We start from the raw sequence: 144,179 nt of genomic DNA on the forward strand, positions 1-144,179 counted from the left end.
CACTGTTGCCAGAGGGACTTCATATATTTCGAAATAAAGTTCGTGCCCCTGTCGCTGACGACTTCTCGGGGGAAGCCCACACGGGAGAAGATCCCCATCAGAGCCCGGCCGACTACCGGGGCTGTCACAGTTCGCAGGGGGACAGCCTCGGGGTAGCGGGTGGCGTGGTCCACTAGCACCAGGATGAACCGATGGCCTTGTTTTGTACGTGGGTCCAGGGGCCCCACAATGTCTATCCCGACCCTCTCGAACGGGGTAGTGACCACGGGAAAAGGTTGCAGGGGGGCTTTCAGTTTGCGGCCGCTCTTTCCACTGGCTTGGCACGTGGGGCAAGATCGGCAATGCTGGTGTACATCGTTCCTCATTTTTGGCCAGAAGAAGTGGGTTACCAGACGACTGTAGGTTTTATCTTGACCCAGGTGTCCCGCCAGGGGGACATCGTGTGCCAGGTTTAGCAGAAAGTCTCTAAAACGGAGGGGTACCACTAGCACTCGGCTGGCCCCCAGTTCCGCGATTCTTTGCTCACTGTACAGCAGATCATTGTCCCAGTAAATCCAGTGGGTTCCGGAAGTATCCCCTGTGCTTTGGGCGAGCGCTTGCTGGCGGAGCCCCTCGAGGGAGGGACAGGTTTTTTGTTCTTGGCGAAATTGTTCTTGCGTGGGCCCCCCCTCTTGAGGCCACTGGTCGAGGTTAGCGAGGTCTGGAGGTTGAGCTGATTCTGGGGGGACGTCACGGTCGGTGGTTTCGGCTGGAGCGACCGGGGGCGGCGGCGCCGGCCATTCGGGTTCCTCTGGTCGGGGGTTGGCACGGGCGGCCATGGACCGGGTGGTGACACACGCCCAGTCCGGGACGCCTAACATCCCCAGGTGTTCCCTTCGTTCTACGGCTGCCCACGGAGAGCTTTCAAGGTCATTCCCCAGGAGGCAGTCTACGGGGGCATCGTCTCGGACCGTGACTTTCAACATGCCGGAGACCCCTCCCCATTCGAAAGGGACGCAGGCCATCCGACACAGACTCTCCGAGTTATCGGCTGAACGGACAGGGCAGAGAATGTTTGGTAGGAACTGTTCTGGGGTCACCAGGTGACAGCGGACGGCTGTTACACTGGCCCCGGTGTCACGGAGGGCTTCGGCCTGGCGTCCATTGATGCTCACCCATTGGCTGTACTTCCGGGTGTTAGCGGGTAGGGGGACCCGCGGGACCATGTCTTTCCCCCCTAAGCAGGCTAGAGCCATGGCGGCTGGTTCCCATTCTTGATGCTTTTGCTCATATTCTTCCTGCTCCTCTGAGACCTGTTCTTCCCCCAGGGCAGCAGCAGCCACCTGGCGGGGTCTTGGGCTCTGGTACTGTGGGCAACTTGGGTCGTTTGCATAGTGGCCGACTCGTTGGCATCGATGGCACGTAACATTTGCTCGGTATCCCGGTCGTGCCGGGGTGCTGCCCCGGTTGGCCGGGGGGGTGGTGCTGGTAGCGGGGGCGACCGGAGCGTTGTCTCTTCCGCGTCCTTGGCCTCCTCCTCCCCCTCGGGGACGGTGCTGACCATTGTTGTTCCGGTTCCGTTCGTAGGACCCATTCCGGCCCACTCTGGTGATTTCCCATCGGTCAGCTTCGGCTGCGAGCTGCCGGGGGTCGGTTAACTTGCTGTCGAGGAGATGCTGGCGGAGTTCAATAAAGCAATTGTTCGATAGGTGCTCCCATACCATGAGATTGAACAGTTGTTCGTAGGTTGTAACCTTGCTTCCTTTGATCCAGCCCTCGAAGGCTCGGCTAAAGTAGGTTACATAGTCCACCCAAGTTGTACCCGGGATGCGGGTGCAGTCTCGGAACCTCTGACGGTACATTTCGGGTGTGAGTCCATAGCGGGTGAGGAGGGCAGCTTTCATATGGTCATAGGAGGTCATCTGGTGGTCCGGGAGCTGTAGCAGGGTGTCGCGGCCCTCATTGAGGAATCTCCCCCATAGGCCGGCTCCCCAGTCGTTTCTATCGATCCGGTGTGCAGTCATAGCGATTTCGTAGGCCTTAAACCATTGCTGGATGTCGTCCTCTCGGAAGTATTCTCGAACGACATCCTTGGGGATGTGTACCTTTTTCTCCGTTGTCCCTGGGGTGTGGGGTTGCTCGGACACCCCTACTTCTTTATTCTGCTTGCGTAAATCAATCTCAGCTAGTCGTCGCTCGTGTTCATACGCCAGTTTCTTTTCCTCGAGCTCCCTTTGTCTCTGTTTCTCCTCTCTTTCTTCTCGGAGACGCAGGTGCTCTAAGTTTATTTTCTGTTCGGCCAACTTAAGTTCAATGTCCATTTTGAGCCGAGCCATTTCTAGCTCGTGTAGTCGGGTTTTTTCTCGTTCTTGGATCTCGTCTTGTGAGAGACCCGTTCTTTGCTCTTCAGGGGCCATGGTCGTTTTTGCTGCGATGCTTCGATCGGGGGTTCCGGCAACCCCGGTTTCTGCCCAAGATTCTAGGGCTTGCTTGAAATCGTCTTTGGTACTTAGTCCGGTGGTAGCGATACCTAGTTCGATGCAAAATTGTTTTAGTTCACGATGGTTGTACTCGTCCAATTTCTCCATCTGGAATTTCTCGGTGGATCCGCTTTCTTTGGTTGTCATCGTGATTTCGTCGTGGGGTGAGCTACTGTCTGTACGATTATGCGGTGATTCGGATCGCGCCGCTGGCCACCAATGTTAGACGGACCGGGAGGGTCGGCCGAGGATAAGGGGAGCGGTCTCCAGGGAGAGCCGGCTCCAGCGATCGCACAGACAAGTAACTTCCCCCCCACAGACGGACACCACACAAGGGTAAAGTTCAACGAGATTTTATAGGCAATTCTTTAAGTACGATAAGATGGTACAAGGAGGTCTGGACTCAGGGGTCCCCTCGATTCTGGTCTCTAGGTTGGGGAAAAGGGTAGCGGGACAGTCTTGGTTACCAAAAGATGGAAATAGCTCTCAATCCTCGAGCTCGGCGTTCTAGATGATCGGGCCGCGGCGGAGCCAGCAGGTCCCGAGATGGGTGAAGGAAACGACGGTCCGCGGCGAGCCAGCAGGTCCCGATGAAGATGATGGTTACAAACGGTCCGCGGCCACGCCAGCAGGTCCCGACGACGATGAAGGATACGAAGGTTGCGAAGGTTGCGGCAGCGCCAGCAGGTACGACGATGGTGCACAAGGCAGAGCTACGGCAGCGCCAGTAGTCCGTCAAGGATGAGTTCTTCTTTGCGTCTCTCGACTCCAAGATACAACTGCCTCCCTGCTCTGGAGCTGCCCCAGTTATAGGGCTGGTGATCTTTGATGTTCGGACCCTCGCACTTGGGGATCGGGAAGTCCGGGATGAGGGAGTTCAGACACCCAGCAGGGGGGTGGAGCCAGCGCCCGGGGAGGCGATGGATGAGCGGCACTCGGCGAGGGAGAACCATCGACACCTCTTTCTCCCATTGACTTGCCAAGTAGCCCGCTCACCTCCTGGGTGGATGGTGGTGCCGGGATGTCTGAGGCCTGGCTGGGTCCGAGGTTGAGGTCGATCGGGGGCCAGGCGGCCTCGTGGTGGGGTGTCCAAGATGGCGCCCAGGTGGGGCGCGTGGGCCAGCCGTGGATCGGGCCCACGAGGTCGATATGTTCGAGGGCAGGGGTCCCTGAAGGGACGGAGAACGTGCAGTGGTGGTGTGGGGCATATGTGTGACCGGGCTCGGGCCGGGTCGGACCGGGGGGAGAGCGGCCCTTCAGGTGGCTTGTCCAACACCTCCCTAATGGGGAAAACACCTCCCAAAACACAGAAACATATTGTATAGGGGAAAACACCTCCCTATTGGGGAAAACACCTCCCAAAACACAGAAAACCTAGTATAGGGCAAATCACCACCCTATTGGGTAAAAACACCACCCAAAAACCTTGAAAGAAACAATAAAGGCAACATAGCCTATGTGGCAGGACTAGGAATACAACATACTCCCCCTACTACACACCAACCAAAAACTTATGTGGCAGGACTAGGGATACAACATACCCCCCTACTACACACCAACCAAAAACTTATGTGGCAGGACTAGGGATACAACATACCCCCCTACTACACACCAACCAAAACCAATAACGATAAAGGCAGACATTGCCTATAGGGTGTCAGACCTATGTCGCCCACAACCAAAAGAAGCGGCAGGACTAGGGATTCACATATTCCCCCTACTGCACACCAACCAAAACCAAAAGTGCAACATGTACAGCACATAATGCAGGACACACTTCCCCTTTTCCATATATAAACAACACTGTCCAAAAAGCGTACAAGCACAACAACTCCCAATACACTTCCAATATGACCCCAAATACACACAATAATGCCCAAACATGCGCACTCTCAAACAGGACAGGACAGGAACATACAGTGAATGCCAAGCACAAACACACACTTAAAACATGCACTGATATGTTAAGTACATTAAAACACATGCAAATCACAGTATAAATCAATTAAAGGTGAGAGAAGGTGTGCGTGTCGCCGTAGACAAGCAGAAAAAATGGCCCACTCTGTTAGATTCACTAACAGCACGGCAAGGAAATGCATCTTTGAAAAACAAACAGTCACTCAACAGTACCTCTATGAAAGTCCCAAGTCCCTGCGCCAAGCTGAAATGTTAATGTGCCACAAAACCACAAGATGGCACTGTTGATCGGTTTTGAAAATATCCAAAGTTGCTCCAAATAAACTCCGAATGGGTTCAGAGTTCTGCCAAGGAAAGGTTTGCATGAAGAAATGTTGTCGTTATCGTTCCGGTTGTAATGGTCATCTCTATGGTAACAAAGATGGTGGCAAGTTCAAGAACGTATATGCCGGGTGGTTACCGGCTTCAGCGTGCTCTCAAACATGAACAAAAAACAGGACGTCACAAAAGCTTTGCCAGCTGTGCTGCAAGGAGTGGTGAGTAACGTGTGATAGCGCAAGCTGATTACATTTGAATATTTGAACGTTACGCAAAGAGCACAGCCACATGACAGTTGCTTAACGAAAAAACCTCACCAGTGCTTAAATGTAAAAGAAAACCACACATCTCTTCCTCAAAGTGCGATGAAACGTGGGATACTTCAGAGCATTTAATTACGTGTTATTCCTTTGCTTCTCACTCCTCTCCGCTTCCCTCTGCCACATCGCACTTCATTAGCACAGTTCCAGTTTAAACACGAGCAGGCAACTTTGCCGTTTATTTTTTTAAGACAGCCAAGACCTCCAACACTGCTGCTATATTTCCCCGATCCTGAAACTCCAAATCCCTCGGGCTTCACAGTAGATAGTCATTCATCAAGACTAAATTAACATTGTGTGAGCAGGGTGTTAATTTCCGCTCCGTTTGCAGAAACAGAGCACAGCTCTCAGACAATAAATCTGCTTTCAGTTTTCACACGCCGGGCAGTATACTGTTACAAAAATAAACTGCGGTCAAAAATTCACGAGCATTACATTAGTAAGCATTTTGAAATGGCTTTGTTGATTTATAGGCTGTTAACCAAACATGTAAAGTGAAGAGAAGAGTCGTGGTCCAGGAGCAGGTATAAGGTGAGTTTATTCAGGAAGCACAGCAGTATAAGTATCAACCATCCTGCCTCAGCAACCGCCAGGATCAGAATGCAGAACATGGAATCATACAGGTAAGGGAATACAGAATACATGCTGGCATAACACTCTAAGCTTAGAAGACAATGTGATAACATTAAGATGAGAGGCACAACATATCTCCTCCCCTTAAAGAGAAAAAAAAACACTAAAAAAAAACAAGAAAGAAAGAAAAGAGAAAGGACAACAAAAGAAGAGAAGAAAGAGAAGAGAGAAGAAAAGAACAGAGAATAAGAAAAATCAATATCTAACAAATTCATCAAATTTCTTAGGAACACGATGAGTTCTTCCATAAGAAGTGCGACCCAAACTAGAGGCCGCTCCTTGTGAAGACCCTGGAACAGAAGAAAACTTCTTAGAACAAGTGGGTGTCACAGGGGAAGAGTCTGGCAACTGAAAGGTGCCCTGAGAAGGATCTGAAGCAACTTGGGAACCCCCGAGAAGAGAGTCACCCCTCAAGGACACATCCCTGGATGATTGCTCAACCACTCCCCCATCAGAAACCTCCTTCTTGGCGTACAAGGCAATCCTGCGGAAATTCCAATTTTGTCCGTTCTCTAGCACAACATGCCATTTATGTACTTCCTTAACCCTCATGGGATCGGAAAACTTATTCATGCCAAACTCTCTACGGCCCAACTTGATTTTGACCAAGTCGCCCACTTCAACTCTACCCACCTTTCCAGGAACTACCTTAGAAGCAACATTTCCTTCCCATAGCCACTGCGGGACTAGCTTGGTTCTGGGAGTTCTGCCACGCATGCATTCAAACGGGACCAAATCAGTAACTCCATGGGCTGTGGTATTGTAAGACCACACCATATCCTCCACCGCCCTGCGTACATCCTTTTGACCTTGCACCGACAACTGTATAGTACCCTTAATCAATCGATTCATCCGTTCCACCAAACCATTACCCTGGGGGTTGTAAAGGGAAGTGCAAATGTGTTTAATTCCATGATTGGCTAAGAAGGAATGCATAGAGGACGACGTGAGTTGGGTGCCATTATCTGTAACAAGGATTTTCGGAAAACTTTCCTTAAAAAATAGAGACCTTAATTGCTTTATAACAGCATCAGTGGTGATATTCCTCATAAATTCTACACACAACCACCGAGAGGATACATCAACGAGAACTAAAGCAAACCTACAATCAGCAGGTAAGGAATCCATGGGACCAATGAAATCTAAACATAACTTATCCCAAGGCATGACGCAAGAGCTGACAATGGAGCCCTGTGAAGGAGAGGAGATCTTCAACCTCTTTTCACTCTCTTTACACAGAAGACAAGACTCAACCCACCTACGCACATCATCGTCAACTCCAGGCCACCAAAAGTTTTTTTTAATCCTCTTAAGAGTCATGTTTTGCCCGAGATGTCCCTCATGAGCTAAACAAAAAACTTTCCTCCTAAGAGAGGACGGTGGAACAAACCTCTCACCACGCAACACCAAATCATCGGAAACACCCAAACTCAACTCTTCTTGTAATTTGACAAAGGAACGCAGAGAAGGCTTAACATTCCCTTCCCTTCTCCATCCCAAACGGATAGCATCAACCAACTCACCAAAATCAGCATCCTCTAAGACGGCTTGATGCCATTCTTCTCTAGAGATAGAGTGAAACTCAGAAGAACAAACATCCTCAAAGGCAGCAATTAAACAGACACTCTCATCCTCCAAATCCTCACCAACATACTCCGAAAAAACAGGAAGGCGTGATAAGCAGTCCGCTTGTGTGTTCCTCCAACCAGATATGTGCTCTAATCTATAAGTATAGTCCTGTAACTTGGCAGCAAACTTCATCAGGCGGGGAGAACCATTATTAGCCCCACCTGGTGACAGGATTTTGAGGAGGGGCTTATGGTCAGTTCTTAGACAAAACACCATACCCCACAGATAGGTGCGAAAGTGCGAAACACCCCATACAGCGGCTAGAGCCTCTCGCTCGATGACAGCGTAGTTACGCTCAGAGGAATTGAGGCAGCGAGAAGCAAACGCCACAGTCTTCTCACTTCCCCCGCACCTCTGAGACAATACAGCACCAATACCATATGCACTTGCATCAACTGTAACATAAGTATCTCTACCTGGTTCAAAAGTTGTCAAAATGCCCGCATTGATAATATCACTTTTAACCAGTTCAAAAGCTTGAGACTGTTGAGTTCCCCACTCGAAATGCACACCTTTCCTAAGTAATGTTCGTAAAGGTTCAGTTTTATGTGAGAAATTAGGAACAAATTTGGAGTAGTACTCCACTAAACCAAGAAACGACTTGAGTTGGTCTTTGTCAGTAGGAATAGGGGCACACTTGATTGCTTTTAGAAGATCTTCCTTTGGCTTAACACCATTCTGTGAAATAGTGTACCCCAAGTAGTCAATTTCGGTTAACAAGAACTGACATTTGTCTTTTCTCAAAGTAAGACCAGCAGTTGATAAAATTTGTAAAACTTTTGACAAATTACAATTGTGTTCGAGCTCATCTATGCCTGTAATCAAGATGTCATCTTGGAAGAAGTGGACATGCTTTAAGTCTTTGAAAAGGGAATGCATCATGCGTTGAAAAACGCTTGCCGCAGAGGCTAGGCCAAAAGGCAACCTTTTAAATTGAAACACCCCTTCAATGGTAACAAAAGCAGTAAACTTTTTGGAGTCAGGGTGTAACACAACTTGATGATAGGCGGACCTTAGGTCTAATTTACTAAAGAATTTAACCTTGTCCATTAACAGAACCATTTCTGAAATGTTGGGCAAAGGAAATTTGTCAACTATAATGTTCTGGTTAAGAGAACGAAGGTCAACACAAAAACGGAGCTTACCGTCCTTTTTCTGTGTGACTACAACTGGCGAAAGCCACTCAGAAGCTTCCACCGGTTCGATTATGTCTTGCTTTTGCATGTCATCAAGCATTTCCTTTACTTCCTTCCTAACAGCAATGGGAATTCTTCTTAAAGCATGTCTAACTGGGGAAGCATTTTCCTTAACCTTAATTTCATGTAAGTAACCTTTCAATTTACCCAAAGTAGGACGGAAAACGTCAGTAAATTTAGAAAGGACATTTTCAACATTGTAGAAATCATCGACTGCAAGTACCACGTCATCAGATCTTTGGTCAAGAATAATATGTAAATCATACTGTTGTAACCACCCAAGAATTGCTGGGCCTTCTTCAGAAATGAAAACCTTGCCCAAAGCAGATCTCCCTTTAAATTGAAAAGAAGTATCCATGACTCCCTTCAATTTAATTACTTTTCGTGTATAACCTTTCGGCATAAAATCACTGTGTAAGAGTGGTACAGATGGCCAATGCTCCTTATACATACTGTAAGGTATAATAGAAAACATTGAGCCTGGATCAACCATGAGAGTAACAGGAACATCGTTGAGGATAAAAGAAGCTCTTGGCCTCTGTAAGACAAACTGAGTATTGTCATCATCAGCGTCACCGTCCACACATAAGAACATTTCTTGAGAAGAAGCATCATCTTCAACAAAATTAACTCTATTAAATGCAGGTGATTTGCACACTTTTGCTAATATTCGCCAAAATGAAGAGAAGAGTCGTGGTCCAGGAGCAGGTATAAGGTGAGTTTATTCAGGAAGCACAGCAGTATAAGTATCAACCATCCTGCCTCAGCAACCGCCAGGATCAGAATGCAGAACATGGAATCATAAAACTTTGTCCCAGTCCTGAGGCGGAAGCCGGGAGCTGGAGGTACTCTGCTGCTTTTAAAAATTTGTATTTTGTGTGGTGTCACTTTAAAATTGCTTTTTACTCAAAGCACAACGTAGCGCTCGCGCACAGCTGATCTCCCTGGCTGCATTGCGCCCTTCATCGCTCTTTACCTGCAGCCGCCATAGCCACCGGCGTGCGCGCAGACTCCGCCCCTTTCTCAGGCCACGCCCCTGACCACTACTTAAACCGCTGACCACAGCGGCAACGTGTAAAACTTTGTCCCAGTCCTGAGGCGGAAGCCGGGAGCTGGAGGTACTCTGCTGCTTTTAAAAATTGTATTTTGTGTGGTGTCACTTTAAAATTGCTTTTTACTCAAAGCACAACGTAGCGCTCGCGCACAGCTGATCTCCCTGGCTGCATCGCGCCCTTCATCGCTCTTTACCTGCAGCCGCCATAGCCACCGGCGTGCGCGCAGACTCCGCCCCTTTCTCAGGCCACGCCCCTGACCACTACTTAAACCGCTGACCACAGCGGCAACGTGTAAAACTTTGTCCCAGTCCTGAGGCGGAAGCCGGGAGCTGGAGGTACTCTGCTGCTTTTAAAAATTGTATTTTGTGTGGTGTCACTTTAAAATTGCTTTTTACTCAAAGCACAACGTAGCGCTCGCGCACAGCTGATCTCCCTGGCTGCATCGCGCCCTTCATCGCTCTTTACCTGCAGCCGCCATAGCCACCGGCGTGCGCGCAGACTCCGCCCCTTTCTCAGGCCACGCCCCCGCCTTCTAACATAAATGTGTATGCATAGGACGCGCAGCGGACGAGCGCAGCGGGAGCGCCGTTTGCGCGCCGAAGGCGCGCCTAAGGCAAGCCCGTCTGCGCCCCTCCGCGCCAAGACCGCGCCAGGCGCAGGAACCCCTGCCCAACATCCTCCAACCATCAGGTATGCTCCCAACAACCTCCTTAAACTTCGAGGCAGATCTGACTGCCCCTGCAAGCTTGATCTTTCTAAAGTTTTCGGCTCCACCAGTTGCAACAAATGTCGTTGGACACTCAACTTCGTCACCAAGCAGACAACATCCCCCAAACGACCTCACTTTTCAGGAGGTCTGATAAACGCCAGGTCGATGTGCAAACATAGTCAGGATATCCACGATCTCATCATCGACCATGACCTGGACTGTCTCATGATCACCGAAACATGGCTCACTGAAGACAGTAACCCTGACATAGCCATCGCCCTCCCCCCAGGCTACTCCTTTCACAGACAGGACAGACAGAAAGGTAGAGGAGGAGGCGTTGCTTTCATCCTGAGGAACTCCTTTAGCTGTCACACCTTCTGCCTCGACCCCCTCACTGATGTAGAGGGATTAGGTTTCTCCATTAAACTTAGTCACACCCTCTCTTTCTCAGGTGGTCTGATCTACCGCCCACCCGGCAATGCCACGAAATTCCTTGGCGCCCTTAATGACGCACTCAGACACTTCCTACTCCGCTACCCACATTTCACCCTCCTGGGCGACTTTAACCTGCATCTCGAAACACCCGTTGACCCCTTCACCAGAAATTTTCAGCAGACACTGGATATCTTCAATCTGCAACAAAGCGTCAAGCTGCCTACTCACTCCATTGGCCACACCCTCGATGGTGTCTGTTCCAATTTCCCGTCCATCTCCACTTTGTCTCCCATTCCCCAAATCTGGACTGATCACAGTCTGATCCCTTTCCATATCCTCAACGATCCCCCTCTGAAATGCAAAAAACCAACTCACCAACACATTCACCCCATCAACTGGAAAACAGTCCAGAAAAATCTTACTTCTCATCCCTTGTCCTCTACCAATGCCCCCTCTCCCTCTGGTAGCATCGATCAAGATGCAGTCTCTCTCAACAACTGGCTCTCTCAAGAAATCTCCAAACGATGCCCACCTAACAAAAAAGCCAACACCCTAAAAAAAACGAAAATTAAAGCCCCTTGGTATACGCCTGACCTAACAGCCGCACACCTACTCTGCAGGAAAGCAGAACGTAAATGGCGTAGATCCTACGACAATGACGATCGTAACAACTACATCCTACAGAGGAAAAATTATCTCTCAACCATTAAATCAGCAAAAAGAACTTACTATGTGAACGCCATCAAAGAGGCCAATCAAAAACAACAAACCCTCTTTTCCATAGTAAAATCCTTCACTAAACCAAAAGCACTTCAACCAGAAATCCCCCCTTCCCAAGAACTGTGTGGCAAGATCTCTGACTACTTTGAGGAAAAAATCAGTTCTATCCACAAAAACTTCCCCCCCCCCCTCCGGTGTACTCAATCTTGGAGCTAGACCAATCTCGCCCGACCGCTAATAGTCTCAAACACTTTACCCAGGTGACCCTGACCCAGACCAGAGAAGCGATCCTTTCATGCAAATCTGGCTCACCTTCTGACCCTTGTCCCCCCAAGATCCTCCACACCATCATTGATGAAATCAACCCCATCATTAATGAAATAGTCAACCTCTCCCTCAAAACTGGCTCTGTTCCTCTCACTTGGAAAAAGGGTGTGGTTAAACCTCTTATGAAAAAGGCAAACAAACCCCCCTCTGATTTAACCAACCTTCGTCCCATCACCCTGCTACCTGCGCTAGGCAAAATAACAGAACAATTAGTCCACAAGGAGCTCAAGTCCTTTCTTGATGCTCACAACCTACTCCACCCCCAGCAATCCGGTTTCCGGTCCAAACATTCTACCGAGACCGCCCTGATCGAGCTGACCGATACCATCAAAGGTCTCCAAGATCAAAGGAAGAAGGCCATTCTGATCCTTCTTGACCTCACGGCGGCTTTCGATACTATTTCCCACTCCATTCTGCTAAACAGGCTTATGGACATCGGCATAACTAACTCGGCCCTTGCCTGGATCAGTTCCTTCCTCAGTGACAGGTTTCAAACTGTTTCACTGGGCCCTTTCCAATCGAAAGAGAAAAAGATCTTCTGTGGAGTTCCTCAGGGCTCCATTCTTAGTCCCCTCCTTTTTAATATATATCTCATCCCCCTGCTTACTCTTATAGAATCGTTCGGCATAACTGTCACGTCTTATGCTGATGATACTCAGCTTGTCATCCCTCTCGACGACGATTCTAACACGGCCGAACTTAATCTCAAGCACTGCCTTACAGCGGTCTTTCAATGGATGGACGCCAACCACCTCCGCTGCAACTCCAATAAAACCGAGATCTTGCCCATCGGAAAGAATGCTTCTTTCAGTCCAGCCCTGTGGTGGCCTGACAACTCTGCTGCCCCACCTCAGACAGTATCATCGGCCAGAAACCTCGGAGTTATTTTCGATTCCGATCTCTCTTTCGATACCCACGTCGCAACTGTAGCAGGTAAATGCTTCGGAATTATTAAGTCCATGCGAAAATTCTTTGATTTCCTCCCGCTCGACTCCAGAAAGACCATTGCGGTAGCCCTCATACTCTCTCGAGTGGACTATTGTAATGGCCTCCTGGCAGGGACCAAAAAATCCACCCGACTGAAACTACAAAGTGTCCTGCACACTGCTGCACGGCTTGTCCTCAAACTCCCGCGCAAATCTTCTATTTCCACTGCCCTCAAATCCTTACATTGGCTCCCCTTACACAAGAGAATACTCTTCAAAATTCTCATTGTAGCCTTCCGAGCCTTCAACAAATCCGGCCCTGCCTACCTGTCGAGACGCTTCCCTCACTACACCCCGGGTCGCTCTCTCAGATCCTCACAAGAAAACCTCATGACCCCCCCCAAATTCAACCTGAAGACTAAGGGTGGAAAAACACTCAGTTCCCTTGCTATTAGAGCCTGGAACAGCATGCCAAGGCATCTTAGACTTCAGACGCAGGAGAAGCCATTTAGGAAGCTCCTCAAAACGTGGATTTTTAATCTCTCCGATGACTGGACTAAAGCAGCCATCTAGCCCCCCAACACCTTCCCGGTGATCTGGTCCCAGGTTTTACAGCGCCAAGATGCTCCCTTGGGAGCGAACGTCAGCGCTCTATAAATACCTATCCAATATCCAATATCCAATATCCAATAAGGGAATACAGAATACATGCTGGCATAACACTCTAAGCTTAGAAGACAATGTGATGACATTAAGATGAGAGGCACAACATAAAGCACAGCAAACCAAACGCTTGACTCATTTGACATATTTCTTCCGATTCGAAGAGAGACAAAGAGTTGATTGTGCCATCCCACAACACCAAGACTTGTTGATGTTTTCTCCTCACCAGATTTGTACAGAGTCAAATACCGGACATGAAAAGCTTGCAGATCCTAAATAGTGAGGCAGGCCAGAAATGAAAACCACACTTTTTTTCCTAATGAGTACGGGGCTCAAATTTCCATGTCATTCTCTTTTTTTTTTAGCACCAGGGAGCACATTCTAAGCATTAAACACAGTACCCTCTATCCAAACAGCTTGTAGTAAATTACAGCAGACCAATGTTGTTAAGTAAAGTCAGTGAAACAGAAACTGGCACTTACATGAAAGGGCGACCGATGATAGGTCACTGGTGGGGTCTTTGCAGTGCCAGGTTTCTTCAAATCCAAATTTGCTTGAGGTTCCCTTAGTCCAAAGTCCATAAAAATACACGCAGGTTCATAAATCTCGTCGCCAGTGTTAAAATAAGTATGATCTGTAGTCCATAGATGTATCCAGGATCATAGCTTTATTGTTCACTTAAGATCCTTAGTACAAGATGTTATGTAGATACAAGAAACAGACCCCACCAGGAGCAGTTCCACTGCTCAGCCCCTCATACCAACTCACATCTCCTTACTGTTCAACCCTCCCAACATTCCGATGACATCATCAAGGGCCAAGCAGTAGAGCAGGGGCAAGCATAGGGAGGATGCACAAGCTACATTACAACAGACTCCTCCTTCTAGGACCTCCTTTCTGCCAACCCTCTGAATTTTCCAAGCGGAAGCTAGCCCATCCTCATCTAATTTTTTGACTTTTGATATAATTGGAATTCTATCCCCTTGCATCATGACTTATGCACATCGTCACTTTAGTACAGTGCAGAATCCCGTTCCTAGACCAACTTAGCTCTGCAACCCAGACGGCCTAAACTATAATGTGGTGCTGTCAGCATCAAGCATGGTATCCTCCGTTAAGTGGGAGAAGTAGAGAAATGAGCAGGAAGGAGGAATGGGCAGAATGCAGATTCAAAGCATATCAGTTTGTATGTCAATGTTGGGAGAAAATATGTACCAGATAGGGACTCATACATGCATTTGTGAAATAAACATTCGTCCAATGGTTTTTTGGTGCTGTATTACAAATGCACAGTACCCAACTCAGTGGTACACATACTCTGGTGCTTTATTTTCCTTAGGGGTCTTATTTTTAATAACAACTTAGATTTACTTCTGCTCCCATTCAGCAATCCTGGTATTGCTAACTGTCTTTTGAGTATTCGGTTTATGTGATTGGTGTTTACGAAGTGCTGGTAGTAACTACTGCTGCCTGCCTGATAGGAACTGTAAATATTAAGAGCAATTTGGAGAAATCACATGTGTGTGTGAAAGAACAGGAGAGCAGCTTTCAAAGGTGCACACAAAGAAGAATGCAATATCTTAAATTTTTTGACAAAGTTGGTTCATTCGATTTACTTTAACAATGTAAGAAGGGAAATGTCCCTCCTAAAGGTAAAGAACAGCATGTCCGAGATGAAGATTATTTTATGGCAGTCATTTTGAACCGCGTTTATTTTTTTCCAGCTTGGTATTTCTCTACCTCCCTGATTAAATGAAGTTGAACATCTCACTATTATAAGCCGGGGCTTTTGCAGTAGCAACATCTTTTAAATACAAGCATGTCAACAAAACCGCTTGTGCTTTTAATATAAAAGTTGTGGTACCCCCACAAACATGTTACTTATTTTCACACTGGCATGATGTGTAAATCTTGATTCTGCTAACGAAGTTTCAAAAACAGTTTATTACTATTTTTTCTTCTGTGAATGGTGATAGTGGGGCGAGAGAGTCACACCTTTTCAAGGCTTGTTCAAATCAAGAGTCAGGAAGAAAAATATCGCCCTTAGTCTACATTCATTAGCAAGCCATCAAGAGTGCTTCTCCTGTCAGCAGGAAATAAAGACAACTTCACTTGGTATGTCAGTAACTTCAACAGTTTTACAAATTTGGAGAAACTGTTTCTAATAACGCTCTTTAATGAAACAACAGAAATCCTTGAAGGATAAATTGTTGGAAGAGGTTACCCCAGAAGGACTAAAGCAGGCGAAGAAGAGGCCAAGAATCATAGAGACAACCTCCTGCACCCTTATGCATGAGTAAGAGAAGAAAGCATGGCCGTGGTTCTCATGTATAATCCATTAGCAAATTGTATTAAAAGGATTATAAAAATAAATTGGAGAATTTTGGAGGTTGGTGAGACGAAGCTATCACTGTACCCCTCTGTTTGAACAGAGGTCAGAACCTCAGGAACCCTCACAACATTGACCGACATACATGGGGCTGTTGGTGTAAGTACATCAGACCGTCTGCCCTACTTATGGTAGGCATTCTGACCTACTTGTTTCTCTTCAGGAACATAACAAAAGACTGGTTGTATCAAACAGAAAGAATCTATGAAAAATGACCTAGACTCCCTTGTAGAAACCTCTCAGGATATCAAGTACCTGATTTATTGGTTTTACAAAGAGCAAACTCTCACTTAAGGAGTAAAACCAAAATGTCTGTTGTGCAACCGTGTGAAAAATGGCAACGACTCAGCAAACTTTAGATGCTTTTAGAGGAGCTCCTGTTGCTCCTTGAAGACACAGAGATAGCCAGGTTGGTGGAGATCGCTAAATATGGTGGAAGGTAGTCTAACGGGGTAGTGGAAGTTGTTACTCCTGTTCCTCTGGCAGACCGTGGACCCCTGTCAAACTATAAATGAGCAGGACATTCTTCAAATGTAACTCAAAATAGAAAAATCACTAAAGATAGGCGGGTTGGATTTAGGGCAACAATGCAACAAAGCTTTACACCAGCCAAACCAAAGGCCCACCCACCATCCTTGTTTAGAGTTGGACAGATTGTCAGCCTTTCATCGGAAATCCCATCGAGTGTGTCAATGGAAAACTTCTCGAAGGGCTCGAAGAAAACCCATCAGACATTATTAGATGAAGCAGTGCTATATAAGAACCTTAAAAAACAGTTTTGTATTTGCCAAATTCATGTTTAAATCCCTGTGGTATTTTTATGGATTATTAACAAGAGGACTGCCAAGATACAGACATATTTTAGCTTTCCTAAATAAATCAGGTATTGATTGGGTAAAAAAGACTGAATTAAGTTCCCAACACAGCTGTGAATCCCAGAGCTCAGTATTACTGGTAGCACTTTTCTCTTCATTAACACAGAAGGAGAGGTAGTACCACCTGAACCGCTTCTCACTCTGAGAGAAGGCACACTGGTGAGAATAGTCCCCTCTGATACCACCTGCACCAGACTCCCAGCTGAAAGCAGTCATGCTTTCGAGATTTGACCCCTCTATTACCAAATAAACTAGGCTTCTTGCTGACATCACAAATTATCTTTAAAGTTTAGGGAATAAATCGCATCTAAGATCGCCTTATATACACTCAGCAGTCAAATACCATGAATTCAAATACATTTGTTGTTTTATTACATCTAAAAACATAAATTTTTTATTAACATGTAACATCTAGTCCTCATTGTGTACATTTCATAGCATTATGATTGTTCTTGCTGTATCATAATTTAGTTCATGTTAATGTTAAAGCAAATCCTGGTACACACCTCTGTAATGTGGTTTTTAAAGGCTCTTGGATGTCCATACATGGGTGGTGTTTGGTTATGTATCATTAATACGGATCTATAAAGTATTGGGTTTCAAATGTATTATGCCACTAATGGCCGTGCAAACCACTTGTCCTAAATATAAATTCTCCAGTTTAGAACTTGTTGCTGTTAACGTGAAAGTAAAGTGAGTTTGACACTGGAGCAAACCCCTGGAGTGTGTTATATATAAGGATGGGTGTGCTGAAGAGCAGTCTTGTTGCTGTTCCTCACTGGCTGGGTGGTGTGGTTTTTTCCCCCGTGTGTGTTCGCTGGTGCCTCCGGAGGGCTGATAACTGACTGAATTTCTTCATACATTCACTGCACTGGAATGGTTTTTCCCCTGTGTGTGTTCGCTGATGACTCCTGAGAGTTAAGGAATGACTAAAACTATTTCCACATTCATTGCAATGGTAGGGTTTTTCCCCAGTATGTGTTCGCTGATGACTCCTGAGATTTGAGGAATCACTAAAACGACTTCCACATTCATTGCAATGGAATGGTTTTTCCCCTGTGTGTGTTCGCTGATGACTTCTGAGACTTGAGGAATCACTAAAACTACTTCCACATTCAGAGCACTGGAATGGTTTTTCCCCTGTGTGTGTTCGCTGATGTGATTGGAGAGTTGTTAACTGACTAAAGCTCTTCATACATTCAATGCACTGGAATGGTTTTTCCCCAGTGTGTGTTCGATTATGTTTTTGTAGGTCTGATGACCTACTACAGCTCTTTCCACATTCATTGCACTGGAATGGCTTTTCCCGTTTGTGTGTTTGCTGATGACTCCTGAGAGTTGAGGAATCACTAAAACTACTTCCACATTCATAGCAATGGTATGGTTTTTCCCCAGTATGTGTTCGCTGATGTGTTTGGAGTTGTGATAACTGACTGAAGCTCTTCAAACATTCACTGCAATGGAATGGCTTTTCCCCAGTGTGTGTTCGCTGATGACTCCTGAGATTTGAGGAAGTACTAAAACTACTTCCACATTCACTGCACTGGAATGGTTTTTCCCCTGTGTGTGTTCGCTGATGACTCCGGAGATTTGAGGAATCACTAAAACGACTTCCACATTCATTGCAATGGAATGGTTTTTCCCCTGTGTGTGTTCGCTGATGACTCCTGAGATTTGAGGAATCACTAAAACTACTTCCACATTCATAGCACTGGAATGGTTTTTCCCCAGTGTGTGTTCGATTATGTTTTTGTAGGTCTGATGACCTACTAAAGCTCTTTCCACATTCATTGCACTGGAATGGCTTTTCCCGTTTGTGTGTTTGCTGATGACTCCTGAGAGTTGAGGAATGACTAAAACTACTTCCACATTCACTGCACTGGAATGGTTTTTCCCCTGTGTGTGTTCGCTGATGACTCCTGAGATTTGAGGAATAACTAAAACGACTTCCACATTCATTGCAATGGAATGGTTTTTCCCCTGTGTGTGTTCGCTGATGACTCCTGAGATTTGAGGAATCACTAAAACTACTTCCACATTCAGAGCACTGGAATGGTTTTTCCCCTGTGTGTGTTCGCTGATGTGATTGGAGAGTTGATAACTGACTAAAGCTCTTCATACATTCAATGCACTGGAATGGTTTTTCCCCAGTGTGTGTTCGATTATGTTTTTGTAGGTCTGACGACCTAGTAAAGCTCTTTCCACATTCATTGCACTGGAATGGCTTTGCCCGTTTGTGTGTTTGCTGATGACTCCTGAGAGTTGAGGAATGACTAAAACTACTTCCACATTCACTGCACTGGAATGGTTTTTCCCCTGTGTGTGTTCGCTGATGACTTCTGAGATTTGAGGAATAACTAAAACGACTTCCGCATTCATTGCAATGGAATGGTTTTTCCCCTGTGTGTGTTCGCTGATGACTCCTGAGATTTGAGGAATCACTAAAACTACTTCCACATTCATAGCACTGGAATGGTTTTTCCCCTGTGTGTGTTCGCTGATGTGATTGGAGAGTTGATAACTGACTAAAGCTCTTTCCACATTCATTGCACTGGAATGGCTTTTCCAGTTTGTGTGTTTGCTGATGACTCCTGAGAGTTGAGGAATGACTAAAACTACTTCCACATTCATTGCAATGGTATGGTTTTTCCCCAGTATGTGTTCGCTGATGTGATTGGAGATGTGATAACAGACTGAAGCTCTTTATACATTCACTGCACTGAAATGGCTTTTTCCCTGTGTGTGTTCGCTGATAACTCCTGAGTGTTGAGGAATCACTAAAACTACTTCCACATTCACTGCACTTGAATGGTTTTTCCCCTGTGTGTGTTCGTTTATGTACTTGGAGGTCTAATAACTGACTGAATTTCTTCAAACATTCAGTGCAATGGTACGATTTTTCTCCAGTGTGTGTTCGCTGAGGTGTTTGGAGTTGTGATAACAGACTGAAGTTCTTCATACATTCATTGCAATTGTACATTGCTTCTCCTGTGTGTGTTTGCTGATGGTTCTTTAGTAGCGATGACAAACTAAAGCTCTTGCTGCTAGTGTATGATTTTTCTTTCTTGGTTAGGGTCTGTGGGTCAGGTTTATAATTGTCTGCATCCCATGAGTGCGTTTCCTGAGGAGCTAACATGGTTGATAAAGCACTATTCTAACATTCCCGGTGTGTGTGTGGTATTTTGGGATGGTTGATTTCAGATTTCACAATAAAATACAAGACTCACCAACTACATATATTATTATTTTGGCAAGTAAAGCTTCTTTGTAGGTGGTTATGTCTTTAGATTGCATAATAGTTTTGTGTGTTACGGGTAAAGATTAGTCTTCCTCCTGGTCGATGCAAATTAGCACAGTCTGTTGTAGATCAAAGACCCTCTCTTTCCTTTACCCTTCAGTTGTCTGGCTCCACTACCTTGTGTTTTTCTCGTGCTCATGTGCCAGAAAGAGTTTATAATACACCTAGCACGCTGAATGGTGGTCTGCCATCATTACAGGAAGCAGAGCAATGCTGTATCTACCTCATACCGGACACATAATCAAAGCTGGTGGTGGAGGCCTGTTTATACAGGAGGTGGTTTGTCAGTGTTGTTGCCTTAATTTTCTATAGGTCAGTTCTTAGTCCTGTTGCGTGCATCCACTGATATGCTCTTGACTGCTTCTTCCAGGATCTATCGGTGTATATTCAGGGTCCTCAGTCTCTGACTGTGCAGATCTTTTCCTGAATATTGGAGCTCATTTTTTTTACCACTTTTTTCAGAATTGCACGATTACTGTCATTATTCACGATCCTTTGTGCATTCAAGGCAGGTTTCCTATTGGATGTAAAGAGATTTAAAATCACTAAATGGAAATGTAAGAGAATGTGAATACCCAATATTTAACTAGTTGTAAAAGATATCTCTTCTTTACCATTTATGAAAGTTACCAAGAGATATTTCACCATACACAGATATTTAAGTAAATCTTTCATTGAACATGTCACTCTTACCTACTTCAGAAAAGGAGGTGATTTTCCAGTGTTCACAGAGTAACTTAGTACAGAAAGAGCACACACGGAAGGGCCTGAAAACTTGGTTGTTCGCTTCCTAGATTTCCTTATTTTGCTGACCCTGCTTTTCTTTTAATCTGCGTGTTGTGTTTGTCTTTTTTCAGGTTGTCAATAAAGCGCCGGGACACTCTTGAGTAGCCGAGCGCTATAAAAGACACAAAATAACATAACATAACATAACACGGAGCGCACTCTTGCTAGAGGTACAGCTTTAGGAAGATGCACATGGCCAAGATTTCATTTAAACACGAAGAGATTGTGGTAAAAGAGATGGATCAGGATGTGCTGCTGTCACTTCAGTTTCAGGAAGTGTATAACAACAGTAACCCTTTCAAGAATCATATCACAAACAAAACTCTTCAGGAAGTATATAATAAAGGTAACGCTCCAGGAAGTATTTAAGAAATGAAGCTCCATTCACACTCTTCTTGACAGTACTTTCCTGTTTACACTGGAGCAGCTGAAGTTCCAACTCCTGTCTTTTCTTTTCTGTTTGTTAAGTTATCTTTGCCACTTTCCTGGGGTTGGTTCAAGCATTTGTGGGAAGATTACAGCATTGATTATAGAGATTCCATCACAACCAGTAATATACCTGTGATATCTCTGCTGTCAATACAGGTCTGCTTTTTGTCTTTTTCTACCTTACCATGGCATCTGACGTAATGTTTTCCGTTTGGTGCCAGCATGCTACTCTGTAGGTGGATGGAGCGTTGGCAGAGTGGGATAAGATGTCAGTTGCAGGTGTGTGCAGTATTTACAACTTTGGGTATTCCTTGAAATCAGCTTCACCTTACTCCCTGTTCATCGCCTTCCGTACTCCCTTATGTCAGTGTACTCGCTCAGCAGGGTTCACTCACAGCTAAAGCAGAGGAGTGACTCGATGCACACAACAGACATCAGGTAATGATCTGATAGACAAACGGCCATGCTTGGCAGTACCAGGATCACAAGCGTCATTAAAGAGGCTCACCCGGGACATACAAACGGAGGAAGTGCACAGGTAGCTACTAATGAGGTACAAACAGAGGAGGTGAACAAGTAGGTACATGCTCCTTTTTCGGTCTGTTTCAGGCCTTTACTGGGCTGGGTATTGGTGTGCACTGTATCTTATTCCTGCGGCTGATAGAGGCACTTGCTGCAGGGGTGTTACCACTTTGACCCTTTACAAGAAGAGAGCAGAGCCTTAGATAGCACAACACCTGGAGACTGCCTGCCTCGAGGGGAAGGTGAGGGTCCGGGTGTGAGACAATATCAGCAAGGGACATAAATGGATCCTATGAAACACAGCCGCAGAGAGGCGAAATCGTCAGCCTAGATGGAGAAGAACTGGGTCTTCCACTGTTTCCGGATCAGTAAGTAATATTGACTCTATCTAAGGTTAGGAGGCATAGAATTCCATAGGGTCAGAGCGAAGACATGGAAGGAGCAACCTCCTGTTCTGGCTCTGCTGTGGCGAGGGATGAGGGCCTTGTTTAGATTGGCAGAGCGTAGTGTTCTGGAGGGCTTGTAAAATTGCATCCAAGCAGCTAGGCTGGGTTCTCCTTGCTTGCATGGATTTTGTGGGAGATGGATAGGGCTTTGAACTTTGAAAGCTTTCCAATAGGTAGCCAATGGAACTTGCTCAAAAGTTGGGAAGAAGAGCTGAATCGGTTCAGAAAAGATTTCTTTGAGCCCAAAAGAGATATTTGCAAAAGTCCAGGAGCAAAATGACAAGGGATTGTACAATCAGTTGGCAGGATTGCCAGGAAAAGTATCCTATAATTGGATTGAGGTTCCTTAGGGTGCCAAAACAGTTCCCCTGCTAGAATCTTGACTTCGGTTTCAGAGGATGAAGAGCTATCCATCCATACCCCAAGGTTTTCTACCACCAATTTAAGTTTGACGGGTACATAGTATTTCTGGACATCATTGATCAGTCCAAAGATGGGTATGCCTGCCCAGCAGGAGTTATGTTTTAAACAGTTGTTGTGCATCAATGCCACCACCGCTGTTAGACAGTTTCTATATTTGAAACAACCGCTGGGCAACTCTGCTGACAGGGAAATAATTAGCGGAGTGTTGTCTGCATACAACACTGGTGAGATTCAAAGGATTTAACTACCTTTACCAGAGGTCTGATGTGAATATTGAAAAGGGTAGGACTGAGCTCCAAACCCTGGGAGATGGCAGGAGCCAGTCCACTTTGTGATGAGACGAAAGGGGGATATAACTTGAAAAGGACCACTCCTTTAAAAAGGAGGTAAACCAGGTCAGACCTTTGCCCTGTACCCCCAGGTCAGTGAGGCGAGTTAATATTATTGCATGTGAGACAGTGTCGAAGGCCACACTTAAATCTAGGAGTATCAGAGCCTGGGATTTGCCGGCATCTGTAGTACTGCAAAGGGATTTGGTAACTGTTAAAAAAGCAGTTTTGGTGCTGTATGATCCAAATCCATTTTGGGAACAATCTAATATTTGTATTGTTCTAATATTTTGGTTAGGAGATTGTTTACATGTTTCTCCACACCCTTGGACGGAAATGACAGAAGAGAAATGGGTCAATAGTTTTCTGGCTCAGTGGCATTTAGTGAAGGATCACTGTGCGTGTTTCCATATTGATACTTCTGTGCTCAGCGTGAGTTTGGCTAATTCTAGAAATATGGGTGTGACGCTCTCCTGAAATTTCAAAATATTATCAGGTTTAAATGGGTCATCTGGAGATCGAGATTTCACTTGACGCATTAAGGTGGAAATAGAATCTGCGTCATGTAGAGCCAATTGGTCCAAGGGAGCCCATTGCGAGTGGTAGGCCCCTGTGTCAAGAGAGAAAGGTTTGACTGTTTCCTCACCCCTGTTAAAGTAAAGATAAAGATCATTGACCAAGCTTGCTGCAGTGGCTGTTAGAAGCTTCTGCTAATCCGGGAGTGGAGGTAGGTTTAATCAGGTTGTTCAGAACAGAGCAGATTTCCATGCTTTGGTGGAAGTCTCCGCTCGTTTTACATTGAAGTCTAATAGAGGCACACTCCTTTCGATAAACCTTGAAAAGGCAGATGGGTCTAGTTTATGCCACTACTTTCTCATTGTGGGGTTACCGGTAATGTTTTTTCAATGCTAGGTTTATCAATAGTCATAGGCACCAAATATTGGTTTGACCAGGTCACTGGAATAGGGGGAGCAGTTTGAAGGGTGGCCAGGTTGGATAAACAGGGTCCCGCTGATGGCCGGCCTCGTAGTTGAATGTTTTACTAACTGAGCTAAATAGAAAGTGGCCAGGTCATTAGTAAAGTCCTGGATTTCTTTATTGTTGAAAGATTTAAGTCTCCAAATATGCTCAAGTTGGACAATTGAAGTGAGTGCACTCTATTAGAGATTCCCTGGGGACGCATTGGAGCAGAGCCGTGGCACTGAATACAGTCCCCAGGCTCCACCGCATGCCGCATCACTCTTCCTGCGCCCAGAGGCGCTTAAAGGCAGCAGTGAGGTCCCACTGTGGGGGACACATCAGAGCAGAGCCATGGCACTGACTAGAGCCCTAAGGCACCACCACACGATGCATCACTCTTCCCGCGCCCAGAGGCGCTTAAAGGCCGCATCGGAGCAGAGCCGGGGCACGGACTACAGCTGCTTAAAGGCAGCAGCGTGGTACCTCTGCATGGGCCAAGGGCAGACCCATCCATGCCCGTCGGAGCCCAGAGGAGGCTGGGCCCCCCCTCTAACTTCTACACTCCCCCGCTTCAGGCCCACCATGGGCAAGAAAAAGCTGAGAGCAACAGAGGAGGTAACTGTTACCTCTTTAAATACCTTTCTTGCCAAGGCAACATCAGCATTAGAAGAATAAATCGCACTCACAGAAATGAGAATTTCGTTAGGGTTAGGGACAGGGCAGTCATCTAATCTAGTTGTTTCTCCAACTAAGGCGGGTGTAACAAAACTATATGGGGTTTTTCTTCCAGAATTACCGGCAGTCCCTGTACCAACCCCCGAACATTCCTAGCCTGCCTCTACATTTAGTGGAAAACCAACTGTCGCTACCTCCGTAAATGGTAAATGAAAAAGAGGTTATGAGTCACTGCCCTCCAAGTGTCCTGCCAAAAAAGATCAGAAAGGTTTCCATGCCAGCAAGTTCCACATGTATGAATAGCCAGCAACTTTCAGAGACTACGGGCCCGATTCACAGAATGAACTTAAGACTGAATCCTACTACTTTGGTATTCACTGAATGCACTTACTACTTTTGGTATTCACAGAAGTTAGGATTTTGTCTTAAGTCTGTCTTAAGTCAGTCTTAAGTCTGTTTTAAGACAAACTTAAGACAAAATCCTAACTTCTGTGAATACCAAAAGTAGTAAGTGCATTCTGTGAATAACAAAACAGTAGTAAGTTTAGGATTGAGTCTTAAGTTAATTCTGTGAATCGGGCCCTGTATTTTCCTCATATTGGTGTGATCTTCTTGATAACTTTAAACAACTTTTGCAACCAATCTTTGCCCGTTTAGATTCTACAGATAGCACCTACGGTCATCCCTCTGAGGTCTGTAAAACTCTTAAAAAATTATAATTGTGAAACTCATAATTTGTGTTTTAATTGTGAAAACATGATCCTTGGTCGTGAGTTAGCTAAATCGCCCTCTACTTCTATTGGTCATCCTTGTGTTTAAAATCAGTTGGCCCCCAGCGGGGATCCTACAGGTCCAGACCATGTAGATTTGCTCCCTAGGTGTTGCTCACCACAGGTGACCATACTAGAGTCTATGGGTAAGGGGAAATCACATGATTTATCACGACCACAGGTTAAGGTTAATCCCCCCGTCTACTCAGGCCCATAGCAGACCAAATCAACAACACATGGACTTCCGTCCTGCAGCTTGTCAGTATGTTCAAATTTTAGTCAATGTGCCTTTTACTATGTCCCGATCTTAAAAATTCTTCACTTCAGCTGATGGCCAAGACTCAACACTGGATGACTCAAAACTCTAATGAAGGTCATCTCATCCAAAATCATTGATAATGGCCAAAAGAACGCAGTGAATTAGGTCTGATGTAAAACTAACCAATAATGGCTGGTTATTTTAAACTTTATTTATTTATTCGTTATTTGTAGAGCGCAACACTCATCCCTAGGGATATCAAGGCGCTTATACCAGTGCTGGTAATTCTGCGGGGCTGACGTTAAAGCGTGTACATTAGAGTTTGGGAAAAAGGTATGTTTTAAATTTTTTCCGGAACTGGAGGTAGTTGGCGGTGTGTCTTAGGTCCTGAGGAAGCTCAATCCATTTCTTGGCTGCTAGATAGGAGAATGAGCGACCTCATGTCCTTACTTAACATATGCGTCTTGTTCTGGCGAGGGCTGATTGGAGAGATCGAAGATTTCTTGTGGGGACATAAAATTCGATTTTCTCCTGGAGTATTGAGGGGCCAGTTTTATAAAGAGCTCTGTGAGCATGGCTAAGCAGTTTAAAAACTGCTCTCTGACGCATTGGTAGGCAGTGCAATTTTTTCACACAGCCTGAAGCAGACTCAAGCTTTCCTTTGTTGCAGACAAGTTTTGCCACTGCGTTCTGCAGTACTTAAAGGCGTGTGAATAAATGCTCATTCATGCCTACAAATAAGGCGTTGCCATAATCCAAGAGACTGACCAGCAGAGCTTGTGTGACCGAACGTCTGCAGTCCAGTGGAATCCAAGGGAATAGTCTAGCTAAAAGCTTCAAGATGGCGGAGCCTTTGCCACAAAGAGATCGCACGTGATCCTTCATGGTCAGGGCGTCGTCCATGAGGACGCCCAGGTTTTTAGCGTGTTGTTTTGGGATGGGGGCCATACCTAGAGTGGGTGGCCACCACGTAGCGTCCCACACTCGTTTGGCGCCGCCGAACAGAAGAATTTCGGATTTGCCGGCGTTCAGCTTCAGGCAGTGCGTATGCATCCACTGTGCCATTTCAGAGAGACAGTTATGCAGTTTAGATTTGGTGATGTCTGATTTTTCATCCAATGCCACCATCAGTTGCGTATCATCCGCATAGTAGCAGATGCCAATGCCCCACTTCCTGCCAATTTTAGCTAAAGATGACAAATAGACATTAAAAAGGGTGGGGCTTAATGAGGCCCCTTGGGGGACACCGCCACTGATGGGGCTGGGTTTAGAATGGAATTGGCCCATGTGTACTGCTTGGGTGAGGTTGCTCAAAAATGAGTATAGCCAGCTTAGGACAGTAGAGTGGACGTTCAGCAGGCAGTTATGGGAGACGGCGTCGAACGCTGCCGACAGGTCAAGCAGTATCAGGGCTACCGCCCCCCCTTGGTCGGTGCATAATCTGATACTGTCCGACACTGCCAGCAGCGTTGCCTCCGTACTGTTATTGGCTCTAAAACCTGTCTGAGAGGGGTCCAGGAGATGATTCGTTTCCAGGTAGCTGGTCAACTGGCCATTCACCAATTTCTCCAGAACCTTAGAAAGGTATGGGAGCTGGGAAATGGGACGATAGTTTTCTGGGTTGTGGATGTCTGTCCCAGCTTTTTTCAGAAAGGGAATCACTGAAGCATGCTTCCATAAGTCCGGGAAGATGGCGGTTCTTAAAGATTTGTTAAAGAGTTGAGTAATCAAGGGGCAGAGCGTGGGGGCAATTTTTGAGAAAACAAAATGGGGACAGGGGTCAAATGGGGAGCCAGATTTTACTGTACTCATAGCTTTCAGAACCTCATCTGCTGTGAAGGGCTTGAAGCTGCCCAGGGTTGGTGTGGCTTTCGAGTCGGAGACGGTCCCAATGATCTTTACTACGTTAGTTGTGATAGGGGTGTTTACTACGTCAGTTATACTAGGGGGGCTCTGGGGACTAAAAGAAGAGTAGATTTTTCTGATCTTTTCAGTAAAGAAGGCACTGATTCGTTCACAGGCCTCTACCGAAGTGGTGAGGGTTTGAGTAGTGCTAGACGGTTTGTTAAGTTCCTTAACGATTCTAAACAGTTCTTTGGCCGAGTTACAATTTTCATGGACAATGAATGGCTAGTGAGAGACCTATCAGGGAATTTACCTGTTGCCCCTTCACTCCATTCTCATATTTATGCAGTCTCGTTGGGCTTTTTTTATAGGTCCGCACCAGTACGTAGTTCCACCGTACTCACTCAGGGCCTTTCTTTAGTGAGAACTGGTCATAAATGTAAATGTAAATGTAAATGTACAGGAATTTATATAGCGCAAATCACCAAGCGGTTTTTAAGCGCTTGCTTAGGGAACCCGTCCTGGTATTCCCCTGTGAGATAACCCCTGCAGGGTATCCGCAAGGTGAAAGCCAGGCATCCCGCCGCGAGGGGCCGTTGTGGAGATTAAGCAAGCTATTGCCCAGAGTCGCAGAGTGTGAACCTGTGAATCAAGTAGGCACCGGAGCGAGAATTGTCGAGTCCATGGACATTTTAGGACTCAAGACCCCGCCGAGCCGGGAAATGAACCCTGGTCCCAGGCTGACCTCTGCTTCCAGGTCTGCCTCCTCTAACCAGTGAGCCACACTTCTCCACCATAAACCTGCCCAGATGGCTTTTGATGCCCTTGCCCTATCAAATAGGTACTCATTGTTGGAAGATATGGAGGCATGTGATTGACTGATCTTTCCACTAACTTATCCAAAAAGGGGGGAGAAGGAGGGTACATCTAGGTTCAACCTCCCAAGTATAGTACAGAAAATCACATATGGTGGATCGTGGGAACCTAGTCAGTGAGAAAAATTACAGGTTATCCCCAAACTTTGGGTTCGCCTCACCAGAAAAGAAAACGTATTTTCTTGAGTCCCCTCACTCACCCAGGGTATTGTTGTTGAGGATACGGTGGAGGTCCATAGAAGAAGGGTGGGTTATGAAAAGGGGGTTGGTAGGCGGGCCAGCCATATCCTCAATGGCCTCTATTCCGCATTCTACCTCTGAAGTTTGGGCGACCCCTTGGGTTCTTCTGTCCCCCTGTGCTGTTATCCGAATCGTTGGAGCTGGTTTCTAAACCATCTATGTCCGTGTTATATCCTGGGTTCCTACCTGTGAGCTGGTAGTCATCTCTGGTGTATGGGTAGGCCTTCTTGTGACTTAAGTTTTTCCCATCTTTTTTAAATTCTTAAATATTTTTATCTTTGAGTGATAGTTCAAACTCTGTCATCGTTTCCAACAGAGTCTACTGGCCCCTCCACCCTGGCAGACCATGGGGCATATAATTGCTAACAAAAAAGTATGTCTCTTTCCCAAAATAACCAGGAATAAAAATAAATGTTATATGTTGCATGTTATGTCAGTCAATGTAAGTGTACAGTCAAAACAAGTGCACGGAAGATATGCTTTTAACAGAATCCTTTGAACAGGAACACCAGGAACAGACACAGACGAAATGCAATCCACTGTTTTTGATTATATTTTCTTTATTTTAGGAGCACAAGAAGGAACACACACTATTGCTTTGTTTATATTATATAGGCACTAACCTCACTATTGTCGAAAATAACGTGGCCTGCCCTGTAGTGCAGGCAATATGTATTAACCTACAAACTATTTTTCTCTCCCTTTCACAGATACTGCGGGTACAACGTTAACCATATGTATAATTAAGAGACACACACACTAGGTGTGTTCTGTACTTATTTAAAGTCATTTTTGGTTCATTTACAGGAGTGGCATACATGGGGCTGGCCCCCGTGCTGTCCTGAAGAAGAGGTGTGGGGGACACCTTGAAACATGGCGACAGGACATTAGAGACTATGACCACATAAGTTATACTTCCTTTGTCTAACCCCCTTTTTTAACATACCAACTAGAAACAGGAATAAATAATTGAGCTCACTAGCTAGGTATTTTTAAATAGCACTAATCACCACTCCACCATACACTGCATCACACATAGTTTCACAAAACCAGTGCTCCTACGTTTCCTTCTCAAGTCGCAGCACGCCCCAAGCAGTAGATGCTCGGGATGGCCCCACTGGGTGAGTCAGGGGACTCAAGAAAATACATTTTCTTTTCTGGTAAGGCGAACCCAAAGTTTGGGGATAACCTGTAATTTTTCTCACTGGCTAGGTTCCCACGACCCACCATATGTGGATTTCTGTACTGATCTTTCCACTAAATCATTTGCCTCCTCAGTCTGTTCTTTATAACTATTATCAAATGTTTTCTGGTTTGGTACCCGTGGAGAGGGTTCAGTTGGACATTTTAGATTCACAAAACAGTATTACATCTTTACCAATTGACCCTACATCATCCATCTCACCAGTACCGACAGCGATTTGGTCGCAGGAGTCCCTAAGTGATATAAAGATTCTCTCTAGGAATATAGCAGGCTATAAAAACAAAAAGGATAATCAAAATTGGTATAAAGTGTTCATTGATATTATCTGCCTTCAGGAAAATTGGGCAGAGCAGTCGGTCTATGTAAATGGCTACAGCTCCTTTGCTACGCCAGCAGTTCCATCAGCAGCAGGTAGATCTAAGGGGGGCTTACTCAGAATTATAGCAGACACGATCACCCTAGGTAAGGTGACCTTTATAAGTGACTCGACCCATTTTCATGTTATCGTCGCAGAAGGTTCTGGGAAAATTAATTTGTTACGCATTCATTTTTATAATAATAATTTTAAGAATTATACACAGGTGACAGATTAGTTTTATTTGAGCTGGAGATTTTCATGTGTACTGTAGCCCCAATTAGGACCAATGTATTTGTGGGGTAACTGACACTAATAATTCGTTGCTAGTCCATTTTATGCATCATAACTACGGAAGCATTTCAAACATTTTTTCATTAACTTGTGACCTAGTTATAATAAACCTATATCACCGCATGACTGGTCAACCCCTCCTCACCTTTCCTCGTACAGAAGTTACCTCGACATTTGATTTTACAATTATTCAGACTAATTTTAAGAGATGTATTAAGTCCTCCATAGACGAGTTGACAGAGTTCAGTGATCATGCTTTCCTTCTTTTTTTGTTCTGTTTGGCCTCTTTCTGCTACGTCAAGCTCTATATTTACCCCAAAAAACGATCCTGAGTAGGAAAAATTGATCTACTCTTAAGTGAGAGAAAGTTAACCCTATTTCCTTCCTCCCAAAGGTTGCAAAGGAGGTGTTACCTGACATTGTATCATCCTGCTTAGACACCAACACTGATAGTCATCAAGTAGCAATAGCATTTAGTAAAATTTTAATATCTATAAATTCTAATCTTTTACATCCAGCTACAAGAAACATTCCATCGACGATAAGGGGGTTTGAGACAAATTTCTCAAAGGCCTCCAAAGATCTTTACACTGCTCTTAAAACAAGTCCCAGAAACAAAGATATGATAAGGAAGCTATGAGCTGACTATGAGACAGCTAGGGCAGTGAGAGAAAAAAGGAGTTACAGGATGAAGCATGGGTAAATTTGTGTGAGGCTAAGAGGAGCAAAGATAGCATGGCATTTTGGAGGGTGGTAAATGCCCCTTTTCAGCAGGATCAGGGCGGCCCCTCTCTTGATATTCATATAGATCAATCGACCTGGGTGTCTCTGTTCCAGGGCATAGAGATGGATAGCGCTACAAAAAAACCTTAGGACTTGACGATTGACCATCTGGGGATGGAATTCTCATTAGAGGAAATTGAGCTTGCACTCTCTCAATCGCCTGCCCTAAACGCAGCAGGGTCAGATGGGGTTCCTCTGGATATTTTCTTTGTACATAAAAATGTATGGGCTCCACCCTTGACCTAAGTTTTTAATACTGTTTCCAAAGTGCGACCCCCGGTATCTTAGAACAAATCTGTGATTATCCCCAAATATAAAAAGGGGAATCCCTCGAATCCTGCAAATTACGGCCCAATCTCCCTTCTGGATAGCGCTGCCAAACTAATGGGGAGATTGCTCTTAAATAGACTGGAGGAGTGGACATATGTTATATAATGTTTTACCTGAGACACAATACGGGTTTAGAAAGGGGAGGGGTACAATCGACCACAGACAAAATTCACCCTTAGTTGCAGCAAAATATGTTTGTGCAAAAAAGGGCCAGTTTTAAATGGCTTTTGTGACTTGTCCTCGGCCTTCGACTGCGTAAACCACTCAAAATTGAGTAAAGAACTCCATGATTCTTTTTACTAGGGAGACTTATAGAGAGGAAGGGGCAGTAGTCAGGTTTGGTAAACAGGAGGAATGTTCGGAAATATTTAAAAGTAAAAAGGGGGTGCGACGGGGGTGTGTCCTTGCCCTCTTTCTTTTTTTCCTTGAACACCAATAAATGTAATGAAGTTTTGACAGCGCAGGGCAGAGATGTTCCCTCAGCAGGAGGCTTATGGCTGTCTGCTCTCTTCTAAGCAGCTGATGCGGTTTTGATGGACAGGACACCTCTGGCTCTACAGCGCTTGATTGGCTCTTATTCAACTTTCAAGGCGGAACTGGGCCTGCTTGTTAACAAATCAAAAACCTTTATTATGATAGCGGGACTGGGAAGGAAAAAGTATTTTTCATTCTATCTAGATGGGTGTTCTCTGGAATGGGTAGAGTCCTTTATAAGGTTGAGCCTGAGCCAGCGTGCAGGCGCTGCTCTGCGGAGATCTGTGATAGTTCCGTATGGTTCGAAGAGAAGCTCCGATCTTGTTGCCATTTATATCCTCCCATGGATACAACTAATGTCCCGCATTTACATTCCGGTGTTGAAGAAAATTGGGCTTCTCTGAGGAACAAGGCTCTCCAGCTAATTAATTCTAAAACTATATTGGGTGGACCACTATTTGGGAGTTTTAAAATGGCACGTAGAATTAACTGGATAGGCAACTCGAGGAAAACAAGCAGAGGTGATTGTGTGGTGGGTAACTTCGGTTCCCCCCACCTGGTCAAAACAATCCTTGATAGGGCTGGCTCAAGGTACATGAGCGAAGAAGGTATAAATTTTGGCCCGTTGGGGTTTTTCTACCAAGAAACCCAGCCGCCAAAAATGCCTACGGGCTATTGTAACTTGGCAACCCAGACACAGGGGATGTATGAGTTTTCTGTCCCGACCTGTAACAGATTTGAATCATTTACTAACCTGGAGGACATTGATTGACTGGGCCCGGTGATTGCACTAAGTAAAGCCTATCAAAGACGGGTCCCTGAAGGTATTAGCAGTCAAGTGTCTCACATAAGTAATGGGGGCAACCTAGAGCCAACTGTAAGTGGCCCCTGGTTTCATAGCAATACCAGGGGTTTGTGTTAATGTTGAGGCTTCTTCAAGTATGATTAACAACCATATCCCACCTACTCCATTACCTAACTCGGAGATAGGCCAACCCAATAATGTACCAAGGGAACCCTGTCCTACTAATGTACCAATGGAGTCCCGTGTAGCTCTTAAAATAGTTTCATGGAATATAACGGGGCTTGTAAGCAAACTTGCTTCCACTGAATGGATCTCATTCATTGATGAGCTAGATATTATATTCCTACAAGAAACATGGGCAGTGGACCAGGTATTCTGTGAGGGTTCCATTAACTTCTCCAACCAGCGGTACAGGGTGAGAGGGGTAGGCCAAAGGGGGGTTTACTGATCTGGGTTAAACAGCTGCATTCTTACCGACTAAAGGAGATTGCTATTGACTGTCGGGACATTCTCATTGTCAAATTATCGCATGACAACTCCCCGGATATTGTACTGATTAATGTTTAATCTAGGGGTCTGCAAGGCGGCAAGCCATCTGAAACGATAGATCATTTAGATCTTTTTTTAACGCATCACAGAGGCAAAAGTAATATTATATTTGCAGATTTTAATTGCACTTATGAACCGTTGAGAGGACTTGAATTTTAGTTTTGAGGAGAACGAACAGTGGTCAATTCCACCACTGGAACTACATCCTATAAAAAAATGGACCAGGGCAGCACTCCAATTAAAAGCCTTCTGCTTGGAACACGGGCTACAAGCAGCAAATGGCCCTAATTGTAGAGAAGGCATGCCCATTTCTGCCGACTTTGAAGACGGCCTCTTAACTAATGATACCAGACGCTTTAAATGGTGCAAGGTTGTACTTGATCCTGAGAAACTCCTAGTCATGAGTAATCTAGTAGCAAATACCACTGCTACTCTCCAGACAGAGGCTGAATTTGGGTTAGCTAAGGACAGGATTACCCAGACCCACAAGCTTCCTTTTAAACAATTGAAAAGATTTTTTATTGTTAAATCCAAAAAAGGACCAGCTTCATCCACTACCAAGGCGGCACCTTGGTATAATTCTATTTCTCGCTCTGCCTATAAGTCCTTGGCAGCTGCAATTAGGAGTAAGGATCAGGCCTCTATAAAAGGAAAAAGGCAGGCATATAAGGCAGCCAAAACCAAAGCAAAACGAGATTGGGATGAGGCGCATTGGGCCAAACTCCTCGAGGCCTGCTCGGGGAGGGACATGACGCATTTTTGGCACCTGGTCAAATGGGGGAGTGGGAATACTTGCAAAGCTCCCTTTAATCATGTGGAACCGGATCAATGGATTAGCCACTATAGAGGCCAATTTGCAAATGACCCGGGGGTCCAGGACTCCTTTGAAGTGTCAGTGTCTGTGCATTCTCCTCCCCTTATTATTACCAATAAGGAAGTAGAAGCAGCCCTTCTACAAGTTCCAAAAGGGAGGGCTCCAGGTATTGACCGAATCCCTGCAGGCCTTTTTGTACAAGACCAGGCACTATGGGCAACGTATATCCAACTTTTAATGAATGCCATTGATAAAGGAGCAGAGATTCCCACTTCCTGGGCAGGGGCAGGTATCCTTCCTATTTATAGTTACTATGTCACACACAGGCTGAGCCCACCAGCGCTGGCAATAGAGCTGATGCCAGTCCGAGTCAGCAGTCTGCCCCCCGCCAGAGTGAGTACTGTCCCCGCAACACACACAAAGGAGTAGGAAAGTGGATAATAAAAGTTGGCACATGTTCAGTGAGAAAAAACTGCCCTCACTCACAAAATTGTGACATGCTTCATCATTGGGCTTGCTTACTAACAACCTTGTGTTCCATGATGCCCCTTTGCCCCATGAGCATCTATCTGTGAAAAAAACTAAATAACATATGAGAAATACAAAGAACTATGTAGCTACAGAAAAAACTTGATGAAGGAAAACGTAGGAGAGACACAAGTTAATGTGAACCTTAGGAGTAAGAACACAGAAGTACCATTAGATGGCAGAAATATAATACAAGGTTTACTGCACACTACCTAGAGGAACACCACACAGTAAATGACCTATCCTGGATGGGGCTGTACTAACCAGGAATCAGACCATCTATAGGAGAAAAAAAGAGATTACTCCTGATGAGGGAACAGAAGTGGGTGTACATAATAAAAAGCCATGTGTTGGGATTGACTGATGATATTCCTTGGAACACCCTGAATATATAAAGTTGACCACTATATAGACTCCAGTTTTGATTAGTGGCTCCGTTTGTAACTTGAGAAATAGACAAGCATCCAATAAAGTTATCTTTCCAATAACCTGTAAAAAAAATCACAGTATAGATCTGAAGATCGGACACCTGACGCCGTAAACGTCGAGATCATGTGACTCCTAAGTCCCCCGCGTTACCTGAACTTCTCCTGTCTTAGGGTAGGAGGAGGACTGCAACTCGCACCTATATGGTGAGAGTTGGAGAATGTCCAGAAAATGTACCCACCTTGAAGAAGTAAGGAGCTAGGGGTGGGGTCTGGGATGGAACATCTACAAGATGTGGACATAGATTACAGTGCTGGGTGTGCAGTTACACCGACAAAGTAATTACGTGATCGCTTACTTTAATTTTGACCATGTGTGGTGGTATACGCAAGTATATCGTGAACTGGAGCATTTCCTCTGTAATCCAGCCATTCTTTCAGCGGTCATTACCCTTACGACTGTGTGAAATGGCACTATGAGTTGCTTCCAGATTTATTGATTTTCCCCATTTATACATATCAAATAATCAAGCCTATTTATAACACCATTAGGTATATGCTTTATCTCCTTATAGAGTTTGACTACACAGGGTCCCTCCCAACCCCTCGCTAATTCAAGCGATTCGATTGGTGAAACTCGGTGAGTGATATTTTCATGCGCAGCATTAGTGTTGGTAAAAGCGTTTTCCTGAGTGTTATGTGGTGTGGACGCTGTTCCACGATGAGTGCTTAGTACGATGTGAATGCAATGCTCGAAATATTACTCCTAGAGGGTACTGTGAGCTTTGAGGTGGGCCGTGGATGTGGTGCAAAGAGGGAATAAGCACCCAGGGGTGTATATTTTCCACTCCTTGATACTTTGTGGAGGGTCAAATGGCAATCTAGTAATATTTCTCTCCCCTCCGTGTGCTTTTCCCACAGATTATGAAGTGTACGTGAACTAGGGAACCCCAAGTTGGAAGGTAGGCATTCCATAGATACCTATGCCAGGATCTGAGGGTACTACGTTTTGGGATCGGGAGGGTCCTGATGAATGCCGGAGTGACCCAACACTGTGGGCATGATTTAAACAGCAGAAACATGTCAACACCATCGCAGTAAGGAGGGGTGAAGGCATCTTAATCTTCTCCTGTCACCACGACCCTTCACATTTTAAAAACTAGCCCGATGACCCATGAATAAAGTTTTGAGTGGGTACACATCGGAGCTAGTTTTAAATTTCACTAGCTGCACTTTTCTTCGGTGATCCCAAATTGTCATTGTTTGTATTGTTATCCCCTCACCTTTGCTCCACACCAGGCGTTGTGTTAGTAAGCAAGCCCAATGATGAAGCACTTCACAATTTTATGAGTGAGGGCAGTTTTATCTCACTGAGCACGTGCCACCTTTTATTATCCACTTTCCCACTCCTTTGTGTGTGTTGCATTCATAAATTGGGGAGGTCGGAGTAGAGATGTCACCTCTCCCCCCCCTTCAGGTTGTGTTAAAGTGAGTGCTGTCACCACCAGTGTGTGTACAGTAGCTCAGGACCATGAATCATGCAGGGGTGGTGTTGGTTGCACCACAGGCCCGGGAGTCCACGACGAGTTGTTGCAGGCTGGCCATGCAGGGGGTCCGCCCATTGCAGCAGCGCCAGTGTTCCGATGTAGAAGTAAGTACCTGAGAGCGAGCCAGCATTCTTCCGTCTTCATTTAAACCTGTGCCATATCTGTGACTTGCTTTTAAAAGACTATCCATACATCGCTACCAAGGTTTCAGGTTGCGATGCGTGACATTATCATATTCTTATTGTAGCTCTTAAAATAGTTTCATGGATTATAGCTGGGCTTGTAAGCAAACTTGCTTCCACTGAATGGATCTCATTCATTGATGAGCTAGAATCTAGCTCATCAATGAATGAGATCCATTGCTAGATATTATATTCCTACAAGAAACATGGGCAGTGGACCAGGTATTCTGTGAGGGTTTCATTAACTTCTCCAAACCAGCGGTACAGGGTGAGAGGGGTAGACCAAAGGGGGTTTACTGATCTGGGTTAAACAGCTGCATTCTTACCGACTAAAGGAGATAACTATTGACTGTCGGGACATTCTCATTGTCAAATTATCGCATGACAACTCCCCGGATATTGTACTGATTAAAGTTTTTCTAGGGGTCTGCAAGGCGGCAAGCCATCTGAAACGATAGATCATTTAGATCTTTTTTTGACGCATGCAGGAGATTTTAATTGTACTTATGAACCGTTAGATTGAATTTTAGTTTTGAGGAGAACGAACAGTGGTCAATTCCACCACTGGAACTACATCCTATAAAAAAATGGACCAGCGCAGCACCCCAATTAAAAGCCTTCTGCTTGGATCACGGGCTACGAGCAGCAAATGGCTTTATAAAGTCTGACAAAGAAGGGATTCCGACATTTAACGATGGTCATCGCTCTAGTCGTATAGACTATTTTATTATAAACAAGGAAATGTGGCCAGATCTGTTAGACATGATGGTGATAGCCCAGCCCGAGAGTGATCGCAACCCACTCTGTTACCATGCAGGCTATTGGCCCTAATTGTAGAGAAGGCATGCCCATTTCTGCAGACTTTGTAGACGGCCTCTTAACTAATGAAACCAGACGCCTTAAATGGTGCGAGGTTGTACTTGATCCTGAGAAACTCCTAGTCATGAGTAATCTAGTAGCAAATACCACTGCTACTCTCCAGACAGAGGCTGAATTTGGGTTAGCTAAGGACAGGATTACCCAGACCCACGAGCTTCTTTTTAAACAATTGAAAAGTCTTTTTATTGTTAAAACCAAAAAAGGACCCGCTTCATCCACTACCAAGGCGGCACCTTGGTATAATTATATTTCTCGCTCTGCCTATAAGTCCTTGGCAGCTGCAATTAGGAGTAAGGATCAGGCCTCTATAAAAGGAAAAAGGCAGGCAAAACCAAAGCAAAACAAGATTGGGATGAGGCACATTGGCCTGAACTCCTCGAGGCCTGCTCGGGGAGGGACAGGACGCGTTTTTGGCACCTGGTCAAATGGGGGAGTGGGAATACTTGCAAAGCTCCCTTTAATCATGTGGAACCGGATCAATGGATTAGCCACTATAGAGGCCAATTTGCAAATGACCCGGGGGTCCAGGACTCCTTTGAAGTGTCAGTGTCTGTGCATTCTCCTCCCCTTAATATTACCAATAAGGAAGTAGAAGCAGCCCTTCTACAAGTTCCAAAAGGGAGGGCTCCAGGTATTGACTGCATCCCTGCAGACCTTTTTGTACAAGACCAGGCACTATGGGCAACGTATATCCAACTTTTAATGAATGCCATTGATAAAGGAGCAGCGATTCCCACTTCCTGGGCAGGGGCAGTTATCCTTCCTATTTATAGTTACTATGTCACACACAGGCTGAGCCCACCAGCGCTGGCAATAGAGCTGATGCCAGTCCGAGTCAGCAGTCTGCCCCCCGCCAGAGTGAGTACTGTCCCCGCAACACACACAAAGGAGTAGGAAAGTGAATAATAAAAGTTGGCACATGTTCAGTGAGAAAAAACTGCCCTCACTCACAGAATTGTGACATGCTTCATCATTGGGCTTGATTACTAACAACCTTGTGTTCCATGATGCCCCCTTGCCCCATGAGCATCTATCTGTGAATAAAACTAAATAATATACAAGAAATACAAACAACTGAACATGCTGTGTGGCTATAGAAAAAACTTGATGAAGGAAAACGTAGGAGAGACACAAGTTAATGTGAACCTTAGGAGTAAGAACACAGAAGTACCATCAGATGGCAGAAATATAATACAAGGTTTACTGCACACTACCTAGAGGAACACCACACAGTAAATGACCTATCCTGGACGGGCCTGGACTAACCAGGAATCAGACCATCTATAGGAGATAAAAAAGAGATTACTCCTGATGAGGGAACAGACGTGGGTGTACATAATAAAAAGCCATGTGTTGGGATTGACTGATGACATTCCTTGGACCACCCTGAATATATAAAGTTGACCACTATATAGACTCCAGTTTTGATTAGTGGCTCCCTTGGTAACTTGAAAAATAGATAAGCATCCAATAAAGTTATCTTTCCAATAACCTGTAAAAAAATCACAGTATAGATCTGAAGATCGGACACCTGATGCCGTAGACGTTGAGATCATGTGACTCCTATGTCCCCTGCGTTACCTGAACTTCTCCTGTCTTAGGGTAGGAGGAGGACTGCAACTCGCACCTATATGGCGAGAGTCGGAGAATGTCCAGAAAATGTACCCACCTTGAAGAAGTAAGGCGCTAGGGGTGGTGTCTGGGACGGAACATCTACAAGATGTTGACATAGATTACAGTACTGGGTGTGCAGTTACACCGACAAAGTAAATACGTGATCGCTTACTTTAATTTTGACCATGTGTGGTGGTATACGCAAGTATATCGTGAACTGGAGCATTTCCACTGTAATCCAGGCATTCTTTCAGCGGTTATGACCCTCACTACTGTGTGAAGTGGCCCTTTGAGTTGCTTCTAGATTTATTGATTTTCCCCATTTATACATATCAAATAATCATGCCTATTTATAACACCTTTATGTATATGCTTTATCTCGTTATAGAGTTTGACTACACAGGGTCCCTCCCAACACCTCGCTAATTCAAGCAATTCGATTGGTGAAACTCGGTGAGTGAGATTTTCTTGCGCAGCATTAGTGATGGTAAAAGTGTTTTCCTGAGTCTTATGAGGTGTGGACACTGTTCCACGATGAGTGTTTAGTCCGATGTGGATGCAATGCTCCAAATATTATTCCTAGAGGGTACTGTGAGCTTTGTGGTGGTCCATGGATGTGGTGCAAAGAGGGAATAAGTACCCATGGGTGTATATTTTCCACTCCTTGATACTTTGTGGAGGGTCAAATGGTAATCTAGTAATATTTCTCTACCCTCTGTGTGCTTTTCCCACAGATTATGAAGTGTGCGTGAAATAGGGAACCCCAAGTTGGAAGGAATGCATTCCTTAGATACCTATGCCTGGATCAGAGGGTACTACGTTTTGGGATCGGGAGGGTCCTGATGAATGCCGGAGTGACCCGACACTGTGGGCACGATTTAAACGGCAGAAACATGTCAACACCATGGCAGTAAGGAGGGGTGAAGGCATCTTAATCTTCTCCTGTCACCACGACCCTTCACATTTTAAAAACTAGCCAAATGACCCATGAATAAAGTTTTGAGTGGGTACACATCGGAGCTAGTTTTAAATTTCACTAGCTGCACTTTTCTTCGGTGATCCCAAATTGTCATTGTTTGTATTGTTATCCCCTCACCTTTGCTCCACACCAGGCGTTGTGTTAGTAAGCAAGCCCAATGATGAAGCACTTCACAATTTTATGAGTGAGGGCAGTTTTATCTCACTGAGCACGTGCCACCTTTTATTATCCACTTTCCCACTCCTTTGTGTGTGTTGCATTCATAAATTGGGGAGGTCGGAGTAGAGATGTCACCTCTCCCCCCCCTTCAGGTTGTGTTAAAGTGAGTGCTGTCACCACCAGTGTGTGTACAGTAGCTCAGGACCATGAATCATGCAGGGGTGGTGTTGGTTGCACCACAGGCCCGGGAGTCCACGACGAGTTGTTGCAGGCTGGCCATGCAGGGGGTCCGCCCATTGCAGCAGCGCCAGTGTTCCGATGTAGAAGTAAGTACCTGAGAGCGAGCCAGCATTCTTCCGTCTTCATTTAAACCTGTGCCATATCTGTGACTTGCTTTTAAAAGACTATCCATACATCGCTACCAAGGTTTCAGGTTGCGATGCGTGACATTATCATATTCTTATTGTAGCTCTTAAAATAGTTTCATGGATTATAGCTGGGCTTGTAAGCAAACTTGCTTCCACTGAATGGATCTCATTCATTGATGAGCTAGAATCTAGCTCATCAATGAATGAGATCCATTGCTAGATATTATATTCCTACAAGAAACATGGGCAGTGGACCAGGTATTCTGTGAGGGTTTCATTAACTTCTCCAAACCAGCGGTACAGGGTGAGAGGAGTAGACCAAAGGGGGGTTTACTGATCTGGGTTAAACAGCTGCATTCTTACCGACTAAAGGAGATAACTATTGACTGTCGGGACATTCTCATTGTCAAATTATCGCATGACAACTCCCCGGATATTGTACTGATTAAAGTTTTTCTAGGGGTCTGCAAGGCGGCAAGCCATCTGAAACGATAGATCATTTAGATCTTTTTTTGACGCATGCAGGAGATTTTAATTGTACTTATGAACCGTTAGATTGAATTTTAGTTTTGAGGAGAACGAACAGTGGTCAATTCCACCACTGGAACTACATCCTATAAAAAAATGGACCAGCGCAGCACCCCAATTAAAAGCCTTCTGCTTGGAACACGGGCTACGAGCAGCAAATGGCTTTATAAAGTCTGACAAAGAAGGGATTCCGACATTTAACGATGGTCATCGCTCTAGTCGTATAGACTATTTTATTATAAACAAGGAAATGTGGCCAGATCTGTTAGACATGATGGTGATAGCCCAGCCCGAGAGTGATCGCAACCCACTCTGTTACCATGCAGGCTATTGGCCCTAATTGTAGAGAAGGCATGCCCATTTCTGCAGACTTTGTAGACGGCCTCTTAACTAATGAAACCAGACGCCTTAAATGGTGCGAGGTTGTACTTGATCCTGAGAAACTCCTAGTCATGAGTAATCTAGTAGCAAATACCACTGCTACTCTCCAGACAGAGGCTGAATTTGGGTTAGCTAAGGACAGGATTACCCAGACCCACGAGCTTCTTTTTAAACAATTGAAAAGTCTTTTTATTGTTAAAACCAAAAAAGGACCCGCTTCATCCACTACCAAGGCGGCACCTTGGTATAATTATATTTCTCGCTCTGCCTATAAGTCCTTGGCAGCTGCAATTAGGAGTAAGGATCAGGCCTCTATAAAAGGAAAAAGGCAGGCAAAACCAAAGCAAAACAAGATTGGGATGAGGCACATTGGCCTGAACTCCTCGAGGCCTGCTCGGGGAGGGACAGGACGCGTTTTTGGCACCTGGTCAAATGGGGGAGTGGGAATACTTGCAAAGCTCCCTTTAATCATGTGGAACCGGATCAATGGATTAGCCACTATAGAGGCCAATTTGCAAATGACCCGGGGGTCCAGGACTCCTTTGAAGTGTCAGTGTCTGTGCATTCTCCTCCCCTTAATATTACCAATAAGGAAGTAGAAGCAGCCCTTCTACAAGTTCCAAAAGGGAGGGCTCCAGGTATTGACTGCATCCCTGCAGACCTTTTTGTACAAGACCAGGCACTATGGGCAACGTATATCCAACTTTTAATGAATGCCATTGATAAAGGAGCAGCGATTCCCACTTCCTGGGCAGGGGCAGTTATCCTTCCTATTTATAGTTACTATGTCACACACAGGCTGAGCCCACCAGCGCTGGCAATAGAGCTGATGCCAGTCCGAGTCAGCAGTCTGCCCCCCGCCAGAGTGAGTACTGTCCCCGCAACACACACAAAGGAGTAGGAAAGTGAATAATAAAAGTTGGCACATGTTCAGTGAGAAAAAACTGCCCTCACTCACAGAATTGTGACATGCTTCATCATTGGGCTTGATTACTAACAACCTTGTGTTCCATGATGCCCCCTTGCCCCATGAGCATCTATCTGTGAATAAAACTAAATAATATACAAGAAATACAAACAACTGAACATGCTGTGTGGCTATAGAAAAAACTTGATGAAGGAAAACGTAGGAGAGACACAAGTTAATGTGAACCTTAGGAGTAAGAACACAGAAGTACCATCAGATGGCAGAAATATAATACAAGGTTTACTGCACACTACCTAGAGGAACACCACACAGTAAATGACCTATCCTGGACGGGCCTGGACTAACCAGGAATCAGACCATCTATAGGAGATAAAAAAGAGATTACTCCTGATGAGGGAACAGACGTGGGTGTACATAATAAAAAGCCATGTGTTGGGATTGACTGATGACATTCCTTGGACCACCCTGAATATATAAAGTTGACCACTATATAGACTCCAGTTTTGATTAGTGGCTCCCTTGGTAACTTGAAAAATAGATAAGCATCCAATAAAGTTATCTTTCCAATAACCTGTAAAAAAATCACAGTATAGATCTGAAGATCGGACACCTGATGCCGTAGACGTTGAGATCATGTGACTCCTATGTCCCCTGCGTTACCTGAACTTCTCCTGTCTTAGGGTAGGAGGAGGACTGCAACTCGCACCTATATGGCGAGAGTCGGAGAATGTCCAGAAAATGTACCCACCTTGAAGAAGTAAGGCGCTAGGGGTGGTGTCTGGGACGGAACATCTACAAGATGTTGACATAGATTACAGTACTGGGTGTGCAGTTACACCGACAAAGTAAATACGTGATCGCTTACTTTAATTTTGACCATGTGTGGTGGTATACGCAAGTATATCGTGAACTGGAGCATTTCCACTGTAATCCAGGCATTCTTTCAGCGGTTATGACCCTCACTACTGTGTGAAGTGGCCCTTTGAGTTGCTTCTAGATTTATTGATTTTCCCCATTTATACATATCAAATAATCATGCCTATTTATAACACCTTTATGTATATGCTTTATCTCGTTATAGAGTTTGACTACACAGGGTCCCTCCCAACACCTCGCTAATTCAAGCAATTCGATTGGTGAAACTCGGTGAGTGAGATTTTCTTGCGCAGCATTAGTGATGGTAAAAGTGTTTTCCTGAGTCTTATGAGGTGTGGACACTGTTCCACGATGAGTGTTTAGTCCGATGTGGATGCAATGCTCCAAATATTATTCCTAGAGGGTACTGTGAGCTTTGTGGTGGTCCATGGATGTGGTGCAAAGAGGGAATAAGTACCCATGGGTGTATATTTTCCACTCCTTGATACTTTGTGGAGGGTCAAATGGTAATCTAGTAATATTTCTCTACCCTCTGTGTGCTTTTCCCACAGATTATGAAGTGTGCGTGAAATAGGGAACCCCAAGTTGGAAGGAATGCATTCCTTAGATACCTATGCCTGGATCAGAGGGTACTACGTTTTGGGATCGGGAGGGTCCTGATGAATGCCGGAGTGACCCGACACTGTGGGCACGATTTAAACGGCAGAAACATGTCAACACCATGGCAGTAAGGAGGGGTGAAGGCATCTTAATCTTCTCCTGTCACCACGACCCTTCACATTTTAAAAACTAGCCAGATGACACAGCAATAAAGTTTTGAGTGGGTACACATTGGAGCTAGTTTTAACTTTCACTAGCTGCACTTTTCTTCGGTGATCCCAAATTGTCATTGTTTGTATTGTTATCCCCTCCCCTTTGCTCCACACCAGGCGTTGTGTTAGTAAGCAAGCCCAATGATGAAGCACTTCACAATTTTATGAGTGAGGGCAGTTTTTTCTCACTGAGCATGTGCCACATTTTATTATCCACTTCCCCACTCCTTTGTGCGTGTTGCAGTCATAAATTGGGGAGGTCGGAGTAGGGATTTCACCTCTCCCCCCTTCAGGTTGTGTTAAAGTGAGTGATGTCACCACCAGTGTGTGTAAAGTGGCTCATGACAATGAATCATGCAGGGGTGGTGTTGGGATCACCACAGGCCCGGGAGTTCATGACGCGTTGTTGCAGGCTGGCCATGCAGGGGGTCCGCCTGTTGCAGCAGCGCCAGTGTTCCGATGTAGAAGTAGGTACTCGAGAGTGAGCCAGCATTCAGCCGTCTTCATTTAAACCTGTGCCATAACTGTGATTTGCTTTTAAAAGACTATCCATACATCGCTACCAAGGTTTCAGGTTGCGCTGCGTGACATTTGCATATTTTTATTGTAATTATGAGTGACATTTCAATGACTATGAGGGACACTATCTCCGTCACCACTGACCAGAGTCACCTGACGTCACCGGCATGATACAGATAGATATAAAATGAGCATTTGGACGTTGCGTTTCTTGATATCAGTTGTGAGTAGTCCCGTAGCTTGTCCCATTTCTCCTCAGTGAATTGTTTGCTCTATGTTTCCTTCCATGTTCTACATTTGAATCACCTGGTATAATTCGGTCACAGAAATACATCCAGTGACCAACCTACAGGTGGGCTTACTGGTGGGCTTTTAGTAGGGTATTTGTGAAACATAAAATAAAGGCATTTTTTGCTTCAAAATTCTTGAGTATCCCACCAGAATCAGGTCTGTCGATATTTATGTTTCTGTTCATTGGTCAGCGCATTCTACCATATCGTCTTCCGTTAATTTTGACCTTCTCTGAAGAATGCCATGGTATTTGAGTGTCCTTCCACTGTTTGGGTTGTGGGATCTACTTTTCCCTGCTCCCTTGATGTCTGCTTACAAATCAATCAATCAATCAAGGAATTGCAAGCCTGCTACTCACCCGTGAGGGTCTCAAGGCGCTGAGGTGGGGGGGAGCCCGCAGATCTGTTTAGCCAAAGAGCCAGGTCTTGAGGGTCTCCCTGAAGGTGTTCAGGGAGGGGGCATGTCTGATGTCTGCCGGTAGCTCATTTCAGGTCTTGGCTGCAATGTGAGAGAAGGATCTTCCCCCTGCTCTGGCTCTCTGGATGTGCAGGGTTTCGGCCAGTGCGAGTTTAGAAGATCGGACGTTTCTTTTGGGTACATGGAAGTTGATTCTGTCACTGAGGTATTTGGGTCTGTTGTTGTGTAGGCATTTGTAGGCATGAGTAAGGATTTTGAAAGTGACTCTTTTCTGCACAGGTAGCCAGTGGAGACTTCGTAGGTGTTGGCTGATGTGTTCATGTCGGGGGATGCCGAGGACGAGTCTGGCGGCGGTGTTCTGTATTGTCTGGAGTTTGTGGATTAGGGACTTGTTGATGCCGGCATAGTGTGCATTTCCATAGTCCAGTCTGCTGGTGATGAGTGCATGGGTGACTGTCTTCCTTGACTCAGGGGGGATCCACTTGAATGAGTGATTAGTCAAGTACGATCCCAACGTTCTTGGCGTGGTCTGAGGGGGTAGGTGGGCTTCCGAGGGCGGTTGGCCACCAGGTGCTGTCCCATGCAGAAGGGGTGGCACTGAGGACGAGGACGTATGTCTTCTCGGCGTTGAGCTTCAGGCAGCTGTTGGACATCCAGAATGCAACGTCTTGCATTCCTTTCTGGAAGTTGATTTTGGCAATAGTGGGGTCTTTGGTGAGAGAGAGGATGAGCTGGGTGTCACGGCTTTAGAGGTTGAGGCTGTGTTGTCGGACGATGGCTGCGAGGGGGGCCAAGTAGATGTTGAAGAGGGTGGGGATCGGTGACGAACCCTGTGGGACTCTGCAGGTGATTTTCGTGGGGTCGGAGAGGAAGGGTAGGAGTCTGATCCTTTGGCTTCTTCTGGTGTGGAATGACGGATCCAGTCCAGGGCTTTTCCTTGTATGCTGGCGTTGTGTAGTCTGGCGACTAGTGTGCTGTCGGAAACGGTGTTGAAGGCCGCTGTTAGGTCAAGGAGGATGAGGGCTGCTGAGTGGTTTTGGTCCATGAGGGTACGGATGTCATCTGTGGAGGTGAGTAGGGCAGTCTCTGTGGTGTGTATGCTTCGGAATACGGATTGGGACAGGTTGAGGCGGAACAGTTTTAGCCTCACAGGCATACTCTGTGTGAATGTATTTCGTTACCAGAGGCTTTTTTTTCTCTTTTTAATACTTCATTCAATAGTTTTGTTTTAATGATATTCACATATATATTTTAAACTTGCCTTGTAACTATGCCCTTTGCAGATGCACATCCAGACCGCATACTTTAAATACTTTCCTCAACATTCTTTGTTTATTTCTTAATTTCAATGGCACGTACACTTTAAACTCTCCCTGTGACTGTATGTATTTTCAGTATTCGTGAATGTTTACAAATAGGCCAAGAGGTGACGGGTTGTTGGCCATCTTATCGGGTTTCCAAAGTGCAGAGATTCTCAATCATGTGTTGTCCGTACTAGTACTAGTACTGACCAAATATTTCTATTATAAAAGCTACAAAGTCTGTCTTGTGATAACAAATATCCATCTTTATGTCTTTAATAATATAGTACAGAATGCAAGGAATGCACTGCTGAAGTTCAGTGGCTGCAACTTCAAAATGGATTGAGCATTTCTAGTTAATTTGCCAAAATACTACGCTCAGATGATGCGCTTTCTTGTGTCAATTTACAAATAGAAAACAAATGTGTCCTCAAACGTACTTCTGTCCGAAAACATCCGAATTTTGAGTCATTGCTATTTTTAATACAGGAAACAACGTCATTCAATTTAGAGCGATTCCAGTCTGGAGCCTTCAGTCCTCAATAAAGGCAGCTTGAAAACCAGGGGTCAAAGTTTATATGTGGGAGACGGGGACTTACAAAGGATTGTTTAAGATTATGATTACAGCCAGCAAAATCACACACTGCAAACACATTGTTTGCATTCGTTTTGCAATAAAATTACCTAAACCCTATGGTGAGAGTCCTTCATAGACTGTCAAGGGGAGCCGTCCCTATCGATTAGAGGAAATCCCAGCCTATATTCAATGTATAGAATTATTTGAACCCCACTCCTGCAGGTACAGTTTTTGCAAGCTGAGTGTCAAAGGTGGATAAATGCCTCACCTAGGAACATTCTCTGTTCAAATAAAAGGTAAATGATGATTATTTCCGCTCTGAGCCTAACAAGCAAACAGCGATAACGCCAAGAAGTCTAACTTTTACCATGCACATGGAGAACTTTATTTCAATGCTTAAGGAAGAAGGGAGCAACATATATGAGCTTATGCATGTTGACATTGTTATAACTGAAGCACTGGGTTCATCGTTAAGTATGTTTTTATTGTCACCTGTAATGCGATACCTGTGAAAATGTACAAACATACATATAAACTGAGTAAAAATAAAACATAAATAGGGAGAGGGGTAGAAGGATAGAGGGGTAGTAGAGGGGCAGTGGGGTAGAAGGGTAGTATACGGGTAGAAGAGGGTTAGAGGGATAGAAGTAGGGTAGAGGAGTTGTAGAGGGGTAGTAGAGGGGTAGAAGGATAGAGGGGTGGTAGAGGGGTAGAGGGGTAGTAGAGGGGCAGTGGGGTCGAAGGGTAGTATACGGGTAGAAGAGGGTTAGAGGGATAGAAGTAGGGTAGAGGAGTTTTAGAGGGGTAGTAGAGGGGTAGAAGGATAGAGGGGTAGTAGAGGGGTAGTGGGGTAGAAGGGTAGTATACGGTTAGAAGAGGGTTAGAGGGATAGAAGTGGGGTAGAGGAGTAGTAGAGGGGTAGTGGGGTAGAATGTTAGAGGGTTAGTCGTGGTGTAGAAGGGGGTTAGTAGGATAGTAGAAGGTTAGAGGGGTAGTAGTGGTGTAGAGGGGTAGTAGAAGGGATGAGAGGTAGCAGAGAGTTAGAGGGGTGGCAGATAGCTTTAGGGGTAGAAGAAAAGTAGTAGAAGTGTAGTAGAGGTATAGAATAGATGGACAAAGGTAAAGTGTTCAAGAGGTAATAGAGGGGTATAGGACTGTAAGTGAAGTAGAAGAATTTTAGTGGAGGGGTAGTAGTGTTAGTAGAGGGATAGTAAATGTGTAGAAGGGTATTTGAGGTGTAGTACAGGGGTAGGATATGTGTAGCAGGATAGAGGTGTAGTACAGGAGTATAAGAGGGGATGAAGGATAGAGGAATAGTAGAGGTGTAGTTGAGGAGTGTTGTGGTAGAAGTGTAGAATGGTAATAGACAGGTAGAAGAGGGCTATTAGGCCATAAGAGGTGTAGAGGGATAGAATAGGGGGCTAGAGGTGGAAGAGTGGTAGAGAGGTAGAATAATGAAAAAGAGGGATAGATGGCTAGTAGAGGGGTAGTAGAGGGGTATAATTGGATTATAATGTTGCAGGGATAGAGGGGTAGTAGGTGGTTAGAGGAGTATTAGATGGATTGAAGGATATAAGATTAGATGAGGTGTAGAGGGGTAGTAGAGGGTTAGAAGAGAGGCACTAGAGGGGTACTAGGGTAGAGGGGTATAGTAGTAGCAGAAGGGCAGAGGAGTAGGAGAGGGCTATAAAAGCGTTAGTACAGGAGCAGTAGAGGGTTAATAGAGGGATAGAAAAGATGCAGAAGGGTAGTTGAGGGGTAGTGGGGTAGTAAAGGGGTAGAAGAGGGCTAGTAGGCTATAAAATATGTAGAAGAGGGTTATCGAGGTAGAAGAGTGTTAGAGGGGTAGAATAGTGAAAGAAAAGGGGCATAGGGTTTTTCGAGGGGTATAATAGGTCTACTAGGGTACAGCGGTAGAGGGGTAGTACATGAGGAGGGGTAGTAGATGGATAGAAGGCTAGAAGGCTAGATGAGGTGTAGAGGAGTAGTGAAGTGGTAGAAGAGGGGCAGTAGAGGGGTACTAGGGTGGAGGTGTAGAGTGAGAGCAGAGGGGTAAAGGAGTAGGAGAGTATAAATATGTTAGTAGAGGGGTGATAGAGGGTTAATATATGTATAGAAAAGGTGTACAATGGTAGTTGGGATATAAGAGGGGTATAGAGGTAGAAGAGTGGTAGAGGGGTGGAATAGTAGAAAAAGGGGTATAGGTATTTAGAGGTGTATAATAGGTGTACAATGGTACAGGGGTAGAAGGGTAATACATGGGTAGAGGGGTAGTACATTGATAGAAGGCTAGAAGGCTAGATGAATTGTAGAGGGGTAGTAAAGAAGTAGAAGAGGGGTACTAGGGTTGAGGTGTAGAGTGAGAGCAGAGGGGTAACGGAGTAGGAGAGTATACAAATGTTAGTACAGGGGAAGTAGAGGTTTAATATAGGGATAGAAAAGATGTAAAATGCTAGTTGAGGGTATAGTAGAGTGGTAGGAGATGGATATAAGGATAGAGGTGTAGTAGAGGGTTAGAAGGATCAAGGGGTAGTAGATGTGTAGAGTGGTACATGTGTAGAGGGGTATTAGAGGGGTAGAAGGGTAGTAGATGGATAGAAGGGTATATGTGGTGTAGTCGAGGGGTAGAAGAGGACCATTATAGGGCTATTGTGGTACAGGTAAAGAGTGGTAGCAGAGGGGTATAGTATTAGAAAAGACGTAGAAGAAAGGTAGCACAGGGTTATTAGAGGGCTATTAAAGGTGTTGAAGGTTATTTGAGTGCTAGTAGAGTGTTAGGAGGTGTGTTTGAAGAAAATAGGTATAGAAGAGGGTTTGAAGAGTTTTTTAAAGAATAGAGGGGTAGTAAAGATGTAGAGGGGTATTGGGATAGAAGTATATAAGGATAGTAGAGGGGTTGAAGAGAGTTCGTGGTTTAGAAGAGGTGTAGAGGGATAAAAGAGAGGTAGAAGAGTGTTAGAGGGGTAGAAGTGGTAAAGAAGAGGGATAGTAGAGGGGTGCTACAGGTGTTGATGTGTAGATATGTAAAAAGGTAGAGGGTTATAGGGGTAGAAGAGTATTAGAGGGATAGTAGAGGGGTATTACAGTGGTATAGTGTTATAATGTTAGTTGGGTATAAGGATAAAGGCATATAGGGCTAGAAGAGGGTTAGAGGGGTATTTGAAGGGTAGTAAAGGGTTAGAGAGGTTATAGAGGGGTAAATGTGTATACGAGTAGAAGAGGTTTAGAGGGGTTGAGGGAAAGAAGAGTGTTAGATGTTTAGAGGTGTAGTATAAGGGAATATGGGTCTTACAGTGGTAGGCTACAAGAAGAGGCATAGTAAAGGGGTAGGGTTGGAAAAGGTTTTATGGGTAGTAGAGGGAGGTTCGAGGTGTAGATGTGTAGCTAGGTAGATGGATTGAAGGGTAGAGGGTTATAGTGTTAGTAGAGGGATAGTAGAGTGTTAGTATAGAGCTAAAGGGGTACAAGAGGGCTAGATGGATGTAGGTTTAGAAAAGGGTTAGTAGAGGAGTATTAGAGGGGTAGAGTGGTGAGTAGAAGAGTTTTAGAGAGGTTGAGGGGAAGAAAAGGGTTAGTAGAGGTGTATAGTTGTAGTACAACGGAAGATGGGTATTACAGAGGTAGGCTACAAGAAGAGGGGTAGTAAAGGGGTAGTGTTGGAAAAGGTTAGAGGGGTAGTAGAGGGCTGAATGCGGTGTAGATGTGTAGCTAGGTAGATGGATAGAAGGGTAGAGGGTTATATGGATAGAAGAGGGTTATAGTGTTAGTAGAGGGATAGTAGAGTGTTAGTATAGGGTTAAAGGGGTAAAAGAGGGATAGATGGATTTGGGTTTAGAAAAGGGTTAGTAGAGGAGTATTAGAGGGGCAGAGTGGTAGTAGTGGTGTATTAGAGAGGTGGAGGGGTATAAGTGTAGAAGGGTAGTAGATGGGTAGAACAGGGGTAGTAATCTATAAGAGGTGTAGAGGGATAGAAGATGGGTAGAGAGGTATAAGAGTGTTACATGTATAGAAGAGGCAAAGGGGTAGTAGAGGGGTATTAGAGGGGTATAATAGGTGTAGAAGGGTTCAGGGGTAGAGGGGTGCTTGATGGATATAAGGATAACAGTGTAGATGAGGTATAGAAAGATAGTAAAGGAGTAGAAGGGTAGGTATAGTAGAGGGTTAGTAGATGTGTAGATTAGATCTAGAAAAGTAGAGTGTTAGAGGAGCAATAGATGTATAGAAGGGTTGAAGAGGTGTAGAGGGGTAGTATAGGGGTAGCAGAGGGGCACTAGAGGGGTACTGGGGTAGAGTGTTAGAGTGGTAGCAGAGGGGTATCGGATTATAAGTGGAGTAGAAGAAGGTTAGTACAGGGTTAGTAGAGGGATAGTAAATGTTTAGCTGGGTAGTTGTGGTGTAGCTGAGGGGAAGTAGATGGGTAGAAGAATAGACGTGTAGTAGAGGGGTAGAAGAGGTGTAGAAGGATAGAGGGTAGTAGAGTTGTATAGGTGTAGTAGAGGGATATTGGTGTAGAAGGGTAGTAGATGGGTAGAAGAGGCCTAGTAGGCTATAGGAGGTGTAGAGGGATAGAAGAAGGGTATAGAGGTCGAAGAATGGCAGAGGGGTAGAATAGTGAAAGAAGAGGTGTAGAGGGTTATTAGAGAGCTAGTAGAGGGGTGTAATAGGTGTAGAATAGTACAGGCTATAGAGGTAGTCTATGTGTAAAGGGTTAGTAGACGGATAGAAGGCCTGAACGGTAGATGAGATGTTGTGGGGTAGTAAAGCTGTAGAAGAGGGGCACTAGAGGGGCACTAGGGTAGAGGACTAGAGTGAGAGCAGAGGGATAAAGGAGTAGGATAGGAGTATAAAAACGTTAGTACAGGGGTAATAGAGGGTGAATAGAGGGATGGAAATGTTTTTGAGGGGTAGTTGAGGGGTAGTAGAGAGGTATAAGGATGTAGGTGTAGTAGAGGGTTAGAAGAGGGTTAGAATGATAGAGTGGTAGTATATGTGTAGAGGGGTACATGTGTACAGGGGTAGTAGAGGTGTAGAGGAGTAGTAGATTAATAGACGTTTATAAGGTATATGTGGTGTAGAGAGGTAGTATAGGTGAAGAAGAGTTGCACTATAAGGGTACTGGGGTAAAGCTTAAAACTGTTAGCAGAGTGGTACAGTATTATAAAATAGGTATAATAAAGTTTGCACTGGGGTAGTTGAGAGTTATTAGAGTGATATTAAAGGTGTGGAAGGGTATTTGATGGGTAGTAGAGTGTTATGAGAAGGGTAAAATGATAGATAGGGGTATAGAGGTAGAAGAGTGGTAGAGTGGTAGAAGATGTAATGAAGATCGGTAGATAGATATTAAAGGGGTGCAAAAAGGATAGATGTGTAGATGGCTAAAAATGTAGAGGGTTATAGGGGTAGAATAGAATAAGAGGTGTAGGATAGGGATATTAGAGGGCTGGTATAGGGGTAGAGGGGTACAAGGTTAGATGTGTAGAATGCTAGAGGCATATAGGGTTAGAAAAGGGTTAGATGGGTATTAAAGCTGTAGTAAAGGGCTAGAGGTGTTAGTAGAGTTGTAAAAAGTAAATGTGTAGAAGAGTAGAAGAGGGGTAGAGGGGTTAAGGGTATTAAGAGTGTTATTAGAGGTTTAGAGGTGTAGTACAAGGTTAGTTGTTATTAGAGTGTTAGCAGGGAAGAAGAGGGGTAGTAACTGAGTAGTGTTGTAAAAGTTTAGCGGGTAGTAGAGGGATGTTAGGGGGTTAGAGGTGTAGCTAGATAGATGGATAGAAGGGCAGAGGGTTATAGGAGTCGAAGAGGGTTGTAGTGTTAATAGAGGGATAGTAGAGGGTTAGTATAGGGCTAAAGGGGTGAAAGAGGGCAAGATGGATTTATGTTTAGAAAAGGGGTAGTAAAGGAGTATTAGAGGTTTAGAGTGGTAGTAGAGGGTTATACGTGTAGAAGGCTAGTAGATGGCTAGAACAGGGCTAGTAAGCTATAAGAGGTGTAGAGGGATAGAAGATGGCTAAATAGGTATAAGAGTGGTATAGGTGTAGAAGATGGAAAGAAGAGGGGTAGAGAGGTAGTAGATGGGTAGTAGAGGGGTAGAATAGGTGTAGAAAGGTATAGGGTTAGAGGGGTCGAGGGTTATTAGATCGATATAAGTATAGACAGTTAGATGATTTGTAGAGAGGTAGTAAAGGGGTAGAACAGTGGCATTAGAGGGCTATGTATAGTAGAGGGGTATTAGAGGTGTACAACAGGTGTAGAAGTGTAGAGTGTTAGAGGGGCAGTAGCTGGATAGAAGGGTAGAAGATATGTAGAGGGGTAGAGGTGTACTAGAGGGCTAGCAGAGCGGCACTAGAGGGGTACTGGAGTATATAGTGTTAGCAGAGGGGTAACAAACAATGGGAATTCTGTTTACAACAAACTGAACGTGTTTCATCAAGCAGCAGATTAGGAATTATACATTACAAATGTATACATAGACTCTATTATACCCCAGTCCGTATGCATAGATTTCACCTGCGAGACTCCGACACCTGCGATAGATGCAATGCCCCCGGGGCGGACTTCCTACGTTTGGCATGGGAATGTGGAGGAGTGCAAGATTACTGGCGTCAGGTATTCGTTGCGGTGTCCAAGATGATACATACAGACATGGCGCCCTCTCCAATAATCGCTCTATTAGGGTATGTGGAGACGATACCGCCGGCACACCGTAAGTTTATTTTGGTAGCTAAGAGAAGGGTAGCTTGCAGCTGGGGAAGAGGCAGAGCCCCTAAATTTAAGAACTGGTTACACGATCTCACATACTGTCAGGAACAGATTGCTACATATTCTGAACTACTGCCGGTTTCTTCTAGGCCGGCCGATATCTGGGCCCCATTGAAGTGTTATCTGTTAGAGAATGATGACCCCCACAATGCAGGCATGCCACCTTCCTCGCATATTGGGTGTCCGAATGAGAGGCCCTCTGAACATCAGCACTAATGTTTTTTTAACATGCGGGAGCCAGGGGGGAATTGCAGTCCTGAATTTGGCTGACTGACAATATACTACAGAGCGCTCTACCTGGCCTGCAAGGCACGGGTCGATTTGACTGATTGTTATCCCTGTGGTCCCCTCTCGTGTTGGCGAAGGGGCAGGGCGCTGTTCTAGGTTAACCCGAGACAATTGTATTACTGAGTAATTATCATTGATATTTGGCCCCTGCATTGTAACTTGGACATTGATCCACGAATGAAGGCATGTTCCAGTGGCTCCATGGTTTATATTGACATGTAATTTGTATCTTACTGTTGGTCCAGAAACATTTTGAAATTTGAAAAAGAACTTGATTAAGCGCACTGCGGCCAAGTGGCTTCCTGGCGCTGAAGGGTTGGACCAGACTCATGAGGGGGGCGCGGGAGAGCTAGCAGGGGAATGCTTGAGAAAACAGAAAAGTTTTAAGAGCTTTGCGGAAATGGGTGTTGATAGGAATAGAGCGAATGAACAGAGGGAGACTATTCCAGATCTGGGGGGCCAAAACCGAGAATCGGGTGCCTCCCGTTTTGGATTTACGGAAACGGGGGACATGGAGAAGAGAAAGGGAGGAAGAGCGGAGGGTGCGGCTGGGGGCGTGAGGAGTGATGAGAGACCCAATAAAGAGTGGAGCAGAATGGGTGTGAGCACGGAAGGCCAGGCAGGCCAGTTTGAAAATAGATCTGGACTGCCCAGGAAGCCAATGAAGAGAATTAAGTGCAAGGGTGATGTGGCAAGATTTGGGAAGGCGAAGAATGAGACGGGCGGCCTGATTTTGAATGGCCTGGAGACGGCGAGTTTCGTAGGCGGGTATGCCCACGTACAGGCCGTTCCCATAGTCGAGGCGAGAGATGATAAGGGCCATGACTATGGTTTTAAGAGCATCCGTCGAGAAGTACCGGGAAATCTTCCGGATGAGGCGAAGGGACAAGAAACTAGAGGACACTACGGAGCTAACTTGGGCATGCATAGTCAGATCATGGCTGACCTTGATGCCCAAGGTCCGGACAGAAGAGACCGGTGAAAGGGGGGGAGCCAAAGGAGGGGGCCCAATAAACCGCGGACCAGGGATTAGAGGGACCACCCGTGAGGACAAGCTCCGTCTTGTCCGGGTTGAGCTTCAAGTGATTGGAGCTCATCCATTCAGATATAAAAACTAAGGTACAACAGAACTTAGGAAGTGACACAGAGGGCGAAGAAAGATCAAAAACAAGCTGGAGGTCATCCGCATAGTTATATACAGAGACCCCCAGCTCAAGAAGAGAGATAATAAGAGGGTAGATATACAGATTGAAAAGGAGAGGAGAAAGTGAGGAACCTTGGGGGACCCCACAGGTGACCAAGCGGGGAGGGGCCGAGAAGCCAGATAGATTGACCGCTTGGGTTCTGCCCTAAAGAAAGGACGCAAGCCAGGAGAAGGCGGCGCCCCGGATGCCCGCTGCGCTGACACAGCCAAGACGAATAGAATGATCAACCGTGTCAAACGCAGCGGACAAATCGAGGAGGACCAAGGCCTGGGGAAGGTTGATGTCTGCTTTACCTTTAAGTTCGTCCAGGACTGCGATGATCACTGACTCCGTGGAGTGGCCTGGGCAGAAGCCTACCTGATGGGAGGCCAGGAGGAGGTTCTGACTATGTATTGTACTGTATGACTATGAATGCACCATTTTTGTTGTTCCTCTGCAAACTTCAAAAAGAAAAGAAAAGGGGTACACCTCGGAGGATGACTCGTGGGAACCCAGCTCCGGGGTGCATGCCCCTAGGGCGGTGCGATTGTTTTATGCTCGCCATCCCGGGAAGCCGGGTTCTAGGAGGTGCTTGGGAGGAGGGCGTTCTGTCAGGATCTGAAGCGGTATCGCGCCTGCAATGCATTGATAGAACTACCAGTCCCAGAAGACCTTGCTCTAGGTAGGCGGATCTATATAGACTCCTCAAACCCAGAAGTCGGGTTGTATTTGATTTTGTAGTCTGTACCAGAGCGGAGCAGCTGCCCCCTGCTTTCAGGAGTTCTGTGGTGCTTCGCAGACAGCTCTGCTGAAGACACGGACCCTAGCTGTTGGTTTCATGGAGCACAGTGGTTGCGCTGTCTCGTCCTATACGCGATGCTGAAGGGGTGAGACCTTTGTTTGTTCGCGGCTGCAAACAAGGAGAAATTCTACCGTGGAGGAACTGTTTCCTCGTTGGGGAACTGATGTTCGAGGTTCAGCGGCCGCTGGATCTCATTCCTGGACCTTGTTGTTTTTGTCCTACAATCTGCCTTACACCACTGTATTGAGTGCCGAGGACCCGTGCAGATTTGCCATGTCTGCGGAGGTATAGGAGCCTCAAAGGAATACGGGGAGTCCAAGACCGCGTAGGAGCCCAGAGGTACTGTAGAGTTGTTTTTTGGTGCTTTGGACAAGGACGGCTGTATGGGGAATACCACGTCACTGGAACTATTTATATTATTACTTTTGGTCCCTTACTGTTGTGTTACGGTGCTAGCTTTCTGAGGAGCACGATTAATTCTGTGGAGTGAACAGAACAGCATGCTTTGGATTACTCCGCCTTTGATATCGGGGATACCTGCTCCTGTGGGGGGTATTTGGCCATTCCTTTTCAGCTGTATGGGAAATGAAACTGGGTATGTATGAGGAAGGGGAGTCCAGACGGTTGAGGGTGACTTGAGTGGCTGATCAGAGAACTAATGTCTGCTTGTGTTTTATAGGCTATCCGCCAGGTTGTTCCACGTTAGGAGAGGCCGTTCGGAGAGAAGGTTACTAGTCCCCACAGCAAGATAATCAAGCTAAGTGAAACAACGCTAGTGAGAATATATATAGAGCAGGGAGGATGTAAACACCTTAGTAATGGGTTGTCTCTTGTCTTTCAGGTTTCCTAATCCCACGCAACACCTTCCCTACCCCTTTTTTCCCTCACCTGATCACCTCTAAGCTCTGGGTATATTCAAGCAGAGTTTGGCGAGGTCTGGAGGTGGACCTATAAGAACATCAGCCGGATCCCGAAGAGCACGGTGCACCTGACAGAACCTGCTTAAACACAGCAATGGTTACAACATTCCATATTATCTGCAGTTAAACCCTTGCATGCTCATGACGAGCTCAGCTCGTCACGAGGCACAGTGGAGCTGTGCCCATGACGAGCTGAGCTCTTCATGACTGCCGCTGCCGGCCCATGCGGGGCTAATTCCCCGCCTGTGCGGGCGTTCTAAAGGAGTGGGCGGAGTCATGATGAGCTCAGCTCGTCATAAGCACAGCTCCACCGCGGGGGAATTAGCCCCGCGTGGAAAGGGTTAAGGAACATCTATATTTACTTTCTGATTACATGGATTTACAAGATTTCTTGTTGGGTCCTAGGTCACCACATATTAAAAGATTCATCTACACCACTTACAATGAACTGTGGACGTCGCTGAAAGCTTAAGATTAATATAAATTGACAGGATTATCTTGGAAAATGCATTGGCTGTTGTGGACAATGGCATGACAGCATGGCCAAATCATATATAATCTTTAAATAATATTGTATCTTATGCATTCTATGTTACACTTAATCGCACTTCTCTCTTACAGCATGGACAAAGTCAACTGAGAACGAATATGGAATTGAGTGGAAATTGCAGGTTTTAAAATCAAACTGAGTGCCTTAGAACTGTTTAAACACAACAGAATTGTATTTGCCTTTAACACACACACAAAGACTCATGCAAAAAAAGGAGGCTAACCATTCTACACAGGCTGGCTTTGTGATACATCTTAGTCAGGTATGGCAGTTTAGGTTAACCCAAGGTATCTGACAAAGGGTACTCCCACTATGCTAGCAATCGTATACATAGTGTTAGGTAGGAGTAGAATAATATAATCATATAGCCACACAGTAAGGTTACAATGGTGAACTTGTTGCACTGATTCCGTTGGTAACGCAGAACTGTTTGTTAGGACAACAGGACATCAAAGTTTAGGGACTGAGTCTCTCTACAACGTCTGTACTTGTCGGCCCAATCCTGGCAGCTCACAGTGCCTCACCTGAACGCCTAATCTTTCCAGAGTAACAGGTGATTTCAGCAAGCTCAAACGCGACCCTCTATCCCCAAGGGCACTGTGGAAACGGATCCTCCCCTTTTGTTACTCACTTAGTCACTCATGCTTGCCCATTCTAAACACAAGAAAGACACAACAAATGTTTAAAATACATTTATTGGAATGATCATATTCTATTATGAAGCAAATGTGCTGCAATCATTAGACAGATGCAACTAAAAGTTATTAGAATTACTAATCTGATTGTATAGGACCAACATCCCAAGCATGGCAAATTATATATGTGTCTAGTTCTACCCTTACTATGTGAGCATAGGGATACATTTGCGATCTCTGGGATTGGCCCAAGACCCCATACCTAGTGTAAGTAGTAAGATGGTCCGCCTCATGAGTGTAAAGTTAGTTTAAGCAGGGCTGCATATCGGGCACTGCTGTCATTCCAGAACAGTCCTCTCAGCCGGAATTCTCCTCTCTGCCCCCAAGGGGACGGAACACCGTTTATATCATAAAACTATTGTGCTGGAGTTGCAGTTATGCGACCTTGTTATGTCTAAATGTAAGGAGCTGTTGCTGGACGAGCAAAGAAAACAGTACACTACGTTGTTATGTATCCCAAGCACCTTGTGTGAAATATGAAGACGAAATCCGAAGAATAGTCCCTGAATAACAAACATGTATAGCATAGTCTCAAACTAATAACACAAATGTGTTATATGTGGCTATGCAGAGCGAGCCGAGACAGCCTAAAATGCAACACTAAGGGAGAACCAAAGTGGACCCAAAAGGGAAAGCTTTACATCTTTGTCTTTTAACCATTCTTGTAATGCTGGTTACACTGCTTTGTTTGTTTTGCCTGATAATTGCAGCACACTCTTTTTACACAAGAATACGATTGTTTCAATAAATGTTTGAAAAGACAATTTGTATCTTTCTTGTGTTTACCTTGGGCATGCAAAAGTAAACAACAAAAGGCTAGGTCTGTTTCCATGTTTCCCTTGGGGAGTACAAAAGGGGTCATGTTCGTGGTCGCTGATACCATCTGGTATCCTAGTGAGTTTAGGGGGTTCAGATGGGGCACTGGGAGCTAGTTAGGAACCAGGCCAACAATTCCCGATGATACTCGTGAACCAAGTTCCCATATTTTGATGCTTATGTTGTCCAGAATACACAGTCCTACTTAATACGTAGGAACCGATAACATTCCCATGGATAGGACGCAGGCAAAAAGGAATTGGGTTTCAAGTCAGTACAAAAGGAAAAGAACATCCTTTCAAGCTCAAAAGGATAACTTGCTACAGGGGTCACACTGAGGGGGCATTCACTAAAGAACTGTCAGGTGACAGACGTGTCCCAGCAGCACCCATTATAGTGAGTTGTTAACTTGGGTAATGTGCCCCTGTTGGGCACAATCTAGCAGCAATCACCATTTTGGAAGGGGACACAGATGTCCCTAGGTGCATCCATTTAAATATCATGGGGTCTGTGTTGTTAGTTATCCTCCAAGGGAGGAATCTCATTACCCTGAAGGATGGAGGTGCTGACAGGACTATGGTTGGGAGGAAAAATACAGAGCATGGGGAGATTCTCCCTGGTGCCGTGTGGCACAGGCTGGCTATCCAGTGGGGATACTATGAAGTACTAGCAAGAGAACTTACTAGCACCGTGCACTTTTCACTGGGTTTCAAAACAAACCCGCATTTTGAGTGCGCTGCATCAGAAAGATCTCAGCTTGATTGGCTCCCACAAGCAAGGAACAAGCGTAGTCCAATCGGGAAAGAACCGTGGACTGGACTATCAGCTGTCTTGTAGATGAGTCAAATTACTTTAAAATAGGTCTTAGACCTCGTAAAATGCCAAAGCATGTAGCAGCAACTTTTTTTGTATGTAAGCAAAAACTAAGGGCGGAGTCCAGCCACACCCCCAAGTTTTTGACTTCTGTTTTGGGTTCTGGGGCTTTACCCAGAGCATTGGGCCACCAGTGATCGCCCCATAGGTCTACGTTTTTTCCAACCAGTAGCACCTCTGTCTTGTTTGCATTTAGTTGCAGACAGTTAGATGTCATCCAGTCTGCCACGGCAATAAGGCCGCTTTTAAACCTGGAGACATTTGGGGCCGATCCTTCAGTTAGGGCAACCACTAGCTGCGTGTCGTCAGCATATGAGATGATGGTGAGGTCCCATTGTCTGGCGACATCAGCTAGCGGCTGAACATAAAGTTTAAACAATGTGGGGCTCAATGCCGAGCCTTGGGGGACGTCCTGCTCAATAAGATGTACCTGAGATAGGAAAGGAGGGGTGGAAACACGAAAGGACCTCTCGGTCAGAAAGGATCTGAACCAAGTAAGGGCCAGATCAGTGATCCCTGCCTCCTCAAGACGGTGGAGCAGAACCTTGTGGGATACAGTGTCAAAGGCGGCACTGAGATCTAACAGGATCAGTGCCGCCGTTTGACCATGGTCAAGGATAATCCGCAGGTGTTCCGTCATGGCCAAGAGAGTGGTGTCCTTACTATGACCGGCACGGAAACCATGTTGCGTTTCGTCCAGAATGTTATTAGAGCTCAGGACGTTGGTGAGTATAGTACTAACATGTGATTCTGCCACCTTCGCTACCCAATGAAGAAAATAGATAGGCCTGTAATTTTCAGGCTTCATAGGGTCTAAACTAGGTTTTTTAAGGATGGGAGAGACCCACGACTGTTTCCATTTCACCGGAACAATTGCGGATGAGAAAGAGGCATTAATCAGCTGGTGTAGCGGAGCCATGCAGGGCAGAGAGGATTCTCTGAAATGAGCAGGTTTGAGTGGGTCGGCCAGAGAGCCGGACTTAATTTTCACAGTCAATTTGCTAAATTCTTCCCAGGAAATCTCTGAGATAGCCGTCAGATTAGAGGCTAGGGCTGGTCTAATGAAAAGAGATGGACCGGGCATAGTCATGGAAGGAAAAGATTGATAAATAGCCCGTATTTTCTCCACGAAGAAGGAGGCCAATTCTTCACATTGAGGTTCTGACGTAGGAATAGGCGCTGGAGATTTTTTGGCACTGAGATCTTTGAGAATTTTGAAGATGACTTTAGCGAGGTTGGAGCTCAATTTAATCTCAGAAGCATAGCACTCCGCTCGAGCCCTGCCTACAGCTCTATGATATGTTTTAAGTTCGGCTAGATCAGGGGTACTCATAGTACGGCCCGCGGGCCTGTGGCGGCCCGGCAAGCCTTCCCTGGCGGCCCGCGGACCCCGAGACATCATACCTGTGTTTCCCGAGTTTTTTTTTAAAGTGTCTGCAGCAGCGAGAGAGACTCTTGCTGCTTTGTGGGGGCTGCCGAGACTCTTGCTGCTTTGTGGGGGCTGCCGGCGGGCGATCGTAGGAATGGCGAGAGTAAAGCTGCAGGGGCCTAAGGAGAGGTGAAATACAAAGGCATCATTAACATGCAAATGGTCTTTTGATGACCTGTGAAGTGCTCGGGTGCGGCTGTGAGTGTGTGTGTGCCCCGGCTGGCGCACAGGCAGGGTGAGGTGACAGAGGGAGTGGGAGGGAAAGGGAGGGGGAGGGGGACGGTGAGGGAGAGAGAGAGTGGGAGTGAGTGAGTGAGAGGGAGGGAGGGAAGGAGTGAGAGGGAGGGAGTGAGTGAGGGAGTGAGAGGGAGTGAGGGAGAGGGAGTGAGTGACTGAGAGGGAGTGAGTGACTGAGAGGGAGTGAGAGAGAATGAGTAAATGAGTGGGAGTGAGTGAGTGGGAGTGAGTGAGGGAGAGGGAGTGAGAGAGGGAGAGGGAGTTAGTGGGAGTGAGTGAGTAAATGAGTTGAGTAAGTGAGCGGGAGTGAGTGAGAGGGATGAAGTGAGTGAGAGGGAGGGAGGGAGGGAGTGAGTGAGAGGGAGTGAGTGGGAGGGAGTGAGTGGGAGGGAGTGAGTGAGTGAGTGAGAGGGAGTGAGTGAGTGAGTGAGAGGGAGTGAGTGAGTGAGAGAGAGGGAGTGAGTGAGTGAGAGGGAGTGAGTGAGTGAGAGGGAGTGAGTGAGTGAGTGAGAGGGAGGGAGTGGGAGGGAGTGAGAGGGAGGGAGGAAGTGAGAGGGAGGGAGGGGGAGAGAGAGAGGGAGGGGGAGAGAGAGAGGGAGGGAGGGAAGGAAGGAGAGGGAGTGAGAGAGTGACAGAGAGTGAGAGGGAGTGAGAATGAGTGAGTGGGAGTGAGTGAGAGGGAGTGAGTGAGTGAGAGAGAATGAGTGAGTGAGAGGGAGGGAGTGAGTGAGAGGGAGGGAGTGAGTGAGAGGGAGGGAGTGAGAGGGAGGGAGTGAGTGAGAGGGATGGAGTGAGTGAGTGAGAGGGATGGAGTGAGTGAGTGAGAGGGATGGAGTGAGTGAGTGAGAGGGATGGAGTGAGTGAGAGGGATGGAGTGAGTGAGTGAGAGGGATGGAGTGAGTGAGAGGGATGGAGTGAGTGAGAGGGATGGAGTGAGTGAGAGGGATGGAGTGAGTGAAAGGGATAGAATGAGTGAGAGGGATGGAGTGAGTGGGAGGGAGGGAGTGAGTGGGAGGGAGGGAGTGAGTGGGAGGGAGGGAGTGAGTGGGAGGGAGGGAGGGAGTGAGTGAGTGAGTGAGTGAGTGAGTGAGAGTGAGTGAGTGTGAGTGAGAGTGAGAGGGAGGGAGTGAATGGGAGGGAGTGAGTGGGAGGGAGTGAGCGAGTGAGAGAGCGGGAGAGAGTGAGAGTGAATGAGTGGGAGAGGGAGGGAGAGGGAGAGAGAGGGAGTGAGACGGACAGGGAGGGAGAGGGAGTGAGATGGAGACAGAGAGGGAGTGAGAGGGAGGGAAAGGGAAGGAGACGGAGAGGGAGGGAAAGGGAGGGAAAGGGGGTGAGACAGAGAGTGAGTGAGAGGGAGGGAAAGGGAGGGGGACGGAGAGGGAGTGAGAGAGAGGGAGTGAGTGAGAGGGAGTGAGACAGTCGGAGTGAGACAGAGGAAGACGGGAGAGAGGGAGGGTGAGAGGGAGAGAGAGCTAGAGAGAGGGAGGGAGACCGAGAGAGATGTGTGTATGCCGGGACGGCTCAGTGGACGAAGGCATCCGCTGCAGGGACCTATGATCAACCTCATGGTCAGTTTTATGTTGTTGCTCTAGCCCCTCCCCCTCCCCCACTGACCATGCCCCCCCACCGATGCGGCCCTCGGACACAAACCAAACTGTAAATTTGGCCCCGAGAGAAAGTTTGTGAGTACCCATGGGCTAGATAGTAAGCTTTTTTTCCAGGAGTATAGTCTTTCCTCCACTCGCGCTCATACCTTTTACATGCCTTCTTCAGAGGAGTCAAGGTGTCACTATACCAGGGGTTAGAATCCTGCGTGCGACCCTTAATCCAGGTTGCCGGGATAAGAGTGTCAAGAGCCCGGGTGATCCAGGCACAAAATGAGTCATATCCTGTCTCAACATTACTAAAAAGGCCTAAAGGGTCCGCCCCTAAAAGTGCGTGGAAATCTTCAAGTTGAAACTTACGCCACAGTCTTTTATATACCGAACGTTGAGTATTGTTGTGTGAAGATGTAGATGTGGGAGTGGTCATTTCGACTAGGAGATGGTCGGACCAGGCCATAGGAGTAGGGGTAGTCGCTGTGGCCATCTCAATGTTGGTAAATATGGCCTCTTTTATGTGTAGGGCTTTTAACTATTGGATGGAGCTGAAATGCGGCTAAATCAGCAAGCATAGTGCAAATAGTCTGATCCTGATCCAGATCAAAGTGGAGGTTAAGATCGCCAAAAATGCTAAAATTAGCCCATTCCACAGCAAATGCTCCAACTGTCTCTAAGAGAGCATTGTTAAAACCGGAGGCAGGTCTGGGAGGCCTATATATTAATAGACCGGAAAGGGTAAAATGAGTGCTCACAGAGATACTAAAGTGAGCACATTCACCTCCCTCCATATTAACTTTATCAAAAAGACAGGAGTAGCTAGACCTGGTAATCACAGCGATACCGCCTCCCCTAGTCGCTCTGTTCACCAAAGAAATCGAGTATTCAGGGGGTAGCGCCAGATTCAGTGCATTCGTCATATCATCACTAAGCCAAGTCTCGGTCAGAAAGAAAATATCAGGAGTTTCATCAATGATAAGGTCGTATATTTCTGCATGGTGTTTAGCTAATGACCAAACATTTAACTGCAGTATTTTTAGCCCATGTTGAGGGGGGTATGACAGGAGATACGGATAAAGGCATAGGTTTAGAAAGTACAAACGTGCCGCACGGACAGCATGACGGGCCACTCAGGGGATGAAGTGGGGGAAAGCTACAATGGTGAGATGAAGAACGCAGATTTAATAAAACCTCTCTGGAGTAAAGACAGCTACCTGGCAGATTTTGGCCAGCGTTTCTGGCGAGAGGCGACATACTGGCGGGGACGGGGGCAGACGGGTTTGCCTTTGGCGCACCATTCGGCACACCGCCGGCACGCCCGCTGCACGCGTCCGCTGCGGTCACGCGCCATATTGGATTAAAATAGTTGTCAAGGGGCGTGTAGCAACTAGAGCGCCAACCAAAATTGCACACTACCGGTAGTGAGTGGTTCCGGTCTTTGCTCTTGTCTATGCCCTCCACATCAATCAGCCACAGGGCTGCGGGGACCGGGGCGCAAGAGTGTGTAATAAGTCAGGTAGGTGTTCAGGGTTATTCAAGATTTTTTTTAAACAATGACGAAATAAAATAGATCTTGCCTCCACCCACTGAACCTGAAGCCTGAAGCCTAAATGCAGGAAATAGCCTTAGCGATGTTTCCCCGTGTCAGCAGGATCGGAAAACTGCACAAAATGCAAAATGAATGGATGGTTGGGCGTGAAACAAGGTGAAATGATGTGATTGACCCTGGTTAAGTACCAGGACCAGAAGCCTTCTCATGGATACATCTACGGTTGCTTGGACAGTCAGATCAAGCTTGATGTTTTTGTCATTAGATTAGGCTGCGATTGTCTTTGTGACAGTATCTCTGTAAATGTCCAAAATCTTGAAGTACGAGTCCTGCAGTCACACCTTGTTGAGTTCTTTCACAAGTGCACAGGTAGATAAACCTTCCGCTCACTAGCCCTGAGTCTGACTGGGGTAAACTTTGGCTGTTTTTAGTCTCTTGGTAAAGAGTCTTGGATCACAGGAGCCTGGATGTGTATTCCACGTAGTATTCCAGACATCAAGTAGACAACCAGAGAGGATACAGCAGGCTCCTATCTGATGAAGGTGACCTTCACAAGGACCGAGTCCCGTGTGGGGAAATAAAACCATTTATTTTTCTCCTCAGATGTTCACGAACTAAACGAGGTTCAATTTGGGTCACAGATTGAAGCATTCAGCACTGGGTATCCTCAAAATATTTGGAAGCATTAAAGTGAACTAGCCAACCTATGTCTTTTCCTGTTAACGATAAAGTGAATGATCAGAAGCCAGTAGTCCCAAAGTAAAATGCAGGAGAAAGATTGGAAAAGGCTTGTTTTGACTTTGATAATATAGAGATATAGGTCTGTGTAACAGAAAGAATGGACATCAGAACGAATATAGACTTGATATTATCATTGACTCCAGCACTTTCAACCTCCATGGAGACTAGCACTTTCATCTAGAGGACCGTATTGATTCCAATTCAAATTCCCTCCTCAAATGTCTTGGGACCCTCGGCCGTACTCAGCACATCACCAGACTCACCCACACAGCTGAACACTTCCTGGACCCTAACTTCTCCACACTAAATAACATCTGAGTCTACAAACAAACACCTATCACCTGAACTGAAACACCCTTTAAAGGTTCAAGCTCAGCACCCTGAATCACAGGAGATTCACCACCTCTGGGCAGGCAGCCACTGCTGGAAGAACATCTCAGAGAAGGACTGGGCTTCTGCCCACAACACACGTCACCTCAAGCATACCAGCAACCTAACGGAAGACATCAAGAACTTCAAAGACTGGATCACCACCTGCACCAACAACCTGGACCTCCTCAAGCATACCAGCAACCTAACGGAAGACATCAAGAACTTCAATGACTGGATCACCACCTGCACCAACAACCTGGCACCCCTCATGCATACCAGCAACCTAACGGAAGACATCAAGAACTTCAAAGACTGGATCACCACCTGCACCAACAACCTGGACCTCCTCAAGCATACCAGCAACCTAACGGAAGACATCAAGAACTTCAATGACTGGATCACCACCTGCACCAACAACCTGGCACCCCTCATGCATACCAGCAACCTAACGGAAGACATCAAGAACTTCAATGACTGGATCACCACCTGCACCGACACCCTAGCCCTCTTCAAGCATACCAGCAACTTAACAGAAGATATCAAGAACTTCAATGACTAGATCACCACCTACACCACCACCCTGCCCCCCTCAAGTATACCAGCAGCCTAACTGTAGACATCAAGAACTTCAGTGAATGGATCACCACCTGCACCGACACCCTAGCCCCCTTCAAGCATACCATCAACTTAACGGAAGATATCAAGAACTTCTATGACTGGATCACCACCTGCACCAACACCCTGGACCCCCTCAGGCACAGAAGCAACCTAACGGAAGACATCAAGAACTTCAAATAATGGATCACCACCTGCGCCAACACCATGGACCCCCTCAGGCACAGAAGCAACCTAACGGAAGACATCAAGAACTTCAATGACTGGCTCACCACCTGCACCAACACCCTGGCCCTCTCAAGCATATCAGCAGCCTAACGGAAGGCATCAAGATTTTCAAATAATGGATCACCACCTGCGCCAACACCATGGACCCCCTCAGGCACAGAAGCAACCCAACGGAAGACATCAAGAACTTCAATGACTGGCTCACCACCTGCACCAACACCCTGGCCCTCTCAAGCATATCAGCAGCCTAACGGAAGGCATCAAGATTTTCAAATAATGGATCACCACCTGCGCCAACACCATGGACCCCCTCAGGCACAGAAGCAACCTAACGGAAGACATCAAGAACTTCAATGACTGGCTCACCACCTGCACCAACACCCTGGCCCTCTCAAGCATATCAGCAGCCTAACGGAAGACATCAAGAACTTCAATGAATGGATCACCACCTGCACCCACACCCTGCCCCCCCTCAAGCGAACCAGCAGCCTAACGGAAGACATTAAGAACTTCAATGAATGGATCCCCACTTGCACCGACACTCTAGACCTCCTCAAGCATACCAGCAGCCAAACGTAAGACGTCAAGAACTTCAATGACTAGATCACCACCTGCACCAACATCCTAGCCCACTGAAGAATACCAGCAGCCTAACAGAAGACATCAGGAACTTCAATGAATGGATCACCACCTGCACCCCCTCAAGCATACCAGCAGCCTAACGGAAGACGTCAAGAACTTCAATTAATCGCTCACCACCTGCATCAACACCGTGGACCCCTCAAGCATACCAGCAGCCTAACAAAAGACGTCAAGTGCGTCAATGAATGGATCACCACCTGCACCCCCTCAAGAATAGCAACACAAAAATAAAATCAAGATAAAAAAAGCATGCCAGCTGGTACACAGAAGAACTCAGGGTGGTGATGCAGCAGTATAAGCAACTCTAAAGCAAGTTGAGAATGAGCAAAGACACGGCAGACAACAACGTCTTCAAATCTGCCCTGACATTCGTCCACCAGCATGTCTGAAATGCCACGTGAACATCCCACAACAACCGCATTGAAGTCAGCAACAACCCCCCTTACAAAACCCATTGAAGCAATCTCTAACTTCTTTTGGAGGAAGATTATATACACGTACACAACTTCAACCTTCAACCTGACTCCAGTGACCTCGCAGCCAGTCTTCCAATCTCAGCTGAAGAATGGACCTTGACCATGTGGAACGGCATCACCGCAAACAAGACTGACGCAACCATGAAGACCCTCAGCTCCGGGGCCCCCTAGACCCATGCCCCCACCACACTTTCAACAAAGGTCTAACCACCATCAGTGAAGTCCTCACTCCCATCCTGAATGACTCCATCAATGTGGTCCTCTTCCCAGAAACCTGGAGGCAGGCAGCTGTCACAGCCCTAGAGAGGAAACCCTCCGAGGATCTTAACAAACTCTCCAACTACGGACTAATCACCCTCCTACCATACATGGCCAAAGTCCTAGAGAAAACCATCAATAAGTGTCTGACCAGCAACCTCATCAACCACCAGTTTTTCAAGGCCACCCTATCTCGATGCCGCCCAACCAGAGCACAGAAGCAGCACCCATTGAACCTACCTATGCCATTTGCATGATCCAGGACAGAGGAGAGGGTAAGGCTGTCATCCTATTGAACCTCATGGCGGTGTGTCACACATCCTCATCAGGCGCCTTCACAAGATCGAGATTCAAGAATCGGCATGCAATTGATCTACTCTTTCCAGATAAAAAGAACTCTGACATTCAACCTGACGTCATACTCCTTGCAAACCAGAAATCTCATCTGCGGAGCACCTCAAGGTTCACTCCTCAGCAGAACACTATTCAACACTTAAATAACCCCACTGACTAACATCATTCATACCCAGTACATCAACATCCTTTGCTACAGTGACAACACACAACTAATAGTGACACTCTTGGGCAAAATCTACAACACAAGAAACAAGTTCACTACCTGCATTACGGAAGTAGAAACCAACACTGACAAGACAGAAGTGTTGATCTTTGGAAACAACACCTGCCCATGGGACTCCACCTGAAGGCCATCCAACCAAGGACCTACTTCCACCCCTAACTCGCCTGCCAGCAGCCTAGGGATCATCATCTACAAAAAGCTGAACTTATTCGCCCAGGTCTATGATGTCACTGCTTCCACACCCTGCAGAAAAATGTATAATGGCTCACGCAGAAGACCGCCATCTACGCACACATCACCAGTAGTTTCAACTATGTGAACACTCTCCGGGTAGGAATCATCAAACAGCTCACCAGACAGCTGCAAACCAACCAAAATGCAGCAACCAGACGTATCCACAACCTCCCACTCAGAACACATTTCAGAGCTGCTTAGCTCCAGATGTATACGCACCCACATTTCAAGGCACTAACCAACAAATCCCTGCCTACATTCACAACTGCATCTCCTTCCATCAACCCCCTATGAACCTATGTTCAGCCGGACTCATACTCAAACACATCCCACGCATACACAGAAATGGATCCTAAAGCGTAGAACGATTTCCCTCAACTCATCAGAGCCTCCTCCTCACTTCTTGAGCTAACCAAGAAGCTGATGCCCTGGTTCTTTGAATGACTCCTCCCTCTAGGCTAGACTTACACACCTGCACAGCACTAGGATACCTCTCGGGTGATAATGTGTTATACAAATACACTTAACAAATGATTATGCATATCCCAACTTATTTTCCCCAGTCAAGGTAAAAAGCAGTTCCATATACACAGATTAAGTCTTCAGTGAAGGTCTCCACACAGTGAAGTGCAGCGTAGTGGTTTCCTCTTCTGTTAGCACTGCATACAGTGTGAGTACAATGCAGTGCAATGGTCACAGACACCCGCATTTATTTAAACCCCCTCAGAGTGCCAGACATAAAAGATACAGTGTGTGAAAGTTTCCACAAAAAGTAAATACCTCTCACAGTGTGGGGAATAATCAGTGTAGAGCACACATATTTCTTAAACTCTAAACACACTCACTGCACTTCATATGACTAAATAGTGAGGAATCTGTACACGTTGCAGTGCATCTTACTGCACTATGAGGAATCTGTACACGCTGCAGTGCATCTTACTGCACTATGAGGAATCTGTACATGCTACAGTGCACCTTACTGCACTATGAGGAATCTGTACACGCTGCAGTGCACCTTACTGCACTATGAGGAATCTATGCACCTCACTGCCATATACTGCACTGTGAAAAATCTGTGCACACTGCACTGCATCTTACTGCACTATGAGGAATCTATGCACCTCACTGCCATATACTGCACTGTGAAAAATCTGTGCACACTGCACTGCATCTTACTGCACTATGAGGAATCTATGCACTGCACTGCCAATACTGCACTGTGAAAAATCTGTGCACCTTGCACTTTGCTGCACTATGAGAAATCTGCCCACACTGCACTGCATCTTACTAAACTATGAGGAATCTGTACACACCGCAGTGCATCCTATTGCACTATGAGAGATCTGTGTCACTGCAAATGACTGCACTATGAGAAATCTGTGTCACTGCACTTCATCTTACTAAATTGCAGTGCTGTGGTACAGATTCTTCAGTGCAGTAAGATGCAGTGGAGCATGCACAGATTTCTCATAGTGCAGTAAGGTGCAGTGCATTGTGCACAGATTTCTCATAGTGCAGTAAGATGCAAAGTACCTTGCACAGATGATGATCACAAACACCCACAGGGCCAAAATGACAGCCTCCCCTCCTCTCCCCTCCCCCACCCCCACCCCGTAGAGGAGCCCGGCTCCTGACAGGGATTTCCCCAGGATTATACCGTCTATTTGTACAAACACAGCAGAAGGGGCCGACAATTTCCTACCTGAGTAGAAACCTGTGCAGACATTTACAGGCTCTCTCCACGTCCTAGGGCGGGGCGGGGCAGGTGCACATCTGCGGTCTGGGGGGGATAACTGCACAGACAGACAGGGCGTCCTTCTTCCTCTGCAGCAGATTGGGAACAGATAAAGGGCCGGAAGTGATGTCAGCATCCGGTGCTGATGCTGTCTCTGCCACCGCCGGCCTGGAAAAGGAAACTCTTTCCTTTCATACAATGTGCTCAGTGGTTTCCTCAGAAAGCGAGGCGCGCCCTCTGGTGGCCACTAACAGAACCTCCATTCCCAGTCCCCAGGAGTGAACACATTTCACAGGATCAAACATTTTGTGGCAGGAAAGACCTGGGTTTTAGATACCACAGATATGTTTTTAAGACACACACAGTCCAAGATACAGGGTCTCACTCTCGGTTGCTGCTGTAAAAAATATTTATAGCTTTACTTCACATCTTCAAACCACTGATGCAGAGGACTAAAGAATATTTACAGGAAGCTGTCAACTGGAAGCGAGACTTTGTATTTCATTAAATATAGGAGAATATGTGTTAGTGGTGCAATTAAACTGGCAGCTTATTTCTTTTTTCTTTTTTTAAACTCTTTATTGGGTTTTTCAAATGCACAGCAGGGTATATAGCAATGTAAATAGAGAAAAATACCATGATGTTTTATCCACCAGATCAAATTCAGTTTGGCATAAGGCATGCTTTAATGCGGAAATTAAAAGAACAGCCTGTTGGATTCGTTACGGCAGTGCCAACACGTAAGTGTATTGTTTTGGTTGTGTTTTCTGGCTCTGCCTACAGCCCGTACACACTTTTCATTGATGACTAGACATGTGTCAGACGTTGGACTCTGCAGGTGCACAAGGCCAGGGTATTTCACGCCAGCTCAAGTCACTCTTCCTTTCATTTTTTTTTTTTTTTTTTGAAAATCTGTTTATTAGCATAGTAGGTAAAGCAGTCACAGAAATTTCCAGTCCCGGAGGGAAACAGAGTAATACATACATAAGGTTGCTTAGAACATATAATTGCAAAGTTGTCTCGATTTTTCATTTTGTTGGTGACAGTAACCGTCACAGTTCATACAAACCCCGGTCAAAACTATCCCTCCGCCCACCCTCAACAAACCCACCCGACACTCTCACAAAAACATATGATTGAGCAATCATTAGACTGGGGCACATACAGAATCACAATATATGGCTCCATTCGACTGTACACATAGGTGGAACGAGACCAGTACAGAGATTATAAATCGGGGACCCCTCGCACCTCCCCGTAGCGCACCACGGTTAGTGGCAGTGCATGTCAGTCCTGCCAAGGACACATTTATCGTGCATTCGAAGAGGCACCTGTACCCTCGTCTTCATCGTCTCCCCCAGTTTCAAACATACCTAATATGGTATACCAGTCCAGTGAAATTGGCGTTTTCCTCAGGCCTCTGTATTCCTCCCTCTGCAGTGCAACTCCCTCTGCCTTACCCCATCGCACCACCTCTGCCCTCCACAATTCCGGGTTGGGAGGTCTGGGTGACTTCCACCTCATCGTGATGGTACGCTTCGCCAGCAACAGGGCCAGGTCCGCGAAACGTGCCGCCACGGTTCTAGTGCGCTGTGAGGGCCCCAACCCCAGTAACGTGCCCTCCAGTGTAGGAGATCGGGTCAAAGCACCCGCTTTCTGGAGCGATTCATGGACCGTGGTCCAGTAGTATCCTAGTTTGGGGCATTGCCAAAGCATGTGTATTAGTGTTGCGTCCTCGGTGTCACATCGGGGTCAATTACTTTTCGCATCAGGAAACATCATGTGTATGCGGCGTGGGGTCAGGTAGGCTCTGTGTAGGAGCATCGATTGAATGAACTTAAATTTGGGGTTCCTAGCTACTTTTTTGGGAAACTGAAGGATACGTTCCCACTCCTTATCTCTCAGGGGCCTACCAATGTCCCCCTCCCATGCTGCCCGGAGTGGTGACAGATCGAAAGCCCTCCCCTTCTTAATACTAGCAGTGAGCCACCTTGTAAGGTGCACTCTTCCTTTCATTTAACCACTTTGCCTCCTTATCTAACTTTCAGGACCTATGGCAGCAGGAGACAGCTCAGTGCTAGCCTCTGCCTCTCCACCCCCACCGTGCAGGCTTGAGCAGAGCCCACTATGACTCTGCTGTGCTTTTCATGCTCTCACCTCAGGTAGGGTTGACCCCTTTCCACAAGATAAATACCGACCCGTTGTTGTTGTTTTAAGAGTCTGAAAGGCCCGGGTATGATACTAAATGGGACTTTAAACAAAATCATATATATAAATTTGTAACATCACTTTTCTGCCTTAGTTTTCTCCTAATTATTATTCAGGGTATCGTACTCCATACTCCAAGGTGCATCAGGGTACTCAATATGTCCTTCTGCTATAAGGACACTGGTCTTAAGCCATTTTCCCCTCTCCTTACACACTTCACAATCCACACACAAGCCATGATCTGATCATCCATACAGGAGCACCAAAAATTCTCCATCACCCGTTTTTTCCCAAAGTTTGCCCTAAGTGCCCCTCACGATAATGTTTTAGCACCTCAAACCCTCAGGTGGTACAAACATGTAATTTCTCATTAGAACTTTTGTGTCTCTCAGAGTTAGTTCATCCAGAATCTTAACAAATGGTCTCACAGAAGGACCAACCATGCTCTCCCTAAGCTCGCCATGCACTACTATTTGTTCAACACTACGTCCCGATCCATGTACGAACACCCAAGGCGTTAAGTGGGCCAGGTCCTGCCGGTGCTCACTGGCAGTTCTAAAAAGCAGGTACTGAGATGGGCTCCCCATTTTTGACCTTACCCAAAGGGTGAAAAAAAAAAATCTTGACTCTGCAGCAGTGCCATCCTTCACTGCCTTTAATGTAACTTCAAAGAGCCTCGTTTTAGTTCTTTCACAATCTCATTTCAGAACGGAAGTATTTTCAATATTATATACAACAAAGCCATAGTTGTTGCTTATTTATCTTATACAAATAACAACCAATGACAAAGCCAATAGTCCTAGTTTGTTGTAGGTGTAATCTTCTGTGCTGTATTATGTATGTGAATGCAATGACAGAAGCAGCAAAATATTTGTCTGGTGGCACACTATGCTAAGCATAGGTTTTTAGCTTAGATGTTTTAAGCCACGCCCTTAATACCATCGGCCACACCCCTTTGAGAGACCCTCCCCCAGTTTTCATCCCACTTGACTTCCTGCGAACCCAATTCATCAGCACAGACCCAGCTACTGCTACATTCTTCCACATCGCACAATGAAGCCAAAGCCCCTTCCTGATCCCAGGCAGACCCACTGTGACCGTTTTCCCCGGGACACTCCAAAGACATACAAGAAGGCAGTCAGCGTGCACGTTCTTCCATGTTGATATGTGGGCAACGTTGTAACAATACTCCTAAAGTCTGGAAGCGAGTCTTGCTGGCCTAACTGAGCCCTTACCAGTACCACCAGTGATCAGTGCATATGCAAAAATGTAAACCCCATAAATAGGTCCTAAAATGCTCGACAGAGCAGGCAGCTGCTAGGGCCTCGAACTCTATAACTGAATAGTTGCTTTCACGTTCCCTCAATCCACAGTTTTTTGCGTACCCATCCACACCTGGGATAATACTGCCCCCAATCCATGCGCACTGGCATCCACCATTAGAAATGTTTTAAGATTAGTGTCAAAAGGTGCAAGAATTCCCGCCTCACAAATGTCTCTCCTTACACGATCAAAATCACTTTGCTGAGCATTGCCCTAACCCAATGAGCACACCCCTTCTGCAATAACATTCTAGATTCCTCAGTCTTGTTTGCAAAATTGGGAAAATTAATTGTGTAGTATTCGACCAAGCCCATAAATGAACGTAACTGGTCTTTATCATGTCAAATAGGTGCAGACTTAATAGCTTTCAAAAATAAAATTTGAGGTTGGATGCCCTTCCCCGAAATCGTACAGCCAAGGTTTTCAATTTCCTCTACAAGGAACTTGCAGTTCTCCTTCCTTAGGGTAGGACCAGCCCCCTTAGCCTACCTTAGCCTTAAGATGTTTCTGTGTTCCTGAATGGACTCTCCAAAAACCAGAAAATTATCTTGGAAAAACTTTAGGTTTTCCAGATCTCTGAAAACCTCCACCATAATCCTTTGAAGCATGGTTCGATCCCCGGCTCTGATGGCAGGGGTCTGCCCAGCACCATGTGACTCTGGGCAATAACTCGCTTAATGTTCCCAACGGCCCCCAGCTCCTTGACACCTTCGGGTAATTGTTTGCCCATTACAAATACTGGACATTTACATTTACAAAAGACACACAATTGATGGCTGGAATGCAGGACAAATCAGAACATTCACCCCCAGTCAAGAGATCTGGGTAAAGTCATCATTCTTTTGCTCACCATGCCACCCCAGTTTAGAACTTGCCATATGCAAATCAGTCTTGACCCTGTGCTTCATGGTAAGAGTCTAGCCCGAACTGCCAAACCAGGTCCTTCCTGGATCGGAAACAAGCATTCTGGGACCGGTTTCGGGGTTTCACCCCTCATCAACCAGGCTAGCTTGAATCCAGTGGCACAGTGAGCCCGGGACCCACATCTGGGCATACCTCACACACTTAGGGTGAGAAAGCAAAAGACACACTATTCAGCGCTGCAGGTAGGAGCGGTGGGGCCGGCTGGGAGGATTTAGTGAGACGACCACAAGGGAAAATTAAATGAATAATTAATTTTCCCTTGTAGTTGTCTCTCAAAATCCCCCTTACCCCCTCAAGCCGGCCCAACTGCCCCACCGCTCTTACCTCCAGCAGTAGCGACGAACAAAATTGACCGACGGAATGGCGAGCAAATCAGAACATTCATCCCCTCATGCTCACCATGCCACCCCAGTTTAGACATCGCCATATGCAAATCAGTCTTGACCCTGTGCCTCATGGGAACAGTCCAGCCTGAACTGCCTTGTTAGGTCCTCCCTGGACTGGAAATAAGCATCCTGGGACCAGTTTCGGTGTTTCACCCCCTCATCAGCCAGGCTAACTTGAATCCACTGGTACAGTGAGCCCGGGACCCACTTCTGGGGGCTTACCCGCCACACTTAGGGCGAGAAAGCAAAAGACCAAGCAAAACCCCTTGTGCTAGGGTTAAAAACAGTAAGGAGAAAAAGAGGTACGACAGGAACCATTAGATCAAGTCATCCTCAACTTAAATCGACATGTTTCAGCCCATGACCTTGAAAGTATCATGGCTTTCTTCAGGATAGTGAGTGAGCTACTGTTGTAATAGTGAAAAGAAATAACAAGAATGGTAAGTGTTTCAATAACCTGTGTTTGATACTAGACCCGTGATCCAGGGGTAGCAAGATGGTGGATTCACTGGTGGTACCTGTAGGGGAACAAAAAACAACATACTGAGCAATGTATGAGTAAGTATACAACTCAATGGGCCCGATTCACAGAATGAACTTAAGACTCAATCCTAAACTTACAACTATTTTGGTATTCACAGATTGAACTTACTACTTTTGGTATTCACAGAAGTTAGGATTTTGTCTTAGGTCTGTCTTAAAACAAACTTAAGACAGACTTAAGACAAAATCCTAACTTCTGTGAATACCAAAAGTAGTAAGTGCATTCTGTGAATACCAAAAGTAGTAAGTGCATTCTGTGAATACCAAAATAGTAGTAAGTTTAGGATTGAGTCTTAAGTTCATTCTGTGAATCGGGCCCATGGTTTCTAGTTTGTTTCCTCATGCGGGAGCCCTCATGAGCATCGAAGAGGTTAATGAGAACCCTTTTGAAACCAAAACATCCCTGAGCTCCTCCCTCGCAGCGAGAGGGTTGTAGCCCGCACCATGACTAGGCTTCATTGTGCGAGGGGGATTCCTTATGATGAATCCTCTGCTGGGTGAGGGAAACCGTCCTTTAAAGGGACGCCTTCTACTTAGCCAGCCTCTCTTACCTTTTTCGATCAATAACAATATGCAGGTCAAGTTTCAAGTTTTTTCAAGTTTTATTTTTATTTGCTTTGGTACTCAACTGAGGACCACAAATATTTTAAACATAAAATTCAGGTTATTTACAACAGTAAAATTTCTTGTGCTAATACAATGTTAAAAAAGATTTTAAAAATGTATAAAAGTTATAACAGACAAATTCATTTGGCGGGAATTTACATAGAGTGATCAGTTCCTTTGCTGAGTTAATCCTACATTTAATGTATATGGCTTGCAAGTACCGCTTCCTTGCCGTTACCACCTTTGGATTTAAACAGGCAAACATTAGATGCTCGACATCTTGCTCTCCTCCATTACACAGATTACATTTAGAGTTTTCCTTTAAGTGCCATTTGGCTGTTACAGTTTTGACTGGTAAAATACCGAACCGGAGCAGAACAATCGCTCTCCTGACAGAATGATTTGGGTTGAAAGCAATGTACTGTTGAATTTTCTTGTATGTTATAGTTTCAATGAAATTCTTATATGTAGATAGTTTAGAACAATGCAAAAGGTCTAGATCAAAGCTCAGCCTTGAGGTGAAATGTTTCAAAAAGAGTTTAAGTTGGGATGGTGTCCAGGCTAGCAGCAAATCGATATTAATCTCCGCTAGCTTAAAGGCAACTGACATATTTTTCTTAAAAACGTGTTTGGATGAGTCACGATCAATTGTTTCTTTTTTGAGCAGAGATCGAAGAGTTCCTTCCTCGGCGTGCAGGAGATTATATGCCCACCTGATGACATTAGCAATTCCCGAGAGTAGGAGCTGGTTAATGAGAACTCGAGGCGGAGAGCTTGTACAGGAACGGCCTGTGATACCTTCGTTAGTCTCCGTAATATTTTTCCTTCTTTTAGATCTAGGAAGTTCCACTGGTTTATGGGAATATATTCCAAGGCATATGATAGTACAGGCGGTATCTTAACACTATATACCTTGAGCAGAGAAGAGAAATGCCTGTGTCCTGACGCTGCGTATAGTCTTGCAAGAGCTCCCGCGTGCACATCAGATTTTCTGGTCAGGTTCACAGTGTGTGGCCGATTTTGTAGAGACTTGGTGAAGATCCTGCCTAGATAGGTGTATTCATTTACTTATCCACTTTGTCTCCACCAAGGGTCCAGTTATATTTAGAACTCTTTTTCTTTCTTGAAAAAGAAACTATTTTTGTTTCGGTAATGTTAGGGATTAGGTAATTTTCCTCCGTATATTTGTTCAGTGCCTGGAGATTGCTTTGTAGTCCAAATGGTGTTAAATCTAATATGACAATATCGTCAGCGTATAACAGTGTATGTATGTTTTGGAAGGCAACTTTTGGTGGAAAATTGCGTGCTTGCTGGAGACATTGAGGCATATCACTGAGCTAGAGTGAAAAGAGTAGGGGAGCAAGGAGACATCCCTGTTTGAGGCCATTGGGGGTCGGGATAGGGCTGGTTAGGCCCTTTTCTCTCCCCATTTGTACCTGGCACCAGGTGTCTGTATGCAGTGGTATTAATATTCGTAGTAACTGGTCAGGGATACCCATTTCACTAAGTTTTTCCCAGAGTATTCTCCTGTCCACCCTAACGAACGCAGTCGAAAAGTCGATGTAAGCTGCGTAAACAGCCTGAGATTTGATGGACACATATTTATCTAGGATAGTTTGAAGGATGGCAATATTGTCCGTGACTGAATGCTTAGGTCTGAAGCCAGCTTGATATCGAGGGATCAATCCAGATGAGAAGGCCCAGTTTTTAAGTTGATCCAGGACTTCCGCCGTGAAGATCTTTCCAGTGGCATCCAGCAAAGCGATTTATCTGTAGTTACCAGGTTGTAGTCTTGATCCTTTTTTATGTATAGGTGTGATGATACTCCCCTTCCACGACTTCGGGATTACCCCAGTGCTGAGAATGTAGTTGAAGAGGGGGGAAAGCATCCTGCTCCACCCTTTAGGATCGATCTGGAGGACTTTGATTGGGATTTGATCTGGGCCAGTTGCTCCTGTTGATCTCGCCCTTCTTATGTGTATCTCAATAGAGAGGGGAGTCGATGTTCCTGTATTTGAGATTTCAGTTTCTGAATTACTAGAGAACGTATAGGCCATTTCTGAATTATTGTTTAATTTGTATAGATTAGTGAGATAGGTTTCCCATTCGTTTGGGGGCACAGGAATACTTTGTAATGTTTTTTTCGTGCCCGTTTCTTTGGCGATTATGGTCCAGTAGGCACGTTGGTTGTTCTGTTTAGCTGCTATCTGCAGATCCACCCAATTTTGATCTTGGGTTATTCTCTTGTGTTTTTCTTTTTCTCTCCTCCGTTGGTTCTTTAGTTTGTCAATTTCTGCTTGCCTAGATGGTGAAGCTTCTAAGAACTGTGCTCTTATCAGTTTATTTAGCAGCTTTGTTCCAGTATCTAATTTTGGATTTTTGTTTTTAGTCTTTGTAGTTCTTGGTTGTGTTAGTTCTTTTATGATCAGTTCAAAATTCATTATTGGGTTTACAGAGTGTGTTGTTTGAAGAAGCTGGTTAGTGGCTATTATATTAGTTATCTTATTAAGTGTCGCTGAGTTCCAATAAATCCGCCTTTGGTTTTGATTTACCATGACTGTACTGTGCTTGTACATGATTTGAGTAGGTGAACATGGAAGTATTTTCCACTCTGTAGATAACTGTAGGATAGCGTGATCGCTTCCGTGAACACAATTTATTTTTAGTTGTGGGGCGGATCCGAACAAGTCGAGACTGGATATCATATAGTTCAAAAGTGTGTTGCTATTATTCACCTGTCTCGTATTTGAAGCGGGGATGTCGCCTTCCACATTCCCGTTTAATATTATTCCATTTAGCGTTGGGAGTGATGCTAGTAGAATTTTTCCCCTTTGATCCGCCTTGTTCCCTTTGGGGAATAATGGTGTGGAAATTTCCAGCGCCTCTTCTTCATACCAGTTAGACCATTTTGATATTTCTTTGTTGGAAACTTTTCCATTTAGATCCCCCATGATGAGCAACGGTGGATAATCATGCCTTTCAATTATTTGATCTATGTCATCCAGGATCTCTGTCATCATTCCGTCCATTTTTACGCCAGGCGGGATATATACATTAAAGATTAGTACGTTATTTTGGGAGTCTGAGAGGTTTGTCCTGCACCTAACCTTAATACATTGGTAATTATAAGAATTCGTGGAGATTATTTCTTGGGCCCAGTCATACTCTTCACTTAGTAAAATTGCAATCCCACCCTTCGCGTGCCCCCGCTTGACCCGCAGGGCAGGGACATCATGAAGTATCCCTCGAGATTGAAATTTTGTGTACTCCAGGTTTCTTGTAGGGCCACGATAGCGGGAGAGTTTTTTACTAATTCTGCCATTTTTTCTTTAGTTTTTCCCGCTATATTCAAAGAAGAGATTACTAAGCCTGTGCTAAACAGAAGAGCTAGTGTCCTTCGTTTGTTTGTTACTGTTCAGGGTCTCAGAGATCCAGTCCCATGAGTGATCCCTCTGTGTTGTTTTCTTACTGCGAGTGCTTTTGCTCCAAATTTCCCTTTCGCCATTCTTTACTGAAACAAATAGATTTGCTGCTGATTGATCTAAGGGATAGTTTTTTTTATTTATGGTTTGGTACGTTTTTTGAGAGGATTCAAGCGGATACATCATATTGTAGACTTCATTTTTTAATACTGGGATAAAGTCATAGCCACATTTGTGGAGGATCTCGCTCTCCTTAAGGATAATTCATGGTAAGGCTGGGGACCAGAATTCTACAATTGCAATTTTTGTTTTCGCTTTGTCCGGAAACATTACTAGTTTGATCTCATTTTGCGCAAAAAATTTTAGCGGCTGGATCTGTTGCAGTAGGTTAATGATTCGGCCGCGGTTGAGTGGAGCCTCATCAATAGGGAATAACTCTGTGATTTGTAAGTAGTTGGATCTTATCTCCTCTACTTGGGATTCTTTTCTCTGTGATTCTGGATGTCCTACGAGTGTTCCTCTTAAAGTTGCACTTTCCGAGCTGTGTATGAAATCAGTAGCCTTTGGATTTAATGTGGAGTATTGGTAAAGGTTTTTGCTGTTGGTTTTCACCTGTATCTTCTGGTGCTTCATACTCGGTGTCGGGGGCAGTGTTGGTCTTCCTTCATAATCTGGTGAGGCGTTAAGTAGGGGAGTGGTAATCTGAGATTTGATTTTTGTGGCCTTCTTCTTTTTTAATCTTCTTAGCGCCTTTCTCTTTTTTATCTTTCTTTGCCGTTGTTCCTTCTTTGTTTTTTTCGAGTCTTGTACATCTTCACTAGTTCACTGATTAAATAGGATTTTCCTCTGCTACCCGCCCTGGTCCATCGCGGCTGGTGCCGTTTGTGTGGAGGGTGAGGCGAGCCGCCATCTTGGGTGGAGCTGGACCGGATCTAGCGGTCTAGTTCTCCCGGGAGGCAGGCCTTATAAACAATGTGCATACAGGAGCGCAGCGGGCGCGACGAATGCGCGCCGAAGTCGCGCATAAGTCAAGCCCGTCTGCGCCCGTCCGCGGCAGACCGGGGCCTGGGGCCACGACCCCTGGACCAATCATTAAATACTCCTCATCTATGCTGCTATCACTCAGACCCCCAGACAGCGCTGTACTCGCCCCGCCCGCCCACACCTTAAAACGTGCTGCCACATATGGCATTCTGAAGCCCGAATACATTCTTGCCAAAACTCCCAAGTTCAAGCCCTCCTTGCCTTCTGCAACCCCTCGTAACTCTGTGACCACTCTTAAATGCTTATATCTAAACACCAGGTCCATGGTTAAACACCACCTGGATATTTTTCTCCTGCTCCAGGCCGACCAACCAGACTTCTTATTCCTTTCAGAGACCTGGCTTAATGAAGGATCCCTGCCTGACATTTTAGCCGCTGTTCCCTCGAACTATTATATCCTGCATGCCGACAGACCTGCCGGCAAAAGAGGTGGAGGGGTCGCTGCGATCATTCGCAGCTCCCATAAAGTCTCTTCTTTACCATCTTTAGACTTAATAGGATCTGATAATCTGATTTTTAAATTGGATACTGACTTAGGATCACTACTCCTGATCCTTCTATACCGCCCCCCTCAAACTATGTCCACATTTACCACATCCTTTGCAGAACAACTTGCATCCTTGACTATCTCCCATGATAAAATCGTACTATTGGGAGACTTCAACCTCTGGATGGACTCTACTCAGTCTGATCCTCAGGCAGCCAGTCTTAAAGAAACCCTCTTGGATATGAACCTCACTCAACATATACATCTTCCTACCCATGATAAAGGGCACAGCTTAGACCAAATTTGGTCTCAAAACATTCTTCTTGCTATTAACTCCATCACGCCCTGCATTTGGTCGGATCATTACTTGATCAATTTCACCATTACCATTGAAAGCAGCAAAAGGTCCCTACCCCAGCCAGGAGGAAAAACTAGACTGTGGAAGAATGTTGACATTCCTACCTTTATTGGATCCTTAACTTCCTCCCCTCCCTCACTTGACCAGGGCATTGATGAAATGGAAGAAGCTTTCTCAGGTTGGCTACTTCAGGCAGCCGATGTTTATGCTCCCTGCACCAACTTTCCCCGCTCCCGCCCCAACGACGCTCATAGGTGGTTCACACCTTTTTTGAAAACCCTTAAGCTCGAAGTCCGTCAACTGGAGCGAAAATGGCGTACAGCCTATTTAGAACAAGACAGGGATAACAACCGCAAAGCCCGCAGGGACTATCAAAAGCTTATCCTGAAACATAAAACTGAATACTTCTCTGAAAAAATAATCAAAGCCCACAATAAATCCAGAGAATTGTTCAACATAGTGGAAAACCTCAGTACCAGCGACAGAACCTCCCTTCCGATAATCCCCACTCAGGAACTCTGCAACTCTCTTAATTCCTTCTTTTTTGATAAAATCTGCACCATCAAACAGAGCATCCCTACCACTCAGCCTTCTCTTTTGTTTTCAGACATTTTTTACAACCCTGCCACTCTGGATTCATATCCCCTTATTGACAATGTCACCCTATCCAAACTTCTTACAAAAATCAAATCCAGCTCCCCCGACGACATCTGCCCTCCTCATATCCTGAAAGAAGTAGGCACCCACATCCCTGAGGGCTTACTTCCCTTGTTAAATGGATCACTCACTCAAGGGGAAGTTCCAAGCAACTTTAAAAAAGCCCTTCTCATTCCCCTCTTAAAAAAGACAGGAGCCAACCCGTTAGACCCACTTAACTATAGGCCCATTTCTCTGCTGCCATACTGTGCCAAACTTTTGGAGTCCCATGTTTGTGATAGTATCTCTACTTTCCTAGAGAAATCTGAGTTCCTTGCACCTAACCAGGCCGGCTTCCGCCCTTGCCATTCGACCGAAGCAGTCATTCTCTCGGTGCAGAACACCTTGAGGCGGAATGCGGACGAGGGGATCCACCAGGCTCTGGTGCTGTTGGACCTCTCTGCTGCGTTCGACACGGTCGACTATACCATCTTGGTCGACCGTGTCGAGCAGGCAGGCCTCAGGGGCCCGGCACTGAGCTGGATCCGCTCGTTCAGCTCTGGCCGAACTCAATCGGTTAGACTGGGCACTTTTACAGCTCCCACCATATCCACCAACTGTGGAGTACCTCAAGGCTCTTCGTTGTCTCCCCTGCTTTTTAATTTGTACCTGCGTCCTCTTTTGTTTTCCCTCAGAAGCGCTAAGGTAACCATCTTCAACTATGCAGATGATTTGCAGCTCATCTTTCCTCTTAACACCAAGGACTCTGTGGTAGAATTTCAAAACACCATGTCCCACATTCTGAGTTGGATGAGCTGCAATCATCTGAAACTTAACCCAGGCAAGACTGAACTGGTCTTGCCTGGACAGAGTATACATAGTTGGAATCCCAGCTTCTGGCCCTCCTGCATGGGTGCCCCTCCATCTAAGTCACCCTCGGTCAAAAGCCTGGGCATCTACATCAGTGAAGACCTTTCCTTGACAAAACAGGTGGGAGCAGTTGTATCCTCCAGTTTTTTCCAGCTGAAAAAAAATCAAAAAAATTGCATGTTTCTTTTCTTCTGCCGCTCTCACTCAGATCGTTATCTCCTTGGTCCTATCCAGATTGGACTTCTCCAACAGTCTCTATCTTGGGCTCCAAAAAGGAGAGCTTAGACGCCTCCAGTTGGTTCAGAATCAAGCAGCCAGACTTCTTCTGAACATCCCCAGAAGGCAATCAGTCAGACCTGGCTTGAAACATTTACACTGGTTGCCGGTGGAGCAACGCGTGGCCTTTAAAGTGGGCTGCATTTTATTCAAATCCCTACATGACATTGGCCCCCAATTCATTAGAGATCTATTCCAAAGATACAGCCCCCCCGCTATCTCCGGTCCACCCATAAATCCCTTTTGATTGTTCCTCCGTACAAAAGGAAACGTCTCGGAGGCAGCTGCTTTGACCATCTTGCAGCTGCCTTCTGGAACTCTCTCCCCCCTCATCTAAAACTAAGTGACAATCTCCTTAGTTTCAGACATCTTCTGAAGACCTGGCTCTTTTCTCAGGCACATTATTGAGCTGCTTCCTTCTATCAAACGACTGACGCGCCCTGTTCCTTCCTACAGCGCCATGAAGCCTCCGGGCGTACGAGCGCTCAATAAATGACAGTTAACATTAACATTAACATTAACATTAACCCAGTGTTTGTTTCAGGATCAGGTATTACAGGATTGGTCATGTTTAATTTGGATTTGCTTTTTGTAAATATTGGGTAGTACGTCACAGATTGTTGATGTGGTTCTAAGTTAGTTTGCTCTTTAAAGAGTTTCCTGAGGGAATATACGGTCATGTCACTCTGCTTTCCCACACTTTCGCCAGATGATTTCTTCCCGGTTTCTGTTGCAATCTCTTTTTTCGAGGGAGGCGGCATAGTGTCCTTTTTTATTTTTAAGGCATCACCAGTTATCTCTTGACATTTGCCACAGATTCCTGTTATTTTTGTTGTTTTTGATGACCGAATTTGTTCTTTCTTCTTTTGTTCCTCAACCAGAAATTTTAGAATTTTCCAATATGTTACCTAAATGGTTGAGGACTGATTCCAGGATATTTTGTAAAAGAAACATTGATTTAGAAACTGGAGTGTAATGATTGATCAGGCCAGTGGTTTTAAAGATAGAAAGATCTGGTGAATTTTCGAGATGTCCCTCTATATCTATTGATTTTTGTGGAGTACTGATCTGTATGTTGTCGATCCTCCTTTGGTGTTTCATTTGAGATATTCCATCCTTGCTGCTGGTGTCTGGGGAGATGATGTTGCAGTCGAAAGACTGTTGTATTTTAGAAAGATCCGGTGTTATTGATCCGGTTGCCTTAAATCTGAGGTTGAGTCCACTTGTTCCATAAAGGTATTTTTTTCCCCTGCTTCTGGGATTATTTGGGTGCTGTTTCCAACCTCCGTGACACCTACTGTTTCCGAGTTTGCCTGTTCTTTTACTATATGGTCCTGGTCATCTGGGTTTGCTTTTGCAAAATACTTTCTGATTCCAGGGGTTGCTATTGTCTTTCCGTTTCTTACTGCCTTATTGGTGCTCTTCCTGATTGCGTCGTCCGTTCCCATTCTTTTCATGAAGATGGTTCTGGATCTGAGCTTCTTGTAAGCCATTGCACTGTATTAGGTCAGTTAGAGGTGACACGTTGTTGTCCAGAGGTCCAGGCGGGGCGGAGACTATATATATTTTCCCCTTCTATTCCCTGCTTTTGACCCACGATAGAAGTGCCTGCTTCCAATAAACACAGTTGGGTAGTTAGACTTCGGGGTCAATGCCCGGCGCGCCGCTCATGCAACGCCAGCACCAGCACCCAGATCCAATTCCCCAAGTTCGTTCCTATAGGATTATGCAGTTTGTTTGGGGCCTGCTCTGGACTCCTTGCCACTCCCGCTTAAAGCAAGGGGACTGACTTAAAGGAATACTTGGCGTCTTGTGACTCCTGGCTGTGGCGGCGGGAAGACCTGAGCTCCGTAGTGACTTCTGCCTGTGGGGACGTGAAGACCCCAACTCTCAGCAATCCCCCCGCTTTGATCGCCACCAGTCTCAGTCTAAACGGGCGCCGACTTAGCAGTAGTAGTAGGCAAATATAGGATGCGGAGTATTAATTTGAATTAAAGACAGACAAGACGGTCTTCTAACTCAGACGTTGTTTTTAGGAGCTCTCGGACAAAGAATAAGATCATTCAAAGAAAAACTGATTTTCAAAAGAATTCGATCAGACTTTGCAAGCATCAGACTCTAAAGCTGGATTAAAAAACCCTCCAATACCTTCACATCAATTTTGAACAAACCCCGGTTTTTACTCTATGGGTCTCAGAATGGAGTTTGCGACATAACAGGAATACTTGTGTCGAGGAGGAGGAGCAACGAGTGAGAGCAGGAGCGGAGGGTGCAGCAGTACGGAGGAGCAGAGCCGGACTCAAAAGGAGCCGAGAAGCTGAAAAAAAGCCGCAGAAAAATCCGTAGCTGCCACCGCCGCCGAGTTGAAGAGACGGCAGCGGGCTGCGGGAGCGGCAAGTACCGGCAAGCAGACATCAGATTCGGCAAAGAAGATCCCTCCCGCACCCCCTCTCCGCATCTCCGAGCGAAACCGATTAACTCGCAGCTGTTGCCGCCGGCGCCGCCGTGGTGAAGAGAAGGCGGCGTGCCGCGGCACCGGCACCGGCAAGACTTCAATACAGAGGGCCCCGCCCGTACTCCCTGCATTTTTGAGAGGCCGTTGCCGCCACCGCACAGGTGAATAGAAGACGGTGGGCGGTAGCAGCGGCCAGCATTGTTTAAAGACAGGAGGACCCCCCCCGGCACTCCTGCACCCCCTGCGTCTCTGGCAGCCGACCTTACTGCACCAGCACCGGCATAGGAGGTGTGCGAGCCGGGTGCCCAGGTGTTACGGTGTTTGGAGCTTGCAACACGGAGGACCACATCGAATAGACCGGCATTACAGTACTGTCCTGGGCAAGGAGGCAAGAGCTGCGGTGTCACTGCACCGAGTGGGATGCTCCAGTAGAGTACAGCAAGGGAACTAAGGTGAGCCAGCCAGTCGTATTACCTCTTCGCCTGGCCACTCTTTATACATAATAATAACTCACCAGAAGCAGCAACCCCAGGTCAAACTGATGGACCAACCCCAAAATCGTTGGCCCATCTTTAGCCACATAAGCTTTTCCCACGACCTGTTGTGATTTGAACTCAATGGGAGATGAAAAAAATCCCAACATTTCTATCTTTTCTCCCTGTAACCTCTAGGATTAATATCTTTGGGAAGAAACGTAACATAAGGCCTCTTGTTTCTCCAGGTACGATCTTCAATAAAGAGCTGGAGTCGATCCATCAGTTCCACCCATCTGTCCAGAATCTTGAATGATGCCTTTGCAGGGGCGGCTCCTCCACCTGGACGGAGGAGCGTTGCCCCACTGATTTCTCGCAGTGCGAGAAAGCCAAAACATAAAATGATAATAACTTTTGGTCATTACCATTTTATATTTCTTTCCACACTGCGGGGGGCGGGGGGTGGGCAGAGCTGCCCGGGCAGGGCAGGAGTGGTTTGCCCACTCCTGAGTACGCATGACTGGTTTGGTCAGCCCTCTTGGGCCGCCCAAACCAGTCATAAGTATTCTGGGTTGCAGCCGACATGGAGAATATGCAATCCCCTATAGCCCCTGGTTGGGCGGCGTCCCGGCCAATCACAACGCTCCACTGGAGCATTGTGATTGGCTTAGGGGAGGGGAGGGAGGTTGCCTGCTTCCTGTTCCAGCCGGAGGCAGGAAAGTAGGAGCATACCGAGCAGTGAAGATGCAAGACCCAGGCCGGCAGAAAGATAGGTTTTATTTTTCTTAAATGATTGAACCCCCCTCCCAACGCGACCCCCCTTCCCTCGTGACCCCATGCCCGGCCTGCCCATCAGTGAGCCATGCTGGCCACAACTGTGCCTTTGGTTGAATCCTTCTGACATATTCTCCCAAGCCAGGGAGAACCATCAACACACAATCCTCATTCTCGTCTTCCCAACTGAAGTCATCGGTAACTGCAGCACGGGATTTGTCAGACTCTTTACAAACCCGGGCATATTGACCTCTATGCCCACATCTTCTGCACTCCTTGTTTGAAGTGAAACACCACTTTGAGTCACTGGTATGACACGCACTGCCGCACCTGGAGCAACCCTTCGCTTTTGCCTCTCTCTGTGCTTGATTATTGTATTTGCTCGGTCTTTCCAACTGCAGCAACTTCGCCTTCTACAGCCTCTTTCCTACTCATCTCTTTCATACAATCCCTCCAATTCTTCAACAACCTTGGCAATGGAGATGGCATCCTTCAAGGAAGGATTTTTTGCTGCCCACAGATGCTCTTGTGTTTTTTTACTCTGCCACTGGACAATAAGTTGGTCCCTGATCGTCGGTCATTTGGCCAAAATTAAATTTTATAGAATGTGTACATAAGTCTGAATCCAGCCAGCCGCTATCTGAAGATCTGTCATGGTGCGAAAATAAAATCGAGAGTCATACCCGGAAAACAGTCTTCCATGCTACGAACAAGGAGATATTACCTAATCATCGAATCTTGACGAGCCACGAACAAGGAGATATTACAAAACCGTTGAATCTTGACTCTCGGCGTCTGTATCTATATACGCTCAGGACTAGAATGGAGGAGCTGTTGCTCCACGAACGTCTCGTAAATTAAAACTTTCAATATACCCGGAAGATATTCACATCCATATTGGCTTATCATCAGGCCCCGAGTCCTGAGTCGAGCTTGGACATAGAAATTATCAAATCAAGTTGCTGCATCTACAAATAGGAATATTAACACGCCATACGAAAACCCACCCTTCACGATATTGTCATTAACAAACCGCCAAAGTGTGGCATTGATCATCATGTCTTACTCCAGTCTACATTAGTTTTATTTACAAGAAATGAGGCGTGATATCTAGTAGTTTGTCGCTACTAACATATGGTTTGGATAAATTTGTCTCACTGCAATACACGGCCACCTGAGGAAGGCTAATTGGCCGAAATGCGCATTGTGAACTACCTTGCCGTATTGCCTATATCACTTCATTGTGTTCCATGTCCAATGTCTGTTTATAAATGATTTTAAACCTATATGCTCATGAACTATAAATTAGTCATATGAAAAATGAATATATAAAATGAGAATAAAATAGATATATATGTATATAACATTATTGTCACATAAAGATGAAATACCTCTATGAAAAGAAAAGAAATATATATATATATATATTTTTGAATAAATAAAGTACATAATCCAATATTGTTCTTTTGGGTGGTGAGTTTACTTACTCTCGACAATTACTACCATTAATTCTAATGGTGGTATTCACATATAGTGCTCTAAAGTTCCTGTTATTTCACTTGACTATAGACCTTTCTCAAACTACATAAGTCTGATACACAGTGATCCAGAGATTTGCCTGCTTTTTGAGGGCTGCTATAAAACTCGTAACATTACATTACAATATTTTTCTTCTGGCAAACCTATTTTCCAGACGTAGTTTTGGCTCCTTGAACACATCCTCGACCGGCTGATTGTCACTACCCAGCGTCTCAGTAAAATTTTTAAAAATATGATGAGCCTCCTTGCTAATGGTATCTAATAACAACGATTTATTCCATCCAGGAGTGAATTCCAGCTCATCCAGTGTAATAATGTAATTATCAAACAGGTCTATCCACTCCGCTCCTTGAATTGAAGGTTGACCTTGTTGTGCCACAAATGGGGGTGGAATCACAATTGAGGAACGTGCCATAATTAAATGCCAGGGGAGCTCTGAAAGGGTTAATGTCTTGCTGGGTCTTGCTTGCCGAGATAGTTTCTTCTACTGAAAACCACACAGTCTACTCAGAAAGAGGATACAGCCTTTCCTCTAATGTGTCACATGAGCCATGACTCTCCGTCTTCAGAAACGCCCCAGCCTCAGGGCAGAACTGATGGATCCTCCTTCACACTGTACACTGACCCAAACGGAAGGGGACTGGCTCCAACAGGCGCGTTGTGTAGAGAGCGGGCAGTCTTTTCCAACACAAGACCAGTTGTGTAGTGTGTGTGCCCAGCCAGGCAGCTTATCAGAGGCCTTGTGAGGTAACGTTACTCAGCAGCTACAATGGGCAGACACCACAGACAAGACAGTCTGATGCGCCCATTAGTCACAGCGATCCCAGGTCACACTTCGGCCACTAAACACACATCTTGAGAGACGCAGTCTTCACTCATTATAAGTCCAGCATTGTAGAGCGCTTGACATGGCAGTTCAGCAGAGGCCTCGGTGCGTGAGGCAATGTTACACTGCAGATACAGCAGGCAGACACAGGATGCGAAAAGTAAACATGCCCATTACTCACTTCGGCCACCTGACATAAATCTTGACTGGAAGCACTGACTTGAAACTCCTTTTCCGATGCTACCCATGCCTCACAATTCCTTTAGGTGCGACACACACCCAGCAGCTGCTGCTGGCCCCAGCACCAACTCCACTCACACCACAGTCTGGTGTCATTCACAACACATGGCTGGCGATTGTTGCCAAAATGTTGAAGTGACTGCACCACACTAGTTGTAAAGGTAGAACACCTTTAGTATCAGACACCAATAATGTAGGGTGATTCTCCCCTCCCCGGCCACAAAGCTACTGACTCGGGTGCAAATCACACACCCACAACATTGCGACATGAAATTGCATCATGACATTATCAAGACCATGAACCCCGAGTACTACACAATGCATGTGGCACAACCTGATAGTGGGCCTATCATCGAGTGTCCAAACAGTTCAGTGTGGAAAACTAGAATTCCAAATAAAAGCTGCGCCTTTCACCATGAGACCAGCTGGCTCAGGCTACAATGTAAAATAAAGCTGTGCCGGTCACAAGTTTGAAGTCACAGGAAAATGGAATGTTAAACTTAAAGAGATAGGGCAAAACATAAGTGGAGAGAATACAACACACACCTCATCTCTATCCAAGCATTTCACATAGGTGCAGCTGTCGCCGTCTATGCTGTCATGCAATATCACAGGTAACAATAAATAAGCATATTTCCTTTAAGCTTCTTTACGATAGCTCCCTGCACTGTAAACAGACACCTGCATCTTGAGGGTGGTGTGCTGATTCGTCAAGCCTCTACTCCCAGAGTGTTATGTTCTGTATTGTATATTTTCACGCTGGTACTGTGATGCTGTTTCCCCGCAACTTGGATGATTCCACTTCTGGAATCTGGTGTGTGTGGATTCTGAGAAGCTCTGAGGGAGACAGTTGCCATCGGCCAGAGATCAGGGAGGTGCCCGGGTCATTGTAACCTGCTGAATAAAGCTCTAATTAGTGTTATCCTCTGGGCCCTGTCTTACAAAACTGGCAACGAGGATGAGATCCTGTTGAAGAGGACACAGTGCGGAGGAAGCAGATACGTATTGTGACAGTGCTTGTACTTGAAAGCTCCATTTCGACGTTCAACAAGAGGCAAGCATTGAGCGAGGCAGGAAGTGGACAGAGACACAGCAAAATGTAGGGAACAACTTGAGGTGGACAGAGTGGCAACACTTATTTTATAGAGGAGGCCCTCGCCCTTAGCTTGAGGCAGACAGAGGTTTACATATGTCATTCCTAAAGGAAAATAAGACTTCAAGTCCTAGCATGCAGTTCATGAGATAATTGAATAGAGCTTTGGCAGCTGCTGGTGATCGCAGTGCAGCTTGCAGCTGCTCGCACAGTGGCCGTTAATGGTGAGATATGTCCCGCAACTGGGTCGGACCCCACCGGCGGCTAACTTTAACCTGCTCCGAGTCGTGCTGGCAATGGCAACACAGCTGCTCACACGGCAGTAAATGAACCTGCGACCGGACTAACTCCACTAGCTGCTGAGTGAAATTTAGAAAATGTCACAGCTGGCAATTTGAAACCTTGGCAGCTATGTAGTAAGAAGGCATCAGATGGCTGGAGAGCTGTGAGTTTTAGGTGAAAGGTTCGCTGGGTCGCAACTCCCCGGATGTCAGAGCTGAGAGTATGGCACACCGAGAAGCTGTACAAAAAACAGGAGGGGGAGGCAGAGCAAATAGAGAAGGATTCTTGCTCCACAGAATTACTTATATAAACAAAGAGAATCCAACTAAAGGTCTGGGTGAAGTGTTCAACAAATTGGTGTTGGAGCACTTAGTGTTTTGTAAAATACCCCTCACACACCAATAGGACCCTTGGTGTCATGCTTCATCGTCGGGGTCTTCGCACCCCTCTAACGGGATGCGGCGTGCTACGACCTACGACTACGTGGGAGCACTTTTTTATTTATTGACTATATGTGGTGCATGTGTTTTGGGTGTATTTATAAGTGAGTGGTGGGACGTGGTGAAGGATAAAAAGTACCTGGCTCGTGAGTATACTCAAAAAGAATTTATTCCTAACTCCGGCTGGTACTATTAAAAAAAGTGCAGTGCGAGATCAGATCTGTCGTGTTAATGGACAGGATCTCAGGTGTGCGTCAACATGTTTCGGAGGCAGAGCTCCTTCTTCAGGACGGGGGCACAACTTCCCCACCTTACTCACGTTTCATCAAATATTTATCAAAATGTATTAAAGTTGATAACATAAAAAGTGAAAATAATATATTAAGGCTATGGTGTGCCTACAGCGGTCTGCTACAAGTTCAATGACCTGTAAGTAAAGGAACAAAAGGAACAAAGAATGGTTACCCATGTACCGGGTAGTTCAAACAGGTGCAGTCACCTGGAACCTCACCATGTGCTTTAATAAGCCCTGTAAAGAAAAATACACTGACAAAACATACAACACAGATACATATATTACTAGGAAATACTGGAAGTCGTGGTCATAGTTATGAAGCTTGCTTGCTTGCTTCATGAGCATTAGGAACGTCTGGGGGTTGCTAATATGCAATCTGAAGTGAGAGGTAATGCAGGTATAAGTATACATTCTCACTTACTTAGTTGGTCTTGGAAGTGGTTGTTTTTTACTTCATACTCACGAGTTCGGGATGAGTTATCCACCGTCTTACCCCACACGCTGCTCCGCTGAAGTGAGGAGAGCACAGGGTGAATGTTATTTATACCCTGTTGCTAATTGTCTGGCCTCGTTGATGCGAGTAAACGGAAAAGGAAAAATGGCCAAACATGGGTATTCCGACTCACGGCGTCAGATCGAAGTTAAATTGATTAATTACATGCCCTTGTATGGGATATCCGATAGCGATCAGTAGAACTCATGGCTCCGTATGTTCAGAGGAGCCGTCTGTTGCTCTGCGCTTGCACAGAAGCGTGTATCCTTTATCGCGCATGCGCGACGAGTGCCGGTACTCACCGGCGCATGCGCGGATAGCGTTGCTAGGCTGAAAGAAGTTGTTGTAAACGTGCAGTGCACAGAACGATTTTATCAGCCTCAGTCTCTTAAACTGCCACAATTTTGGAGATTGGTGTATATGGGAGCCATATAAACTGCCACAATTTTGGAGATTGGTGTATATGGGAGCCATTTTGTCAAAATAACAGGTGTTATATATGGTTTATAAAGGTTTGTTTACAGTATGATTCAGGAGGTATTTGTTTATACGACACGCCGTGAGTCACTTCCAAGACCAACTAAGTAAGTGAGAATGTATACTTATACCTGCATTACCTCTCACTTCAGATTGCATATTAGCAATATATGTATCTGTGTTGTATGTTTTGTCAGTGTCTTTTTCTTTACAGGGCTTGTTAAAGCACATGGTGAGGTTCCAGGTGACTGCACCTGTTTGAACTACCCGATACATGGGTAACCTTTCATTGTTCCTTTTGTTCCTTTACTTACAGGTCATTGAACTTGTAGCAGACCGCTGTAGGCACACCATAGCCTTAATATATTATTTTCACTTTAATACATTTTGATAAATATTTAATGAAACGTGAGTAAGGTGGGGAAGTTGTGCCCCCGTCCTGAAGAAGGAGCTCTGCCTCCGAAACATGTTGACGCACACCTGAGGTCCTGTCCATTAACACGACAGATCTGATCTCGCACTGCACTTTTTTTAATAGTACCAGCCGGAGTTAGGAATAAATTCTTTTCGAGTATACTCACGAGACAGGTACTTTTTATCCTTCACCACGTCCCACCACTCACTTATAACTACACCCAAAACACATGCACCACATATAGTCAATAACTAAAAAAGTGCTCCCACGTAGTCGTAGGTCGTAGCACGCGGCATCCCGTTAGAGGGGTGCGAAGACCCCGACGATGAAGCATGACACCAAGGGGCCTTTTGGTGTGTGAGGGGTATTTTACAAAACACTAAGTGCTCCAACACCAATTTGTTGAACACTTCACCCAGACCTTTAGTTGGATTCTCTTTGTTTATAAAAGACAGAGAAGCTGTGGCACTGGCAAGGCTCTGAGGCAGCAGCGGCTGCCCTGGGGTAGAGTTGGGGAGCTATGACCCCATGTGCATAGAAAGAGAAGCTGGGGGCTATGAGGCAGCGGCAGCTGCCCTAGAGTAGAGCTGTGAGCTCCGGCCCCTGGTGTATTTTAAGGACAAAGGAGGAAGAAGGTGCGTTGGCGTTTTGGGAAAAAACGGATTAAAATGATGCAAGGCGGGTGAGACCTTTATTAGGTGAAGATACAATATTTATTCCGAGTCTGAACATATCCTGGGCACCCGTTTACATTCAACAGTTGATACAATGTTGGAAATATAATACAGTTGACACCGGTGGTTTCTTAAGGGTTGTTTATGTGAAGATGTTCATGAGGAAAACAACGCCAGCCAATATTTATTCCGAGTCTTTTGGGATGCTGCGTCTCCGTCCATTGTCCTCCCCGTTCTCTGAGCTGATGCCTAATTTTCAAAACTTCGGTATTGCCAAGGGACCTACGACATCAGCAGAAGAAATATCCTCCAAGTACAATATCGGATCGAGGGAGCAGCTCGTGTGCAGAGGGAAGACTTTGTTTCCTGCAGATTTTTTTTTTCTTCCGAGGAGTGCGCAAAGTCTTAGGAGACAAAGAGGCGCAAGAGCTGTAAAAAGTGCCATAAGGGTCATTGAAAGGGGGGCGCCCGAGCTGGAGGACAAAAGACACCAATTAACGCGATTAAACTCTAAGAGCAGCAGCGGAGGTGGCATGCGGGAACCCGTAAAACAATCAAAAGTGCCTTTATTGGTCCGGAAGTGTCCGTCCGGAACCCGCCTCACCTTACGGCCGCATTCACGAGAATAGCTGGGTGGGTAACGGGAAGTCCTGGTTCTGGCAGGGGTGCTGAAAGGAGCCCCTGGTGCCCGGCACGTACACCACTGTGGGCTTACCCCGCAGCTCCTGCGCGAAGCCACAGTCATAGTAGTTGGGGTGCAGGGAGTCCCCGCCTTGTACTTGGAGAAGAGCGAGTAAATGAAATACGAACTCATGGCCCCTCTCTACGGGCAGACACAGAGAGACCTTTGGGTCTCCTCGCCTCTCAGCTCGATTGCCCGCTCACCTCGAATCATGTGCAGCACAAGCGCTCGCCACGATGGAGACTTTTATGTTTTCTGCCATCCCACTTGAACGGCCTCAGACTGCTTTCCTTCTGAAGTAAAAGGTTTATTATCTTTATGGGGCCATGTGTTTTGCCCCATAAAGATAAGAAACCTTTTACGCCAGAAGGAAGGCAGGCCAGGCCGTCCAAGTGGGAAGGCAGAAAAAGAGAAAAGATGTCCCAATGGCTGGCCACCATTTAGCATAAACAGTGACACCGGCCAATGGGAAAGAGGGGAAGGGCTTAAAACCCATAATGGAAAGATCACCAGGAACATAAAATCTCGCCAGAGAGACTGAGCATGCGCAGCCTACGCAGGGGAGACCTAATAAAAGGTGATGCCAGCCAATGAAAATGAGGGGTGGGGCTTCAAGTCCCCTTCTCAAATCTACTTTCTTATAATATTTCTGGCCCAGAGAGCAGCGCTTTGTGCTGCAACGCCAGGAGAGACATAAAAATGGGGTCTGATTGTGGTGGTTTGTATTTTTTGTCAATGGGCGGGGTTATTATCCCTGCTTTGACTGAGTGTTTAAAAAGTTAATCTCAGTGAAGTGTCATGCCTTTGAGAAATGGTAAATATTGTGCCACTCTTTGTGCAGTAGACAAAGTCTCAAAGAGGAAATCCTCCTATACTGAGACCTTATATAAAGGCACCTGCTGAAATGTGGCTGCTCTGGCTATGAGAGCCTGATAAGCAGATCTATCATCTGCTGGTGATCGACGGCTGGGGTATAAATCGGGATCAGTGTAAGCATGAGGGTCAATATTATAATCATCCCAAGCGTCCCCTGGTTGTGTATCATCTGGGATCTCCTGATCGTCTGAGGAGATCGGTTACCTGATTCAGACAACTGTGGTGAGTGAGGGGGTGGAGTAGCTGGTGTTTGTGGTACAGGTAAAGTAAGAATGGTAATGTGTAATGGACTAGTTGCAGCATTCTTTCTCCTCTTCTTTAAAAGGGTTGAAAAGTAATGTCCAAAGCCTCCTCAAAAACTCAACTGGTTCTTGGGAGTATGTTGTTTTGGTGGCTGTACCATTATTTTCTTCGTTCCTAGCTAAATTTGGAGCATTTTGTTTGTTTTGGATTGAGATTTTTTTGAAACTGCGCGAGGATTGAGATTTTGGTCTGAAAACAAAGCATTTTGGTGGTGGATGCTTTGTCTTCGATGGAGGAACATTCGGTTCCGAAACAAGTCTTTTTTTTGTTGCTGAGACTGAGAACCGAGGTGTTATGCTCTCGGATGGAGTAAAGCCCGTGCTTTAGGCTAAACTTTCGGAGCCAAGACAGAGGGCGAGGCTTCAGAGTCAGGTTTTCAGTGCGCACCATGGCTTGTGTGCAGTGGAGGCCCGTTAGCATTTTTTGGGGGGGAACTGATGATTTGGGCTTTGGAGAAGGTGTAGAAGTGCTCACAGTACGTTGCTTCTTTGCCGGCTAAAGAGAGCCAGAAACCTCTTCTAATTGAGACTCTGATTTGGAATCGTGGGTGGAAAGTGATTCCGCTTGTGCTGCTGAAGCTTCTTTGTCTTCTCCTTGCCGAGCCCAAGATGTCAGAGATATTGTCAGTTTGTTTGCGCTGCATTCCTTGTCTTCTAACATGTCAGTCCCTAAGAGTCTTTTTGAACTGAAAAGACTTGCAGGCCTCACAGCTGTCTTCTCGGAGTTCGGGCGAAACGCATAAGTTACAAATGAGATGTTGGTCGGTGTGAGGGCATTTGGAGTGGCACTTCGGACAGAAATGGAACAAAGTGCATTCCATGGGCAGGTCATTCTCCGAGAGCATTGGAAATGGATACGTTTTTGCCAGAGCCTAAACCCGATATGTAGAGTCTAAGTATGAGAAGTAATAAGATACAGAGCAAGACAATACCACAGATATAATGGACCGAAGGGAGCCAGAAGGAGACTCGAACTGGATTGCGAGATTTTACATCTGACCCCCCAGAGGAAAATAACATTCTGAAGATGGCGTTGATGACCATGTGCAGTATTACCAAGAGGAAGCCGAAGAAAACTTCTTGGAACAAAAACAACTTATAATCATCTGGGCCCAACTCTAGATAGCGGATTTATCTACAGCACACATGCCTCGAACATTAGTGTTTAAGTCAACTGCTTTATGGAGTAATATTAAATATGAAAGGCTCTATATTTAACAGAGACAAATACTGTGAAATAACTTTTACTGTCATATTTCACTAAGAAAATTATTAAATTAAATGTGGACAAGCGTAAAAGAATATCACATAAGTGAGGAAAATAATCTTGTGAAAATTTATTGTGACTTTATACTATATATTTGAGATGTCATTCTTATTTACAATTGTTTTGATATTTTAAATAGTTTTCATGTACTTTTTTGGGTGATGATTGACCTTTGTTAATAAAATGTTTTCTTTGTATATTTATTATGGTCTTGAAGACACGGTCTTATGAAAAGCAAGGTGAAACATATGATAACTGTTTGTCTGTTTTTGGATTAAAAATATTGTTTATGATAACCCAATAATCATAAACAAAATTGTTTTGTTGCATAAACTAGGGCGCTGACCTTGCTCACTAGGCTTTGGTCTTCCCACCCACGGGTGCCTGGACTGAGTTCAGTGCAATATCGCTTAAACAGAGTTCAAAGCTATTGTACTACCACACAACCCCACTGGGCATACCTGCTGGTGTGGTATCCATGCTTTCTGGGATACCAACAGTTCTGTAAAGGGGTCAGAGACACAGTGGTAATTCAAACCAAATTTCTATCCTTAGAATAGCACTGTAATGAGAAAAGACACTTAGGGGTCCACTAGGATGGCGGATCACCACCGCCATGTAGGCGGTGGCGATCAACCCTACATCCTTCCCCACCTGTCACCCATTTCCCCCCGCCATATTAGTATGGCGAGGGTACAGCGGCAGACGGAAAGACCGCCTGGCGCTTTTCCACCCAGTCCACAAGTCGACCGGGCGGAAATGGTTTTCATATGGTGGCGGTGTCTGTTAGACACTGCCATCTATTACGATACATGCAGGGATGTGCCTTTCCGTGGCGAAGGCATGCAGTTTTTGCTATTGGTGCCCCGTTGTGGGCCCCCAGGTTGTGGGGGCATGGGGGGTGCACATAGGGCTACCTATGGTACCCCCCTGCATTTGCATGCACAATGCTTTTCACCATTGCGGCGGGTGCTGCTGAAAGGACCGGCAGACGCAATGTTGAAAATGTGTGATGCGCCCGCCAGTGTGGAGGACGCATCCTAGTCCCCCCCACGGACCCCCCCCCGCACATATGGTGGGCGGTCCCATTTTCCATCAGGATGGCGGGCGGACTTTGTCCTCCCGCCATCCTAATGATGCCCTAAATATGTTTCAAAGTGTTTATTTCAACCGCCTAGTTGCTTAGTACATGAGTAATAATAACCACATAGAACATAATTAGCACAGCACTAATGTCTGTTACTAGCAGCAAAAATAATATGAACATTTGTAACAAGAATGGAATGTTTCTAGGAGCTTAGCAACTGGAAGACTACTGCTATGTGCTACACTACAAGAGTTTGGAGTAGCTAACGTGCCTCTAGAGTATCTTGGGATTCGGCGCACTGCATACCTGTTCACATTGGAGAAGCTGTGACTACGAGACTTGAGTTGGAAATAAAACAAACATCAGCTGGGCTTAGCTCTGCTCCGCTCTGGTTTGGCTCTCAGGATATGAATGGATGCTGCAGCTGTCTGGCAGGAGCTCTTGCGGTAACCTGGGGCAAATAACTCTCAAATTCAGTGGTCAATTCATGAGGTATATATAGTGTTAACAACTGACGTTTACTCTACATTGGCGGGCTTTCCATCAACCTGAGACATAAATGGGATAAACCAGCATGATGAGAATATGTAAAACTAGAGTACCAAAATGTCAAACCAGATTACATATTTATTTTTCTCATTCACTGTCAGACCTTGAAAGGCTGATATCAAGGAGCTGGGAGAAGACGTGTGTCGCCTTGTGTGGGAGCAAAGTTAGTGTTTGGATGAAATGACGTTTTTAAAACTGGGAAAATCTGGATTTTCTTGCCAGACTGGAGCCTGCCATCATGCTATTTTAAAGCTGCTTAATAACAGAAGACACATGCACAATTGGTTGGCAATGGAAAGTTTTGAAAGTGGAAGCCGAAACTGATTAGCTGCTCTCAGAATGTTCTGTTATACACAATTTTCACACGGTTTTCGCTACCGTACATTACTTTGACCCTGACTTCTTAGCGGTGGCGGTGCTGCTGGATGCAGCGAAAGCATTTGATTCCTTTCAGTGGGACTATATGTTCACTGTTTTAACAAGGATGGACCTTCCACCGTTCTTCCTTCAATGGATTAGGGTGCTGTATACCACTCCCGTGGCCAGAGTGAGTGTCAATGGCTGGGTGTCTTCGGCCTTCCTGATCGGTAGAGGCACGCGGCAGGGTTGCCCCCTGTCTCCGATGCTTTTCGCTTTAGCGCCCTTGGCTTGCAAATTGAGCCAGTTGCATGCGTCAGCTGCTTTGCGTTTCCGGCAGCGACCCCTTGTTGCCTCTCGTTATATGCTGACAACATGCTACTTTATGTTCGCGAGCCAGCGACTTACCAGCAGGAATGAAACCGAGAGTACGTAAATTCGAGGGCTATTCTGGGTTAGGGATTAACTGACCTAAGTCGACGGTGTTCCAGCAGACAGCTGGCACGTGTGAGGTTGAGCTGAACTTCCCTCTGACTTGGACCTGGTGAAATACTTAGGGGTATGGCTGCATAGGGATCCTGACCAGTTAATCTCCATGAACTATGGACGTGTTGTAACACAGATCACAGATAGGGCGGAGCAGTGGGCTCGGCTGCCGCTGTCGCTTGCTGATCGTATTGCAGTTACGAAAATGTCTATATTACCCAAATTGTTATATTTGTTTGTGAATATCCCCATTCGGCTGAATATCTCTTTGTTCAAGACACTGCAATTGGCCCTACTGTCATTTGAATGGGATGGGGCGGGGGAGGGTAAGAAGCCACGATGTAGTTGGAATGTTCTGGTGCAGCCATTTGACCGGGGAGGATTTGAGGCATCCGATATGCACTTATATTATGTTTGCATGCAGGCGCAGTTTGCCCATTATTGGTTCTTTCCGCAGCGGTTCTTGCCTCATACGGCAATTGAGACTGACGCGGCACTCCCAATGCCGCTAGTGGCAGCAACACTCTCTGGAGGGAACGGCGTCCAGAGGACGGAAATTTATCCAGTACAGTGCACTGCTTGGGCCTGATGGACGCTTGCCAGATTAGATTAGCTATATGCCCTGAAGCTCCCTATTGCTGCACAGCCGGACATTTCGGCAGCTCAGGAGCCACCTGCTCTACGTGCTTTGCGACTGTTGGTGTTACGCAAATGGGTGACCTATATGAACGGGGTCAGTTCCGCTCACTCCAAGATGTACAGGCGGATCGGGATTCTGGGATTCACCTATGTGAGAGTGCGGAAGGCGGTCAGGGTCATTTACCCTAACTGTCCCACTCAACCACAAACACTGCGAGCACTGCAGGCGGTGCTGGCTGGGAAAAAAACGCAAGGGTCTGATCACTAGGCTATATGATGCGTCACAGCGGGAGAGGGAGCCAGGGGACCACCCTTCATATCTTAAGTGGAACACTATGCTGGGGTATGAGTTACCGTTAGATCACTGGAAATTTTGCTGCAAGTTGACTGGACGCCTCACGGCGAACTATAATTTACACATCATTCATTTAAAATGTTTGCACCAGTTATATTATACTCCAGTGCAATTATGCAGATTCGGCATGCGGGACACAGCTAATTGTGTAATGTGCTGGCAGGCTGACGCCGATTTTTTACACCTGGCGTGGCAGTGCAATGGGATAGCTGCATTTTCTGGGCCAAGGTAGCAAGTGTGCTTTCAGATGTTGTGATGGAGAGCTTGCGGCGTGTACCGGAAGCATGCCTGCTGAGTAGCATGAAGTATCTTAAGCCCTTCAACAGGCGGGTAGTCGCTGACTCAGTGCCGCCTTCGATACGGTTTCCCACCAGATTCTTTTGCATCGTCTGGTGGAGGCAGGAGTTGGAGAGGTAGCACTTGAGTAGTTCCGTTCCTTTCTTACGGATCGAACCTTCAAAGTATCTACACCACCCTTTGTCTCTGCTCCTCGCCCCATTCTTCAGGGTGTCCCGCAGGGATCGGCTCTTAGCCCTACCTTATTTAATTTATATGTTCAGCCGCTGGCGGAGGTAGCCCACAGTTTTGGTCTCTCCTTAGTGTCATACGCCGATGACACGCAGCTGGCGGTGGCACTCAATGGTGACTCCAACATGGATGCCCCCACCTTTCAGTCAGCTCTAAAAGCGGTGGCAGGCTGGATGACGAACAATCGACTCCAACTTAATGCCTCTAAGACCGAGGTTATCATTTTTGGTAGGGAAAGTGGGCTATGGGGAGATCAATAGTGGCCTTCTGAATTAGGCCCTGTTCCCACTCCCGTGGCTGAAGTTAGAAACCTCGGGGTGTGGCTCGACGACAAACTCTCTTTCACTTCCCACACTAAACGTGTGGCTGGCACATGTTTTGGTACTCTGCAGTGTCTTCGACCTATTTTCAAGTTTTTTGATGCGGACACCAGACAGATTATAGTCCAAGCTCTGGTTCTTACCAGATTGGACTATGCCAGCTCTCTGCTTTTGGGTGTGAATCAGGCTGAGCTAGCCCGCCTTCAGAGGGTCCAAAATGCGGCGGCCAGGATGCTGGTTGGCCTTCCGAAGTTCGTCTCTGCTCGTCGAACTATCCAAGATCTCCACTGGTTACCTGTAGGGCAAAGAATTAAGTTTAAAGCTCTTTGCTTAACTTTTAAAATTCTTAAATTAGCTTCCCCTCCTATCCTTTCGCAGACTATCCTTCATTATGTCCCTTCCAGAGCCCTTCGATCCGCCGGATTAAATCTTGCCATTGTGCCACGCTTCAAAAAAGCTAGAATGGGTGGACGTTCTTTTTCAGTGCTGGCGGCAGCTCTCTGGAACTCTTTGCCTGCCCCTCTCCGTTCCATCCCCGACTTGCTCCCTTTTAGGAAGGCATTAAAAACCTTCCTATTTTCTACCGCTTAGTCCCATTTCTTTCTAGGTCATCTCTGCTGTGTTGTGTTACACCATCTCCTACAGCGCCGGGACTCCACTTGGCTGCGGCATCTGTGCGCTATATAAAATAAAATAACATAACATAACATAACTCGACCCTGTGGATAAGCGTGCTGTGGCACAATGCTGGGGTGCAAAATCCACTCCTACTGTGAAGAAATGGATCCGAGACTTAAAATATTGCAAGGGAACAACTGGAGGCGTACGCAGAAGAGCTGCCTGAGGCCTCACGACTAAAAGACTTTTGGGCTCCACTGACTGTGTACTTTTTGAGCCACCCTGACGTGTAACGTGCCTTATGTATTTACATGATCTCTTTCCTCATGTGTCTGGCCAGGACTTATTTGACTTGGAACTACCTTTTATGTGCTATCACTCAAGTGCGTTCACATGGCTTTTGGATCCGACAATTGTATGATGCAAAACTATTTCAGTGCCGGTAGAGGTGTGTGGGGGGGTTCAGTTATTTTTTTTAATTTCCTATGTTAAAAACTAAAATTGGTTTGTATCGACACATGTGAGGATGATATTGCTGCACCCCAGCCTTGGGGTGTTGTGTATACTTGTTGCAAGCATTTCAATAAGCAAAAATAAAAAATAAAAAAAGGTTGAGAGAACTGCGCTGTTAGGCCAGATCTAAAGGAACACTCCCTTGCTTTAAACTGTATGGTGTTACCAGCTTGGTTGCAGAAGTATTTGAAAGAGTTGATGAGATGAGGAACATAAATGAGGAAAAACTGCCATATTGTTCTATTCCATTCAAAATAGTTTGGAACGCCGACTGCTTGTTGAGGAGTAAAAAAAGATACACAGAAAAAAAAGAAGAGTAATGTTCTGTTATTGCACACGTTTAGGAAGCCATGGCACCCCTAAAAGGAATGACCCCATGAAACAGGTTCTATCATTCTAGATTGTTTCATGGACCACGTAACCCATCTGGAAAGAGTGGCAGAGAATACAGGACAATGAAGTTTCCTAAAGTAAAGATGGATTTAAGAATCAAGCATTCAGAGGCCAGATGTTCAAGCTTCCTATTCTTTAAGACCTCAAGCTACACAGAGATGTGGTCGCTCCGGAAAGGCAGGATAATCCACTGGTGTTAAAAATGTTTTGTACAGCTGGAAATTGAGAACAGAATTCCAAGAGAACACTGCTTAGCCAAAACATCCATAGGATTGCTGTCTGAAACGCAAAATCATGGTCAATTAGACTCGATAGACCCATCAGAGAGAGATCGGGATTCTCAGGCCAGGCATTTAACACAATAAAGACTACATTATCACATTATAACATTTTATATTTTGGTAAAGGAGGTCTACTTATCCTAATTTATCTTTTAATAGTCAAAGTACTGGATGCTTCATCACAGGTTTCCTATCAATAGAGTGTGATGTATACGATGGTCCATCTAAGTGGGTTCACCTTTCTGTAAGACTTAGATGAAGACGCTAGCTAGATTAAGATATTTGCCACAATAGTGACAGAGCCACAGCATTTAATGGAGTGTGACTGGTCATTGTGATCTGTAATATTTTATTAACAACACCTTATTGTTTCAACTGCATTCACTCCTGGCTTCGAAGAGATATTGGCAGGATTTTATGCTACACTGTATCCCATACACATGTTTTACATTGGAATACTCATGATGTAACACATCTTGTTACAACGTGATTCATTCCAATTTGGACATTTGGTGTATGTGCTTGGCTGAGGAGCCAATGGGGCGAAGCTACCATCTGTGGGATTATGACTGAACGCCTCTAAGTCAGAATCCCCCCTAAACCGTAACAATACTGCAGTGCCTTGGAGCCTCGGTTGGCCTGGGATAGCCGGCATCTCTCGGGGGGCCGGTGCGTAGAGCCGCTCGCTCGGGGACAGGAGCACAGATGGAAGGGGGCCGCCTCCATCGCCCTTAGTGCACCGCATGTTCGTGGGGCACCCGGTGCTAAATCATTCGTAGGCGACCTGATTCCAACATGTTCCAAGATCCAAACATTGTTAATTTTCAGGAAAATCAACTGAGTACTACTAGCGAGCAACGGTTGTAAGCTTCTATTCAGTGGCAAATAAATGTGCTCGGTCACTATATGAGACAACACATTGATGGTGTCAGAAAGTGAAACGTGCTGTGCTGTGTTGAAATGCATACGCTAAAACAATGAGCACTAGTTCACTGTGGGTTGTTTATCTAAATTATGAAGAGTATGAGGGGGACAGTGTTTGGAGTATTTGCAACATCACAACGTAACTTCAGAGCACACATTTTGAAGAGATCATAGAGTGTAATTTTGCATGTCATTTTTTTCTGTATGTACCTTATACATACAGACGTTAAGCAGCTAATAGGGTGATATCTTTAAGCAGCACCCTGGAACAGACCAATAGCACAGTATTGGATGTAACAAGAAGAAGCAGCGGGGGTAACAAACACCCCCAGACCCTTTGGTGTGGGCATGCCTGAGCTCCAGGGGTACCCTCAGCACAGTACCCTGGCATGAGAGCTCCTGGTTGAGTCCAGAGGGGGGCTCTGTGTGTACCTGGCAGGGCCCCCCCCCTCAAGTTTCCTTACGCCAATGCGAGCAGCAAGCAAAACCGATATACTCATCCCTGCGTGTTCTCACATTTATTTAATTTCTATTGGCTTATGAAGTGCCCGAATCACCCCCAAAAGATCTGAGCATTTCCGGAGAAGAATAGGGAGCTGATTCCAATAATAGAGGGCCAAGTGGAAAAATGCTTTCCCACCTAAGCGGGAGTTTTTGAAACGCTGGACAAGGAGCAAGGATTTGGCTCATGAGCATAGAGATCCGCTTTCCTGCTAGATAGCCATGACCTTTACCGTTTAGTGCTTTGTGCACAAAGCAGCATATCTTAAATCTGAACAGCTTGCGTATTGGAAGTCAGTGCAAACATTGTAATAGACAGAGAGATGCTGTTCTGGCAAGGTAGTTTGAGACCAGGCGAGTGCGATGTTTTGGACTGCCTGAAGTCTACTTAGGGAGGACTCACTTGCTGAAATCAGGAGAGCTTCACAGTAGGAATTACCTCTACGTCCCTCGCCTCGACCCAGTCATCCCTCATGAGGTATCCTACAAGACAGGAAACAAAACAGGAAATGATTTTAGGCTCCACCCCCCCTCCTTCCAGGTGCTTTATTACTCCCAACCACTAGAAGCACATCCTGTTTTGTTTCCGGTCTGTGGTTTTACTTGATGGGTGACGCTTGGGTGAGTGCCGGGCACTTACCTGCTTCGCTTGTCCTGTGGCTTCCTCGTCTGCTGGGCTCCGAGGGCTCCCGTGGACTGTCGTGGGATGCAGTAGAGTTGTGCTGCTGGGCTTCCCTGTCTCTTCGTGGGTTCAGGAGACCTGTGTTGTGTGGCTCCACGGGTCTTCCTGTTCTTGCTGCTCGGTTTCATGCTGCAAGGAGGTCTTACGTTTCATCTGGAGGCCGATGCTTCTGGGACTTGCGGGTGAATATGCCGGTCCTGCTGTAGGTAGGAGGTTGCTGTCATAGCGCTTGGCCATGTCTTGGGCGCACTTTGGATCAGTTTCCTCCCCCTTTTTTGTTCCGTCTGCGCCATTCCTCACATGCCTTTCCTACAGGCACCTGGGTGGGCTCTGGCCTGCCTGTCATCACGATGGGCACTCTTACTGCTGCGGATTGTGCCTTGGCAGCCCGCGCTTGCTGTTTACCTGGCCGCGGATTTCCTTTGGGTGACACCCCTTCCTCTCCCATTCATTTCCTGCAGTTCACTACAGCCTCCATTGTGATTGGCTGGCAGCTTGGTTTGTCTCCGCAAGTTACCGAGTTCGTTCCGGTTGCGGTTTTCGGACCTGGCCTTCCCTGGGAGTTTTTTCCGGCGTTGGGATTGGTCGTTTTGGATTTGATTCAAACTTTTCGGATTGCTTACATCCATGGTGGCTGATTGGTTTGTTTGCTCCCTCTGTATATATTGGGCGGGAGTTTTTTGTGGTGTTTCTTGTTGTATTTCTTGCTCTGCTGCTGCTGTCTTTTGTGCATTATAGGCAAGCATCATCGCAAGAGGAAGCATTCTTCTCCTGTGCCTTCCTCTTCTCCTGAGGCCAGTGGGGACTCGGCTACGCCTGTGAAACGTGCCAGGGTGGATGATGATCGGATTAAACGCCTTATCCTGGAGACATTGTCTGATATGAAGGCAAGCAAGAAGGCTGTTGGACGTCATTCTCGTGCTACTTACCTTTACTTGGACATTTTCTCCTCTGATGATTCTGATGGGTCTTTTCTTGCTGCTGTTGAGCTTCAGGGCAAATACTTTTCCAGGGATCTCTTGCCTGATATCCTTTGCCATGTTTGGGTGAATATGGGGTTTCCTGATGCTTCTACACCCAGCACCTCTCAGGATCCGGTCTTTCTGCAGTTTCAGAAGCCTGTTGCCTCTTCTCTGCCGGTGCACCCTTTTGTGATGGATGTCCTGCTGAAGGAATGGAAGGACCCGGATCACATCACCATGCCCAGGTTTATGTCCAAGCTTTATCCTTTGCAGGATATAGCGGACTTCTTGCCTGACTCTGTCCCAGTGGATTCCGTTGTGGCTTATCTTCTGGGACGTCCTTTCATGGCGGATGATAACATCCTGCGCGAATGTGTGGATAAAAATATCGATTCGGCTTTGAAGAAGTCATATGTTGGCTCTCACCTTGCTATTTGATCCGAGATTTATGGGACTCAGTCTTTGTTGTCTGATTTCAAGACCCTATTTTCCATGATGCAGGAGGGGGGCAGCTGTCTGGACTTGCTGGAGTCCATGGAGCGTCAAGCTGAATTCTTATCGGACATCGCCCTTGATTCAGTGAGGGCTTCTGCTATGTCCTGTGGTTCCTCTATTGCTGCTCTTCGGACCCTGTTGCTAAGGGATTGGAAGACGGACGCAGCCCAACGTTCCATGGGTTTACGGTTGCCTTTCACTGATGCCCGTCTGTTTGGTGACTCTCTTGAGGATAAGCTGCATAAGGTCTTTAAGGAGCGCAAGCATTCTTTATCCTTTCATCAGCTTCCGTCCCGTGGGGGTTCCTCCTTCTCCAGTGCCAGGTCCTTCCGCCAGCCTTCCAGGTTTCAGCAGTCTTCCTTCAGGAGTCAGCGTGGCACTGGCAGGTCCTTTCCGTGGAAGTTCCAGAAAAAATCCCCGCGGGGTGCTGGGTCTGGCCTGCAACGTTCCTGACTATGTCGTCCGGGAGGTCGGTCTCGCTGGTGGTCCACCTGTGGTTGGTGGGAGGCTTTGCCTGTTTCTTCCTGCTTGGCGATTGACGACCTCCGACAAATGGGTGCTGGATATTTTGTCTCGGGGTTACCAGATCGAGTTCCTGTCCCCTCTCCCCCTCCGGGGTGGTGGTGACTCCGACGCCGCCCGCCGCCTGGCCTTGCTGGAGGGTGTTCGTCTTTTGGTCAGCAAACATGCGATTGTCTCTGTTCCGCGGAGGGAACTGGGGATGGGTTACTACTCCATCATCTATGTGGTTCCGAAGATCACGGGGGGTTTCCGGGTGGTCATCAACCTTCGGGGTCTGAACTTGTTTGTGAAGAAGAACCCATTCAAGATGGAGACTCTCCAGAAGGTGATTTCGCTGATCCAGTCCGGGTGGGTGTTCTCTCCTCTCGATCTCCAGGACGCTTATCTTCACGTTCCCATGGCTGTGGGGCATCAGGGATTCCTGCGCTTCTGCCCGGGGGGTCAGCACTGACAATTCTGCGTCCTTCCTTTTGGTCTACGGTCCGCCCCCGGGTGTTCACCAAGGTGGTGGCTCTCTTGGTGGCGCATCTCCATCTCCTGGGGGTGTCCGTGTTCCCCTATCTGGATGACTGGATGGTCCAGGCCCCGTCTCTGGAGATCATGTCTCGCCACCTTCTCTTGACCATGTCTACGCTCAGGGATCATGGGTTCTTGATAAACTTGCCGAAGTGTCAACTTGTGCCTGCCACCCGGAGATCCTTCATCGGGGCTGTGTTCGACTCAGTGCTGGGCAAGGTGTTTCTAGCGGACTCCCTAATTCTCCGTCTCCAGTCATTGTTGAGGAAGTTGTTTTCCCAAGCTGGGGCTCCCCTCCTACAGTGGCTGGAGGTTCAGGGTCACATGGCTGCATCTGTCTTCATCGTCCCCTGGGCCAGGGCCCTGGGCCAGGGTTCATCTGCGTCCTCTGCTGTGGCATGTTCAGAGGTGGGTCCCCTTTCCTGTCTTGGACTATGCTGTTCCTGTATCTCTGGACATTGTAGCTGTTCTCCAGCGGTGGCTCGATTCTTCCCACCTTTCCAAGGGGATGTGTATCCATCTGCCTCTCCCTCTGGTTTTGACCACGGATGCCAGCTCGTCCGGCTGGGGTGCGATTTTGGATCATTAGACGGTGCAAGTCCGTTGGCTCCCGTCGGAGTCGCGCAGGTCGTCCAATTGGAGAGGGCACTTTGCTTCTTCCGTCTTCATCTGAGGGGTTGCCATGTCCTGGTGAGATCGGACAACACAGTGACTGTGGCCTACATCAATCACCAGGGCGGGACCCGCAGTTCTTCCCTGAATCTGGTGACCTGCTCCATTTTGGATTGGGCGGAGCAGCATCTTCTGGCCCTCTCTGCTCAGCACATTCGGGGTGTGGACAACATAGTGGCGGATTCCTTGAGTCGGAGGTTTCCTTCGTCTCTGTCTCTGTGTCTGGCTCCCCGGACTTTTCGGTTGATTTGCCAGAGGTTCGGGACTCCAGATCTGGACCTGTTTACCTCCCGGTCCAATGCCCTGGTTCCCCTGTTCTGCTCCAGGTATCCGGAGAAGGGAACTTTGGGGGTGGATGCCTTGTCTCTCCAGTGGCCTCCTTGGCTTCTTTATGCCTTTCCTCCCTTTCCTCTGATTCCTGCCTTCTTGCTGATGGTTCAGAGGGTGGGGGCTCAGGTGGTGGCGGTTCTCCCATACTGGCCGCTGAAATCTTGGTTTCCTCTGTTGCTGGGTCTGGCTGTGGGTCCTCCTTGGATTCTGCCCCGCTACCCATCTCCTCTGAGGTCCCCATCTCCCTCCCTTCTGGTTCCTCTCACCTTGGCGGTCTGGAGGTTGAACGGTTGTCTCTGGGGGTCCGTGGTCTGCATGAACACATTATATCTGTGATGCAGGCCTCTCGTAGGAAGTCTACTTTGGCTTCTTATTCCAAACACTGGACTTCTTTTTCTGGGTGGTGTTCCTCACTTGATCTGTCTCCTACCTCTTGCCCTGTGTCTTCTGTTCTTCAGTTTTCTCTGGATGGCTCTTAGAAGAGCTTCGCTTTGTTTCCCTTGCGGGGTCAATGGTCTGCTATCCGTGCCTTTCGGGATCCAGATTCTTTTCGACCTTCGGATGGCTTGTTGGTTTCTCACCTCTTTCGGAGTTTCTCTCTCTCTTCTCCTTCTGTCCGGTCTCTGGTACCCCTTGGGATCGCTCATTGGTGTTGGGTGTTTTGCAGTCCTCTCCATTTGAGCCTTTGGAGTGTGTGGACCTTAAGTTCCTGTCTTACAAAGTGGCGTTTCTGGTTGCTATTACTTCTGCAAGAAGGCTGGGGGAACTTACGGCCTTGCGTTGTTCTCCCCCATTTTTGCGGTTTCTGGATGACGCTGTGGTTCTCTCTTTGGATCCCGGTTTTCTCCCCAAAATCTGCTCTCGTTTTCAACACTCTCAGGAACTGGTTCTTCCTTCTTTGTGTCCTTCTCCTTCTTCTCCTTCTGAGCTTTTGCTTCATTCTTTGGATCTGAAGCGTGCCTTGTCAGTTTATGTTGCTAGGTCTGCGGGGGTTTCGCTCCTCTGAATCCCTCTTTTTGACCTTTGGTTTGGCTGGTCGTTGTAAGGCTGCCTCCCGTCTTACTATAGGTCGCTGGATTAAGGCGGTCATCTCTCTGGCTTATCTCGGTGTTGGTTTGCCTTGTCCTGCTGGGGTTCAGGCGCGTTCCACTCGGGGCTTGTCTGCCTCTTGGGCTGCTTTTCATGGTGTTTCTCTTGATGAGATCTGTCGGGCTGCGACTTGGGCCTCCGAATCCACTTTTGTGAGGCACTACCAGTTGAATTGTGCCCTTTCTGATCAGACCAATTTTGGTCCTGGGGTGTTGCAAACTGTGGGGGTTGCCCCCTCGCTCTGTGTGTTTATTAAACTTTCACTTGCTGCACTCCTTTGTGCTTGGTCTGTGTTTGCTGTTTTGCGTGTGCCAAAGGCCTTATTGGGCGTTGCTTTGGTATGCCTCATGAGTGATGACTGGGTCGAGGACGAGGGACATAGAGGTAATGCTATGATTACTTTCGGTAATCCCCATTACTCTTAGTAGTACTCATCGTTGACCAAGTCATATTTCCCATCCTCCCTCCTTAGTTGCTTGGTGTGCCAGGATGTGCTTCTGGTGCACGGGTACTCTTAGTACGGCCCGTGGGCCTCCAGCGTCCTGGCAAGCCTTCCCTGGCGGCCCACGGACCGTGCAGACATCGTACCCGTGTTTTACTTTTTTTTTTTTAAGAGTGTCAGCAAACATCCCGGCAGCGACTCTGAGATTCTGCTGCTCTGTGGGGGCCGGGCGATTCCTGCCATAGTCAGAGTGGGGCTGCAGGGGTGCTAAGAGGTGAACAAAGCCTCATTAACATGTGAATGGTCTTTTAAAGACCTGTGAAGTGCTGGGGTGCAGCTGTGTGTGCCCAGAAGCTGTCTCAGCTTGGGCACACACAGGCAGGGTAAAATGAAGAGGGTGACAAAGTAAGAGGGAGGCAGGTAGAGGGAAGGAAAGGGAGGGAGACAGAGTCAGACAGAGGGAGAGAGAGGCAGAGCGAGGGAGACAGAGGCAGACAGAGGGAGAGCGAGGGAGGGAGAGCGAGGGAGGGAGAGCGAGGGAGGGAGAACGAGGGAGGCAGACAGAGGCAGAGCGAGGGAGAGCGAGGGAGGCAGACAGAGGCAGAGCGTGGGGAAGAGCGAGGGAGGGAGACAGAGGCAGAGCGAGGGAGAGCGAGGGAGGGAGACAGAGGCAGAGCGAGGGAGAGCAAGGCAGAGCGAGGGAGGGGGACAGAGGCAGACAGAGGGAGAGCGAGGGAGGGAGAGCAAGGGAGGGAGAGCGAAGGAGGCAGACAGAGGCAGAGCGAGGGAGACAGAGGCAGAGCGAGGGAGAGCGAGGGAGAGTGAGGAAGAGTGAGGGAAAGCGAGGGAGGGAGACAGAGAGAGGGAGAGCAAGGGAGGGAGACAGAGGCAGAGCGAGGGAGAGCGAGGGAGAGCGAGGGAGAGCGAGAGAGGGAGAGCGAAGGAGGGAGACAGGCAGAGCAAGGGAGAGCGAGAGAGGGAGACAGAGTCAGAGAGAGAGAGAGAGAGGGAGGGAGACAGAGGCAGACAGAGGAAGAGCGAGGGAGAGTGAGGGAGGGAGACAGAGGTAGAGCGAGGCAGAGCGAGGGTGGGGGACAGAGGCAGACAGAGGGAGAGCGAGGGATGGAGAACAAGGGAGGGAGAGCGAAGGAGGCAGACAGAGGCAGAGCGAGGGAGAGAGAGGCAGAGCGAGGGAGAGCGAGGGAGAGTGAGGAAGAGCGAGGGAAAGCGAGGGAAAGTGAGGGAGGGAGACAGAGAGAGGGAGAGCAAGGGAGGGAGACAGAGGCAGAGCGAGGGAGAGCGAGGAAGAGCGAGGGAGAGCGAGAGAGGGAGAGCGAGAGAGGGAGACAGAGGCAGAGAGAGGGAAAGCGAGGGAGGGAGACAGAGGCAGACAGAGGAAGAGCGAGGGAGGGAGACAGAGCGAGGGAGGGAGTCATCAGAGTGAGGGTGACCTCAGAGTGAGGGAGGGGGAAGGAGAGAGACGGAGACAGAGGGAAGGAGGGAGAGGGAAGGAGAGAGAGGGAGAGGGAAACAGGGTGAGGGAGAGGGAAACAGAGTGAGGGAGAGGGAATAGAGAGAGGGAGAGGGAAACAGGGAGAGGGAAACAGAGAGAGAGGGAGACAGAGAGAGAGTGAGACAGTCAGAGTGAGTGAGACAGAGGGAGAGAGGGAGTGAGAGGGAGTGAGACAGAGGGAGAGAGGGAGTGAGACAGTCAGAGTGAGTGAGACAGAGGGAGACAGAGGGAGAGAGAGTTAGGGAGAGGGAGAGAGGTAGATAGAAGAGAGAGAGAGAGAGAGAGAGAGAGAGAGAGAGAGAGAGAGAGAGAGAGAGAGAGAGAGAGAGAGAGAGAGAGATGTGTGTATGCCGGGTCTAGTGGCTCAGTGTATGAAGGCGTCCACTGCAGGGACCAGTAATCAACCTCATGGTCACAGTTTTTTGTGTTGCTCTAGCCCCGCCCCCTCCCCAACTGACCCCCGCCCCCACCGGTGCGGCCCTCTACATAAACCACACTGTAAATTTGGCCCCCGAGAGAAAGTTTGTGAGTAACCATGTTCTAGTGGTTGGGAGTAATATAGCACCTGGCAGGAGGGGGGGCTGGAGCCTAAAAGCGTTTCCTGTCTTGTGGGATACCTCATGAGTGATGACTGGGTCGAGGACGAGTAGGCCTAAGAGTAATGGGGATTACCGAAAGTAATCATAGCAATACCCTGTGTAAGGGGCTTAATATATGAAAGCATGAGCCCAGGGTGATTGCAACTTGCTCTTTCATTGTGAGCTTCTGGTTCAGATGTATGCCTAGGTTCTCGATCACAGTCTTAGGGACCGGGGTCTCGACGAATTCCGGAGGCCACAATTCTGGATACCAGAGCAGAAGCGCTTCTCCAAATAGCATGATCTCAGTTTTCCCAGCATTTAGCTGTAGGAAATGATTCCTCCTCCAAGTAGCGATGGCAACGCATTGGCTGGACCCCAAGTTATGACATTGTTGAAATAAAGGAATTCAAATACTAAGGAACTTTGTACGCTTACATCTTTTCAAAAGACAATTTAGTGGTACACCTCTCCACTCTCCTCCATTAACGATGCCAATCATGCCTTCTGAGAAAGCAGTCTGAGTATTGTGGGAATTTTAGTCAAATGACAGTAAAAGCTGAGTGTCATCAGCATACGAGATTGGCGTGAAGACCAGCTTTCTAAGGAGTCCAGCTAATGGAGCAACATAAATGCTGACCAGAGTGAGACCATGGCAGGATCCCTCCTTTGGTCGATTCCATGTCTGTGATCGGAAATGGCCAAGATTGATGGTCCGAGTCTGAGGAGTGAGAAAGCACAAAATCCACTGAAGGGCTTGTCCTTGGATTCCAAAGTCTCCAAGTCTGAGTCGGATGTGATGAGAAACTAGTAGTACTGCTTGTCCATTGTCAGGGGAGTGTCTTATATTGTCAGTGACGGCAATCAATGTTGACTCAATACTGTGCAGTGGCCTAAACCAGACTGGGAGGAGTCAAGGCATCCAGTAGATTTGACATAGAAAGAGGTGTTAATGAATATGCTTTTCCAAAAACGTACTCAGAAGGGGTAGAAGAAAAATCAGACGATAGTTGGACGGATCCTCCATTGGGACATAAGCTTTCTTTCAGATGAGAATTATTTGTGCAGCCTTCCATTCAAGTGGTAACTGGCCCTCTCTTAGTGAAAGATTAAGGATTGAGCAGGTAGATGGGGACAACGGTTTAAAGAGTAACGAGGAAATGTTGGCTGAAATAATATCCAAAGGGGAACTTGATTTAACTGTGTACAGCAATGTCCCAACTGTATCAACTGTGAGAGGGGGAAAGCTTTCCAGTGAAGGCACATTGGTCAAGGATGGAAGATGGTGGAATGAATTGTCATTCAGAGGGCTCTTGTCTTAAGTGATTTCATCATAAATTATCTAGATTCTCTACGAAATGATTAGCTATTATATTGCAGAGTTTTTGAGCTGGAGCAGCTTCATTGTTGCAGGCCTTTGGGTTGGTAAAGGATTTAAGGATTTGGTATAAATCTTTAGGACCGTTCCATGCCTGGTTAAAGTGCAACGGAATGTGGGCTCTGTGTGCATTCTTTAAGTTCCTATTATATTGAGCCAGAGAGGTCTTATACCTTTCTTTATCAATTACATCATGGGTGTTGACGCCAACTTCTTTCCAAGTTTTTACAAATACATTTTTCCTTCCGTAAATCTAAAGAGAACCATGCTGCATGTTGGCATCTGGCTGATTTATGGTAATGTTTCAATGATGCCAGCTGGTCTTTGGTTGTTTTTACTATGGAGTTGTAGCTGGCCAAACATTCCTCAATATTCCCTGATTCCAGGATAATAGTTGTCGGGAATGTGTTCAAGAAAAGGGTCAGGTGTTATGTTAAGCCACTGTCTACGGAGACTGTAGGGGGCCATGGAAGGGACAGAGTTGGCCCTGGGTCCCTTAAGTAAATTAAAGAGTGATCTGTCCACAAAAGATGTTTGGAGAGTTGGTCAGGATAAGATCTAACGTGTGTCCCGCTAGATGTGTAGGACCCTTGTTGTTCTTTACTAGTCCTAGAGTGGCCATGTTTGCGAGAAACATACAGGCGTCCTGATTAGAAGTGTTCTCACTATGTACATTGAAGTCCCCTAGTAACAGAAAATGTTTAGTGGAGATAATATGAGGGGCAATTAATTCCATCAGTTGAAGCAAGAAATCTAAAAGGGGACCTGGGGGCTGAAATACAAGGGCACCTTTCCAGCTGTAATGAGGTAAAAAAAATCTAAAAACCGCCATATCTGTTTTATCATTACAACATTGCTCAAGTGTCGATACATTAATAATGTCTTTATGGATAATGGCTATCCCTCCACCCACCTTAGACTGTCTATCCAGCCTTTGAATATGGTAGCCATCAGGAACTGTCACCGCAATAGCAGGGGTAGAGCTAGGTTTGAGCCAGGTTTCAATCAGAAATGCGATGTCGGATTCTCAGAAGATAGTAGGTCCCAGATTTCAGTAGCATGCTTGGGCCGAGATCTAACATTGCCCAAAAAACAGTTCCAGCCCTGACCATATTTGTCAGAAGAACAGTCTAGGGGAGTCTGAGGAAAAGTCTGGGGGGGGAGCATCTAATTTATAATTATGCTTTGACTTTTCTGGATCAGATAGCAGCGGGCGCATAATTCTGCTTCAGCTCCATGCCTTGGAATTTGCAAAACCTGCACGCGAAGGGACCCTCCATGTCATTGAATGCCCGAAAGTGTCATGTGGGTGGTTAATACATTTAGATGTGCTTGATCGTTTGATAACTAGGAGTTCCCGGCTCGTATAAGAGTATATCTGCCTGTGTCCCAAGTCATTCATGAAAAGTGCAGGGGTCTGGGCTCCTGGCGACAGCTGGGCGCAGACACATGAGATGTTTGTGAAAGATCTTTGGTTGTATTTTTCTCAAATTAGTAGTAGTAAAGTAAGGACTCCTAACTTTAGAACTCCTAAATGCCTTCTGTGAATACCGAAAGTCTTAAAATTAGGATTTTTCTCAACTTTACTACTAATAAACGGAGAAAAATCCTAATTTTAAGACTTTCGGTATTCACAGAAGGCATTTAGGAGTCCTAAAGTTAGGACACCTAACTTCTGTGAATACCGAAATGAGTAAGTGCCTTCTGTAAATACCAAAATGGTAGTAAGTTTAGGATTGTGTCTTAAGTTAGTTCTGTGAATCGGGCCCAATGGTTTTACATACATCTTTATGCAGCCAAAGAAGGCTGCACACTACTTCTACACATAATCTGATTCAACAGCAAAGCCTCGGAGGGTGGCACACTGCTTTTATACAACCTTTGATGCAACAGTAGAGCCTTGGACAATGGCACACTCATTTTTCACAAAACCTGACACAATGTTGCAAACTTCCAACCAAGGTCTCTAAGGAAGAATGGATTATAAAAATAAATTGGAGAATTTTGGAAGTTGATGAGAAGAATCTATCACTATTCCCCTCTGTTTGAACAGAGGTCAGAACCACAGGAACCCTCATAACCATGGCAGACATACCTGGGGTGGTTGGTGTACGTACATCAGACCATCTGCCCTACTAATGGTAGGCATTCTGACCTACTTGCTTCTCTTCAGGAACATTATATAAAGACTGGCTGTCTGAAGCAGAAAAAAAATAGGAAACAAGCATTTGCAATGCAATCGTTCTCGCCCTAGGGACCTTATATGTATTTACCAATGCAGCATATTAGCTTGGGTGCTGAAACATCTACTGTTCTTTAACCTAGAAGCTAGCTTGCCTGCTGCGAGGGAAGGAGTGCACCACCCCTGCAGGATGTGTGAACGTCTAAGATGAGCCAGAAGCAGCCGACCACGGAGCTGAGGGTCCATCTACCTAGAGAGAAATGTGCGTGCTCCAGGATTGGAGAGCAGTCTTTTCTCTGAGCGTCTGCACCACCGCACTCTTGTGAAGTAGGAGGGTGACACTTTCAAACACCCCTTTCTATTCGTGATTCAAAATAAGAAGCATTACCCCTTTGACAAGTCGGAAAAGCTTTCCTGACTAGTAAAAGTGATTTAGCAGATAAGAATGTACTTGCAAAATATATTCATACACGAGAACCAATCTTACTGAAATGGTGTTTTAAATTTCCCCAAAGCAGTTCCTATGAGTTTTATTAAGTAGCAGCCATTCTTGACCAGTTTGTGCGACCTTGAGTTGCCCTAGGTTGAAATGGAAGAATGTTGTCTCCTGTACTATGGAGTAAGAGGAGGAACAGACAGCTGAAAAAGAAACAGTGCCTACTACTTAAAAACGGTATCTGACTGCACAGCAGAGAGGCTGAAGCTCGGGAGACAACCATACTCCGATGCAGTAAAGTGCGAGAAAGGAGTATCGAAAATCAGGTAGTTGTAAAAGCAGAGTTCACCAAGACACCCTCCGAGCAGTATAATCTATCCACGAAAAGCTGATAATCATGCAGCAGAATGCTATTTGTGCACAGGGGCGCCCAAATATAACAACTTTAAACGGCTTCAAGATGAGGACATTGATTAAAAATACAAATTGACAAGAGGACAAACGTTCAGCTATCAAAACATTTTATCAGAGCCCTGATCTCCTGCTGTTGGTGGGCGACAAGAAATTCCTCAGAGTGACTCATTCTCGTAAAATGGAAAACAGTTATTGTTGGGAATTTGTGACGATTGTCAACAATGGCAGCAGTTACAGTAATTTCAAGGCTTAATTTGCAGCCCCCTACGGGCTGAGATCCAACTCCAGTCGGGGAAGGCGTGGCCAGGTTCAAAGTGCATCATGACAGAGGCTGAACGTTCTGTAACTGATCTGAATATTTTTGCTATTAACGCCAATGTTTTGCAAAAGGTTTTGATTAAGAGCCTACCACAAAGGTTGCCACCTTCCAAAGAAAATGTAAGAAAATAAACATACACTGAGCAATACCAGGTGCAGCTCGAAGCACTTGGGGGTGAGGGCATTTTGCGCATATATATTGTCAAAATATCTTTTAGACTCCAGATTTCAACCCAAGCATGAGGCAAGATTATGCAGCAATTCACGAACACCAGAAGTGACAGATTGGTGACGGGACTGAGGAGAGAGCAAACAGAGAGCCTGCTTATGCTTCAATGTATCAAGTAAGCAGCGTGAATCTACTATCGGGGGGAAGTAACTGCAAGTCAGGGCTTTAGGTGGGCCGGATCCTGCCGATGCCCAGAACTATCAGCTCTTAAAAGCAGCCACTGAAACAGGTCAAATTTGGCTCTCCATTTTTACCCTAGGGGTGGGGGAAAGAAACTTAACTCGTCCATATAGCACCCGGCACTGCTTTTGATGCAACTTTGCAGTGATTTGTTTGTCAAATTTCTATATGGCAGACATGAGCACCAGTGACACACGCAAGGACGTGGTCATTTGTTTAATCCCAGTATGTTGAGCGGATGTGAGGCTCAAACCCGCGCGCTCAGCTCGAAGGTTGGTAGCTCTAGACTTATGCCACATCCTCGTCTACAAGAACTGAAGCATGTTTAATATTATATATAATGAAATCTCAGGAGAAGCTCATTTGGACATGTAATGTTACTTGTTCTGTTCTATATAAGGATGAATGGACAGAAACAGCAAAACACCAGTCGGGCACACACTACAGATTTTTAGCATAAGTGTTTTAAGCCATGGCCTCAATTACATTGGCCACGCCCCTATGGGAAACACCCCTCCGTTTTTTCATCCTACTTAAAGCCCTACTGCAAGTGATTATTTACCAATACATATTGGGCGGCCCTGCTGGAATCGGATTTGTTGCCAGTTTGGACACCCGCACACATCTCTATTGCCTTGGCCGTGCTGCTGAGAGTTAGTAAGCTTTAACAGCACTTACCAGCATCATCCTCGGTCCGTACCACATTGATGCTGGCTGCGGGCCGGCAGCTCCGGTGCCGAGGCTGATCTTCAGAGCTGCGAAGTGAGCGGCAGGCTCACTCACTCGGTCCCGTTTGGTTTTGGGTCCTGCTGGCAGACGGGTTTGTATTCCGTTCTCTTGCCCTCTAGCGCTCGCCGCTTCTGTCTCTCCCGGGTGGCAGAGGCTGGCTCATGAGCAGCTCTCGTGGCTCAGATTTGGGGAGGGGTAGGCAAGAGGTTCCCACACTGCGTGCGGTGACAAGACATGATCGGGGGAACAATAAAACAAACAAGTTGGCTGCTCTCAGTTTTTCGACACCTCCTCTTGTTACGTTAAGTTGTGCTAATGCGCTGATAACGCTCTCCTCCCGGGTCTCCTTACAAATGAAGGCATACGGTATGTTCAGCGCAGGCGCAGTCCCAGAGGTATCGCGCGCATGCGAAACAAAAAACAAGTGCGAGTTTACCCACCAATCAGAGACAAACAAGCTTTTAAAATGCAATATGACTCGTATTTACACGAGACCTATTGCATTTTAAACGGAGGCACGAGCGTTAAAAAAGGCACAAATGTGAGGAGGTGGAGGGGTGGTGGTGGTAAAATGAATTCACAGACTGCGGGAGGGAACAGTGGAGGCAGGGGAACAAAACAGCTTTAAAAGTAAAGGGGCCGATAGCCGTGGAAGGACAACAAGATGACATGGCTGTCAGGAGGCGGGATTAAGTTGGCCAAAACCAATCAGATTGCAGCATTTAGAATTTCGGCCAATGAAAAAGATAGGCGAAAAGCTTCCCCCGCTATACTGCATACAGCATCTCTTGACGTGATAGCGCAGACCTAGACTCCCTTGCAGAAAGCTCTCAGTGTATCAAGTACATTATTTATTGGTTTTACAAAAAGCAAAAGCAAACTCTCACTTTAGGAGTAAAACAAAAATGTCTGTTGGGCACCCGTGTGAAACATGGCAGCTGCTCAGCAAACTTGAGGTGCTTTTAGAAAAGCTCATGTTGCTCCTCTGAAGACACAGGGATAGCCAGGTTGGTGGGAATTGCTAAATATGGTAGATGGTAGTCCAACGGAGTACTGGAAGTTGTTACGACTGCTCCTCTGACAGACCGTGGACCACCTGTCAAACTATAAAGGTAAGGGACAGTCTTCAAATGTAACCCAAAATAGAAAAATCACTAAAGAAAGACGGGCTGGATTCAGGGTGTGGTGGAAAGGGCACGCTATAACTCTATAAAAAATGCAACAAAGCATTATACCAGCCAAACCACCGGCCCTCCCAGCAGCCCTGTTTATAGTTGGACAGATTGTCAGCCTTTCATAGGAATTCTCCCTGGCTCTGTCGATGGAGAACTTCTGAAGGAGAAAGGGCTCTCGAAGAAAACCCATCAGACATTATTAGATAAAGCAGCGCTATATAAGAACCTTAAAAAAAATAAAAAAAGTACATTTTGTATTTGTATTTAACATGCATTTAACATGTTTAAATCCCTTGTGTGGTTCACTGCTTTCACGTACTCAACATTCTGTGGTATTGTTATGGATTATTAACAAGAGTAGTGCCAGGAGACAGACATATTTTTAGGTTTCCTAAACAAATCAGGTAGGAATTAGGTAGAAAAGACTGAATTAAGTCCCCAAAACAGGAGTGAATCCCAGATCTCAGTATTACAGGTAGCACTTCTCTCTTCATTAACACAGAAGGAGAGGTAGTACCATCTCAAGCAAAACAAACGTTGGCATAGCCAATAGGTCTCACCTTTGGGACCTTATACGTTTTTAGCCATGCAACAGTTGTTATAGCACCAAGGATATTGTGCTGCATAACTAAATATCTATAAATTCCCAAAAGTGAGACCTTTTTAGTTACTGTTATGTGTTTGAAAGGTAGCTAAAAAGGCGTGCATTGGTAAATGCAATTGGTTTTGCCTAGGTAATTAATAATGTTTTGCTGTAGTAAGTGTTAGCTTGGTGAGCTATTGTGCAATATAAATTACTGAAACTCTGTTAAAGATCTTAAGACAGGTAAATGTCGAGTCTGGCTATCTTCGGTGCTGTGACCAAGGGCTGTCTCTACCTGGTTTGTCCCTCATCTGATACTCTTTTATAGCATTGCCTTTGTATGATCGGTCTCTCCTATAGTCTGGGCCATAGGAATTATGCGGCAGGGGAGTCAAATTATGCAGCAGGGTTGAGTAAATTATGGCCAAAAATGCAAATTATGTGGGATTATGCAGCACATTTTGCAATAATTTAACTTAATTATTTAGCAATTTTTAAATTTAACATGGTCTGTGCATTAGTTGTACCTTATTGGTACCACTTTAATACCCAAATATAGCAAACAACTATAGAAATCCGTCAACCTTTGTAAAGAGCCTTCCACTGTGCTGAAACACATCGCTGTGTTTTTACAAACTTTTGAACAGTTTGACATAGACAGAAATTTTATTTTGTTAAAAGCTGTAGATTATGTGGCAGATGATGGATTATGTGGCAAATTTACAACCATGCAAAAATCGTCACAGCCGCACAATTCCAGTGGCCTATAGTATTCTGTGTGACGTGTCTCTACTGTATGTGTGTGCTGGGCTGCTGTGTTTCATGGATGTGTCGATACCATTAGCCTCTGCTACAGTATTCTACTGTAGAGAAGTTTGTTTTTTGAAGTTCTGTTACAGCGCAAACTCGACCCAAGGGTATTGGAGTGCTTTACACTTGAAGCAGGTTTCTTTCTTTTTTTGTGTTTTTAAAGGATCTGGGAGATGAGTCATTTGCCCAGAATCACAGAATGTTGAGCTGCTGCTCAGTTCCAAAGTAGGCACCCCTGACAGTTTAGCCACATCTCCTCTGTGTCTGCGAATCTATCCTGTCGAAGAGCTCTGTGTAGAGTCTGTGATATTTTGCATTCAGTTGGAGCGGTGTCTGCAATGCAATGTCACTGACACTGTCTGTCACTCTCGCCCAGATGTGTCTGAATGCAATGTCACTGACACAGTCTGTCAATCTCGCCCACAGAGATGTCTGCAATGCAATGTCACTGACACTGTCTGTCACTCTCGCCCAGATGTGTCTGAATGCAATGTCACTGACACTGTCTGTCACTCTCGCCACAGAGATGTCTGCAATGCAATGTCACTGACACTGTCTGTCAATCTCGCCCAGAGGTGTCTGCAATGCAATGTCACTGACACTGTCTGTCACTCCAGCCACAGAGATGTCTGCAATGCAATGTCACTGACACTGTCTGTCAATCTCGCCCAGAGGTGTCTGCAATACAATGTCACTGACACTGTCTGTCACTCCAGCCCACAGAGGTGTCTGCAATGCAATGTCACTGACACTGTCTGTCACTGACACTGTCTGTCACTCCAGCCACAGAGGTATCTGCAGTGCAATGTCACTGACACGGTCTGTCACTTTTGCCCAGATGTGTCTGCAATGCAATGTCACTGACACTGTCTGTCACTCTCACCCACAGAAATGTCTGCAATGCAATGTCACTGACACTGTCTGTCACTCTCGCCCAGATGTGTCTGCAATGCAATGTCACTGACACTGTCTGTCAATCTCGCCCACAGAGATGTCTGCAGTGCACGATTCTGCAGTAGTCGCTTTAACATGAAATGGAGCGTCCAGGATGTGACACACTGAAGGTCCCTGACCTCTGAGGTGTTATCCCTGTAATGATTAAAGTGCCAATGTTGTTTCTAATTGAATGAACATAGGCAGAATCTATTTTAATGAACAAAACTTGCGGGCTGAGGTTTTACTGAACTAGACTGTAACCAGCTTAATATTTTATGTAATACATCTTTAATTGCTCGTTACTACACCAGCACATTAAGAATGTGGTGCAGATTGGTGTTCTCTGCAGCAGACTAGTGGCAGCTCTTTCACCTGTTGCAGCAGTGCCTGCTTGGAGCAACCTTTTACCTGGGCTGTTACCTGTACCTGAAAACAACAGGCAGTGTACAGCCCAGATGCACATACTGCAGAGATACGTCAGGCTGTGCACTTTATTTATGTAAATCAGGGAAGGCGGCACTAAGGCAAATAACTTGGACGGTGGTTCACTTATTCAGAGGCAGCCTGGCCGGCTGGGCTTGATTGATCTGAAATCCAGGCCCGCCAGGAAAGACTGAACTTCTGAGACGAACGAATAATGGCTGCTGTGTTTACCACATGAATAAAGGCGGTGCTGTGGGAGGTGCTAGCGAGAACTCAGTTTCGGCTATTGAAGATGGGGAGGGGATTGCAAGACCAATGGTTGTTTGCAAAAGTGCCCAGTGCAATGCTTTCACTTTAATGACGGCCATGTCCCTGGCTGCCATTAACGTGAATGCGACGCATGCGCTTCTACAAACAAAAGTTAAAAAACGCGCATGCAGGAAAATGGAGAGATATGACCCACAAGGACGCCACCCGCAGACATCACCACCTCATCAGATTAGCCAAGAGATCGTCCTTCAAAGACCGCTTGGATAACAATGCACACGACAGCAAGGAGCTCTTCAGCATCGCAAAGGAACTCTCCAACCCCAGCGCCAACGCCAACGACATCCCGCCCTCACAAGAACTGTGCGACTCACTAGCCAATTGCTTCCACCGCAAGATCGCTGACATCCACGACAGCTTCAACACCATGACCACCCCGACTACGCCAAACTCCACCTCCCCTGTGAACACTACCAGCGCCAACTGCCTGACCTCCTGGTCCAACATCAACGATGACGAGACACGCAAGGTCATGAACTCCATCCACTCAGGATCTCCGTCAGACCCATGCCCACACAACATATTCAACAAAGCAGACGCAGCCATCGCACCCCAACTACGAAAGGTCATCAACATCTCCTTCGAAACAGCGACATTCCCGGAAAGCTGGAAGCACGCCGAAATCAATGCCCTCCTCTTCAGAAGCCCAAGACGGACCCCAAGGACCTCAAGAACTTCCGTTCCCATCTCCCTGCTCCCGTTCCCGGCAAAGGTCATCGAGAAAATCGCCAACATGCAATTGGCCCGCCACCTGGAAGACAACAACATCTTGGACCCGTCCCAGTCCAATTCAGACGAAATCACAGCACCGAGACAGCCCTCATCGTCGCCACAGACGACATCAGGCGCCAACTAGACAACGGCGAAACATCAGCCCTCATCCTCCTGGACCGGTCAGCCGCCTTCGACACGGTCTGCCATCGCACTCTAAAGATACGCCTCCTAGAAGCCGGAATCCAAGAGAAGGCCCTTGACTGGACCAGGTCCTTCCTCTCCGGCAGAACCCAGAGCGTCCGCATACCACCCTTCCGATCCGAAGCCACCAACATCATCTGCGGCGTCCCCCAGGGCTCATCTCTCAGCCCGACGCTGTTCAACGTCTACATGGCCCTCCTCGCACAAGTGGCCCGCCATCACAACCTCAACATCATCTCCTACGCCGACGACACCCAGCTCATCTTCTCTCTCACCAAGGACCCACACAATACCAAAACCAACCTCCACGAAGTAATGAAGGCCGCCGCCGACTGGATGAGGATCAGCCGTCTGAAGCTGAACTCGGACAAGACGGAGGTCCTCATCCTCGGACCCACCCCCTCAGCCTGGGATGACTCCTGTTGGCCGACCACACTGGGAACAGCACCAACACCCACTGACCATGCATGCAACCTAGGATTCATCCTCGACTCCTCCAAGTCTAAGCAGGTCAACACAGTCTCCTTCTCCTGCTACAACACCCTCGGCATGCTCCGCAGGATCTACGAGTGGATCCCGACCGAAACAAGAAGAACAGTGACACAGGCCCTCGTCAGCACAAGACTGGACTACGGCAACACACTCTGCGCAGGAATCACAGCCAAACACCTATGACCACTACAACGCATCCAAAACGCCTCCACCCGACTGATCGTCAACGTCCCCCGCCGCAGCCACATCACCCCCCACCTGAGAGACCTACACTGGCTCCCCGTCAACAAGAGGATTACCTTCAAGCTCCTCACCCATGCACACAAAGCACTCCACAACGCCGGACCAGCCTACCTGAACAGCAGAGCCAGCTTCTACACCCCCACCCGCCAGCTCCGCTCCGCCAGCCTCGCCCACGCCATTGTCCCCCGCATCTAACGAACGACCTCCAGTGGTAGATCCTTCTCCGACCTCGCCGCCAAGACCTGGAACACCCTCTTTACCCACATACGGCAGACCCAAGACCTACTCGCCTTCAGAAGGCTCCTCAACTCCTCAAGACCTGGCTCTTCGAGTAGTAGCAGCACCCACCCTCCCCATAGCGCCTTGAGACCCTCACGGTTAAGTAGCGCGCTTTACAAGTACTCTGATTGATTGATTGATTGATTAATTGAATAGAGAAAACAAGCATTGGCCACCTGGCCGGGAAATAAAAATTACAACAGTAAATGTATAAGTGTTTCTGCACACAGCAATGACTCTCTGAGGATGTATGTATGCAGTACTCACCCACAGAGGAGTGGGGGATGTTTTGTGTAAGAGCACACACATGTGACAGCCAAAGAGAAGTTCAGGTGAGACTTCCCGACTCAGGGCGTGTGAGAACGCACACATGAAGGGCATTGGGCTGCTGATTGGGTTAGCACACACTCTCCGTGATAGTTGTGAACTCACTGACTCATACATTGCACCAGGATACTCACTCGATGAGCATTCACTCACGAGAACCAAGGATCGCACTCATACAACCGCTCGCTCGGGGTAGAGGGGAGGCAAAGTGTTCAGTGCAAGTGACTGATGCTGGGCGGGGTTCACCCTCTTGTGAACAAAGCAATTATGATGAGCGCGTGAGCGTACACTTCATAAAGTGTCATTCCTGGATGCAAAGCAAGTGAGGACAACCTCATAGACAACACCAGAATGCAGGAGTATGCACAATCAGTCTAGAACTAATGAGGGGTGCGGGCTGTACCCCTGGACTCCTCCTGTGTCAGAACACATCATTGAACCCCCTTAAGGATGCTTTGTGTGTGTTCTTACACTCACGCAAGACGCATGTATATGCATTCATTAAATATCTCTGGACGCCACCAGGATGAGTTCATTCTCCCGAACAGTCCATGGAACTTGTAATGATGAGGGGAGCCACCTGAATGAAGCGCACACGACTGGGGAAAGGTTTGAAGTATTTATTAATTTTCACAACAGTGCGCCGGGAACCTGTCCGGATCGCTCGGGTCTGGGTGCTGGAATGCGCTCCCAAAATGGCAGCCGCGCTCTACGTCATCGCGTACTACCGCGAAGACTAGAGCGCGACACTACAGAACTCACTTACGAAAAACCCAAGAAGTGTGGTTTCTGGTACATGCTCTTGTGAAAACAGGGGTGGCGAGTGTGTGCCCGCTCTGAATGCAAGGCTAGAGCCTATTTGGTGTCAGCCAATGAACGGCTTGCTTCTTCTACCACTCTGCGGTAGCAACGGATGAACCGTTTACTGCACACTGGCTATTATTCACACGCTTTCGCATAATTACTCCCTTCCTCCCATTTTGTACTAGTATTTCGGGTGGCGACTTGAAAGAATGCTCTACACAATTATGGCAGGTTATGCACGCCGCCTGAGCAGGCACACACTTGTTAACAGTCCGAAGGCGGCATGCTGTAAGTGCACACACTTGTGAAACGCGAGTGTTGGATGCATGCTAAAGGATGCTATTATCTGAACCAGACAGAACGCCATCTGCTTGGGTGGTTGCTGGTGAACAGCCCTGGTGCACCAGGTGTGTGGTTGGTCTGTGTGATGTATGTGTGTGCGAGCGCGTGCCAACAACATAGTAATGCAGGGACTGTGTGCAAAGACTTCTGTGCAACCCAGGGAAAGGCAGATGCATGTGTACGGACAAGAGGGGCTTTCTAGATGCGTGCTTGTGTGTGTGAGCACACACCACACACACACCTCTGTGATGGTGCCAAATGTCACCAGCTGGTTGTCTGTGGTGCAGCTGCACATGACAGTCGTGTTGTTTGCACAGATGCGGTCCATCTCCTATGCTGATGTGCCGACCCGCTCTAAAGCGTTTCCTTTGCGCGAGTAACGCAACACTACACTGTGTATACCTTCAATACTTTACAACATTGTCTGTAAGAAGACATTAATGTGTGGCACCCGTTCGGAACGATTTGCCAATAATTACAATGTTCTTGCCAATGTTTTAAGATTAATAACCACCCCACCCCTCCCCACACACAATTACATTCACAGATGCGCGTATTTATTTAAAATAGAAAAAAAATGTTTTTACAAGCGAACCTGCAGCAGTTACTCGGAGCGGAACCCACTGTGTGGCAACATGGTCTTAACAAACATGTGTCTGCAGCGGGAATTACTTCCAGAAGGCGCCCCCTGTCATGCGCGGAAATAGTACTCTCGGGAATGTGCTTAGAGCAGAAATGGATTCCAGTAGGAGCGAGGCGCTACAGTGTGGAGTGATGTCATTATCAAACATCCTGTAAGGTGGTTGTTGAGGGGAAGGCTTGCACTGCTATTGGGGAAATAAGTTTGAAGTTTTCACAAGGACGAAGCTCTTAAAACAGTCCCCACTTTCCTAGTGAGGAAGGCTGCTAATGTGGAAATATGTGTTTAACACAGCGATGGCTAAATTACAAGAAAGGCTTCCATGTGGCATGGCAGGGGAGCGGTGCTCTAGCAGAAATTGGTTCCATACGGACAGACCCTAAGAGCTGGATTAGGGAACTCTCGCGGAGGCGGACTGCAGAATTGCACCTACATTTGGCCGCGAGGCCATAAAAGTAAAGCCGCGCGGCCACGAAATGAAAAAAAAACACGAGTGGTGACGCATCACCGCAAGTGCTACCTTGCTGGCCACTAGCTTGCTATTACGCGCATGCGCGCGCGCTCTTGTGCGCGTGATAGTAAGCTGGTTGCCAGGAAAGAAGCACTTTTCTAAGCAGCTACTAAATGTCTCAGCTAGACCAGCGCATGCGCTGGATCAGGCCGAGACCAAAATAACAACTCGCACTCTGAGAGAAGGCATTCTGGCGAGAATAGTCCCCTATGATTGCACCTGTGCCAGACTCCCTTCTGAAAGCAGTCATGCTATTGAGATTTGACCCCTCTATTGCCAAATAAACTAGGCTTCTTGATGACATCACAAATTATCTTTATAGTTTAGGGAATAAATCACATTTAAGATCTCCTATACAATCAGTAGTCAAATACCATGTATTCAAATAAATGTTTTTTTTATTACATATCTAAAAACATACATTTCGTATTAATATGTAAAATCTAGTCATCATTGTATAAATTTCATATCCTCATGATTGTTCTTGCTGTATCATAATTTTGTTCATGTTAATGTTACAATAAATTGAGTTTGATCCGGGTACATACGTCTGTAGTGTGGTTTTTAAAGGCTCTTGGATGTCCATACATGGGTGGTGTTTGGATGTTTGGTTACGTATTATTAATACAGATTAATAAAGTATTGGGTTTCAAATTTCTTATGCCACTAATGGCCATGCAAACCACTTGTTCAGTTTAGAACTTGTTGCTGTTAACATGAAAGTAAAGTGAGTTTGGCACTGGAGGAAACCCCTGTAGTGTGTAATGTATAAGGATGGGTGTGCTGAAGAGCAGTCTTGTTCCTGTTACTGACTGGCTGTGTGGTGGTGTAGTGATGATGATGATGGTCGGCAGCAGGAAGAACATCCTAGACTCAACAATCTGTTAAAATGAACTTGGTGGAAAGCATTCATTTCTACTATCTTTGGCTACTGGAGATGTATCCTCTCTTCTGATGTGCATATTATATCGGTGAACTCCTTCCTCTAGGCAAGTCTGGGCTATAAGAACACTGTTTATTTGACAGCTGCAGCAACACAAGAGCACCTTACAGAGGATTCAGAATGTTACGATCCATCTTATTTGTGGTCGGAGGACGTCCCAACTGCATCACAAAGTTTCACTGCTTGCTCATGAGGCAGCACATACTTTTTATGCCCATTCATTCACCGGCAGTTTATAAAACAAGAGTTTCTTTTTACTTGTAAAAACAAACCTGAATATCATTTGCATAAAAAATCAGTATCTTTTGTGTTCCTTTACTTCTAAATCCAGATTGTTTTTCCAGCGACAAGGTTCAACAAATGTAAAGTAGGGAGTTGATAGTTCTGGACTGTAAGTGCTGGAATTCTTTACTGCTCAAGATTCTTTACTTAACTGTCAAGCTTTCAGAAACGTATTAAGAATTAAACTTTTCGTCAGCTCTCTCTCCGATCAATACTTTCACCATCATGCACAGATTCTGTCCTTTCACCAGTTAGGAGTTGGTTGGTTTATTCTCTGTAAATAAGAAAGATCACTCCTCCTCCGCACAGCACCGCCTGTGCCCGTTCTCTCCCTGGATGCCCCTGTGTCTCTCTGCCCGGTTTCCCTTCTTCCCCCCTCGCTGCCCCGTATCCCTCAGCACGGTTTTTCCTTCTGCTCCCCTCGCGGCCCCCATGTCTCTCTGCCCGTTTTTGCCTTCTGTTGCTTAGCTGCCCCTGCATTTCTGTGACCTTTCTGCCTTCTGTGCCACTCATTTCCCCCCGTTCTTTGTGACGTTTTCTGCCTTTTCTTGGGACTTTTCTGCCCTGTGCCACTTGTTTCCCCCCGTTTTTGTAACCTTTGCTGCCATTTCTTGTGACCTTTTAGCCTCTGTGCCACTTGTTTCCCCTGTTTTTTGTGACCTTTTCTGCCCTTTCTTGGGACCTTTCTGCCTCTGTGTCACTCGTTTCCCCCTCAATTGTTGTGCCTTTTTGTCTTCTGTTTGCTTTGTCGCCCCTTGCCGCTGCGTCCCTTGCGGCCCCGCCCCCCTGACTGCCCATTCGCTGCCCCAACCTCCCACCTCCCAGCTGCTCCTCCCTCCCACCTCCCCATATAGGCTGGCCGCTGCGCGGTGAGGAGAGCGACCCTTGACCCTTCCAGGTAGATCGCTCCCCCTCCGCACAGCACCGCCTGTGCCCATTCTCTCCCTGGATGCCCCTGTGTCTCTCTGCCCGGTTTCCCTTCTTCCCCCCTCGCTGCCCCGTATCTCTCAGCACGGTTTTTCCTTCTGCTCCCCTCGCGGCCCCCATGTCTCTCTGCCCGTTTTTGCCTTCTGTTGCTTAGCTGCCCCTGCATTTCTGTGACCTTTCTGCCTTCTGTGCCACTAATTTCCCCCCATTTATTGTGACCTTCTGCCCTTTCTTGTGACCTTTTGCCCTCTGTGCCACTCATTTCCCCCGTTTACTGTGACCTTTGTGACCTTTTTGCCTTCTGTGCCACTCGTTTCCCCCTGTATTCTTGCGACCTTTCTGCCCTCTGTGCCACTCATTTCCCCCTCAATTGTTGTGCCCTTTTGCCTTCTGTTTCCTTTGTCGCCCTCACCGCCCCGCCGCTGCGTCCCCTGCGGCTCCGCCCCCCTGACTGCCCATTTGCTGCCCCCACCTCCCGCCTCCCAGCTGCTCCTCACTCCCACCTCCCTACACATGCCGGCCTCTGCGCCGTCGCTCCGCTGGTGAGCGGCAAGCCCGTCTGCGCCCGCCCACATCTGGACCTCGCCCAGCGCCAGAACCCCTGGCCCCCGCACCCGCCACGACGACCGCCGCCACTACGACGTCAGCACTCTGCACGCTCTCAACCCTGGACGGACCCACAATTGCTTCAAGGTCGCCCCGAAACGCACACACAGTCCCTTCACCTGCTGGAACTGCAGCTACACCAGCCACAGAGCCGACGGACCACCCGCCAAGAAAATCCTCGACCACCTCCGATGCATACTACTGAACACCTGCTCTGCAAGTAAACACGCCGTCGAGCTCTGGGACCTGCTCAACACAATCTCCCCAGACGTCGCCTTCCTGACAGAGACCTGGTTGACCACCTCCTCCGCACCCGACAACGCCATAGCCATCCCAGATGGCTACAAGATCACCCGCAGAGACCGCACCAACGGAGTCGGAGGAGGAATGGCTATCGTCCACAAGAACAGCATCAGGGTCTCGACTAGCACAGACGGCGCACTCAGCACCGCCGAACACATGCATTTCCAGAGCCACACAGACCCCAACTCCACCCTCAAAGGCACCCTCGTCTACCGACCCCCAGCACCCTGCCCCCAGTTCAGCGACTCCATCGCCGACTTCATCAGCACGCACGCCCTGACCTCTACCGACTACATCCTCTGCAGAGACCTGAACTTTCACCTTGAGAACAACAACAACAACTCCACAACCCTGATCGATAACCTTGCCAACCTCGGACTGAGACAACTCGTCACAACGCCCACCCACTCCGCCGGCCACACGCTCGACCCCGTCTTCTCCTCAAGCCCGCACGTCTCCATCAGCCACACCACCGAACTCCTCTGGACCGACCACCGCTGCATCCACTTCACCTTCCAGAAACCCACCACACACCACCGCACCCAACAGATCCCCCGCCGCTGCTGGAGCAAAATGACCGTAGACATGCAAACCTCGCTCTCAGCCCACCCACCGAACCCTCCAACACCGACATCGCTGCCCACAACCTCAGACGCTGGATCGAGGACTGTGCCAACAGCCTCACCCTGCTGAAGAAGCCCCGCCCACAGAGACACCAGCAAGAGGGCCAGCTGGTTCACCCCAGAACTCCTACATTCCTAGCAAGCCTGCCGGAAACTAGAGAGGAAATGGCTCGACAACAACGCTCACGACAGCAAGGAGCTCTTCAACATCGTGAAGGAACTCTCAAACGCCAGCTCCAACACCAACAACATCCCGCCGTCACAAGCCCTGTGCGACTCCCTCGCTACCTTCTTCCACCGCAAGATAGCAGACATCCACAACAGCTTCAACACCGAGACAGCCCCAACAGACAGCAACACAACAGACCCTCCGCACACCATCTACCATGTCCCCTTGCTAGCCTGGACCAGCGTGAGCGTCGATGACACCATCAAGATCATGAGCACAATCCACTTCGGCTCTTCGTCAGACCCATTTCGCACCACGTCTTCAACAAAGCAAGCAGCTCCATCGCACCCCACCTACGCAACGTCATCAATCTCTCCCTTGAGACCGCGACCTTCCCAGAGAGCTGGAAACACGCTGAGATCAACGCCATACTCAAAAAACCCAAGGCAGAACCAAGAGACCTCAAGAACTTCCGACCCATCTCTCTACTCCCCTTACCGGCCAAGGTCATCGAGAAAATCGTTAACAGATACCTCGAAGAGAACAGAATCCTGGACCCTTCCCAGTCAGGGTTCCACAGCAACCACAGCACCGAGACCGTCCACATCGCAGCCACCGACGACATCAGGACCCTGCTAGACAATGGGGAAACTGCAATGGGGAGCCCTCTCAGCCAGCTTCGACACCGTCTGCCACTGCACACTACGCGCACGCCTCCATGCCGCAGGGATCCAAGACAAGGCTCTGGAATGGACCACCTCCTTCCTCTCCGGCAGAACCCAGAGCGTCCGCCTCCCCCAGTTCCGTTCCGAAGCCTCCGAGATCATCTGCGGCGTACCCCAAGGATCCTCCCTCAGCCCGACACGGTTTAACATTTACATGGCCCCGCTCGCACACGTCGCCCGACAGCACAACCTCAACATAATCTCCGACGACACTCAACTGATCATCTCCCTGACCAAGGACCCCATCACCGCCAAAGCCAACCTCCATGAAGGAATGAAGGCCGCCGCCGACTGGATGAAGATCAGTCGTCTGAAGCTGAACTCGGACAAGACAGAGGTCCTCATCCTCGGCTCCAACCTGTCAGCCTGGGACGACTCCTGGCGGCCAATGGCACTGGGGGGCAGCCTCGACCCCCACCGACCACGCACATCCTCGACTCAACGCTCTCAATGACCAAGCAAGTCAACGCCGTCTCCTCCTTCTGCTTCAACACCCTCCGCATGCTCCGCAAGATCTACAAATGGATCCCGACAGATACAAGAAAGACAGTCACCCAGTTCCTCATCAGTAGCAGACTCGACTAAGGAAACGCCCTCTACGCAGGAGCCCCGACCAAGCTCATCAATCGACTACAACGCATCCAAAACGCCTCAGCATGACTGATCCTCGATGTACCACGACACAGCCGCATCAACCGCCATCTGAGAAACCTGCACTGGCTTCCCGTCAACAAGAGGATATCCTTCAAGCTCCTCACCCACGCACACAAGGCACTCCACAAGACCAGCCCAGCCTACCTCAACAGAAGGCTCTCCTTCTACACCCCCAACTGCCAGCTACGCTCCGCCGACCTCTCACTCGCCACCGTCCCGCACATCCGAAGAACAACCACCGGCGGGAGATCCATCTTCCACCTCGCTGCCAAGACATGGAACACCCCCCACTGAGCCTACGACAGACCCAAGACCTGCTGACCTTCAGGAGGATACTAAAGACCTGGCTGTTCGATCAGTAGTGGCCCCCACCTCCCCCCCCAGCGCCTTGAGACCCTCCTGGGTATGAGGGGCGCTTAACAAATGATTGATTGATTGATTGATTGATTGACTGATTTACTGATTGATTTTTGTAGGTCTGATGACCCACTACAGCTCTTTAAACATTCACTGCATTGGAATGGCTTTTCCCCAGTGTATGTTCATTTATGTTTTTGTAGGCCAATAACTGAAAGAAGCTCTTCACACATTCACTGCAATCCTATGGTTTTTCTCCTGTGTGTGTTCGTTGATGTCTTCGAAGATTTGATAACTGACTAAATCTCTTCACACATTCATTGCAATGGTATGGTTTTTCCTGAGTGTGTGTTCGAATATGTTTTCGTAGGTCGGAGGACCCACTGAAGCTCTTCGCACATTCACAGCACTGTAATGGCTTTTCCCCTGTGTGTGTTCGCTGATGAATCCTGAGATTTGAGGAATCACTAAAACTACTTCCACATTCACTGCAATGGTATGGTTTTTCCCCAGTATGTGTTCGCTGATGTCTTTGTAGGTGTGATAACCGACAGAAGCTCTTCACACATTCAGTGCAATGGTATGGTTTTTCCCCTGTGTGTGTTCGCTGATGAACTTGAAGAATTGATAACTGACTGAACCTCTTCAGACATTCATTGCAATGGTATGGTTTTTCCCCAGTGTGTATTCGCTGATGTCTTTGGAGTTGTGATAACCGACTGAAGCTCTTCACACATTCACTGCAATGGTATGGTTTTTCCCCAGTGTGTATTCGCTGATGTCTTTGGAGATTTGATAACAGGCTAAAGCTCTTCACACATTCATTGCAATGGTATGGTTTTTCTTCCCCAGAGTGTGTTCGCTGATGAACTTGAAGTTGTGATAAATGACTGAAGCTCTTCACACATTCAGTGCAATGGTACGGTTTTTCCCCAGTGTGTGTTTGCTGATGTCTTTTGAGGTGTGATAACTGACTGAAGCTCTTCAGACATGCAGTGCAATGGTATGGTTTTTCCCCTGTGTGTGTTCGCTGATGAACTTGGAGTTGTGATAACTGACTGAATGCCTTCACACATTCATTGCAATGGTATGGTTTTTCCCCTGTGTGTGTTCGCTGATGAACTTGGAGTTGTGATAAATGACTGAAGCTATTCACACATTCAGTGCAATGGTATGGTTTTTCCCCAGTGTGTGTTCGTTGATGAACTTGGAGTTGTGATAAATGACTGAAGCTCTTCACACATTCAGTGCAATAGTATGGTTTTTCCCCTGTGTGTGTACGCTGATGAACTTGGAGTTGTGATAACCGACTGAAGCTCTTCACACACTCAGTGCAATGGTACGGTTTTTCCCCCATGTGTGTTAGCTGATGATCTTGGAGTTGTGATAAATGACTGAAGCTCTTCACACATTCAGTGCAATGGTACGGTTTTTCCCCAGTGTGTGTTTGCTGATGTCTTTGGAGGTGTGATAACTGACTGAAGCTCTTCACACATTCACTACAATGGTATGGTTTTTCTCCTGTGTGTGTTTGCTGATGTCTTTGAAGAATTGATAACTGACTGAATGACTTCCCACAGTCATTGCAATGGTATGGTTTTTCCCCTGTGTGTGTTCGCTGATGTCTTTGAAGAATTGATAACTGACTGAATGCCTTCCCACATTCATTGCAATGGTATGGTTTTTCCCCTGTGTGTGTTCGCTGATGAACTTGGAGTTGTGATAACCGACTGAAGCTCTTCACACACTCAGTGCAATGGTACGGTTTTCCCCCCATGTGTGTTCACTGATGATCTTTTAGGGGTGCTAACTGACTAAAGTTCTTCACACATTCATTGCAATTGCACGTTGCTTTTCCTGCGTGTGTTTACTGATGGCTCTTTAGTAGTGATCACAAACTAAAGCTCTTGCTGCTTGTGTATAATTTCTCTTTCTTGGTTAGTGTCTCTGGGTCGGGTTTATATTTGTCTGCATCCCAGGACTGTGTTTCCTGAGGAGCTAACATGGTTGATAAAGCACTTGTGTTATTCACACATTCCTTGTATGTGTGTGGTATTTTGGATGGTTGATTTCAGATTTCACAATGAAATACAAGACTCACCAACTACATATATTATAATTGTGGCAAGTAAAGCTTCTTTGTAGGTGGTTATGTTTTTAGATTGCGGAATGGTTTCGCATGTTTATGAGTGAAGATCAGTCTTCCTTCTGGTCGAAGCAAATTGGGACAGTCTGTTGTAGATCAGAGACCCTCTCTTTCTTTTACCCTTCAGTTGTCTGGCTCCACTCCCTTGTGCTTTTCTCTTGTTCCTGTGGTTTGGCCTGTGGTTTGGATAGAAAATGTTTACAATACACCTAGCGTGCTGAATGGTGGTCTGCCATCATTACAGGAAGCAGAGTAATGCTGTATCTACCTCATACCGAACACATGATCAAAGCTGGTGGTAGAGGCCCGTTTATACAGGAAGTGGTTTGTCAGTGTTGTTGCCTTAATTTTCTAGAGGTCATTTCTTATCCTGTTGCGTGGAGGTGCACAGCTCAGACTCTTACATCCACCAAATTGCTCTGAACTGCTTTTTCCAGGATCTACCAGTTTATGTTCATGTTCCTCAGTCTTTATGCAGATCTTTTCCTAAATATTGGAGCTCTTTTTTTCAAACCACTTTTTTTTTCAGATTTTCACGATTACTGTCATTATTCACGATCATTCAAGGCTGTTTTCCTATGGGATGTAAAGAGATTTAAAATCACTAAATGGAAATGTAAGAGCATGTGAATACACAATACTTAACTAGTTGTAAAAGACATCTGGTCCTTACCATTTACGAAAGTTACCAAGAGATATTTCACCATACACAGATATTTAACTAAATGTTCTATAGAACATGTCACATTTTACTTAATTCAGAAAAGGAGGTGATTTTTCGGTGTTCACACAGTAATTTAGTACAGAAAGAGCACACAGAGTGCCCACTTGCTAGAGGTACAGCTTTACGAAGATGCACATGGCTAAGATTTCATTTAACCCCTCCCGTGCTCATGACGAGCTCAGCTCGTTATGAGGCACGGTTGCGCTGTGCTCCAGACGAGCTGAGCTTGTCATGATCCGCGTGGCGCTCACACGTGGGGATAATTTCCCTGCTGTGCTGAGCATTCCATGGAAACGGGTGTGGCCATGCACCCTCCCTCCCCCAGCGCTGCGGGGGAATTAACCCCGCGGCAAAGGGGTAAAAAAAGAAGGGATTGTGTAAGAAGAGATAGATCAGGATGTGTTGCTGTCACTTCAGTTTTAGGAATTGTATAACAGCAGTAACACTTTCAAGGCTACATGACAAAGAAAACTATGAATAAAACCCTTTCAGGAAGTATATAATAAAGGTAAAGCTCTAGGAAGTATATAATAAAGGTAACGCTCCAGAAAGTACATAATAAATGTAACGCTCCAGGAAGTATATAATAAAGGTAACGCTCCAGAAAGTACATAATAAATGTAACGCTCCAGGAAGTATATAATAAAGGTAACGCTCTAGGAAGTATATAATGAAGGTAACGCTCTAGGAAGTATATAATAAAGGTAACGCTCCAGGAAGTATATATTAAAGGTAACGCTCCAGGAAGAATATAATAAAGGTAACACTCCAAGAAGTATATAAATAAGGTAATGCTCCAGGAAGTATATAATAAATGTAACACTCCAGGAAGTATATAATAAAGGAGTATATAATAAAGGTAACACTCCAGCAAGTATATAATAAAGGAGTATATAATAAAGGTAACGCTCCAGGAAGTATATAATAAAGGTAACGCTCTAGGAAGTATATAATAATGGTAAAGGTCCAGGAAGTATCTAATAAAGGTAACGCTTCAGGAAGTATATATTAAAGGTAACGCTCCAGTAAGAATATAATAAAGGTAACACTCCAAGAAGTATATAAATAAGGTAATGCTCCAGGAAGTATATAATAAATGTAACACTCCAGGAAGTATATAATAAAGGAGTATATAATAAAGGTAACACTCCAGCAAGTATATAATAAAGGAGTATATAATAAAGGTAACGCTCCAGGAAGTATATAATAAAGGTAACGCTCTAGGAAGTATATAATAATGGTAAAGGTCCAGGAAGTATCTAATAAAGGTAATGCTCCAGGAAGTATATATTAAAGGTAACGCTCCAGTAAGAATATAATAAAGGTAACACTCCAAGAAGTATATAAATAAGGTAATGCTCCAGGAAGTATATAATAAATGTAACACTCCAGGAAGTATATAATAAAGGAGTATATAATAAAGGTAACACTCCAGCAAGTATATAATAAAGGAGTATATAATAAAGGTAACGCTCCAGGAAGTATATAATAAAGGTAACGCTCTAGGAAGTATATAATAATGGTAAAGGTCCAGGAAGTATCTAATAAAGGTAACGCTTCAGGAAGTATATAACAAATGTAGCTGTCAAAAATTTTTAAGCAGACACCCTTCTTATCGAAAAGGGAATGGGTCTGAGGTCAGTTGAAAAAAGAAAGTTTTCCCTTTTCTTGGTTATAGAGGATAGATCAGACTGTGAAAACAGTCCTACTATCTTGCAACCTAATTTGAGGTCTAGTTTGCTATGAGGCACCCCATATGGTAACAAATTTACAATTTATACTGGAAGATGTCACAATATTTCTATGGATTATCAACAAAATTTTCTAACACACAAGGTAAAAAGTAAAGAAGTAAGAGGTCAAAAGATAATGTACTAGAATGATTCTTAGTTGAAAAAACTTTCATTTATTATGATTGTATATTAAACAATGTTTTACATTCATTGACATTACATAAGAATAAATCATTACATTCAATTAATAAAAACATGATAAATTTTTTATAAAAAGGAAAAAAGCACAATCATTGTCGACGCGGCGTTTCGGTGAACTGGCTTGAACACCTTCTTCAGGACAATGCTTTTTGTACGGTTAAAAGCAATCTATGTGGAAGTACAGATAACAAATATTTTTATTAGCTTTACATTCTAGTACTAATGACCTCTTAAGCTTTAGTAAACTCTCTTCGCACTATAGTTCGGTTGGTTCTATGACTTATTGTCTTATAAGCTCTATCTGCGTCCTTTCTTTGTCTTAAGGTACATCGCAAAACAGGGTGATTTAATTAAAACATCCTTTCCATGCAATTAACAAAAACTGTACATACAGGATTAGCACTCAAACCTGAACGATTTGGTGAGTGAATGTTGCACTTACTTAGTTGTTCTAAGGGCCTTTGTTCTATTCTGTAAGGCTTATCGATGAGTGTCCTCAAGGTTGAGGGGGGCTTTTCTATTCACTTTGTACTATAATAGAAAAAGTTTAATACAATATTAACAGTCAGATTTCTTTCTTACTCTGGTTTTAAGATTTTGCGGTGGCTTATGGTTTGACTTACTTATATTGATTGTTTATGGATTCTTTATTTCCTTATTCAGGTTGCTGGGTGTATTCAGATTGTAGGTGAGCTAGAAGGACAATGATTCTTTTAGTTTTGTGAGAATAAACCGAGACGGGCAAATAACTCTCAGGTTCTATTAATTGATTTCTAAGGTGACTATTTGTTAAGAAGCAAAAGGAGGAAATGCAGTTTCTATGGTCGTTAGGACGGTATTAACTCTACGGATCATCGCTGGTGGGTGTCTAAGCACCGAATTGGGGTCCTTAGACTGGCTACATCTGTACCTATTGTCAGTAGATTGGATATAGAAGATCTTACCTCTATTTCTATTTGTTAGATTGATTGTACAGGACGGCTAGGTTGGGCATCTGGTAGCTGAAAAGAGCACGATTTTATATCAATTTTTTATTTTTTATTTTTGTAAAAATGTGTTATAGTTCTTACAGGTGGGATAACGAAAAAATAAAAAACCTCACTGTTGAAGGTCTAACCAGATTATCATTATTACCTTTTAAAAAAAAAACATGGGTTTTGGTATTGCAGACTAGAAGCTTCTTCTTTGTAGTTTGTAAGCTTCTGAGGATTCCTGATATTTCAATTTGCAAGATAGTAGGACTGTTTCACAGTCTGATCTATCCTCTATAACCAAGAAAAAGGAAAATATAACAAATGTAGCTCCATTCACACTCTTTTTGACAGTACTTTCCAGTTTACACTGGAGAAGCTTAAGTTCCAACTCCTGTCTTTACTTTTCTGTTTGTTAAGTTATCTTTGCCACATTCCTAGGGATGGTTCAAACATTTGTTGGAAGATTGCAGCATTTATTATAGAGATTCCATCACAACCAGTAATATACCTGCAATATCTCTGCTGCCAATACATGTCTGCTTTTTGTCTTTTTCTACCTTCCCATGGTATCTGACTCAATGTCTTCCGTTTGGTGCTAGGTCGGGGTGATGTGTTTTATCTAGGAACCCGATTCAATATTGTGACCTTATGCCCCTATACGGCTATAATCAATACATATCCCTATAATGGCATGCGGATAAAGTTAAAGATCAAGGTCTGTCAATAACTGAACTCGCCCCGACAGTGGCGGAACACACGGACTCCATCCAAGTGATCCAACGTCAAGTCAAAACCCTGCTGGAACGCGTGGAAGACGCGGAAGGGCGCAATCGGCACAATAACATTCGCGTTATTGGCCTGCCGGAAAGAAGCGAGGGGTCCCGGCCGGCAGAGTTCATGGAACAGTGGTTCCGAGATAACGTTGCCCCTGAGGGTCTGTCGCCGTTCTTCTGTGTAGAGAGGGCACATAGAATCCCAACTGGCCAGCCAAAACCGGGACAGACACCAGGGCCGCTTATTGTCCGGATCCTAAATTACCGGGATAGAGACATGCTGCTAAATCAAGCCAGAATCAAATCGGTCATACCGTGGGAGAATAAACGAATTTCACTGTACCCGGACTATACCACTCAAGTGCAAAAACAACGGTCCTCATACTATGAAGTGAAACAGAGGCTCCAAAAGGCTAAACTGCGCTACGCCTTATTGTTCCCTGCACGCCTAAAGGTGATCCACGACAAGAAGACTCACTTTTTCGAAAGCCCCACGGACGTGGAGGAATGGATGGAGGTGATGGACATTGGGGAGCGACTGGACCCGACGCAGGACTCCACGGGCAACGGATCCAAGGAAGACTCGACTCAAGGGGAGACCGAGAATGGCGCCCAATGCACTCATCCGAAGCAGCGCAAACCGACCGCCCACCAACAAAAGCAGGGACAGGCTGATGCAGTGGCAGCGGTGGGATCCTTCAGAGACGACTGTGTGACAATCAACACGGACACTGAGGATAGCACTGTACACTCGGACTCGGATAGCAGTATGATCCTATTTCCGACGGTGACGCCTAGAGCCGCGGATGAACTTATAGACAATGCCCAAGAGTAATACCTCCTATGAACCAGACCTGAGACTTGAATACAACACGATATCCTTTTCCGTATGAACTAGGGGGGCGGCGGGGATGGGGGAGGAGGGGAAATATGCTTGCTCAGAATATGTATGTGGCCCTTTATTTGCTGGCGAGCACCGTGCGGCCTACCCTGGATGGGGAGAGAGACTCAGATACGGGGATCGTGCAATGCGATTCCTGCGCCTCCTGTGCTCCTGCGGCACATAGCTGCAACGGGCTGGTTCTGCCAGTCTGAGGCCGCCCTTGTCCCCCCCTCCCCTCCCCTGACCCTTTGCCTCCCCCCCTCCACGAGACGTGGCTACATACACTGCATAATTCCGAAAGAACTCTCCCGGCGGCGCCGTTGAGCCGGCGACATGACCGAGCATGGCAATATGGACACGGCAGGTGCTTGGCCGACCCCCCACTAGCGTATGCACTGTTACTTGTTTACTTACGTTCCAATGTTTCTGGTTCGGCACAGCAGGGTTTAGAGGCTGCGCCTTCACAGTTGGGGTTTGGGATAGGGAGGGTACTGTCTCCTGGTGGGCATGGAAGAATCACTCAATAGGACATATGGGAACACTACTTGTGACACCAACACGGGGCTATGGCTGACATACAAGGAAAGTATAGGCTGGTCACCTGGAATGTGAGAGGGCTGGGTGCAGTGCAGAAGAGACACAGAGTACACGCTTTCTTGCTACGGCAACGGGCACATATAGTGTTCCTACAAGAGTCACACCTGACACACTCCGAGGCACTCCTATTAAGAAAGAAATGGAGGGGTACTGTTTTTTCTACAACATACTCTGCCTTCTCAAGAGGGACCACGATATGGGTGCGCCATGGTACTCCATTTGTGGACATGGAAAGGCGGACTGACGAACAGGGACGCTATGTGTTGGTGAGGGGCACCTTGGACGGGGAGGTGGTAGTACTGGGCAGCATTTATGCCCCGAATTTTGACCAGGATAGGTTCCTTACTGCAGTGGGCCGGGTGTTAGCGGATTGGGTGGACGTCCCCTGGATTTTGGGAGGTGACTGGAACATGATCTTAGATGTGACCCTCGACAGATCACACCCCCCCTCCAGGCGGCGGGAATACATAAACTATCAGAATCATTTGGGACGTGGCTTCGGGGTTGGAGACTGGCGGACATCTGGCGCACACTGCACCCGACACACAAAGAATACTCATGCTACTCCCCTGTACACAAATTACATACCAAATTGGATAGGTTTGTATGCTCTAACTCTGTAGTGACTAGGTGCGCCACAGCAGATTACCTTGCTAAAACGTTCTCAGACCACCGGCCGCTGGCGATTGACCTACACTGGGGTAGAGTACCCTCACCAGTTCCTACCTGGAGGCTTAACCCTGCGCTGCTCGAGGATGGCCCGTTTCGAGCACATATAGCTGACGCCTTAACTGATTACTTTAATACCAATTGGGATTCTGCATCCTCGAACCTAGTGGTGTGGGGCGCAATGAAGGCTGTAATACGGGGGGCTGCTATAGGCCGACAGGTGGGAGCCAGACAGGAGATCCACGGTAAGCTATGCGAGGTGGAACAGCGCTTGCGCGACCTAGAAAATGCGGTGGGGCAGGACCCTGGCCGTACAGCTGAGCTACAGCAGTGTAATATTGACCACGCAGAATTGCTAGAAACCCTGAGGGTGATGGACTATGGGGCCTATCTGAAAAGACAACAGGCGGAGGCGGACAGATCCGGCGCTCAGCTTGCCCGGCTGGTTCGGGATGCCCCCGAATGCCCTACCATAATGACGATTAGGAACGCAGCGGGTACACAGGTGCACACTCAAATGGGGATTAACACGGTATTTAAGACTCACTTGGAGAACCTCTACGCCCCCCCCTCTGTAGGGCCCAGGGAGGACATGACGGGATTCCTAGATGAACTAACGCTCCCAGTGCTGACCCCGGGAATCCAGGCGGCTATAGCCGGGCCTATAACACAACACGAAATAAAGGTAGCAATCCATACACTTAACCGGGGCAAAACCCCGGGCATGGATGGCCTGCCAGAGGAATTTTATCAATCCTACGCTGATGTGCTGGCCCCCGTCCTGGAGAAAATTTACAACACCGCCTACGAGGTTGGCCACCTCCCGACTACCACCATGCAGGCCTTGGTGATCTCTATCCCGAAGCCCGGCAGGGACGCTCAAGATGTGGGTAACTACAGACCCCTATCCATGCTCTCCACGGAGTATAAGATCCTTAGTAAGGCTATTGCCATGCGGATCCAGCACCAACTCCCTGGCCTGATCCATACTGATCAATGTGGCTTCCTTCCAGGGAGGAGTACCTCCCAGAACTCGAGGCGACTCCACGCTCTCATGATAACTACACCTCACAACTTACCACACGCTGGCTGCATAGCCCTTGACCTCCGTCAGGCTTTCGATTCCCTGACGTGGGACTTCATGTTTTAAGTCCTGCATCGTTTTGGGTTCCCAGAGGCCCTTATAAAATGGATCCGCTTATTGTACACAGGCCCGACGGCTAGGGCACGCACGGGAAGACACACATCTGACTGTTATGAGGTCCATAGGGGTACACGGCAGGGCTGCCCACTGTCGCCACTGCTGTTTGTGCTGACGTTGGAACCCCTTTGCTATTGCGCTTCGCAATAGAGCTGCGGAGGAAGGCATACCAGTAGAGGGCACCGATCACATGGTCTCAATATATGCTGACGACATCTTGGTATTTCTCCGGAACCTGCAAGGGGACCACTCGCCCCTGGCGACTGTTTTCAGACGCTTTGAGATCATATCTGGACTGGCTATAAACCCGGGAAAGTCCCTGGGCTTCTTCTTCCGAGAGGGCCAACAGCCCCCCCACATACAGTTCGGGGCCTATGAAATTCAAGTGGCACCAACCACGTTCAAATATCTCGGGATTCAGGTCTACCGGGACCCAGAGGCTCAAATTGACGGTAATATCCGTAAGGCCATTACTGGCCTGCGAGGTAGCATAGGTTTCTGGACGTCCCTACCCCTATCGGTAATGGGACGGGTGGCGGTCTCGAAGATGGTCCTGCTCCCCCGCATATTATATTACTTTGTAAACCTGCCGGTCCTGCTCCCGCGACAGATTTTCACCACACTCGATACATTACTGGTCAGCCTCATATGGGGATCGGGGAGAAGACGAATCAGCCTTAAAAAACTGCAACTGAACACCAGACGGGGCGGTCTGGGCGTACCGGACCTGCGAAGCTACTACTATGCCAGCCAGCTCCAATGGTTGACCCGATGGGTGGCGGGTAGAGACTTGCATGAGATCGCTTACACGACGGACAAATTAGCACGTGGAGACCTACACTCCCTCCTCTTGCCCAATGCTAGGATTCCCAGAGACTGCCACCCCCTCCTGCATGGGGCCCTGACCTGCTGGAAGAAATCGCTGTCATACACGGCGGGGACCTCACCATATGCGGATAATATACCTCTACTGGGGCTCCCGACACCACAGGGGACGCTAACACAGCGCAGACTATGCCCCTGGACGGAGGCCGGGGTGGACAGGGTGAG

General features: G+C 46.5%; 2 protein-coding genes across 3 annotated transcripts; both read right to left on the reverse strand.

The window, feature by feature from the left end:
- Nucleotides 1–16,920: 16,920 nt before the first annotated feature.
- Nucleotides 16,921–71,016, reverse strand: LOC147668136 (uncharacterized). 2 transcript variants are annotated; one of them, XM_086948756.1, is made up of 2 exons: nt 70,896–71,016; nt 16,921–20,386 (listed from the first exon to the last, which is right to left on the reverse strand). In XM_086948756.1, the coding sequence occupies exon 2, from the start codon at nt 19,705–19,707 to the stop codon at nt 17,347–17,349; it is 2,361 nt and encodes a 786-aa protein (XP_086804882.1). In that variant the 5' UTR covers nt 19,708–20,386; nt 70,896–71,016; the 3' UTR covers nt 16,921–17,346. The 2 variants fall into 2 exon arrangements, with proteins under 2 accessions (XP_086804882.1, XP_086804883.1); XM_086948757.1 differs by lacking the exon at nt 70,896–71,016 and adding an exon at nt 20,563–20,740.
- Nucleotides 71,017–130,310: 59,294 nt separating this feature from the next.
- Nucleotides 130,311–135,032, reverse strand: LOC147668137 (uncharacterized). Its single transcript, XM_086948758.1, has one exon. It carries the CDS (start codon nt 135,003–135,005, stop codon nt 133,473–133,475), a length of 1,533 nt encoding a protein of 510 aa, XP_086804884.1. The 5' UTR covers nt 135,006–135,032; the 3' UTR covers nt 130,311–133,472.
- Nucleotides 135,033–144,179: the final 9,147 nt, after the last annotated feature.

Source organism: Lissotriton vulgaris, unplaced genomic scaffold, assembly GCF_964263255.1.
Source record: "Lissotriton vulgaris unplaced genomic scaffold, aLisVul1.2 SCAFFOLD_1386, whole genome shotgun sequence".
Classification (NCBI taxonomy): Eukaryota; Metazoa; Chordata; class Amphibia; order Caudata; family Salamandridae; genus Lissotriton; species Lissotriton vulgaris.

Excerpts from the sequence above, each read along its gene's own strand:
- LOC147668136 (XM_086948756.1), bottom strand. The coding sequence starts at position 19,707 with ATGTTAGCTCCTCAGGAAACGCACTCATGGGATGCAGACAATTATAAA.
- LOC147668137 (XM_086948758.1), bottom strand. The coding sequence starts at position 135,005 with ATGGGGGGAAAACCGTACCATTGCACTGAGTGTGTGAAGAGCTTCAGT.